Consider the following 144,179-nt stretch of genomic DNA (forward strand, 5'->3'; position numbering starts at 1 on the left):
AGAGTGACGTCATAGGTGATTTATTTTTCAGAATCAGAATCAGAAAGAAGTTTATTGCCAAGTAGTTTAACACACACAAAGAATTTGTTGTGGTGATTGGTGTAATACAAAAGAGCAAATAATATTAAAAGAAAAAATTTACAACATGTTGGTTTTAAAGTGCCGTAAGTAATGAGTCAGTACAAAGGTGACCTAGGATGTGCGTTAATGTGACGCATAATAAGCTCAGAAGTGGGGTCTTTACGTTAATGTGACGTAGAGTGGGTTGGTGGGGCAGTCTGTGGTAGACGGGGGAGAGGGGGTCCGGGGGTCCGGGGGTCCGGGGCCTTGTTGACGAGCCCAGCTCATATCTCTCTATAATTATACCACCAAATGCCTGATGATGGTTCCATTTCTTTTTTGTGCAGTGCTGTAGCCTACATTGCTTCCTGACACATGGTGATGCATCAGATGTGGCAGCAGATCAAGTTCAGCATATCTCATGTGAGTTTAAGCCAAGCACCAAATTCAGGGCTGAAGCCAACCAGGAAGTCACAGAAGTTGCAGTTCATGGACAGACCACTGGAGGGCGGCTCCAAAGGTAAGTCATTCTCCACTGACACATGTGAAAATGTCCATATTTGCAGCAGAAAAATAAACATAGGTACAGTCTAATTCAAAATGCAATAAGTTGCCATTGTTTTCACATCTATGACCATTTTTTGGGGGTTGAGGGTGTAATTTTTTTTGTACCATGCCAGGCAAATTTAAAAACATTCATTCATGATATGGGGTAGAGACTTTTGATTTTCAGTCACTGCCATACTATGAAGCTTTGCAAAGCAATTTGCTGTTTGTACTAACCCAGCGTCATATAGATACAGATATAGAACATAGATGTTGACGAATGACCCACCCACAATAGTGTCCTAATGGGTGGCGATGGTTCGGCACATCTTCTAATACAACTTTTTCCCCACTAGAGATGCACTTACTTCATTCACTGTGTTTTATTCAAGGGGTTGAAGCATGGACGCACCTGTGAAATGCTGCCCCCATGTGCTTAGGGATGGAATTGCTTAATAGATTTTAAGCGAGAATAATTTTTTCTGGCGTTACATCCGTTTATCAGTCCATTGTTGTAAAAGTTAATACTGCATGAAAACAAAAGTCACAGTATTTAATTTACATTTGAGAAGACTCCTACCCTTTAAAAAATGAGGTGTCCAGAAGACTTTATTCATATATGTTAATGCATTATCTTTTTTTTATTTATCAATAATCTATAAATGAGTGACACCCCAATTAGGGCCATTTTGCAAAATGTTTTTCGTTGAGACCTCAAGTACATTCTGCTAATAATAAGTACTTGAACTAGTTTCATCTCCGCATTTAATTATGGTTGCCTAACCTTGTGTTCAGTAAACAAAAAAATGAAAATAATAAAGAGGGAAAGGACAAAGGTAATGTCATTCATATGCATGCATCTTAATTTCTAATCGAAACACTTAATTCTGCATTATTCTGCTGCATTACACTTAACCACAAACATAACACCTTCACCACTTCATTTCTTATGAATCTAAAGGATGGTGCTCTCTATTCTAGAAGAGGAAAACACACATAATGCCATAAAATGTCAAAACACTTATAGAACAACTACCCATTTATTTCTCCATCCTTTTCTTTTCATCATACCCGCAGCTATAACATTATCTCTAGCTCTTAAGATACAAGTTTTCGATGATAACATTGTGACTCTCTCTTTTAATGCACTGGTTGTGCTGCAGAAATAGCAACCTGAGCAACACTCCCTTCTCTGAATACTTTTAAAGGTCTTCACAGCCTGCCCTGAAGGTAAAATGTGAACTTCTGTGTTATGGATATCGCTGGCATTGCCTGAACCACTCTCTTTTAGCATTTCCCTTTTGTAACTTGTTCTGATCATGTTTTAACACACACTGGAGTGCTGTCTCACCATTACTCCCAAGAACAAAAGGAGTTACATCCCACGACCTTCCGAGTTGAACAAAGAAAATAATCAAAGGAAGTAAATTATTAGTTGCAGAATTTGCAGTCAAATCCAATCCTGTCCGGTTACATTATCCAAGTAAATTCATGTGAACAAAGCATGCATGCAAGGTATTTCCAAGTATTTATTTATTCATCTCAAGGCTGATGGATTACAATGGTGCACTGTGAGGGTCAATTCTCGATCACTACACTGATGTGAGGACTCCAGAGTCCACCTGGCACAAGGACTTCATTCAGATTAGAGGCTTATGAGTGCACATTCAGGTCTGTGACTGCATTGTTCATATTAAGGTCATTTTGGAGGGTGTGGTGGGGGTTAAGTGACAGAACTCTTCACCATAATGGATAACCATCAGGTTTTTGTGTGCGAGTTTTCGGCTTGGATTTAAACAATAGTTTGTTATGTAATAGTCTCCTCTTACTCATCATGCGCTTTTCTCCTGGCTTCTTATTCCCACCTTGTTTTTTCCCCCTCCTTCTACCTTTTCCCTCCCCCCCATCTGCTTTCACCTCTTCTGGGCCTTCATTCTCTCTTCACGTATCAGTTTACGGAGGTGTCTCGTCCCCAGGGACAAATTGTCCCTTCTTTTCTTGCACTCACATCGGTGTTGTATAACTGAAGTGACCTTTTGCTTTCTACTGTATTTCCCACCGAGACGTAATAAATCCTCAAGAAAAATTGAAGCTGTGGAATTACAGCCTAGATTTTTGTTACTCAAACTATAACCATTCTTCAAGCTCCTCTTCTAACATTTTTTGGACCTTTTTTGGGGATTTTTTTTTTCTTTTCTTCTCTTAAAGTCTGATTTAAACCCATTTTCCAGCCAATCTGCATTGATCTATGCGTTACAATATTACTACAGGCTGTTGGCTTGTTCATAAACTATACATCCCATGCTGAAAGTCTGTGTATTGGTTGAATATTTATCTATGCATAAGATGGGAAATATACAAACAAAAAAAAATGCAGCCATAAATGGTCATCACAAACATATTATAAAGCCTACGGAAACTGGCCAATTAGAATAAAGAGCTAAAATCTCTTTAAATAAAGGATGAAGTGAAGGAAGCCTAAAAGGGCTCGTTAAGGTACATTACTCAAGTTTTGGTACTGCAAATCATGCAGGGCTACTCTAGTAGAGTTCCAGAATAAAACACAAGCATGTGCAGACCCTTTTACTGTTCCAACTGAATAGTCTGTTAATGTGGCAACAACAATGAAGTAATGTACCAACGATGAGGAAGAAGGAGAAAATAAGGCGCTGAGAGATGAGGAAACGCTCACGTTTCAGTTTTCGAGAAAGAAGTCTGATTTTTGACTGTTTGCTCCTCATTTCAACACAGAGAGGAATGTTTGAACGCTAGTATGAATAAAACCAACTACCTTTGATATGAAACCTGAAATTATCTCAAAACTCCTTTCAAAACAGTCGCCAGTTCAGCACACATGGAGAACATTAGCGTTCGTTTTGAGTCACTTATCGCACTACTCCTTTGGTTCCCACCAACGTCTGGGAGAATTTTCCATATCTTTAGCTGTGTTCAACAGTTCATCAATAACTTGTGTGTTGGGTTGTTTTTCCCATGAAATACAGACGTCCGATACTTGTGGAGGAGGAGGAGTTTGAAGATCATTTGAGCCAAAACAATGTGCTCAAAAACACTAAAGTCCATTTTAGAGTCAATTCCAATGAAATGTCATGATTCGTCAGTCTTAACAAAACCTTTTTCTTGAAACTCCAACATTTTGCCCGCTGTGAATACTGCTTATCTCTAATAAAGTTGCCAAATATGAACTAACTTTTGACAGGGATGTAAAAGATATAGGAGTAGCATGGTGATGAGATGGTTGGCAATACCCCCTCACAGCGACAAGGTTTCCATTTGAAGCCAGGCGGGAGTCTTCCTGTTTGGAGTTTACGTGTTTACCCCCATGCCTACATGGATTTCCGTTGGACACTTTGGCTTCCACCCACATTAATATTCCTTAGGAGTGAGTGTAAACAAGCATGGGCGCCTGTCTCTGTGCATCCCTGTGATAGACTGGATGTGACCTGCCTCTCATCCGGTGACAGCTGGGAGAGGCTCCAGCCGCCCTCCCCGCGGACCCTGAATGAATAAGATGTAAGAAATTGGTGGAAGATGGAGAAATGTAGTTAATAACTGAAGCTGATCAGCATATTTAAACCAGCAGTCAGCTTCACAGGCTCTCTCAAAAGAACGCATGGAAAGGCCTTCCTGTTTATTTAACATTCATTATACTTATTGTTAAGGCTACAACCTCATTGAAAAGAAGTATATCTAATTTTAATCTATGAAAGGTAACTGTTTAATATGGAGTTAGAAGACATCCTGAGGCTTTATGCTTGTTTGAGTGCAATTATCTGATGATTGGCTACTCATCTTTTGATGCATGTTCTGACTGTCGGCTTCTGATTGGCTGTCGGAGCAGTGATGCAGGTCTGACTCATCTTCTATTCTGAGCCAAAAAAGCCAGCATGGGGTCCTGACCTTTTGTCTCCTTGGTGACCACGGTGATGTCATCACCTCAACCTTATCAACATCAGTCTCTTCTGTTCCCCCCCTCCATTCATCTTACTAATCCACTCGAGTTTGTTGGCATCACAGGCGAAAGGAGCGCAGGAAATCAAGGCTCGGAGACACGGAGGATGCAGTTTTCAGCTGATATTAACCCCCACAACGCGCCGCTCTTTTGCTGTGACTGTGCTGACCCCGCTAACAGGCTTTAATGGATTCACCCGAGCATCTACTCGTGTTGGTGTATATCAGTTTAAAATTAATGCATTTTTCCGGGCACTTTTGTATAATTAAATGATAATAGAGGGCACAAGGGGCGTCCTCAACTAGAGCACTGAAAGAATAGAGTAAGGAAACTTGGAAATGTTCCCAATAAGGAAATTTAATCTAAACTATATATAAGAGTATGACAATTATACAATAAAATAGCAATAAAAATGAGTGATCTGTAACTATCTGCAGACTTTGAACATCTGTGTTTGTATGTAAAGCCGTCTGGGATCTGTGGTTAGTTGTTTGGTGGTAGCAGGGTGGAGTAATTGATGTATAATACACGGTCATGGGGGTGGACAGAGTGGAGGGACGTGAGTAAGCACATATCCAATCTTCCATAATGTCAAATACTTGGAAACGGTATACTCAGCGGATCTGCAACAATACAGCTCATATTTTCTTTTTTTTTCTTATTATTATTTTTCTTCCTGCTCCTTCCAGACTATTAAGATACCAAAGAAGCCCCAGTGTTTTTCCTTCCCTGTCACAGTCTGATTTATTTTCTGTCTCTCAGTGTCTTGCTCTCTTTTTTTTTTCTCTTTCAGATTTCTCCTGTTGATCATAAAGTTGAGAAGTTCAAAGAAAAAGCGAGTTGCATGTGGAGAACGGCAGGGACGCGGCCGAGTAACGCCAAGACTGTAATGAAAGTCAGCCTCATTCTTTACACACTCTTACATCATCTACACTCTCCAGCAGCTGTTTTAATCACAAGTGATGAACTTCAGCAAATCAATTCCTGATTGAGCAGTGAGGCTAGGGGATTTCTTTTTCTTTCTTTTTTTGCAAAGATAAATGTAGACGTGTGGAGTTAATTTGAATGATACTCAAATTTAAGCATTAAAATGTGATATTAATGTCCTGCTATTAACGGCTCTCGTCGTTTTTTAAGGTTTTCCATTAGATTTTGGATTTCACTCATCCAAAAACTTTGACTGGGGTTGATGTCAGGACACTCAACTCCTTACACGCCAAAGTAGTTCTAGGGTCTGGCTAAACTGGGCCTTTGGAAATTGTGTCGTGACTCTGCTGCCCCCTATTGGCGGACGGATCACATGACACACAGTTCATGCACTGATATATATATATCCTTTATTTAACCAGGTAAAAAACTCATTGAGATTAAAACCTCTTTTTCAAGAGTGACCTGGCCAAAATGGCAGCATAAAAAGAATACAAGAATACATACATACGAACACAGACAGTCAGTCACACATTCCGGGGAAACAATAGTAAAACAATGGTAAAATTTACACAACGGGGCAGTCACAAGAACGACAGAGCTAATTATTATTGCAATAATAATAATAATAATAATAATAATAATAATAATAATAATAATAATAATAATAATAATAATAATAATAATAATAATGCAGTAAACTCTAATAGGAGAAACGTATTTTATTCGTCCTTTACGTTATATCTCTGCATTTCTACCTTAATTGCACAAATATTGATTTCACTTATTTGGCTGTCTCCAAGAGTCAATCTAGATTAAAAGGATATGGTGTTGATGTTTCAACCTCCGGCTTGTCCTCTTTAACTGCCTCAAACTCTGATCCCAAACCATGAAACTGCTTTCAAAAAGAGATGAGAGGAGCTGATATGATTTCTCATTATTGAAACTCTCTCCAGCGCTTTACCTGACGACACTTTATCTCTCCTTATTGAACTCATCCTGTTTAAATTCCTCTCTGGAATACCACCAACTGAGCTGCAAATGTGCAGCTATGCCCCAACATTTCAGAGATATTACTGCACCGCATTTTCTTTTAAACATTGTCCTCTATGTAAACTTACCAACATGACTTCATGAACAAGTCCTTACTGGAAAACTTAAAAAAAAAAATACTCCCTAAAACATCTGTTTTTTCTCAAATATCCTACCATCAAAATAGCCAAAATGAATTGCTTATCAGCTGCGGTCACCACTGCATGGTCTTGGAGCGGGTCAGTTTCCTGGTGAGAGCGTGGCGAACAGTCAGCATGTAGGAGCGGCGGTCAGGCAGAGGACGCTGCTGATCCATCACCAGCCTGTCACACACCAGATAATACACAACAGGTTCACAGAGCCTTCTGGTCTGGTTTACATGAGGCAGGACAGGACAAATATCCACAACTGTCTTGCTGAAATTTCAAATTTAGAATATAGCATTTCATTCTGTGCATTTTTGTGTAATAACATTCATCATCATCAGTCATAGTGGATCTTAGTTGGCAAAAACAACTTTAAGTAAATAACATATATACATTTTTCACCATGTTTATTTATATATTTAACCAAAAAAAAGCAGATCAAGAAACACATGTGGGCAATACTAAGTACCCCCTATCCTCCTTAGGATGTTAACACCAGGTACTACTAATCATAAGGCCTCAATGGACTGATAAGTTCTCAGACGTCTGGAGCATTCGGGTGTTTGTTAACACAATGCCAGAGAGGGAAAGACATAAGCAATGGTTTTAGAGAGGTGATTGTGGCTGTACTTTAATCCAGAAAAGGTTAGAAAATCACTTCCAAACAATGTGGAGTTCAGTCATGCGCAGTGAGTTTTCCTCTCTGGAATTCTATTTAGCAAGTTTTCACAGGAAATCCCAGAAAATTCAGAACCCCCAAAAGACCCCAATGTCAGGCTGGAAAATGCTCAGATAAGTACAAAAAAAAGCCAAGAGGTACATCTAAAATCCAAATGTAAAATGTTGTTAGCACCTTCAGAAGACTAACCAAGTAGCTTGTTTAGAGGGTTGCCTGTAGAAACCCTCTTAATAACATTTGAACAAACCACAAGATGTATGGAGATGTATAGATATATACGTTTTGCAAAAGGCAAACACATAATTTCAGACAAAACACTTCATACCCATCATGAGGCATAGAGGTGGAGTGGTAATGGTTTGGGATTGTTTTGCAGCCACAGGACCTGAGCACCTTCCAGTCTTTAAATAGATCACAAGCTTCTCTGAGTACGACAATATTCTAGAGAAAAATGTGAGGCCATCTGTCCGACAGCTAAATCTTGAAAACTGAAACTGGTTAATGCAGCAGAACAATGCTCCCAAACAAATCAACAACACGTTGACTGAAAAGGAAAGTTGCAATGGTCCGATCACAAAGTCCTGGAATTTAGTGATGGGACCTTAAAAGAGATCTGCATAAATGAAACCTTTCTCCACAACAATGTGAAAGACTGATAAAATCTTAAACGTCAAAATGACAACCTTAAGTTAAAGGTGTGTCCATCAATACCTCACTCACTCAGGATCCATCTGCCATTCTGCTGTGAAACATACATTACATACAAACTATATGTTATCACATCCCATTTTTTGTATCTGCACTATGTAAATATACTTATTTCTTATTTTATTTATTTATCTAATCTGTAAATATGACATACTCACTGCTGTGCCACATTGCCGTTGCATCAAAATTTCATTTCATGAATATCCCAAATGACAAATGAAGTCTGTCTAAGTCAATGAAGTATCTAGTATCACCCACATGATTTCTTTTTGGTTTAATTTTTGTTAAATAAATTTTAAAAAATACATGGTGCCATTTGTTAGAAGTTGTATTAAGCTAAGAACTTTAATCAGATGATTTTTATTATCTTTAAAAAAAAAACAATAGGATTAAAAGACAGGATACTAAAGCTCTAATCCAGTTTCCCACTTTTCACAAAAATGTACGTCTTTTAACTGTACATTAGTTAATTTACGAATCTCGCCTAATGAGAAGTCGTTTTCACATCTAGGCTGTATCTCCTGTGTTGTGTCAACTTGGAATATTCAAATATAATATGATCAAGACTAATCCGGTGGCGGCTCGGTTACCACACATTATGTTCCACAATCCATTTGAACAGGAGCAAACCTAATGAGCTGCATCACCGCCACTTCAACTGCTAGAACTGCTTCAGCCACAGAGAGCTCTTTGAAACCACATCTATACACAGAGAGACAGAAAATTAAAGTGTTTATATTACAAGAAGCAGTAGCCACACCACAGTTATGCAATCGTGAGCATACAAACCTTAAATCTTTGGCAAGTTTCTGTCCTTCCTCAGTTGTCACTTCCCGGCCAATTTCCAGATCTGACTTATTGGCTACCAGCACCGTAGGAACAACTGACACACAGAGAGAAATGACAATAAAGCAACAGAGCCATGTTGTGGCGCGCAGCTTAGACCGGCTTCCAAACAAGGAATGTGCGTCAGCTCCATGTGTGAGAGTGACATTAGACAGATGTCAGACCAGAGTCAACTGGACAAGTGGACTCGGTGAACTCACAGTTCACAGGGATGACAAAAGAGTTGTTTGCAGCCATATTGTAAAGAGAAAGTTGTCAAAGTCTTCTATTGTATGACAAGGGTTTAAAAATAGGCGTGAACTTTTGTGCCGCTTAGAAAAGTGTCTGCCTACCGAGGTTCTGTTTGATTTTGTCAATGAGGGTCTTGAGTGGAGGAAGCTCCAGGAAGCTGAGGCGTTGTGTGATGGAGTAGAGCAGCAGGAAGCCGTCAGCCCAGCGGATGGACGACTCCAGGGAGGACGCACAACTCTCCTGGGGAGTGTGTCATTCAAAAATTATTTAATTTAAATCATTTCTGGCATCAAAACATTGTTAGATCTATTGGCAGTGGTAAGCATTAGGAAATATAACACAGAATTGCAACATTTACATGCTAAATATGAAGCTATGAAAAGCAGGAAATTAACTTAAAATTATTTCCTCTTGTACTTGGAAGCTGAAATTTTCCATGTTTCTAGTCAGATGTTTAAACTTCGTTCCCCCTGAGGCTGGAAATCCAGCGTGGAAAGTCTGACCTCAGAATCCAAGCTTCATTTGTACTTTTAATAACAGTTCTGCCTTTCTTTACTCACATTAATTCATAGATACAGATAGTATTGTTCATTTTTTACCCTTGGGCATGTATGCTGTATAAACACTACAATATTGTTGTAAATTATAGCTAACAGTGGTAACATGTTGTTTGTTCGTTTTCTCTTTTTCTTTTCTTTTCTTTTTTTGGCTTGTCCATCGTTTGGTAAGGTGCACGGTGTACAAGCAATCCTGTTGTTTTGAAGTAGAACACAAGTAGATTATATCACTTTTATAAAGGCTGCAACACAAAAAGAGCAGGAAATGAAGCAGATCTGTTTAAAGCTTTACAAAAAGAAAAGAAAACTTTACCCCTCATTTTCATTGTATTTCCATTCTTTTAATCCCTTGTTTAAAAAGTAAGATTTAGATATGGAAATATATGTGTTTTTTAACTTAAGATTACTTTTTATACAATGCTAAACTAAGCTAAGTTAGTCAACACTGGCTAAGCAGACAAAACTAAAGACTGTAAAGCTTTAATACAATAGAAATGATGGCAGGTGTAATTCTTCATTTTTAGTGTATAGCCTAAATAGCAATGACATCAGTGCTGATGACATACAGAAATCTCTTTTTATGGTTCTAAATCATCAGACATAGAGTCCAAAATTTACCTTACAAGGTAAGTCCAAGATCTCCACATCAACAGCCTCGTGGTCCAACACTCGATTACATCGGTATGTCACCTCTGCAGGAACATCCTACAGATTACATCCTGCCCCCTAATGCATGATGGGCCAAACATTTTTCCATGTCACCACTGGAAAAATATTTATTAAAAGCTCACCTTTTTTATGGTCGTATTCGCCTATAAAGCGCTTGGTTATGAAGCGAACGCAGAGTGCTGCAGACAGAAAACAGACATGGTCCAGTATTTCTCTCACATGTTGTCCATTCACACACATGAAGTTTAATTACAGCATTTGTGTCTTTGCAGCATCCTAAACTCACATCATGTAGCCTATATGTGATTGTTGTAATGGCAGCTTCCTTGTTTAATCGTTTCCTGTGTCTGTGTGTAAGGAGTCTGGAGAGTTCGTGTTTGTTTGACTGCTGTGTCTCATGTTAAATGCTGGCTGCATTTCGGCAGCACTAAAGGGTTGCTCGAGTTTATTTGAACTGTCATTTAACTGCATACACCTGCCTTAATCTTGAATAATCTTCCAACAAATATTTGCACGTGTCAGCCCCTCTGATATGCATCATTTGGGATTGTCGATGTCGCCCCCATGCTGAGGTGAATGGGCATGGGCCCAAACGTGTGTCTGATCTGGGTCACACTTGGGTCAGACACATACAACCCAAGCGATCAATTCACATAGAGCTAATATAAGTAGATACAGTACTTATTTAGCCCTTTTATATTTCAGATGGGTCAATTTTACCTGAGAGAAACAACTAACAGAGAAGTAGTTCAAAATGATCACAAATGATGATAAATGTGGCTAAAAACTGTAATAATCACAATCTTGTTATTATTAATGTACACAATTTAGATGCAAAAGAAACAATAGATTGGACCAACAAGGATCACATACATAAAATGAGAAGGAAGACTAAAAAATATTGGTCAAAAAGATGCAAAATCAAAACAAAATTACCAAAAATTGACACAAAAAGACCAGATAGGGATGCAAATTGACTTAACAGCAGCAAAAAGAGCACAGACTGAAAAAAAGATGCACAAAACAACCATGATCATACATAGAGTGATCAAACAGAGATAATCAAAATAGAAAGACATGACACACAAAGAGATTTATATAAAGGCATCTCAACAAGGGGGTGACAACAATGAGATTCAAAATGACCAAAGAGACAGATAAGAAGCACAGATTAATGAAAACGGATGCAGAATTAACACAAATAAACAGAAAGACTGCAAACACACCGCCTTGAGGTTGTTTTGTGGTCATCTGACATTTATAGAAGCAGGTCAAAACATTTATGCTTCATTACTCAGGAAAGAGGCTCAACTTCAGACCTTTTCAAGGTTTCCATTTTTAATTAAATCTTTGCGCAAATGTCAAATTGCACGCCCCCTCTTTACCTGTTTTTCCAGTGTTCTGAGCTCCCAGAATAAGGAGTTTCACTGGGACCATTTTCCTGCTGGAGCCACTGTTCGAACGTTGTCTGTCCCTTCATGAAAGCCCCACAGAGGAGATCAAAGTCAACGGTGCAGATGCAAAATGTGGAAATTTCACATTTTTGCAAGCAGCCTTGCAGGACCAAGCAGCACCCGAGAATCGTTTGCACTCAAGTCTAGTGTTATGGAACAATAACGAATCCAAAACAACACTTATGTGAAATAATATTAATTTTAAAGCGAGAAACAAAAAAGAAATCTAAAGGAGGGAAATGATCAACTCACTGTCCTGTTTCAGACATGGAGCGGTCAGTGAAAGCAGAGATGAGACTGTCTTCTCTCTTCTTGTGAGCCTGTGTGACTCTGTTCCTGTTTGGTTATAAGAGCTCTCTTTCTTTGGGAACGGTGGATGACAAGAGCCATTTATCTGAAGGAAAGGGGGCCAGGTCCAAGCATAACTCCCGTTTCGGATACAATCAGGACACATATGGGCTTTTTCAATGACTTTAAACCCACCCTAAAGCCACTCTTTAGGTCTCAAACTTAAAATTGTATTCAGTTAAGGTGCTTTTAAGTTGCTTTTGTTTTGTTTTTTTTAAACACAATGTTAATTTTACCTTCTCATTAACAAACAAAGACTGTAAATAATAGAATAATTAGACCTCTTTCATCACTGTGAAAGTGTTTGGGTAGAGCTAAAGACCCAGAAGCAGTTTGAAGTCTTTTTTCAATAAACAATGGGGCTCTGTCTTCCGAGCCAACGCACTCAGGACACTTTTGGAAATGTTTTTGCGAACAATTGCTGCACAAGTGCAGTTTCAAGGCAGCCATGCCGTTAGTGTCTTCGCTCATTAGTTCTCGCTGCGACCGTGAATTATGTCTGGGCCGGCTCCTTTCAAGCCTTCTGTACTGCAGCCGCCAAGAGGGCCGTTTGGCAAGCACCGCCTGGAACGCTTGCAAATCAGACATTTTAATGTTTGAGGAATAACAGTTTACTCAAATTAGATTTTTTATTTCTAAGATAAAGGAGTGGAGAGGGATTTAAAAGACATGACAAGGTTAGTGCATAAAATGAATTTATAACTTAGGGAGAAATGCATTTAAAACCCCAGAAAAAACAAAGAGCAGTTAAACTGTATACAGGCTAATTTACTGGCACTGGATGTCAAGAACAAACTATAATTCAGAGGATCAAAAAGATCTTTACTGATTAACTTAAAAGGTTTGTATATGAATGCACACGAGAACACGATAAGGACTCTTGACATAACAGTTGGTGCATCTTATTTAGCTGCAGAACTATATTTTGCAGTAAAACAACCTGTTTTGGTTGTTCTGAAAAATGATGCACAAAAGAAAAAGACAAGTGGACCGACACCAGGATACCTCCACCATATCTCACTGCAAAATGATCAGAGGGGCTTTATTCTCCCACAGCTTTAAAGATTACCTTATTTATAAATTGTTCTTCTTGCCTTATGTGCTATTCTGTGATATCTTACATGACCTTCATTCAGAATCCTGGTCAGTTCGCTGTGCAAATTACATTTGAGTCTAGTACTCTTCACCGCTGTAGACTTATAGTCAAGACCGCCTAAACTGAGACCAAGAAAACTACCAAGACCAAGACCAAAAACAAACCTAGTTATTTCATCATCTTGCGTGAGTTGTAGAACATCAGCAGCATCCTGGTTCAGCTAGTTTCCATATGAGCTTGTATTCAACTGCTCAATAACACAGAGAAGTGGATGATGATGTTGAACTCACTATAAATGTTTTCATCAATCAGCTGAGATCAGATACGTGTGGCGACTGCACTACCACTATTTCTACACTTTAAAAAACTGTGCCTGCCTGGATTTATGTTACAAATCCCTTCGGCGAGACCGAGAGACCCGAGCCCAAGACCAAAGACTGCTGAGGTCGTGACAAGACCAAGGCCACAAAAAAGTGGTCTGGAGACCAAGACCGGTCTTGAGGACTCCAAGTCTCCGCTGCTCCATGACGACCAAACGGGGGTCGTGCTGGTGCAGCAGGTTATGTTTTGGAAATGATGGGGAATTTCCTTTCATGAGTACTGGAGGGAATGAGGAGTGAAGAGCTCTTTGATTTGTTGGTGTTTTCTTCAAATATCAACAGGTGTGAATTCATCCAGAAATCACTTACTCCACCTTTAACTCATGCCTTCAGTTTCTAGAACTAGGCTGGGAAAAATATCAGTTCATTTATGAGCAGCAAAGCCCTCATTTCATTCAACTGAATCCATCAACGGGGTGCCAATAAGTTTAACGAGTACAATTCACGATCTTAATATTGTGTTATAAATATAAGTCTAACACTGTGTACAAAAACCACTTAAAGCGGAGTAAAGGCTTTATTACTTATGATTTTATTTATATTTTAGTGAAACAATTTCAATGTATACAACAACCAACAAGGAAAACTTTAAATTATAGAGTGACGCCACGTTTGTTCTGAAAAGCGCGTTTCATTTGCAGATAGGCGGGAGCGTTGTTGTTTTCTGAGGTTTTATGAGGTGTTCAGCAAACGGAAGGCTCGTCCACGGCGGCAGCTCCCTCTGTGAGCGCTTTGACACACTTGGCCATCGTCTGGGAAGCCCTGCTGATGGAGTCTAGACACAGGAGGAGATTATTAATGAGCCTGGCATTTAGATTTTTCCTCATTTGTTCATGCTTATAAATGACCGAACAATTATAGGCTAGTGACAATGCCCCAAAAAAATTGACATACCCCTACCGGGGGTAGAACAAAACCTAACAATGTTTTTCCTCATCTCTAAGGTGTCCCATATATGAAATGGATTCTTAGGTTAAAATATTTTACTGCAAACATTGTTAAATTGATACATATTGTTATGCACCCCAAACCTAAAAAAGAACCAAAATACAGTCTGGCCGTATGGGAGTTAAGATATATAAACTCATGTAGATTAATAACAGAAGCTCTGACAGCTTTGAAACTTGACATAATTGTGGTCAGGAAGTTGCTTTACCTATTAGAAAAACCTGGATGTGAATATCTTGATGTGTGTTACATATAAAGACCTTTGAACACTTTTCCAAAATAAGCGGACATGCAAAAAAAGAATATCTATGCAGAATGTTCTCATTTACTTTTTAGTTGCCTGGCCAGGAATTGTCATAGAAACACATATCATGGCTTGTTGGAAAGACGGGGTTGTGCTGAATCCAGTGATACCAAATATGTAAAGATACCATGCATAGGCAATGTGGTACATCAATAAATGTATGAGGTGTCCCAAATTAAAGAAAGTGAAAGATTGAAATAATCAAGCCTCCACAGCTGACCAATTCAATATTGCTGCAAACTAAGCAGGTAACTTGCAGATATATATATGATGCATTAAATTAATTATACACTCATATGACACCTTTTTATCCATACTTGAGATAACACTTTAATTATGGATACATGTACTGTCATATATGATGGCTTGTTGGAATATGTGGTTATGCTGAATCCAGCAATACCAAATATGTAAATAGCATGCATAATCATCAATCACTAAATATAAAGCTGTCCCAAATAAAGGAATATGTTGCATTAAATAGCAATGCAACATATTCTGTACTGTACTGTACTACACTGTACTATACTGTGTGACATCCCCGGGGGATGAGTCTAGCTAATACAAAAAAAGAATATCTATGCAGAATGTTCTCATTTACATTATAGTTGCCTGGCCAGGAATTGTCATAGAAACACATATCATGGCTTGTTGGAAAGATGGGGTTGTGCTGAATCCAGTGATACCAAATATGTAAAGATACCATGCATAGGCAGTGTGGTACATCAATCAATGTATGAAGTGTCCAAAATGAAAGAATACCGAAACATTGACATATTCAGTGTCCAGTCCCAAGCCCATAATCAATGGTGAGAATGCGGACCAATTCAATGTTACTGCAACATAAGTCACCTGAGGTAAGCACTACTCTTTATTTATGATACATAAAAAAATTGTATATTTCATAATGGAAACAAATATCCAGTAGACTTAGGTTAAATTGAAATAGAACACCTTTATTAAAATATTTAAATCCACTTGAATTTATTTTTGCTCAAGTCATTACTGCATAATGGAAAATAATTATGTCTTTTCTCTAAACTAGCAGAGGGCAGTAAAGCCTGTACTGCTTACTTAACTTCCCTGAGTGTGATCTTTGATTAAAGTGTTGTAGTCTGTAGTGAGCTAGCTAGCTAGTTAGGCTACTTGGTGGATCCAGCTATAGCTATCTACATCATTGTCTTCATGTATCCAGAGAAAAGGCACCAGTTTGCAACCTTCAAGGATATGAAAACATCAGCAGGAGTTAGTGTATCTAGACAGATTCACATGGATTCAGATGTGCTCTTTCGAGGGTTACTCGCTGTCTCCAAAGAGAGGTGTCCATGGAGACTGTGATGTCTCATGAACTCGCTGCTGTCCCACCCTCTTTGTTTTATGATGATGGAAGCATGAGGAAGACAACAAAAGCTGACCTTACTAAGAAACTGGAGTCAGTTGTTGGAGAGACGCAACAACTGCCCAGTGTTAAAGAACCTTCAGGATATCTCATCAATGGTATGGCTCTTCTGCAGAGTCTCCATGATTCAGGCTTTCAGAAATTCAATGACCTGGGTGAGTGTATCTGGAATAAGATCACAATGTTAATGGGAAAGGAAGGAATCAGCTGTGTTGTTTTAGGGCCTGATTTACTAAAGGTTTGCGTGCGTAAAAACGTGTGCAAACTTGACATCACCCGCAAACCAATGTGCAAGCTGATCTACTAACAGCGTGCAAAGAGGACTGCGCCTCTCAAATGAGCAAAATAGCACACGCTGTTCATTAAGTACTTTTGCCCTGATGAATAATCAATATGGGGCGTACCCGCCAGAAAGCGCTAAATACTGGGAGAGGAAAATGCAAATAGGTTCATTTACCACACGCAATGAGATTTACCAAGCCTGAAAGTTTTTGCGGGGATTGTGATTGCGTCTGCATTTAATACGTTCGAAAGGAAGATGCTAATCTGCCCAGCATTACGCACCGATGGCTGCTGTTATTGTGGTGTTGTGCCGTATTCAGCACCCCTGCCGTGAAAAGCACCCCCTCATACACACTCACACAAACACATACTTAGGAGTTTATATAATATATATACACAAATATTATGGAAGACAACACAGTAAGCAGGCTATTAATTAATGACATCAATAACCATTTACCCGATTTTTGTTATCTGTGACTGTGATTGTGGGAAAGTATGACTATTGTGGAATCCATGAGCGCATTTAAACATGAATTATTAACACAAAACTGGACGCTAAACAGAACGTGACACGGAATGAGAATATAATTTTTGTCATTGTGTGTACGTTGTCATTTGTAGTAAATTAAACATGAGCATTTAGTCCTTTTTTACATTTACTCGTGAATAAGAGATCTGAGGGTTATATATGTCGACGAGGGGGTGCTTTTCAAGGCAGGGGTGCTGAATACGGCACAACACCACTAATATCTCTAACTCCAACTCGTCTAATTTCATTTTGCGTTTGCGAATATCCTGCTTTCCATCCAAACTCTCCATGGCGCAAACCGTAAGACACGCAACACCTCATTTAAATACTGCGGTTTGCGCCTGTTATCAATTGCGCAAGCATTCTTAGTTGATCACCCGCAAAACACACAACAACAGCACGTGCAAACTTTTCAGTGCACACGCAATTTAGTACTCTTTATTTAGGATCTTAGTAAATCAGGCCCTTAGTGTTTCACATACCTGAGGATCAGTGGGAACAAGGCTGCTCTATGTAGCTTTGTCAGCAATTACATCACTCGTACTGGGCAACAGATAATCTTTTCAGAGAACACAGTCATATTGGTAGGTGGCTTTGAAAATGGTGAGGAGGTCAAGAGGGTTAGCAAATCAGGTGTTGACTGCTTGACAGATCTTTACATTGACCAGGAGGTTGTGTGATACCACAAGCAGCTTGTACAGAATTGGAGTGACCACTGCCTTCACAAGACTGAAGACCCATCTGACTGAATTAAAGGAAATGGCCAAGTTTGGACTGTCTGGAAGCCTAGAGGAAGCTTTGCCTTTGGCAAGAAAGTATGCCCTCCTACTGTATGGCCAAAAGAAAAAGGAGAATGGCCGTCCTTGCAACAACCTAGATGAGCTGAGGTACATAGTGGCATCTACCACAGATTCTTCAGCAGCAAATCTACCCCCAACAGAAGATGCCTTCCAGCAACATGTATTAAGAGCCTTATATCAAACAGCAGTGTGGCGTAACAACCACCTGGCCAAGCCTCATCTCTGGAACCCAGTTGGTAGAGAATGGAGGCTCAGACAAGATGGGTCCATTGAACCCGTCATGTGCCAGAATGCACCAGCACCTAAAGAGGTTTGAGACATCACCCACCTGTAGTGTAAAGATGGAAACTGCAATAATACCAGCAAATGCCAGTGTCTTTCAGTGGGCTTGACTTGCACTGAGTTTTGCTCTTGCTCTTTCCAAGACTGCCCAAATATGACCCACTTTGTCACTGATGATAATGTGAATGAGTGACAGTGATGGCTACCAAAAGCAGCCCATGAAAAACACCAGCCAAAGAGCTGGGGAGTTCAGCGTGAGGAGGGGGCTCATTCCTCCTCAGAGTGTTTTGTTTGATGAACATTTGTTTAATTTGAGACGGTAATTTTATTTGTACTGTGTGAAGTTTAGTTAGTTTTATTAAAATGAGCATGCATTAGCTAGACTCATCCCCCGGGGATGTCACACAGTATAGTACAGTGTAGTACAGTACAGAATATGTTGCATTGCTATTTAATGCAACATATTCCTTTATTTGGGACAGCTTTATATTTAGTGATTGATGATTATGCATGCTATTTACATATTTGGTATTGCTGGATTCAGCATAACCACATATTCCAACAAGCCATTATATGACAGTACATGTATCCATAATTAAAGTGTTATCTCAAGTATGGATAAAAAGGTGTCATATGAGTGTATAATTAATTTAATGCATCATATATATATCTGCAAGTTACCTGCTTAGTTTGCAGCAATATTGAATTGGTCAGCTGTGGAGGCTTGATTATTTCAATCTTTCACTTTCTTTAATTTGGGACACCTCATACATTTATTGATGTACCACGTTGCCTATGCATGGTATCTTTACATATTTGGTATCACTGGATTCAGCACAACCCCGTCTTTCCAACAAGCCATGATATGTGTTTCTATGACAATTCCTGGCCAGGCAACTAAAAAGTAAATGAGAACATTCTGCATAGATATTCTTTTTTTGCATGTCCGGTTATTTTGGAAAAGTGTTCAAAGGTCTTTATATGTAACACACATCAAGATATTCACATCCAGGTTTTTCTAATAGGTGAAGCAACTTCCTGACCACAATTATGTCAAGTTTCAAAGCTGTCAGAGCTTCTGTTATTAATCTACATGAGTTTATATATCTTAACTCCCATACGGCCAGACTGTATTTTGGTTCTTTTTTAGGTTTGGGGTGCATAACAATATGTATCAATTTAACAATGTTTGCAGTAAAATATTTTAACCTAAGAATCCATTTCATATATGGGACACCTTAGAGATGAGGAAAAACATTGTTAGGTTTTGTTCTACCCCCGGTAGGGGTATCTCGAAAACTAAAGCCCTTTTTGACAGTTTGTCACTAGCCTATTACCTGTCATGTAGAAGTCTTTAGCGGTGATTTGAGGTGGCACCAGAGGAGCCGCTAGAAGGTCCTGGTTCACATTCTGACGGGAACAAAGAGAGGAGACCGTTGAGAGGACGGATACTCAGGTGGGATGATGTCACACCGATGGCGGGCCTACCTTAGTAAGTTCAGTGGCCTGTTTGAAGTAGTTTGCCGCCTCTATGTCATCATAACGAATCAGGTTAGGAGACACCTCGGCTAGCCTGGAACGGACCTCATCCAGCGAGTCGTAGGGCAGCGTCACTCCAGCCAGCTGCAAGCACAGGGAAACGTTACTTTCAATGACTTTCATAAGCAGTGTTGGGAATAACGGTGTTAAAAATAGCAGCATTACTAACACCGTTATTTTTTCACAGCAACGGGTAATCTAACTAATTACTACTTCAAACGTTACAATGCCGTTACCGTTACTGACAGTGAAATGTGGCACGTTACTATACACTGATATGATATCTAATTGAACTCTGGCCCTGCCAATCAGTGCCAGAGTTCAGGTAGGTGGGAGTTGTTAGAAACGCGCCACAAACAGCCTCACGAGAGATGCAGGAATGGCGAGTCCGGAGCCGTCTGTCGAGGGAAAACTGGCGTTTTCGGGATGGAAATATAAACACTTCTTTAACCTCACTGGGGTAAAAGGCAAGAACGTACATGTGAAGTGTACATTATGTCCCAGAGCAAAGTGTTTGTCCACTCTAATCTGATGAAACATCTCTCAAACAGACTGTGACAGACTGAACTGAATGCTCTGATAGGCCGGTTTGTCCAAACAAATGTATCTTTAGTTGTACCAGGCATTTAAATGAACAAGAAATATAGATACTTGAAGTAGGTCTACAGTATGTGCCAGTTGTCTGTAGCTGTGTGAAAGTTTGACTTATTGAATGTACAGTACAAGGACTTTAAAGCACTTTATTGTTTATCTAAATATTAAAAGTTAAATGTTGTTCTACTCTTTGCTAATGGCCTTTGAAAATCTTTGACATATTTGAACTTTTTTAGAAAAACACAATAGTTTCCCTGGTAACTAATTACTTTTATGAAGGAGTAATTCAGTTACTAATTCAATTACATTTTGGGGAAAGTAACTAATTACTTTAAAGTAACTTGGCCAACACTGTTGATAAGTGTAAAAGCATTCCCCCTGACCTCAGACACAGCCCTGATGACCCTCCAGTCCTCTCTAGCCATCCCAGGAGGAGTGACGGCCACTTTGGTGTGCTGGCTCCTGCCCTCCGTGTTCACGTAGGTGCCGTTCTTCTCCGTGTATGCAGCGCCAGGTAGAATAATATCTGCCATCGGTGCTCCCACATCACCGTGATGACCTAGAGGAATTCAAAACTAATATTGAGAAAACATCCGGAACCTTAAACTGCCTCTTTCTTCACGTGCGTACCCTGGTAGATGACAAGGCTCTCTTTGGGGAGGTCGGCTCTAGTGATGCAGCCCGCATCCGCTCCCAGCAGGAACAGAACTTTGGGGGGATTCTTCCTGATGGCGTCCACGCCGGCCTTGTAGCCCAGATCCAACGCCGCCACTTGACTGGCCACCCTTCGTGTGGATGAAAACACACAAGAACAAGCATTTAGATCATTCCCGTGGAGCACAGACACTTAAAACAACTAAAATCAGCTGAGACGGCTGCGGAGTTGTACCTGTGCAGGACATTCAGAACCTTCCACCCGTCCTCCACTCCGCTGCTGGCTCTGGCATTCTGAGCGATGGTGGAGACGGTGCTTAAGATGGCTGCACCATCTTCTCTCTGCAGAGTAGCGCTACCGACAACCACCACTGGACGCTTCGCAGCAGCTATGACCTACAAACAGAGAGAGGACCAGAAATCTAAGTACCAAATGATTGAAATCCCCCTCACACAGTGATCTGACTGCGTGTGTGCGTGTCCATCACCTGGCAGAAGGGATGTGTCCCATTAGCCAGCTCCTTCAGCACAGCCGTCTCCTCTCCCAAGTGGTCATATGTGTAGCTGAGGTCAACGTTGTGGCCAACCATGGCAACATGCAGCTCATTGTGAAGCCAGCTGGAAGAGGAGAGAGTCACATCGTGTGATGGAAGAAAGAGACATCACAAAAAAACAAACAAACAAAAAACTAGTGATTATTTTTCTACAATTTTGTCAACGTACCTCTTGCGGATTCGGGCGTTGAACAGCGGAGCTTCGTAGCGCGGGTTGGTTCCCACGAGCAGCACCAGATCACTCTCTTCAATGCCAGCGATGCGAGAGTTCAGCAGGTAGTTGGAGCGCAGATCGGTGCTGAGGAGAGAGCGAGGAGACAGCTGCGTCAGCTAGTGGTCGCCTAAGGAATCACGGGAAGACGAGAGCGCCCCTTACCCCGCCCCGGCCATGGGGAAAAGCTCCTCGGTGCAGAGGTTCTCAGAGTTCAGTCTGTTGAGGAGATCTTTGAGGGAAATCAGAGCCTCGGCATCCACCATCCCCCCGGCTATGGCTGCTACTTCATTACCCTGCACACTCTGAAGCTGCACACACACACACGCACACACACACATTAGCATCTGCTGACTTCAGGACGAAAACGCAGCTGAAACAATGTCCACAAATGGACAAGAAACCACATTACCAGAAACATTTAAGACAGAAACTGATCCGTTAGAGAAAGAAATAGACTTACTGCTCCGGCAACACGAGTCAGAGCATCCTCCCAGGTGGTTGGTGTCAGCTGACCTGAGCCATCTTTTACCAGTGGTTGGGTCAACCTCTGCCTCTTCAGACCATCGTATGCAAACCTGTGGACACATTAAACCCAAGTAAATCATCAATACTTCCCTTAATCAAGTATGTATTTGGTAAATGCAGCTGTAGTCCAGGTAGCAAGACACATCCCCAATTTCTGCATGTCAAAACAAGGACCCCACTGCCAGTAATATGTTACTCACTTGCATAAAAGCCTCAGCTAAATGAGTGCAATGTTGTTCTTTTCTCAGATACCTGGTCTTATCGGAGATCCATTCTTCATTGATGTCCTCATTGAGCCTGGGCATCACCCTCATCACCTCCCCTCCTCTTGTGCTCACCACGATATTGCTGCCGACAGCGTCCAACACGTCGACTGACTCCGTTTTTCTGCAAGAAGACAACAGGAGACGGAGCTAAAGAAAGCATTAAGGCACTAAAACTAACAATGTTACTGATGGGCTGCATTTAGAGTTTTCCAGGAAACAGGGTTTTATAGGGGCTCCCCATCTCCACAGCAGTAACCATGGGCTAAACAAGACATTGTACCCAGATAAATGAGATCCTTCAAGACCTGTTCCTACCTGGTCTCCCATGGCCGAGCGGTGAAAGCGTACGGTTTGGAGGTAAGCGCTCCGACAGGACAGACATCAATGACGTTGCCCGACAGCTCTGACATGAACATCTTTTCCACATATGTCCCGATCTGCAGGTTGTTTCCTCTCCCCGTCGTTCCCAGGTCTTCAACGCCGGCGATCTCACTGGCAAAACTGAACACACATGGAGACGTTGATATGCAACCCTTTCACCATAGTAAACGACATAATGACATCAATCCACCGACTCACCGGACGCAACGCGTACACTGGATACAGCGGGTCATGATGGTTTTGATGAGAGGCCCGATGTTTTTGTCCTCCACCGCCCTCTTTCCTTCTGTGAAACGGCTGCGGTCTGAACCAAACTGCATGGACTGATCCTGAAAACACAAGTGAGGTTTCCGTGAGGTTTATACATTAACAGACTGCTATCTTATTGGGCTCGTAGTTACCTGCAGGTCACATTCTCCTCCCTGATCACAAATGGGGCAGTCCAGCGGATGGTTGGCTAACAGGAACTCCATTACCCCCTCTCTGATGAGGACACACACATTCAGCAAGCCTCTTAACTATAGATTCAGTTTGATATCTTAAAAGCTTGGCTAAATTAAATCACATTTAAATCACATTCAAACTGAACAACAAAGTGATGACCATGCCGTTTACCTGGCTTTGCGTGTTTTGTCTGAGTTGGTGAGGATGTTCCAACCTTTCATGACAGGCATGGCGCAGGCTGCTACCGGCTGCAGAGGAAACACGTCAATTACTCCGACATTTCTAAGATTTTCTGTACTCAAGCATCTCGATATGTGTTCATCAGTTTGATGTATTTCAGAAAGATGTTATTGATAGGAAATACCTTTGGAGCTTTCTCAATCTCCACAAGACACATGCGGCAGTTTCCTGCTACAGAGAGACGTTCATGGTAGCAGAACCTGGGGATCTGAATTCCAGCTTTCTCACAGGCCTGAAGGAGAAGGGAAACAGAAATTGATATATACAGATATGCACATGTTGACAGGTATTTTGGTCCACTCCTCATTGTATAGATGTTCAGTAAGATTTAGATGAGACTGATTGAAATCCTCTTCAGAATAGTCCCGTTTTGTTTTTCTCTATTCTTAGGTTCTTGGGTCTTTTAACTGTATGTTTAGGGTGATTATCCTGTTGTAACACCCATGACCTGCAACTGAAACCAAACTTTCTGATACTATGCACCGTAGTGAACACAATGATACCAAACAGCAGAGTGACGACTTTTCATGCTTAATATAGTCTGTATGACTAAAGACACCTCTGATGTTAAATACAGGAAATATCTTAGTTTAACATGTCACTATAGTCAAATTATATATTTTCTCGGGGTACCCACTAAAGTGGGGCTGCATCAGACAGTAAGAAACGTGATCTTTCATCAAGGTCAAAGCCTCTGGCAGAGCCAAACCTTAAGGGCTTTGATGATGAACTCGTTAAGTTTTCTGTTACCATGGCAACTTAAAACAAGACAGATACACTGTTTTCTGATTTTGCCACTTGTCAAAATGTGACAAGTCATCACTGAAATGTAACTCTTATGTGTCTGCTCAGATGTTTTTTAAATTAATGTCCAAATGTAATTAAATACAAGGTAATTGTTTAATAACATGCAAGGCCCTGACTTCACTTAGTTTAGTCCCAAAGTTTAATTTACCATTTAGCTCCACGGGTAGCTAAAAGGGACTTAGTAAAAAGCCACTGGTGGTTCTTGTCTCCCCGTTGACCCCCTGATGGAAGACCAAGTGAAAGACCCAAGTGAAATGCCCAATGCCAACCCATATTCAGTTATCATGAATCCTTGCTTTTCCAGATGAAAACACGTTGGCCACCAAGGTCCTCCGTGGTGGATGAGGCCGATCTCAAAGTAAGCTATTCAGTAAGTAATCTGAACGTGATTATGTCCGTCTAATGTTAGTTATACCCAAGTGTGTCGCACCTGGTCCCCGACAACACAAAACCTTTAGGTTTCAATGAAAGTTCTGGTAACATTTACTGTTTCCATGGCAACCCAAACACATAGACCAATAAACTGTTTTCAGATTTTGTCACTTGTCAAAATGTGACATGTAGTCCCTGTAGATTACCTGATCAGATGTTTTTAACTCAATATTCAAAGTTTATGTAAATGAAAGGGTATCGGTAAATGTGTCTAGACACCACTTTCGTGAATCAATGTCTGTAAATTATGTTGAAATACAAACTTTACTTATCCAGAGTTAATGCATAGCACAAAACACAGATGTCAGGGTGTAATTTTTGATTCACAGCAGCTCCAGAGGTAATTATAGTGTAGTGCTTATTTGTTTGCAGAGAATTAATCAGACGTTTCCTACCTGCAACACTGTCGTTCCAGCCTCCACCTCCACTGGTTTTCCATCCACAAACACTTCCACCATATTGCTGGCAGCACGCACATGATTGCGCACTAAAAATATAAAATGCTATTAAAAATACTTAAACATCTTATATAATTTACATTTTAAATGTAAAACCATTTACTTACTATATAAATGTATAAAAAGTGTTAAATTTCTATTGTGATGAATTGAACATGAATCAACCAAAAGTATAAAAAGGATAAAACTTAGCTCAAAATCTGAATTTAAATTTGTTTTCCTAATATACGTCTACCCTCTACATCTGGAGATTTATAAAAAGACATTATAACTTTCGTCATTTATCTTAACCTTTATAAAACACAAACATCCATGGATCTTACCGGGATGGGAAGGAGCCAGGCTGCTCTTGGCAGCTCCAGCTAGCGCTCGGCCAACTGACGGCAGTCGTAACATGACGCTGTGAAGATAAAACAAAATAAGCTCATTTGACATGCCACACATTAGGATTTATCAATGATTTAATGATTTATCCATTCGTAAATCTGTGATCTGAACTGGTTCAAAGGCAACAAGCCTTCAATTCTCAATACCTGCACACTGTAACAGACATTATATGTAATAATATTATTCCTGAGTTAGAGACCAAACATTTTACATTCACTACAGATACTCAAACTATATTTGAGAAGCTTTATTTTATTTCAAGAGAAAAAACAAATGAAATGTATTAATACTCCCAATTTTTCTATGTCTTGATGTATTAGTTTCTGCATGTTGTGCATTCAGCTGTGTACTAAAGCATAGCCGTCTGCCCTTCTGTCATGATGTCACAACATAAACCCAACACTGATTTATCACTTAAAGTTACAGTTAAAAAGGTTGACTGAAGGGAAAACATGAGGTTCTTTCAGGTTTTTCACCTTATAATATCAGATATATAACATATCATGAACAAATACATCTCAAATGAATCTTATTTAAATGAAAACACCTTGAAACCAGCAACTTGAACGTTGTAGTTTTATTATATATTACACCCAGAGCCTCAGCAGCTACACTGCTGTCAACAATAACACTGTCACTCACTGCCCTGCAAGGTAACCTTTGACGGATCTCTTCAGAAAGGAATATTAAAATCCCAGTTACAATATAATGTTGGACAGATTAATTGCCATGCTTCCCCACCTGCAGAGAGTTTGCATGAAGTTGAGGAGATGACTGTTTACCGGCCAGCGCTGTTAGCTAACACTCAAGGACACAAGGATGTGTGAAGGTAACTGGAGTCACGCGATCCACAACCACGGTTCCATCCACATTTCAGATAAACACTTACATTGTTATGACTATATAAGTGCATGATAAAATCTTAGTTCTTACCTTCTGCTATTTGGCCTTCTTGACCAGAACAGCGGTGATTTTTGTTACAACACCAGTGTAGCGGCTACGGTGTTAGCGGAAATGACGTAACTAGTTTTTGTACGAGATCTTACGTTTCATAATAAGAGCCTCGCTTTCTTTCTTCCTACCTCAGTACTGCTGCACCTTTCACTTTTTAAATTCTATATACGGTATGTTAATAAGTGCCACATTTGTTTATTTACTGTTTTTTCTATTCATGTAGACTGATTGTGTTTCAAAAGGCCTTATATCTAATAATAATAAATGAATAATAAATCAAAATTCTTGATTTCAGTTTTGTAACCTTAAAAAAAACCCACACCTTTCTTTCTTTCTTTCTTTCTTTCTTTCTTTCTTTCTTTCTTTCTTTCTTTCTTTCTTTCTTTCTTTCTTTCTTTCTTTCTTTCTTTCTTTCTTTCTTTCTTTCTTTCTTTCTTTCTTTCTTTCTTTCTTTCTTTCTTTCTTTCTTTCTTTCTTTCTTTCTTTCTTTCTTTCTTTCTTTCTTTCTTTTTTGTATCACTTAATAAGAAAGCCACCAACTAATTTGGTTTTTTGGACAGCCGTCATAACTAAAAGGCAAGCAAAGAAGTTCTTTTTTCTATCCATGTGGAGTCTGACACTGAGTGTGTTTCAAAAGGCCTTGTACCTTTGTTCATTCTGTTCTTTTCATTTGATTTGATTCTTTACGGAAAACCGGAATGTAACTGTAACCTCATCCTTCTTATGATTATTCTTTTTCACCAGTTTGTTGGTGTCATCATGTAATTATACCCTTTGAAAATTACGTTTGGTTCTAAACTGTAGCATATGATAAGAAAATGACAGTTCTGTCGTAAACAAGCCTCCAGGAATTGACCAATCAAACACACTTGAGCCAAGCACTTACAGGACTGTCTCAGAAAATTAGAATATTGTGATAAAGTTCTTTATTTTCTGTAATGCAATTAAAAAAACAAAAATGTCATACATTCTGGATTCATTACAAATCAACTGAAATATTGCAAGCCTTTTATTATTTTAATATTGCTGATTATGGCTTACAGTTTAAGATTAACATTCCCAGAATATTCCATTTTTTTGAGATAGGATATTTGAGTTTTCTTAAGCTGTAAACCATGATCAGCAATATTAAAATAATAAAAGGCTTGCAATATTTAAGAGTAAGAGTGTCTACGTGAGATTCCCACGTTGTGTTCTGAAATTATTAATCTTTTACTTCTTCAGGATTTCCAGAGAGGTTGGAATATATCGTTATAATATAACTTTAGTGAATGTACTGTAGATATTTTTAAGATTAGCTGGTTGCAATAGTGTGAAATCAACGAAAGATGACTACATTTCCCATGATGCATAGTTAAACCGGAAGTATCTACGTGTGCGTTTTCGCGACACTTCAGGAAATTATCTCCAGAAACGAGAAGGAGTTGTGGCGATTTCTCGTAAACGAGTGCAGAAAACAAAGGTATTTTTGTTTTTGGAGATGAGACATGTGATTGTTTATCCAGAGGTAACATATAAATATATATAGATGACGTGACGGAGCGTTTTTTACACTTGTTAGCTACATGCTAACCATGTTTGCTAACGAATAACGACAACAAAAAAGACATTTAAATCTAAAACTTTCGTAGAGAGTTTAAATGTTACGGTGCAGTATGTAGCTTATTTAAATGCTATGTCCGTATGATGATTTTTACATGGATTTTGAGTGACGTTTGTCCATGTATAACTTGTGTTTTGTTGACAAACTTAGCAACATTTTCCACTCATCAATGATAAATGCCTCTTAAAACAAGTGTTTTACATAAATAAAGGACACAATTATACAATTGTATGTTTTCCTGACAGGTTGTTAACATGTTATAAGCAACTGTTATGGGGTGATAGTGCTATGTTTGTTGGTTTGTATTTAAATGATTAAAATAAGTTATTTTCTGACGCTAAATGCACCAAATCTAACCATTTATCTTATTTACTTTAAATCTTTAGAAGCTTTTCATTAACCTTCACATCCATATCATATATCAGTAACAGAGTTTGTGCTTTTTCATTGAACTTAGACTAAATTTACAATAGTTATCTAAGTGATAACATTCAAAGCCCCAAATCCTGTAATAATACATTGCATTTATAAGGTTGTGTTTACTGATTTTCTGTTTGTGTTTAAGCGTGGTTTATTTATTTGTTTTCAGTGCCATGTTGCCGACGACCTCGCCACAAACCAATGGCACCCTGAGTGCCAGGGATGCTGCACGGCACACGGCGGGTGCCAAGCGCTACAAATACCTACGGCGGTTGCTTCATTTCAGGGCGATGGACTTCGAATTTGCTCTGTGGCAGATGCTTTACCTGTTTACGTCACCACAGAGAGTCTACAGAAACTTTCACTACAGGAAACAGACCAAGGATCAGTGGGCCAGGGATGACCCTGCTTTTCTGGTCCTGCTCAGCATCTGGCTATGTGGTAAATCTAAAGACACTCACTGTTTATTATCCAGATCACACTTTGGTTTTCTCTTTATTATAACTAATCAGAGTAAAGTTTTAACAGAACAAAAAGAAACATTGATGTTGCAAGTAAAAATCCTAATATTGTCACTACATTGAGATAACTGAAGCGTGAACGTCCTACTTTGCAGTGTCAACAATAGGCTTTGGTCTTGTGCTGGACATGGGAGTGCTGGAGACGCTGAAACTGCTGCTCTGGGTGGTCTTTGTTGACTGTATAGGAGTTGGCCTGCTCATATCAACTCTTATGTGGTAAGTTATAGTTTTGCCTCAATGATAATGGCCCGGTTTCCCAGATCAGTTAAGTAGTTCTTAACAGCGAAAGACTTCTTTCACAGGCTCCTTAAGATGGTTTGAAAGAAGTCTTTCGCTGTTAAGAACTACTTAACTGATCTGGGAAACCGGGCCAATATCAATGAAATTCAACTAACAAGTGGCATAGCTCCCTTTACATATTTGTGTGTCAGACTCTGACCTGGATTGTCTTTACAGTAAATGTCCTCAAAGTCTTGACTCTTGTCTTTTTTTCCAGGTTGATCACCAACAAGTACCTGCTGAAACAACCCACCAGAAGCTTTGATGTCGAGTGGGGCTATGCATTCGATGTGCACCTCAATGCTTTCTACCCACTTCTAGTCATCCTGCACTTCCTGCAGCTTTTCTTTATTAATCGTGAGTGCACTGTATTCCTGTGGAAGTTGTGGTCTGGAATACAGATACTGTTCAACACCGTATTCACTTTTTTTCCTCCTTCTTTTTCTATGTTTCAGATATTGTGGTGATAAATTCAGAGTGGTTCCTGGGATATTTTGTTGGGAATACTCTGTGGCTGATTGCCATTGGTTATTATCTCTACATAACATTCTTGGGGTACAATGGTAAGTTCATGACACAATAAAAAAAAACAACAACAGAAACATAAGATTGTTACTAGCATTTAAGAATATTGATGATTTCAGCTGCGAATGGACAATGTTTGGATGCAAATCACTTCAAATAATCCCCCGTGTGACTTTTGATTTAAATCTGATTTAACATCTGCCTTGGTGCTTGGAAAACGTGATCAGCATACTTTCAATGTTCTGATCAAATAATCAGTAATTTAACTGTAAAAAGTAATTTACAGATTGATATGTAGCCCTATATTACGGCTGGGTGGTACATTAGTGTATTAGATATATACTATATATTTATACATGTGGATTAGGATTATATAATATCAGTCTACACCCTGACGCCACAGTAGGAGGTACTATGCCAGTGGCGATACTACAGTGTTCAACTGAAGCGCATGGGACAATTACAAGTTTCGGTTGACATAAATGACAAAAAGATCTGGTTTGTAGCACCATTTTCAGTGTGGACTCAGAAGGTGAGATGAAAAGAGGTTAAATCCAAATATGGAAGCAAGTAAATTCTTAATCCCCATTTACAACAGAGCTACCAAGTCCAGTCAGTGTATTAAATATACTTTTTAACATCACATAAGCCTTTGTCTTTGAATTGAACTGAACATGTTGTAAAGGAAAATACACGGATGTAACTGGTCATTGTCATTTACTGTCATTTAGCAGATGCTTTTATCCAAAGCGACTTACACCTGAGACACACACACCATGGAGCAATTAGGATTAAGGCCTTGCTCAGGGGCCCAGGGGGGTTCATCTTGGTTGACATTCTGGGGCTTGAACCTGGTTCCTCCAGACCCAAGCCCAACTCTGTAGCCACCATATAAATGACAAGCATCTGTTAATGGTTTTCTGCCCCCAAAAACCAAACACTTACACTGAGGGACTTGGGTGCACAAAGGAAAGATCCCATATTACTCTTTTTGTGGCTTTCAGACTTTCAAAGTTGACTTAAATTGTAAGATAACCCGTTTCTGGGTGTTTAACAGTGATATTAAGTGATTGAATGAGCAATAAACAGAAATCTTGAAGGAGAAGCTATAAAAAGAACTTCCACTTTTTTTTTTCTTTTTAAAATGACTTTCTGCTCACACCAGCAGAGTTTGTATCTGAAGCTCGGTCCTCTGAACCAGTGTTTCCCAACCCTGCTCCTCCTGTTTTAGGTGTTTCCCTGGTTCAATGAACCCTCATACTAATGACTTTGTCATTAACAGAGTTGTGCAGACGTCGATGACAAGCTGATGACGACCATTCATTTGAATCGGGTGTTTCATTGTTGCAAGATATCTTAATGATGCAGGACAGCATTCCCCGAGGACAAGGGTTGGGAAACACTGCTCTAAACTCCACGTGCAGATCAAGCCGGCTCATGCTTCGGTCCCCACTTGTGGTCAGCTTTGCCATTCAGTTCTTATGGACACGGTTTCCGATTGTCTCTGGTGCACATATCTGGCAGTAAAAATCTCAGATTAGTTTAGGAGCAACAAGCAGACAGAAGGAGAAGCCAAATAGCCAGCCTTTAAAGGCCTTAAAGGTCTAGCTTTTTAAGTCACAATCAAAGTATCATTATCATTAAACCATTAAGATGTGTCACCAATAAGCAAGTACAAACTGGTTACTAATGTTAATTTAAAAAACTGCCACCCTGGTAAGTGTCTGCTTGTGTAAAGCATTATCTCTTTTCTTTTTCTTTGATCGTCACAGCTCTACCCTTCCTGACAAACACGGTGGTGCTCCTCTACCCCTTCGCTCTCCTCGGGCTCATCTATATCCTCTCTGTCTCGCTGGGCTGGAACTTCACACGGGGCCTCTGCTGGTTTTACAAATACCGAGTCCAGTAGAAGACGCTCAGGTTGGACACTCGCTGGCCCCGAGCCAACCTGTCCTCAACTTCCACGTGCGCGACGATGAATCCGTTTCCGGCTGCCGTTAGTCAACGACTGGTAAAGAGGGACTTCTGGCCGACTCTCGGTCAACTGGGACTCCGGGGTCGATGAGTGCAAAGCTGCCCGACTGTTGCTCAACTCTTTTTGATTTTCTCTTTGGCTCTTTTGCTGAGCTGGAGTTCAGCCGTCGGTAAACGGTGACGCGTTTGGACTAACGGCAGAAACGAGGAGATGGATGAGGCGCCCCTTCCACCATCGTTCTTTTTGTATGCTTTGTAAATTGTACAGTGGCGGGTTGTAATATATACAGGAAGGATTGTTTCTGAAAAAGAGTTTGCTTTAAGTTTTCCTTTTTAAAAGAAAAGGGACTGAGGGAATCTAAGCGTGCTCATTGAAATGAAAAAGGAAAGCAGAGAACCGATTGCTGACTTCTTTTTCCGTTTTATTTTTTTCTTAGGTGTACATTCCAAAGCACTTTCAATAAAGGGTTTTATTAACTTAAACCGACTGTATTTACATATCTGAAAGAAAAAACGCCTATGTCTTTTCTGTTTTCCATCAGGAAAGATTTAAAAAATCAATTAATATAATAAATGCATCCGCCAGTTAATAAAATGTAAAACTTTGTATAACAAATATAGGATGGGTTATAAATAAGTGACTTGATGAAAAGGAAAATGTTGCTAAGGGAGACGGGAGGAAGATGAGACATCAGCTCTCCAAATCTTCCACTCGACCCGAACACACTGTTTTTTGAAATGTGCTGCATGTGGGCGGCTACTTGAACAAAATATCTGTCCTCAAACGCTTGAAACTACGTAATAAAATTAGCAAAATGTATTTGAAACAGGTTTATCAGATATGATTTAGGCGGTAGCTGAAAATCTCTCCTCCTTCAGCTTTCCTGTTTTACACAAGCTCTGAACTATTTCACTGAGAAGACTTCATCCACTTCTGCTTGAGTGAATTCATCAGTATTTGGTTTAATTTCTTTGAATCCATGTTTTTCATGATTAAAGCCTTGTGCTCCTACTTCAGCAGCTCCATGTAGTCCAGAAACATCACACCTCAGATGTGGGTGCCTTCCATCTGCAGCGTCACCGAGATCTGCAAGACGAAGCAGTGTGATAATGCCTGGATCTTAAATTATTTGTAGAAGCTGTAGAGTCTCTCCGTTACGTAGGGGTTGAATGGTTTCCAGCAGTAATCTGATAATCAGCTGTGTTTTCTGCAGAGTAGGTAAACCTGGATGCTTTCAGGTGTTTTGTGTCCGTTAGGTGAAGAGCTGCCACTGGAGGGCCTAAAAACACGAGGCTTCTTTTCTGAGTTCAAACGCTCTGATCACTATTTGATTATTTGTGATATATATATACGTTTCTGTTTCATGCATATGCTTTTATTTAGAGTTTTATTATGATAGTATATGACGTTCCCATTCTTGTCTGGATTTGAGCAGCCCAGCAGAGCTGGATCGTCTTTCTTGTATTTTCTTGTTTCATGATAGTTAGTTGGTGAAAGCTCTGGACCGTCGGCAGGCCAGTTCAACACCTCCACTGGTTTTATAATGGATGTTGTATAGGTTTTAGCATCGTCTTCCTGAAAGATGCAAGACCTTCTCTGGAAGATACATTTGGACAGGAGCATATGTTGCTCTAGAATGTATTCACCTTTCAGCATTGACATTATGTCCTGCAGATGTTGAAATATAAGTCTGAACATTAATCTGAAACTGTTTTACAATTTGTAGACGTCTTTTTGTTCATGCAGATTAATCACCCGCCCTACTAAAGGCACCATCATCGATTCAGAGATAAACATCCTTGTTCACTTTGTGTTTTCATCTGCACCCAGGACTACAAGACATCTTAATAAGGTCATATCGTTTATAATAATGGTGTAAAAAAAATAATAAATAAAGGACTTAATAGAGTATGAATGAGGAGTGAATGAATGATGGAACTGTTGTGAGGGCTTTGAGTGTCCTTAGAAAAGTGCAATATAAATCTAATCCATCATTATTATTATTAGTATTATAACCGGTTGAATACACATTTCAAACTTAACAGGTTGGTATAAAATAAAAAATAACTTTATTTACTCACAAACAGAAAATAAATTGCAGAGGAAGGTAATTTAAAAATGTCCTAAAACAGCAGGATAAAGACAAGTGACTGAAAAGAGGAAATCCAGGAGCATAAACCGAGAGACAGTCACAACAGGAAACAAAGGATTTAAATAAAAAGGAACCAAAGCTATAATATGAAACATAGAAATCCAAAAGAAAAGGAAAACACTTGACAAGTAAAAAAAAATCTATAAACCCTGAGACCTATAAATACAAATTATTCTCACTGTTATAACTTTGAACAAACAGTAGCCGGATTTGTGACAACTTACTTGTAGAAATACCAACAACATTATCCAAAGACAAGAAACCAAAAGCTGGATTTGACTCTTCCTGGCTCGCCTTCATTGGCTGAAAGCCTCACCCTCCCGCGTCTCCTCGCGTGTCATCTCTGCTGCAAGCGCAGCTGTTTTTTTAAAACTGCTTGTTACCAAATTTCTCACATGATTTCAGATTTTCGAGGGTTCCTGAAGCAAAAGCAGCAAAAGAACAAAAGCTTTGACCTTTGACCAGATTTCCACATCGCTGCACAAATCCATTAATACTGAAAAAAAGGTTTTTTTTTACAGGTTATGAAAAAAAGAAAACAAAAGGTGCAGATCGTCACATTCAACACTGTCAACATTATTTGTGGTGTTTCATCCAGTTTTGGTTGAGTTGAACTAAACTCCCCATCCTTCAGGTCATTCACTGAAACTGTCTGCACCCTGTGAGTCGGGCTTGGGCTTGGCCAGGTTGGCCCTGACCCGAGCCTGGTCCACGGCGTCCAGCAGGTTTTTGGAGTCCAGTGCCAGAGTGTGAGCCGCTGCCAACATCTGCCGCTGACAGTCCTCCTTCAGAGAGGTGATGCAGTTCTGCTGTGCCAGCCTCATCTTGTTGATCAGCTCGCTCAAATCCTTGTTCAGCAGTTTCTTGGTGCCCTCGATCTGAGACGTGCAGAGATCACATGATAGACTTTCATCAACCTTAAGTTACTGAACGAAACTACCAAATCTGTAAAAAAAAAAAGAGCTGCTCTGATCTAAAGAATTATTTTCAGCAGACGGCGACTTCAGCCCACCTCTGTGGTGACAGAACCGTGCAGCGATGGAAGGATCTCATCGACACTTTGAATCAGGCTGCGGAGGGTGACGCCTACCGCCTGCAGGTGGACACAAGGGTGAGTAAACGACGGAGGATGGGAGGAGGAAAAGAGAGATGGAAGGGTGAGGGTGCAAGGGATAGCAGATGAAATATGTAGAATTATAATTCTCGGGACCGGTCTTGGTCTCAAGACCACTTTTTTGTGGTCTCGTCTCAGACTCAGATAGTTGAGATGCCGTTGCACACCAAGGTGACAGAATCTTGTATCACCAGTTCTTCCTCTTGTTAATGTACAGTTTTGTAAACTATTTGTATTTTGCATTTGATTTAATGTTTTGGTGCATCTGCATGTGTGTCTGTATTTAATTACAGTATTGTGTTTATAACAGCCTTGTTTGAATAAATATATGGCATCAATGGACTCTCAATACTATTTGCATATTGTTGTGATTGATTAAGCATCAAGTCTATTCCAGTGATGCTGATATACGGTGTAATCTGGCTGCTATAATGGTAAATAATGCAATTTCAAGTCGGTACTTGTGTGTTTCTTTAGAATTCAATATTCACGTTTCATCTACAAATTAAGTACAATTTGAAACAGTAACATTTACTAATCATTAGACTTTTCTGAGGTGGAGGGGGGTGTTGGAGGCTGGTTATTTTGTTAGATGACTTTGGGACTAGTTAGTAGTCGGGTCAATCCTTAAAAGTACTGGAGTCAATCCTCCAATAGTAGAAATAGCGGTAGTGCAGTCGCCACACATATCTGATCTCAGCTGATTGATGAAAACATTTATAGTGAGTTCAACATCATCATCCAGTTCTCTGTGTTATTGTGCTGCAGTTGAATACAAGCTCATATGGAAACTAAGCAGCTGAACCAGGATGGAGCTGATGTTCTACAATCATGCAAGATGATGAAATAACTATGTTTGTTTTTGGTCTCGTCTTGAGCTGAACTAGTCTTGGTCTTGATACTCTCTGGTCTTGGTCTCTCTTAAGGCGGTCTTGACTACAAGTCTAGAAATATGGTGGATGACTGGGATCCAACAGAAGTCATTGGTAAAGATTATAAATAGTGTCTGAAAGCTTTATTGTACAGTCATGCAGAAGTTGGTATCCCCTGCCTTTAATACTATTTTTAGTTTTTATGTGAAAATATGACAAAAATCATCATGTAGATTTGCTGGATCGTATTGGATCATTGCCTGTTACATGTCACATGACCCAGATCAGCAACTATCTTCTGTCTTATTGGTTTATTTCTTTGGTGTATTTTGCACATGACAAGATAATGAGTGGTGCAGACTGAAGCCACTACCTTGACAGCGTTGGGATACTCGGAGACGGGCAGTGCGTTGACATCGTTCTTCAGCTGGACAACCTGCTTCACCATCGCCATGACGCCGGTGTAGACCTGATCTCCAGATCGGTCCAGCTCGGCTGTGGGTCGAGGCTGCGACAGTACGAGACCGCATTTCCTTTGAGTGGGCCAAACCTTTCCACATCTCACATCCCTGAGCACCTTTGCAGTTTGTGACTTTGGGACTTACCTGGGAGACCGCCGCAGGCATCGGGGGCTTCTTTGGAGGAGCTGAAGCATAAAACAAAATACAGACAAACAATCAGCAGAAGATCTTAAGCAGCTAAAAAGAACAACGTGGTTTAAACGGCAAAAGCAGTTAAAGCTTAGAAAAGCTGCAGCTTGGTTGGAAATGCTGTGAGATGAACCCAGACTCACCGGCTTCTGGGCTTTTTTCACACGGCTGCAAATGAGAGATTCACAGGTTATCACTATTGCCTCGTTTGGGAAAGAAATATATTGATTCTGCTCTGTTTTTGTCATCATGTGGAGAGGAATCAGACTTAAATGCACTTGGATGCTTCTGTCAGATACTAAGTGATACATTTCCATCAGTTTAGGTCCTTCAGGGGAAGAGGAAACAAACACGTACCTTTATTTGTGAGTCCAGTCGTACGACAGGGTCCTGCACAAAAACACATTAGCAGTCAGGCTTCAGTGACGGAGGCGATTAGCAGTGGAAATATCTGTGGCTTTCAAGCCCACGTGTATATCTCATTCCAAAAGTCTCACACCGCCTGTTCTCTCACTTACTGATAAAAGCATAAACTACCAGCTGTGGTTCACAGAAGCATATGAGCGTGGGTGTGTGGTTCCTACCAGGTGTCTCTCCTCTTGCTCCAGCCACTCTTTGTCCATCAGCATCTCTCTTCTTTGTCTTTTTAATGTGTCTTCCACTCTTTCTTTCTCCCACACAGGCCTGCCGTCTGTCTCTGGTGACTACACACACACACACACACACACACACACACACACACACACACACACACACACACACTGGTGTAAAAAGCAAATGCCAACTGCAGAATACAACTCAACAACAGACTTCCTTCCTGTCCTGCGATTTAACTTGAGAGTTTCACTCAAAAGTTTTTCATTTACAGAACTCTAATATCAATATCAAGAAATGTGCTGCATGTGTGTGAGCATGTTGTAGTTCTCGAGACCGGTCTTGGTCTCGAGACCACTTTTTTGTGGTCTTGGTCTTGAGATGTCTTTGCACACCAAGGTGACAGAATCTTATGATCGCCAGTTCTTCCTCTTGTTAATGTACAGTTTTGTAAACTATTTGTATTTTGCATTTGATTTATGTTTTGGTGCATCTGCATGTGTGTCTGTATTTAATTACAGTTTAGTGTTTACAACAGCCTTGTTTGAATAAATATATGGCATCAATGGCCTTTGAATAGTATACGCATATCGCTGTGATTGATTAAGCATAAGGTCTATGCCATTTCAGTGATGCTGATATACGGTGTAATTTGGCTACTATAATGGTAAATAATGCAATTTCTAGTTGATAATTGTTGTATCTTTAATATTTAAACTTCACATTTCATCTACAAATTAAGTCCAATTTAAATCAGTAACATTTACTATTCATGACTTCTCTGAGGTGGAGGGGGGTGTTGGAGGCTGGTTATTATGTAAGAGGAGTTTGGGACTAGTTATTAGTCGTGTCAATCCTTAAAAGCACTGGAGTCAATCCTCCAATAGTGCAGAAATAGTGTTAGTGCAGTCGCCACACATATCTGATCTCAGCTGATTGATGGAAACATTTATAGTGAGTTCAACATCATCATCCACTTCTCTGTGTTATTGAGCTGCAGTTAAATACAAGCTCATATGGAAACTAAGCAGCTGAACCAGGATGGAGCTGATGTTCTACAACTCACACAAGATGATGAAATAACTAAGTTTGGTTTTTTGGTCTCGGTCTTGAGCTGAACTAGTCTTGGTCTTGACAGTCTCTGGTCTTGGTAGTGTCTTGGTCTCGGTTTAGGCGGTTCTTGACTACAAGTCTAGCATGTGTGTGTACGTGTGTGTGTTTGGACACCTTTATGTGCTTGGCCCGAGGGAGGGTGTTGCCTTGTGGTCGGCATGGCTAATAAGAGAGAGAAAGAGACAAACCGGAGATACCGTTTATTAAAGATGCTCTGCTTTGACTCAGTATTGTTACACAATATGATTACTATATATTTAGACTCTATTCACTGCCAGGAATCACATTATAGCTGTACTGATATAGGAGTCATTAGAAAAGCTGCAGCTGTTATCATTTCTATTCAGCTGTGATGCCAATCTCTGATGAGAACAGTTGGATCCATTTAAAAAGCCTGAATTTTTAATGACGTCACATTTAAAATGCAGTGCGGCCCAGAAAGATGGACATTTCTGTAACATTTCTGCGTGTGGTACCTTGGGCGGAGGATCTGTGAGGCTGGGATCGAATATAAAGGGGATGGAGAGGGCTCTGTCCCGCCTTTCATCCTTCTCCTGCACCACTTCCATCCTGTGGATCTCGCTATCAGACACACAAAACACAGTTACACATGCAGATAGTAGTTAGGTGGGTGTTAACACAACGCAAAGAGGGAACAACATAAGGAGCAGGGCTCGAAAACCATTTTTCAACAAATATTCTACAGTGAGAGATATTACTGACTAGCAGAGCTGAAAGCAGATTCAAATTCTTGGCAGAACAACCACAACCATTTATCTCATTTTCACACACCGCTAAAATTGAAAGTTTTCATATTGTATCACACGGGGGTGGATGAGTGTTGCTTTCTGGCATGCTCTGGTTGTTTGATGAGTCTAAGGTAATTGTTTATAGTTTATTTATAGTCTTTTCCTGTTATTGCTGTTATTATTACTTGCACTGTTTGTCTGGTGCTAATGCTTATGCTGTGCATGTACAACCTCCCGAATAAAACCCCATAGAACTGGTATTAGGTCAGATCTAATGCACTGTGTTCACAGCTGCGAGTGCTCACTTTATCTAGCTGTAATCAAAGCTAACAAGACACAAACAACATTTTAGAGGTAATTTACAACAACGTAAATGCATAATCATTATGTTAGATGTGTTTTGTTGTTTAAAGAGCTGGTGAGACTGGTTTTCAACGTGTGTTTTGGAGATGCAGCTGCACCAAAGTCCATAGTTTCAAGTCATTGCAGCCCACTTTCACCACCGTTCATGAGTAGAAAACATTCAAGACACTTTCCAACCTTCACAGGCGTGGAAAATTGGCAAATAAGGTCATAGCACGGCGGTGGAAGGGTGATGATTTGGGGTCATCGAGTCAACCATTAACTCCTCTGTACTTCAGACTTTATTCTAGCTGTAAATGTGAAGCTATCTGCAACTAAAGCTTCACCGACACCGAATTAGGCTAAAAAACGTGGAAATCCCTTTAAACAAATCAGAACAAGCGATGCATAAAATGGCGTGTTGGGTGCATTCAGGTGTGCTGCACCTGAGGGAGCAGACGAGCTGGCTGAAGGTGGGCCGGCTGTACGGATCGTAGGCCCAGCAGCTGGTGAGCAGGGCGTACATGGGGGGCGGGCAGCGCTTCGGCTTGTGGAGACGGACTCCCGACTCCAGTTGGTTGATCACGTCTCCGTTCTCCAGCCAGAAAAATGGCTGCTGCCCGGCTGAGAAGATCTCCCACACACACACACCTGGTTGAACACACAGACAGAGTTCATTCACAGCATCCTGAGAACCTTTCTTTTTTTTAACCACCTAAATTTAGGTAATCTTTTAGATCTGAGGTTAAAACAGACGCTTGTTCAAAGGCAGACTTATCAAACTTCTCATCCATCCTCTTCCTTTTTCAAAATATTTGCATACAAGAAAAGAGACACTTGACATTTTGCACGTTTTGATGTGAATAGAAGTATTTTTTCTCACCAAACATCCAGACATCGCTGGCCGTGGTGAAGCGTCTGAAGTTGATTGATTCTGGCGCCATCCATTTGATCGGTAATCGCGTAACTGAAGCTGCGCAGAGAGATGAAATACATCGACATAAATAGAGACTTTTACAAGGATCTTGTTTGGATGGTTAATATTTAAACCCAAAATGAATGAATTACCTTTATAATACTCTTGTTCATCGACGTAGCGCGACAGACCAAAGTCACCAAGCTTAACACAATCAGGCGAGGCCACCAGGATGTTTCTCACCGCGATGTCTCTGCAGCACAGACGGAGCAAAGATATGCAAAGAGAAACAAAACTAGATCATCACATACGTAAAAGCCTCAACTATAGAATATCTTCATAAATATTTGCAGGACTTTGATCATTTTCCGCACAGCCTGGTTGTAGGAAGTGAGGCTCTGTTACCTGTGCACCATACTAAGTCCTTCCAGGTAAGCCAAGGCCTTGCAGATTTGTAGACAGTAAAGGGTTAAAGCCGGTATGCCCAGGGTGTTCTTTTGCTCTACGAGATAGTTCCCCAACTTAGAGAGAAAAAAAAACACATTTCCATTTCAAAAGCACAGAACAGAAACAGAAACCAACCGCTGTAATCCTAATGTACGTTCGCTTTACTGTACGTGAACGGATGTGACGGATCGAGAACAGCTTTTACACCTAGAACACATTAAACAAACCTCTCCGTGCTCGTAGAGCTCCATGACGATGCAGACGGGGTCGCCCTTGATGACTCCGATGAGGCGAACGATGTGAGGATGGTCCAGGTTTTTCATCAAATCTGCAGCAGATGGAGGATCACAGTTTTGCCATGAACTTACTTTATGATAAACTAGTGACAAATCAGATGCTTTTAGCATCTGGTACAGATGGTGAAGCGGCTGAGAAGATAAATATGGCCTGAAAACTGGTTGCAGGTTCCTGTTATGTGCAAACTCCCAGTCTGAAAGTATACAACATTTTTTTGTGTTTAGTTCAGAAAATAAGGACCATAGGAGGAAATTTGATTTTAAACATCCGTTTGCACGAACTACTTTAAAACAAATGTGTATTTCAGTATGTGGTGTAAAATTATGGAACTCCTTAACAATTGATTTAAAGGATTGTAAAAATATTCACCAGTTCAAGAAATTGTATAAAGACAACATAATCAGGCAATATGAATTTAACGGGTAAAATATCTTTTGTTGTTTTTTTGTTTTTGGTGTTGTTGGTGAGTTATTGTGTATGTTTTTCTTATTTTTTGTTTTGTTTTGTTTTTTTCATTATTTTTTTGGTATTATATAAGCAGTGACTGTTGAACAGACGGACAGACCATCTTCATATGTATTGTTTTATTTTGTAGATCACACACCATCTTTACTATGATACTGTTTCTTGTCTTGTTACTTCCATAAATGATTGTTTCTTGTTTCGTTGCGTCCAAGACTTCAGCATTATTAATGTATAAAGAACACGCTGACCTCCAGACCACCGCAGCGCCAGGGCTGAGCCGTCACACAAAGCCACAGGGGCAAACAGGAAGTTGACTCCAGACGAGCTCTGACATATAAAACCTCAAAACGTTCTCAATCAAGACGCCTCACTTTTTTCTGCAACGACCACTTTCGGTTTCATATGGCAACAACCATGTGACACATCTCCATATAACATCTTTCTGCCAAACGATTCCACATATTATCAGGGGAAGAAGCTCCCCGAAACAGTTGTTCAGTGATAAGTAATCACTGCAGCGGCCTCGCACTCACCGGCTTCACTGAGGAACTTCTCCTTCACATCAGCCGAGCAATCTTTGCACGTTTTGATGGCCACCTGGATCTTATTTCCACTCTGCAAACACCAGGCGCATTCATGCATTCATCATAAAAGTGCATTTTTCTGTATTTCAGTACCATTATTTGATGCTTTAATTACAGATGAACTCACCGGGCTTTTATAAACTCCCTCATGGACCTCTCCGAAGAATCCCTCGCCCAGGATCCGACCGACAACGATGTCGTCTCTGGAGATCTTGTGTTTATCTAAACACAAGAAAATATAATCTTTCCTTCCAAATATAAATATGGGTTTGAGAAACTGAGGATTTTTGCTCAACTTACCATCACAGTTTACTTTCCCGTCTGTAATCTCAGCATAAATATCTGAACCTGGAGTTGGAGGAAAATAAATTGTTTGTTTAGCATTTAATCTGCTAGAATTTAAACCCCTAAAATCTCAAAATCTGATGCGATCTGATTAATTAATTGGACTTACTCAAACCTCTCTTGGGACCACTGGAGCTATTGGGGGGAAAGAGGAAACAAATGTTTTTCTTTAAAGCAAATTTTAGTCAAACACGGACTATGAAAAAAAAAAAAAGCACTTTAAACCCTCAACAAGAAGTAGGAGGGAGTAAAATGATTCAAAAAGCTGGCACCACCCACGCAGCCGCACCGCATATCACAATGGAAAAAAAAAGTTCACCAACATTTAAGATGCATGACTTTCCAACGTGACTCAATAACTCACCATTTTGGGATGTCAGGAAGTTTCGTTCTTGCGTCTCTTCCTGTAAGAACCAGATGTTTGATTAATGAAGTGTTTCAGGTCACACGCCACCTGGTTGAAAGATGAACAGATAAATACACTGCTGGACTTCCTTTTCGTTCTGACGGGGGCGTCAGTGGATGTTTAAAGTTGTATATCATGCAAAATGAGATTCAAGGATGCAAAAATATATTTTTTGGGTAGTGAAATGTGTTTTTCTTATACTGATTCATCAGAACACACATTTTTCACTTGTTGGTGCATTTCTTTGTTGCCGTACCTTTGGTGGGTCTGGCGATGAGCGAGCTCTCGGCGGTGCCTTCCAGTCGACAGTAGCCGTCAATCAAGTCTGCCATGTTCTCTGCCAACGCCAGAGACGAGGTGTTCAGCGAGAGAGGCTGCAGGGTTGAAAACATGACATCAGAATACAAAAGCTACACATTTTAAGCTGAAAGTGCAACTTGGAGTGGTTGCAGGTTGAACTTATTGATTCAAAAGTGTTGGACTTTTTGAATAGTGACTCATGTATGACTCATTGCATAAAGGCTGCCCTCTGCCCTACTTGCACACAAGCTGCTAACATGTTGGTGTTTCGGGGTGTACTCAAAGACCACAGCATCTCTTTTTTGTGGTCATTGTTTTGATTTTCTCATCACACGTTCAGCACAAAGTGAACGAACGTATCAGCTTGGCGTTACCTGCTCGGCGCCTTCTATGTGAACATTGAGAAGGGCCCGGCCGTCACTTTCTGCCTTACAGGAAATACCCCGCACCTGTGAAAACTTGGCCAAACAAATGGGCTGCAGAGGAAATAAAGACCAAACAAAAACAATTCAAACAGGAATTGATGTAATACACTGATGTAATACAGATAAAAAGCCAAATCTGAGCCTGACGGGAGGTTGAAGCTTACTAATGAGGTGTCAGTTTGTTGGCTGATCCCGTCAGCCCCGATGACCAGGTCAATGGAAAGATTCCAGCTGTGCTATAGACAAAGAAAACGTAACGTTGAGGCGTATGCATGCTCTTTTATAGCTATGAATGAATGCACAGTGCAGATGTGAGGATGCTCACCACTAGCTGGCAGGCGTATCTCTCTTGGGTGAAGCTGTAGCACTGAGCGAGAGTATGGAAGAACTTGGCCATGCACTGGTCCTGCCGCAAGGTGGAGTAGCCCTGAAACGTCTGCTGGATCATCCGACGTAACTGCTTGGGCTGACGCACAACCACAGCGCACGGTGAGACATCAAATTAAAGGCAGAGCGGCTGTAAAGCAGCTGTTTTTGTCTTTCTGTACCTTCATGCTGTCTATGAGCTCTCTGGGGAAGAACAGGTCCAGACCGACATCCTTCCTAGTGGAGCAACCGTGGAGGGCAAACATCAATTCACTTTCTCATTTACATGTACATTTAACTGATTATCTATAAGTTTGAAACATATTTAATCATATCCAATCATTAGCTGGGAAGGTCGGATTTGCAGGGAAAGTCTGGGATCCACACATGAAAAATTGCAACTGACTTACTCCAGCAGTTCAAAATTGGACTTTTTCTCCAGCCCGTTAGCGTTCATGTCTTTGTAGAATCTCCTGCATGCACAACAATAGCTTTAGATCTCTTCTAAAGACTTGCATAGCTTCTTGCCTCCGTCAGGGAGCAGTTGCATGTTACCTAATTTCCAGACAACCAAGCTGCACCGCCATTCCATCACTGACTTTGGAGGCATACTGTTGCATATAATCACTCCGTACCTGTCGGGGAGCACAAAATACCCTCTGATTAAAGCTACGATAGATGCTTAGCCTTAACTAAACCCTATCGTGATTCTTAAACAAGTTGTAATCATGGCAAAATGATCCAATTTCATTTATCACGCAACAATATGGTACCACTGACCTGCAGGTAGAAATAGAGCAAGGTGGTGCTGTCATCTTTGAAAGACTCCATGAAGTCTGATGGGATGTATCTAATCCTCAGGTCATATCTGGATCCCCCAAAAAAAGCTTGACAGTTAGCTTTTCTCAGTACTTAGTTTGTTCTGAATATTTTTGAATTGGACCCAAAAGACAAAAGAAGGAAGGTTAAAGTGGTGATGACCTCCACTCGGCCTCCAGGTGCTGCTGCTCGTAGCGCTGAGTGAGTTCAGACACAGTCATGTCCAGGTGCAGCCAGTGCATCTCTGAGGACTTGAGGTGTTTGAGGAGGAGGCCGAAGCACAGGTTGTGTTTTATGTTGGGACCCACACAGCCACTGGACAGGACCATATCCACGACAGTCTGGGACGGAAATAAATGATGTGACACCAGATAACCATATAAGAGCCATGTGCAGAACGATTCTGAAACAACGTTCATCTTCTACAAATGCTCCGTGTTTTTAATCTACAGCAGACCTTTTAAAGAGCACTTGACACGGAGGGCAGCAGAGAAAGTGTCCTTTAAATGATGCACAGCTGGCAATGTCGAAAATATGATTGGATTAAAGTACAAACCAGAAGGAGACACACAAGAGGCAACTCTGCAAAGAGGGCCGGAGAAAAGCGGTGCATCATCACGGTCTATGGTTTTCTTTTCTTTTAAGCATCTGTTGTGTGTTTCTCTAACTTCCCCGTGGTTTTCTCGAGCCACGTGCACACAGATACATAAAAGTCCCTCAAAATATTCTATAAAGTATCATATTTAAGCAACAATATCTCAACCAATAGGGTAAAAACTACTAGAAAAATTGTCTAAAATAGACTTATTTCATTGAAACAAGGCTTTTTTTTTTTTTTACTTTCTTAGAAATTAGTTTTTGCAGTGTCGTCTAACAGCTACAGCGGACATCTCAGGCGTCTAACACTCAAGAAATTAATGACAAAAGAGAAAACGAGACGTAACTGAGCAAGAGATGAACAAGAGTCAATCTCTGACAATGATGGATAAAGGCAATTTAACCTCCACGCCCACAGGGGGCGCTCCTGAGAAACAAAGATTGCAGATTGTCCCAACCTGGTGGTCTGAGTGGGTACACTCAGCGGTCCTGCCATCTAACGCTCCTCAATGAAAGTTCCAACTCATCCAAATCGTTCCAGCTCTTCCCATCATAATTGATTTCCATCAAACTCTACAGATTCTCCATAGTGCTGAGATCTGGAGTCTGAGAGAACCACGCCAGGACCTGGGATTTTGACCTGGAAGCAGCAAAACAGCCCCACTGCATTGTGGGTCCAACCCTTGTTCCACTGTGGTAAAGGTGCGTTTATGGCTTGGTTTGGGGCCTCTGCTTTCCTTTACCCAACAGAAGCAGCCTCCACGTGCCCCGCCAACCATCAGACCACAGGACGGTGTCAGATGTTCATGGTGTGGTGTTCTTCTAGAGACCAACCCTAACAACAGTCTTCTGTGAAAATATCAAGTCCAGACGAAGCCAGTTCAGCAGCGACCTTCTCTGCAGACATTCAGGGGTTCTTGCTTACAATTCCTGCTGTTTTCCTCTGGAAATTTGACATGGTTTAAAATCCAGGTTTATCTCCTTGTACTCTGCAGTGATGCAATATGCAACTGTTGAAGACACGGTGAGATGCTTGGAAACGGCAGAACAGGCTTCCCGCTACAGATGAACATCCACAGTTCTTTACTTTTTGTCATGCTGATGCGACTTCTTAACATATATATTCCATATATATTCCAGTAGGAGAGTGTGTGGCCTTGAAACCAGCCCACGTTTAGCTCGCTTGTTCTCCTTGTATCTGTCCCGGAGCTTCTTGGTTCCTCTTCAAGCCTGCTGCTGTAGCAGCATTCTCGTTTTTTTTTCAGAAAAAGCCATGAATTACTACTCCTGCCTCCCTGTTTCCTGTATTTCATCTCCGCCAGCACATCCTCTTGACATAGTTACACCATGCAGACAAAGCAGAGAGTAGTAGAGGGGTTCGCAGTATGGAAAAATAAAGCACACTGACACGTTGGAAGATGTGCTGAAGATGGTGTGGCATGGTCTTGCTGAATTAATCAAGGTCTTTTCTTTTAAAAAAAGGCATTAAAACCTGTAGATAAGGCTCCGTTTTAATGCTACGTTCACTGATGTGGGGAACCTTTGAGTGCTGATAACTGAAAGGATGGTCCCGGCGCTCTCCAGCACCAAGGATGTTTCGTCCATGAGGTCACTTTCTTATTTAGTTTAATCCCTTATCATCTTTCTAAAAAGCTCGGCCTCTCTGTGAAAGCTTTATTCATGACTAATCAAGCTACCGACTTGTTTTCAGTTATCATCAGATGTTCCTCTGTGCATTACACAACTCACCCTGCCTTCGATTGCTCCCATCCTATCTCTTGTTTTCAATGAGTTTAAGTTCAAAATCAGTAAATCATTTTTAATGTAGTGGTGAACATTTAAGTAGAGAAGAGTGCAGGCAGGCAGAGTGTAGTGATGCCTAGTACTCAATAGTAAAAAGTACACATAAGTGCATGTTGTATGTTTTAGGAGAGCATAAGTACTCAACTGTAAAGTACACAATGGAGTGATCAGTGCAGTACAGTAGGATATACTGTACCTTGACGGTCCACCCCTCCTCACAGCGGACCAGTTTGAAGTTCTTGCCCAGGTTGGAGCTGTTGCTAAGGAAACACACTTTGATGATCTTCACCGGCGAGATGCTGTCCCTGCCGATGATTGCCATGGGAGACATTGTCGGGGAATCCAAGGGGCTGCTGGGAGACATGCTCCTCCAGGACAGGGTGAGGTTGTCACCCGACATCACGGACGCCCAAACACTCACGACTCGTAGGCTACTGCTCGGAGACGGACGTGACCGTCACCATTTCACTCTGCGGCCTCTCTCTCCCCCTGAACCGAAGTGCATTAACGCTGAAGACGCAGCAAGAGGAGCATGTTTACAGAACATTGACATGGCAGCACATTCGCCTTGTGATCTGTTCCTGTTGTACTCACCAGTCTTGCAGAAGCTCCACTGCTCACAAATCCTCCACCAGTCTTTTAAACTGAACACAGCTCAATTCCAGCAGAGGCTTTCATTTACATTGCTTCATAAAATGCAGATTTATCTTGCTTTCTCTCGTGGCGAAATAGCAGACTTATCCAAACAGCATGAACCAGAGTACGATCGGTTGCTGAAAGAGGAAACGGGACTGACGCGTGAATAAGGAAGTTGAAGAGCAGCAACAGAGCAACTGACATGACTGATGAAACTTGTGTGTGTCCGTGGCAGCTCGGAGTGACACCACAAGTGGCACCATGTGAAGAAGTGTGTCCCACGCTGAGGGCACTTCCTCATTATTAACATCACTATGTGCTTTTTGGCAAAAGGTTTCATAAGAGCTACTTCAACGGGAAATGAATACATGTGAAATTCCAATTATGGCCCAGTGGTTAGCCCTGTGGTTTTGTTTTTTCTAATAATTTGGGTATCTTATTGCTTTATTATACCCTCAGTCGTATTTGGCTTTCATAAAATCGATAGCAGCTTTTTCTTCATCTTATTTCTAAATGACATCTGTCATTCAAGACACATCTGTCGTGTAAAGCGGTAGTATGAAAGTACCTGAACCTGTCTGGACCTGTGTGAATGAGAGGATGTGGACGGAGGGCACTTTAGTTGGAAAGTTTCAGATTCCACCTCTGAGGTTTTTGTTATTCTGCATCTGCCGACTCTGGGGTGAAGTTCAACCGCTCTCCGAATAAGTATGCGTGTGTGGGTTCGGGCTCGGTCACAGTAGTTCTGCATCATCTTTCAAACTTACACAAAGCAGACCATAATGCTCACTGTATCGTATCAGTTTGCTGTGGAGGGTGAGACTCCAAGGATCCATGCATTTGTTTAGTCAATAATATATTGTTTTATTTTTGTGTATATAATTAGTAATACTGGGGTACTGTCAGGTGTGGGGCCAATCAAATTTGTCTTACCTGATTGGAGTGAATTTTGACCTTTCAACCCCGTTTTTGAGCAGGTGACAGTTGAGAAGAACCAACCTTCTAACAGAAAGACACCTCCTTATTAGCATTAATTCTATTCAATTTTATTTATATAGCGTCTAATACAAAAGAGTTGTCTCTAGACGCTTTCCAGAGACCCATACCCAGAACATGACCCCAGAGCAGTTATTACATAAACAATGGCAGGTAAAAACTCCCCTAGTGGGAGAAAAACCTTAAGCCAAACAGTGGCAAGGAAAAACTCCCCTTTAGGAGGGAAGAAACCTTGAGCAGGACCAGGCTCGTAAGACTGGTGGGTCAGGGACGGCAACAGCACAGCAGGCAGGTGGAAGCAGCAACGGGAGGACCAGGGGTGGGGACCACAGGCCAGCACGCAGCTCCCGAAGCTCCGGCCCAATCATCAAGTCCCAGGTTGGGGTGCAGGGTCGGGGAAAGGTTGAAAAGGGGCAGGGCCAGGGAGAGGAGTCTTGAGGGACGAACCTTCTCCCCCGCCCAAAAGGGGCCGTTACCCTGCCCCCCTCACTCCCACACTGCAGGTTCCGGTGTCCGGCAAAGGATGCTGCAACATGGACAAAAGAGAGAAAAGGGAGGAGAAGGGGGGGGCCAGCACAAGAAACTACAGGAGCGACTCTAACACACTAGTTTACACTATCTAGAGATTTACCAACACCAGCTAGAGGTTTACTAAACACTAACTATAGGCTTTACTAAACAGAAATGTTTTAAGTTTAGTTTTAAAGGTGGAGGTGGTGTCAGCCTCCTTAACCCAGATTGGAAGTTGGTTCCATAGTAGTGGCGCCTGATAGCAGAACGCCCGCCCTCCAAATCTACATTTGGATACTCTAGGAACTACGAGTAAACCTGCACTCTGAGAACGGAGAGCTCTGACAGGAACATAAGGCACTATCAGGTCTTGCAAATAATGCGGAGCTAAGCCGTTTTGGGCTTTATACGCAAGTAATAAAATTTTAAATTGGATTCTGAATTTTACGGGTAACCAATGGAGCATCACATCATTGGCTCCCAGTTTGTTTACACATTGATGTTAAAATCTTTTTATTTGTTTTGAAATGTCTTCATGGTCTTACTCCAGCGTATCTGTCTGACCTGCTCCGGCCGTACACTCCTTCACGCTCCCTCGGGTCGGCAGATCAGTTGTTGTTAGCCGTCTGACTAAGAGGAAGCTTAGAGATGACCGCACTTTTTCAGTCCAAATTGTGGAATGAGCTACCTTTACACGTCAGGCAGAGCGACTCACTTCCTGTTTTTAAATCCTCCCTTGAAACTACTTGTTCGCTTTGGCTTTTTTTTTGGAGATCTTGGTTTTAGGGTTTTTTTTTTTTTTTTTCTCTGAATCCATCTTGGTCAACTGTGTTGTTTTTCAAGTTCTATATAAATAAAGCTGAGTTAAGGAGTAGCTCATAAAGTAAATACTTGGAGAGGAAAGACAGCAGAGGGTAAAGGAAGAGAAGGTGTCTGCTTCCAAACCCCTTCCAAAGTGATGCTCTGACATGACAAGAAACCGAGGAAACATCACTTTTCATGCTGCAACATTTCACACATTAATGTGAGGGGATATTTCAGGGCTCTGTGAACTCTGGGTGTGACATCCTGTTGTGCCTTTTGTTATCCATGTTCAACACTAAAAACTCAGCCAAAGCTGCAGCAGGACCTTTTGTTTTTTTTTCTGAGGGTGCAGAAGTGAAGCTGTTTAGGTAAACTGATACACCCAAATAAAGTTTTCAGGAAAGACGGGTAAAAAGAGAAGATGTTTTCTACAGTCTGTTGCTCAAGCATCCCATTTTCTTGAGTGAAAGCCCAGACGTGGAGGCGTGTTCTGGGCATGACAGACACACTTGTCTGAGTGATGCACAACCTAACTAAGGAGTACATTTCTGTCTAAAATCAATTTGTAGGAACAGAACTACTAAGCTTTTCTTTTCTTTTTTTGATGAATCCTAATATCTAGATTGTTTTTTTTCTTGTTGCCGTACAAAGTTGAACTAAAACACTACCCTTACATAATATCTCATTGTTTTTTGTTTTTTTTTTTTCGTTTTTTTTTACCTTGTCTGCACACATATTATTGATTGATACCATGACGGTAGAAACCAAAAGTGTATATGTGTGCATTATTACTATATTTAATATATATACATATATATACGCACACATATGCGTACACATACATAAATATACACATACAAACCCAGTGTTTTTTTTGGGGGGGGGGGGGGGGGGTGACGACCTCCACTGCCAATCCAGGAAGCAGGAACACACGGAGACACACGTCAAGCACTGGAAATCTGCAACAAAAAACCACAAACAAAGCACGAAACCGGCACGGAGCCAACCAAAACAATAACAGCAATCGACCTAAATCTTGAGATCTGATCGCAGTCTGAGCTAAGCTATCGCTACCGCTACCTAAACCCAAAAACTAGAGAGCCAGCATGCAGGTGAACAAGCCAGTGTGTATGTCTATGTGTGTGTGTGTGTGTATGTATATGATCATGCGTGTGTGTGTGTGTGTGTGTGTGTGTGTGTGTGTGTGTGTGTGTGTGTGTGTGTGTGTGTGTGTGTGTGTGTGTGTGTGTGTGTGTGTGTGTGTGTGTGTGTGTGTGTGTGTGTGTGTGTGTGTAAATGCATGTGACTGAGTGGCTATGTGTGTGTGTGTGTGTGTGTGTGTGTGTGTGTGTGTGTGTGTGTGTGTGTGTGTGTGTGTGTGTGTGTGTGTGTGTGTGTGTGTGTGTGTGTGTGTGTAATAAACCAAACAAAGCTCCACCTGAAGTGTATCTATAGTGGGGGAGGGGGGGGAGCAACCCCGCCACCCGCGAGACCAGAGGCCGACACGGAAGAGCCCGGAACCCAGGCCACCGGCAACCCCACAGAGGGGAGAAGTAGGAGGAGGCAACCCACCGCCTGCGAGGCCCCCCCCCCCCCCCCCCCCCCGGCGGCGGCCGAGGGGGCCCGCGGGCGGGGCCCCCACGGCGCGGGAAGAAGCAGCCAGGGATCCCGCGGCGGCGGACCGCGACCCAGGCAATCCCCGGCCACCCGGTCCGGGCCGGACACGCGGCCAGGAGGCCCTCACCCTTCAGGCCAACGACCCCCACCCGGCAGGGGGCCAGCCTGCCCGGAGAGACAGAGCCGCCCCGGCCGCCGACGCGGGCAGGCGCACCCGTCCCCCACGAAAGTGGCCCTCCAAGACCAGAGGGGCGCCCCGCCGCAGAGGCAGCGGGGGGGACCGGAGACGGGCCCGGAGAGAGGGAAACCCCCAACAAGGCGACACCCGTGCAGGCCCGACAACGGAGGGCCCCAGACCCAGGCATCCCATTCATTCATCCATTCACCTATCAGATACCTATACTAATAATAATATAATATACTATACATAATAATAATACTAATAATAATAATAATAATAATAATAATAATAATAATAATACTAATAATAATAATAATCATTGTTTATATCCACTATAATTCCTTTTTGCTCTGTAGTTAGTTATTTTAGGTTGATAACCTTAATTTATTTTCATATATATATATACATATATATATATATATATATATATATATATATATATATATATATATACACTGATAAATTGTATGTTAATACAGTTGTTGTATGAAGCTCACTGTCCAGCAGGGGGCGGTAGAGGCCACTATGACGTAGCTGTTGCTAAAAAAAGGTTTTTCCAGATAATGTATTAATAAACCATAATCCTCATTTCCTTGCGTCACAGGAAGAAATTGAATTAACGTGAAAGTTCAGTAGCCAACTTCAAGAAACTAAGTGTATATATATGATGTGTTTTTAACCTGTTATGAGCGTGTCTCGAGCTTAAAATATTAAGTTCAAGCGTGTTTTAAACCAACAGGCTTCCTTCTCACTACAGTAAAATTCCTCCCTTACACTGTATATAACCGGATAAATAAATTGCCGGAACAAAACAAGCATGTATCCTATATTTAAAGAGTTTTGAATCAAGTATCTCTCGTATCTCTCCAGCATATTGCTGGAAGTCTGTTTGGTGGGACGGCCCTGTTGCTATGAAAGCAGACGGGCGAGGGTAGACCGGATGTACGAATGGGTTCCTTCAAAATAAAGGTGAAACGTTTTGACTGTAAAATGAAAAAAACTAAACTATCTCTAAAAATAGCTGTTGTTTATTAGGAACAGGAAAAATTTGGGACCAAAGATTAGATTGCATCGCTCTTAAAAAGATGAGTTGAAACTCAATTTACTTCCCATAGCAGTGATTTCATTTTGAGTCTATGCACGATACTGATGGAAGACAATGATACATTACTTAATTAAGCCTGCTGTCATATGGAAGCAGATAGTGCTGTCACGTGCCATTTGATAATTGACTTATTGTTCATAGTTCATACTTCTTTTTCTAATCTTAATGTTTTATCCCTTTCTCTGGATAATTAATTCTTTAAATGACTCTTTTCTGAATATATCAGTGGCCAACTTGCCAACATGATTCTGTTGGCAATGTCGGGATTTCATTGCCATGGTAGCTGATATATTTCTTTTTTTTGTTGTTTTTTTTTCAAAGCATGGACACATATCTGTCGCTAAAATAAATAAAATGGAGAACAGAAAATAAACTGTAAAAGGAAACTAAAAATAATGATGAAGATATAAACTTCCTACATACAGACTGCTATCTAAAAACCAACAAAACCAGTGCAATCGCACACTTTTATACAGGCTTGACAATGTTACATTAGTCCTTATGCTGCTTATTGTAGTTGTGTTACTAACCAATTTAATTCCCATTAAAAATATGAGCAAAGAGACTATAATTTGACAGACAATAATCTAAACCAGTCTTGATGATGTTCTAATAAAAGATAAATGATAAGAAAAATGAGACACGATAACCAAAAATGTATAGTGGTGCAAAACAAATTAATTTAAGGAAATAAATAAAACATATGTGATACGATGTAAACAGAAGAGACAGAGGCAAAGTGATGTGAGGATGAAGAAAAAATCAGATGTTCACAAACATATTTTAAATGACAAAAATAAGAGATAAAATGACTGGTGTCATAGACCATTCTGTATTATACTTAGGCCTTAGATGACCTAAAAGGCAAAGAGACTTGTGATTACAAGGCGACTAACTTTTACCAAAGCAAAGTCAACTGGCATAAAACCACAAATTGTTTCGCCTCATGCTTTTAATTTGCAAAGTACCAAAGGAAGTGAGTCGTTACAGCCGCCGTCTTGACTACGGAGCTGCTGCCACAGCTGTGCAGAAGCCAAGGTGATGCAGACATCCTCTGACGGAGGGAAGTGCGGGACATTGTGCGCTGTTAGAGGAAGGAACAACCTTGTTTATCAACTCCAAAATCCCCCCTTTAGGTGGGCAAACAAGTTGCAGATCCAAGCACGTTGCTGGTAATATTCCGATGAGGCGGGGCTGAGCGTGCTGGATCGTTTTGGATGAACCAGCAGCAGCAGGGCGGTCAGATACTGCAGCAGCGGGGGTCCTGCCGCTGGCTCCGTTGTTTTCTCATCACTTCAGACTGAAACATGAATTCAGCCGAACAGACTGTGACGTGGCTTATTACTCTGGGGGTCCTGGAGTCCCCCAAGAAGAGCATCTCGGACCCAGAGGCTTTCCTGCAGACGTCTCTGCAGGATGGAGCGGTGTTGTGCAGACTGGTGGAGCGACTCCGACCCGGGACGCTGGACAAGGTAAGTGGGTGGACTGGTTTACAGGGAAAAGACAGTCTTTAGGCTTAAAAAGAAGATTATGTTGAGTCCACTGTAAAACAAATATATATGCATAAACAATCATACAGGAAGATTTCAAGTATCAGGTATTCTTAAAAAGAAAAGAAAAATGTGTCTCTCGTGAACCCAGACCCCCAAGTAGTCCGGGCACCTCATCATCCTGGAACTATATGTTTAAATAAAGAGAAACAAAACCACCAAGTGAGACCAAAGTTTTAGGAGATGTAAAGGAAACAAGAAAAAGATAAATCTACCTTACAATTAAGAAGAAATGGAGCAAAAAACTGCCTCAAATGTCTCACAAAAAGAGATTCAACTCCAAATAACTCAGATAAATTATATGCTTAAAAACACTGAAATACTAACTAAAACAGCCAAAATTATATGTAAAAGTCCACTTATAGGTGCACAAAAGATAACTGTCATACAAAACAGACAGGACATGAAAAGAAAAAATGACAATAAAAATATGGGTATGATACAACCACAAGGAGTTGTAACATTAAAAGATATAAACATATCTTCAAGTCACACAAATCTATATAAAACATGATACACAGCCGGTAACACACACAGGGAACTAATTGTGCTTCTGAGCTTGGTGGTCACTTTATTTCTGTGTCTTAGTCATAGGCAGGTCAGGGCCTTTTATGATTGTGCCCAGGGGCTCTTTGTTTCACAAAATGCCAGTGTTCATTGTATGATAAAAGGCATCTGGAGTGCCTCAATAAAAAAAAAAAAAAAAAACATTAAATTCAATTTCCCGTGTAATTTAAGATAAACATTGCATTATGTTGGTTGCTTAACTGTTGTTTTCATGTCCTCTACTAGTAAAAGGAATAAACCATGCATTGCATTAACGCTGTGAAATATAATACAACCATATCATCAGAAAATGAATGATAATGCAGTGAGTTGGTGCGTTTTGATTTGCAGATTGCCAGAATCAGTAGCGTTGTGCAAGGAATCAATTACTTTACAGTATAGGCTTGTCAAACAATGGAGCATGAATCAGCCAACGTCACATCCTCTCTTGGCTTATCCTGCCTCCTAGGAGACCAAAGACACACTTGTTTCAAACTGCCCTCTGTTAACGCAACAAAACACAGAACAATATAGTTAAGCAGCGCGTCTTTCAAAATAAAAGCATAATCATGTCAAATGCGCTCCAACACATCATCTACTATTGATCTGACCTTTAATCTAAACAGCTTGGGCGCGATTAGTTACCTTTCCAAATGCTCTTGAGTAGTTTGTAACTGATCAGTATGACATGACTTGCTGCAGAATTTATGTATGTATTCATCGCTCTAATTTAAAAAACACGTGTCTAACATTTTTGATTTAGTTTGAAAGTACAAACCGGAAGTCCAGTTTATTCCGTCGCTTGATCCTGGAAAGCAGCAAGTGGCAGCAGACAGTGCACCTGTAGCAGCGCCGGGAATAACGCTGCTCTCAAGCGCAACAATCTCCTCCACTTACGCTATGAATTAGTTTATACTCCCAGCTTCTATGTGAAGCTAAAATGTTGTTGTTTTTTTACTGTAGTTTTTCCAGGAACCCAGGAGCGACAGCGAGTGTCAGAGGAACATTGGAGAGTTTATCAAAGGCTGTGGCGCTTTCGGCGTGGAGGTAAGTCAGTCAGTCAGTGTGTATCAATAATACATTTATTGAGCGTGTTTATAGAGCAAATGCACTTGAAAATAGGTTATGTGGTGGCTCAATAAATACAAATAGCATTTCAACCTCCTGTAAAAGTGTTATATGGAGCAGTTTTCTGTGAATGAGTCTTTAAACTGTAATGCTGTTGAGCCCACAGCCATAGAGACTGGTTGAGCCTTTACCTCTGTTACTGTAGGGGCTTATAGGGGCACTTATCTTCATCTGTAGGTGGGACCAGGGACAGTTTTTATTCATATTCTTAGTCATGAGAGTAAAAAACCAACAATAAAACATTAAGTTTGCTTATTATTTGTCTGCTAAATTGGACCACATTACACCGGTCATGAAATCACTACACTGGCTTCCAGTGAGTCAAAGGATAGAGTTTAAAATCTTACTACTGGTCTACAAAGCACTGAATCGTCTTGGACCAAAATACATGCTGGATCTGTTAGTTCCTATGAAGCTCCCAGACCCCTGAGGTTCATCTGGATCTGGTTTGTTGTGGTTCCCAAGAACCAGAACCAAGCAAGGTGAGGCAGCGTTCAGTTATTCTGCTCCTCACCGGTGGAACAAACTTCCTGTAGACCTGAGGTCTGCTCCAACTGTAGATCCTTTAAATCAGGCCTAAAAACATTACTGTTTACTGAAGCAAACTCTTAAATTAAATACTTACCTGCTGTACTCTACTGCCATTATTTTGAAACAACTTGTGCTTTTTATTATTTTACCTCTTTTCTTATCATTTTATTTGTTATTTACGGTTTAATTGTGTCTAATATGAAGAGTGATGTTGGATTGTATTTGGAAAGGTGGGAAAGGTTTATTGAAGTGGTAGTTGGTATTTAACTTAAAAAAGAAAGAAAATGAAAAGCAGAATTTGATGTATAGTTTGTTTTTGTTTTTCTTATTACTTTTTAGGTTGTTAAGTTTACTGATACTGTATGTTTTATGTTGTAATGATGTCTTGTGTGTTTGTGTTAATTGATTTGGTTAGTTTCAATGTTATTTAGCGTGTTTATGCGTGTTTATTTTTTATTGTTGTTTTGTTTTTGTTTTTAACTGTTTTGTTAATTTGTGCTTCATGTTGTTTTTGTTAAAAAAAACAACAACAAAAAAACCCCCAGAACATTAAGTTTGCTCATGTTTAGTTGTTTTGGTTGATTTTATCAATGCAGCAGGACTTCCAGCCACTAGAAACTCTTAAAACTGTCATTAGATACTTTACTGATTACGTCAAAATAGTGATTTATTGGACAAACAGATGGAGGTCATTGCTGCTCAAAGTCTTCAGAAACAGAGGCATCCCCTTATATAGATACAACACAATGTACACAAGTGATTGGTTAATAAAGGAAAGACATAGACAAATACAGACTTTATTGTCATTAAATAGAGAAAGTACAATGAAATTGAGCTGCATCTCCAAATTGAGTGTGAAAAATAAATTACCTGTGTTAAGAATAAAAAAACTAAATAAATAGACAGTTAAATAACATATTGTAGAAAATAACATGCAGAGGGAGAGAGTACAGATTATGCATATTTTAGTGGAAACATTACATTTAGGGCAGGGGTGGGCAATCCTGGTCCTCGAGGGCCGGTGTCCTGCATGTTTTAGATGTTTCCCTGCTTTAACACACCTGATTCTAATTAATCATCGTCATCAGTTTGTCATCCAGGGCTGCACAATTCTGTTAATGACACAGTCACTTGTATCATGGTGCAAAGAAGCAGTGAAACATCTAAAACCTGCAGGACACCGGCCTTCGAGGACCAGGATTGCCCACCCCTGATTTAGGGAGATAGAATATTACACATGTATTGAAATCATTAAACTCATAGCTGATTTTTAAACGGCAGCGTCTAAACATCAGTATTACTTAGGGCTGCAACTAACGATTAGTCATCGACTACTTAGTCGATAAATTGGATTAAGAATCTCATAATTATTAAATGGCTCTCATTTAGCTCTCAGATTTAAAATTTTGCATGAGGCTGTCTAAGTGATATGCAAATTAAAAATAAAAGACAAGAAAGATGGACACCTTATTCAAAAATACATCTTTTCATTTTAATGAGTTTTGCTGTCAGTCCCCCTGGTGTTGCGTTGGCAACCGTGCATGTGCAACTCTCAGCAGAGATAAAGTGAGGGACAATGCCTCACTGTTGAAAAAAACACCTGTGGTGGTGATAGTGGCTGAACATTATTGCGCATGTGCGCAATAATTCTCAGCAGAGATTGGAAAAAACACGATGCCTCACTTTGTTGAATTCTTTTTTGCTGACCAAAGTCCACAAATTCGTTGGCAACGTTGGCTAATCGTGGCATCCCTAGCATTAAGCCAGCCATATAAACAACACTTCCTCATGTTAGCCTTTAAAAAACTAAAGGAAACAGATTGTAGTAAAATGTAGTGTTCATCACTTCATTAAAATTCTCTCATGAAATGAGTTTGAGACCGCTAAAATTCACAGCCATTTCAACTAGTACAAAACCTACCAAACCAGTCACAGTGCAGCATGGATTGGACTAAATGCAGTGACTGCGGCTTCAGGATTGTTCGGATCAACAAAACCAACAACGGCCATTCATCAGCATTCCTACTCCACTTCACACCATTTTAAATGTCTTTTATTGACTAGTTACTAGTTTGGCTGTTTCTCTGCCTATCTGACATGCTGAGCTACTCTGATTGGTTGTTTGGCTGTCTGAGTAGTAGTTTAGGATGGTTGGTCTGACTAATGTGAAAGAGAAACTACAATATGATTTTAAATGGTCTACAGACCACTGGCCTGCGCTCGCATTGCTTTAAATTTCCTTTCTGGATTGCTAAAAGAGAAAAAAAATAAAATAAAAAGCCCATAAAAGCATGTTTTCCTTCGGGGAGTTTCCTTGTCCCCATTACCTTTATGACAGCACTCTGTACTATTGAGAGCTGATGTGATGTGACCAGTTTCTGTATCCCATACAGTCCAGAACCTTCCTCTTCATATCGTTCATTTCCTTAACAGCCATTTGTTAACAAATGGTGGCAAGTATTGACTGTTTTCACTTTGTTGCTGGCATCCAATTTGAAATGATCTTGTATTTAAAAAAAAAAAAAAGATTTAATGGTTTCAGCATTTGACGTGTTATATATCCACATTATTTTTAATTAAATGCAGGGTTAAAATAGAAAAACTTGAATTCTATCCCAGCAGATGTATATTAGAGCGGGCATCGTTTGTTTTCCCAAGCTGTCATATTTACTATCTTGTTTTGTTAAAGGTTGGCCAGCAGTAGCACATATAAAAACAGGAAGAAGGGAGTTTATTTTAGTCTGCATTGTTGCTGTTTCCAAAAGATGTATTTGCAGCTACAGGGTTGAATTGATGTATTGCTACTTGTGGTTCATTCGTAGTTATGGAAACAGGAGGCAGAGGCTCACATGGGTATGTTATTTTCATTTCTCAGTTGGCAGTAATTTTAAGTCTGTGGAAAGGGCCAACAAATGGGTGGGCAAGTAGGTTTATATTGAAGATCATTGCGGTCGCCTCTTTTGAGATAAGTGATATGAGACAGATGGGATATGTTGTTTTTGTGCAATGCTTGTTTGAGCACTCAAGACATGTGTTGTGTGGATGAGTATCGACTCCACAGTTCTATGTTGTTTTCAGCGGCTATCATTTCCTATTAAAATGATTAAACCATTCTCTTGGCACATAAAAAGGGAAAAATGAAGATGAAAATATTGAAATGGTTTGATTGTTGAGCTCTTTTTCATGTGAAGATTCTATATTGCTTTCTGAAATCAAAGGCTCATTGTTATGGGTCTGTTTGCTCTAAACTGGGTTATGCCAGGTTATGACCTGCCCCATGGTGGCTGTGAAGATAGATCTAGTGAATAATGTACACAATCCCAGCGCTCACACAGTCGGTATTGATCTTAGCACCGGAAAATGCTGTTGTATCATAATGGAAAACGGCATATTACACAACGCCAGGCTGTAGACTTATAACAAGGTTTTTCTCTGGATTTAGTAAATTTGATACGAGAAGTAAGGGCTTTTAAGAAAACCGTGAATCCCAAAGGAGCAATAAAGAGAGGTTAAAAAGATGAAATGTGCGAGGGTAGATGAGTGGACTGATTTAATGCGCTCTGTCAGGCAGCCAGTGGATTTTCCAATCAGGTTGATTAGAGCCATGTCAGACGTGCCGCTGGAAGCCAAGGTCTCTATTACTTGGATTCGGTTGTAATTCACTCAGACAGTCGTGGGGCAGGCGGAGGACGAGCCAGAGCGAGCGTCCAGGGGAGGAGGATTACAGAGAGGACGAGTGGCAGCATGGAAATGTGACCGTGATTCACGAGAACCACACAATCAGTCATAAAAACAATCACAACCATATATTTGATCTCGATTTTAAAGTAAAATAAATATTGATTTGGGGTATTTTAAGCACCCGTTACTGCTATGTAATCAGGTATGCTGTTTGAAAGATTGCATGCATTCATGCATGTTCATCCCAGTTGCTCCCATTGTAAAATGAACATTATTATACATTATTTAATTTCTTTTTAAGCCTAATTTGGTTTGTCTTGTTTCTCTTCCGCATGAGGGTCACGGTACCAAATTTAAGCTGCAGTAAAAGCCTAAAGTGTGAGCTAATTCAGTCCTAACACTGCTGCAGGATCAAATAGGAAGCATCATAATCCATCCAGAGCCAATTACAGCAATACAGATATCAGCATCATTCCTGTTGTTCTTTAATGTCCATATCGCTCTGATTGATAAACAGGCTTAAAAAACTCTGATTAAATCAGGTTGACGTTGTTGCTGCAAATCGCTCCACCTTCACGCCATTGAAGTGCAAAAGTCGGTCAGTGTGTGTGGTAAACACAAGATTAGGAGCTTGAGAGGTATTTTGATTATGGCGGTGTGTGTCGCCACTTACACGCATGTGTGTGTGTGATTGGGAGATTACAGGGGGGCGGCTCAGACTCGGGCTAATCCTGCTCCAGACTGCAGTTGGAGCAGGGATGCAAAGCCCCGCTAAACTCTTTTCTCCTTTTTTTTTTCCAAGTTAAATTACTTCAAGATGCAGAGTTGTAGTGATTCAAGCTGTAAATAAAGTAGTAGGTGTGAGATCACATCAAAGGAGTCTGTGACAGTTCAGACGTGCTTTCCTTGTTTTACGAGGTTTGGATGCACATATGTTGAAAAATGCACAACTATTTCAGAGAGACAACTTCTGTTATTAATATCATTCTTGTTCTTCTTTCCTTGATTTCCTTCCTTCAAGCCTTTTGAGGTCACTGACCTGCTGCAGGGACTGAACTTCCCCAAAGTGCTGAACTCCTTGGTTGCTCTTAACAAAGCAACTGAAAGTAAGCTTATTGTGCTGTTATCTTATTGGAACGTGCGTGCGTGCGTGTGTGCGTGTGTGTGTGTATATACAGGACTGTCTCAGAAAATTAGAATTAGAATTAGAATTATTGTGATAAAGTTCTTTATTTTCTGTAATGCAATTTATTAAAAAAAAAAAAAAAAAAAAAAAAAAAAGTCATACATTCTGGATTCATTACAAATCAACTGAAATATTGCAAGCCTTTTATTATTTTAATATTGCTGATCATGGCTTACAGCTTAAGAAAACAAAAAATTTGAATATTCTGGGAATCTTAATCTTAAACTGTAAGCCATAATCAGCAATATTAAAATAATAAAAGACTGGCAATATTTCAGTTGATTTGTAATGAATCCAGAATGTATGACATTTTTGCATTACAGAAAATAAAGAACTTTATCACAATATTCTAATTTTCTGAAACAGTCCTGAGTGTGTATGTGTGTGTGTGTGTGTGTATATATATATATATATTTAAATAATAGAATTAGTTTGGCTGTCTTGTCTGTCTGTAATTTTAAGGTTAACTGTTATCAATTCAAGCTTCGTGTCTTTGCAGATTTGGGCGTTTCTGGGGACACCGTGTGTGTGTCCCACTCCTCCACTTTGAGGATCAAGTCTTTTGACTCTCTGAACACACAGAGTCGCTCCTCTAAACTGCTGCAGCCTCAGTACCGCAGCCTGGTGAGTCACCGGGACAGTCACAACAACGCAGCCCGAGCGATGTCGGCACACGCAGATGTTTCTATCATCCTTCACTGCTCTCATGCCACTGTTTCTCCCTCTCCCCGTTCCCAGGACATGTCGGAGGGGAGTGCATGTGGCCAGTTTCTGGTCAAAGCACGCTTCCCCTTCCAGCAGACCAACGAGGACGAGCTCTCCTTCTGCAAGGGTGACATCATCATGGTGAACAGGCAGGAGGACGGGGGCTGGTGGGAAGGATCGCTGAACGGCAAGACCGGGTGGTTCCCCAGTAACTATGTTCGGGAGTTGAAAGGAAGCGGTGGGTGTTTCTGCTGATTTTCATTATTTAGGTAACAGCGGATGGTTTAGTATCCAACACATGCAACTTGCAATATAGTTGGCTGCTGATGTGGTTGTGTAGTGTAATTTTTGAAGTGCAGTAAAATAATATATAACCTTCTTGAAAAAGGGCCTTTTAGTAACTTCATAAATCAGGCTAATTGATCCGCCTTTTATAATATGATTTAGCTTCAAAGGTTAATAAAGTATAATGAAATTGAACTGAATACATAAACATTGAAGTAGATGGGAGCATCTAGCATAAAAGTGTAAAAAAAGGAACTTTATTTTCAATCAGTGCAAAGGCCGACCGCACAAACTCAATGACGTAACATGTTCCTTTCTCATGACGACTTCTAGATGTTGCAGTATGATTTTATTTTTTATTTTTTATATATATTTTTTTTCTTAGCCAAATAAGTCAAAGTGTAACGTTTCTGCAGCTTTTGATTTGATTGCATGAATCAAGAGTGGACTGTAATAGTCTTCCACGTTTAATCTATTGGGCCTGTCTCTAAACTTTAGAAATTAAAATGAAAAGTACATCCAGAGACTGAATCCCACTAGTGTTTAGACATGCTGCTTCACATTTATCTTTGATTCTGTATTGGGTGCAAAATGAGGACAAATTTAGCGGTTAGCTTCCGAGGAACAAAAACAGAGGAAGTAATGGTAATCGATAATTTACTGAGAATCCACTATTGAAAATCAGACATTGCTTTTGAATTGTGGTTCAACATAATCATAAAAAAAAAAAAAAAAAAAATGAAATGAATGAAACTGACCTGGACAAAAATAATGGTTACTCTAGAAAAGATTGGTTGAATTATTTTCCTAGTTCCAGAGAGAGAATACAAGAGAGAAAGTTGTCTTCAGATATCAAAAGGAATGACAACCAAAGAGGTTCAAGGTGAACTCCAAGGTCAAGGTACATCAGTGTCAGATCCCATCATCCATCTCTGTTAGAGCCAAAGTGGACACCTGAGGAGGACTCTACAGTTCATGAAAAAGCCAGACCGGAATTTCTTCTGGGAGAAAGACCCTTAGAGAGATTAGAAGAACTGAAGCAGCTCTGTGTTCAGATACAAAAAGCATTCAAAGAAAAGAAGACTGTAGCTCCTGTGACACATGGAGGAGGCTCGGTTATGTTATGGAGCCTTTGCTTCTTGCAGGTACAGTAAGATCTCAAGACCATCGAGACATTCTGGAGTGAGATGTGCAACCGAGTGTCAGAAAGGTTGCTCTCAGTTGCAGCTCATGAATCCTCCAACAGGATAAACACCCCAAACACACAACTAAAAACAGCCAAGAATGACTAAGGACAAAACATTGGCATCAAAAGTTTCTTCAACAGAATATCAAGTTGAGGGTCCCATTGTTTTTGCCCAGACTAGTTTCATTCATGTACTTATTTGCAGTGTCTTTTATTGCTTGATTTTGACTGTTTTACATAAACATATGATCCTGTGAAGCTGCAGGCTGCTTTTGAGAGCCGTTTGTTCATTGCTCTTATAATTGTCTTGGTGAATTGCGCTGCTCTTGGAGGAGGGAAGGCAGGAAACTTGACATGGACACAAAGACAGGAAGTTCCAGAGCTGCTGGGTGAAAAAGGAACTTCCTGAGTTCAAACTCGCAGCAGAAAAACGATGACTCTGATAACTCGTTTGAATGCACAGATTTAGTTCTGTGAGCCGCAGAGTTTTGGTGCATAATGAGTGCTGAATGTGGCTTGTCTTGGTCTGCTCTCCTTAAATATTTGCTACTGATACTCAGTCTTTGTCTATATCTTGAGGAAAAACAATTCATTATAAAGAGGTACATGTTCTGAAAAGCTGGAAAGAATCCCGATATGGCAAATTGAGCTTGAAGCAGCACTTTATTTTATTTTTTCAGTCCTTCACATAACCTCAAAGTATATTAAGCTGCTCATTACATGGAAAATACTCAGTATTCTCTGGTTCTTCATTACAGCGTTTGTAAAATCCACTTTGAACTGATTGATCGTGACTGTTATTGGCCTTACCTGTGCATGACATTGAGGAGTCATTGATTTATTATATTTAATCATATGTATGTCCTACATACTTTAAAAATGACATCACTCCTCCGCAGATGGGAAATGTTAAACTCGTCATGCAAATGAAGATTTTTCTTGACATTTTGTTGAGGCGGGGGGTTAAAAAAAAAAACCAGAGCACAATAGGAGACTTGATGAGATTTGGCATTTTGTCCTCTGCAGACAGAATGTCTGTGCTATACATATACTCACTGTGTACGGTCATTCATTTGGTATTCCAACTGGATTGTTTTAATTTGGATTTTTTGTTTTTCTTTTTGTTTCCTTAAAGTAAATTTTTTTCTTACTTTCAGATAAAACGCTAGAGAAGCCAAAGTCTGGGACGCTAAAAAGTCCACCCAAAGGCTTCGACACCACCATCATCAGCAAAACCTATTACAATGTGGTAAGCATCCCAATCTCAAGACTCTGATTTTTAAATGTTTATTCAACCCACTTGACAACTGATTCCAACATGTGATAGAAAAGACTTGGTGTATTGTCATTTAGGGTAGACTTTAAGCTTTAAATGTGTCATCATTAGCCAGAGGATGATACGTCTAGCTTTTTGCATCTATTAAGGTCAGACTGGTCGAGTGACCAGGCGTAATAGATGTTCGTCACATGTGTTCATGCTTTTGTGGGCTGTCACAATCGGTTATTCTTCGCCCACACGTCTAATTAATGATTGCATAGTTGTGTGTGTGTGTGTATGAACATGCAATCATCTGTGGCGCTTGCATGTGCCACGTCTGTGTGTATGAGAGAGAGGGAGGGAGAACTGCAGATGCAATCTAGGTTATTTCTTCCATTTCAGTAGTTTCTGGGGCAGCCCAGCCCAAGGCTCGCCTCTTCCTGGTGTGAGCGTCCATGAGTGTTTGTGAGCGCTTCAATAATGTAGCAGAATGTCACAGGCTCTTCAGACGGTCCGTCTTGGGTTCGGGCACCCAGGCCTTTTTTTATACATGAGTGGAAACGCAGACATCCTGCCTGCAGTCAGAGTTGTTCCCAGACAGAAGTACGGGAGAAGCTTTAGATAAAAGCTTTTCTTCTAAAATCCTCCCTGCAGCATTTGGAGTTGGTGTGTTTTTAAAATGTGAGTTTTCTGCACTGGCCTTTCCTCTCTGAACAGAGCTTCGGTCGGCACCCTTAGTATTAAATTCTGCTGAAAATATGAACATCATGGAACAACATGTTGCTTTTGCAGTTTTGTCTCTGTTATCTCGCTCACTGGAAGTGGTTAAAGTGTGTGACATCTCTGTCAGGTCCTGCAGAACATCCTGGAAGCAGAGACTGAATATTCCCGGGAGCTGCAGAGTCTCCTGGGATCATACCTTCGCTCCCTTCACCCCACAGACAGGTAGTTTTTATTTTTACCCTTTCAAAAATCTGATTTATTCAACAGAAGCGTATGAGAACTTCTCCAGCATACGCAAGCATATCTGTTCCAAAAGAAGCAGCCTCCAAATATTTACTTCTAAAAGTCATAAAATATTACGAGTAACTGTTTCTGTATTTACGAGAGCAATGAAAAGCGTACTTCTTTATTTCTCTGCGCTCATGATTGATTCTGTTGTCTTCTGCAGACTCGGCAGTGTTGACATCGGCCACATTCAGGGAAATCTGGAGGAGATCTCAACCTTTCAGCAGATGTTGGTTCAGTCCTTAGATGACCAGACCAAGTCAGTATATTTATTCTCTCCTAAACTCTTAGACTTGCACTGAAGTGCAGTGTTGCAGAGTGATGCTCAAACATCACCAAGCAATGCGATGTACTGTGTGTTAGTTGAGTATAGAACATAGTGGCTATTAAATTAACTGATGAGCTGGACTGACTTGTTAGTGATTGAACTGATTAGTTTGTCTTTTTTTCCACTTCAAGCCATCAAGGGTTTGTGGCGTCAGTAACTTTTGGAAATGTTAGTCCTTGTTCTTGCTGTTACGTGTTATGGACGTTTTAACTTATTTCTGTGATATTTAAAGTTTGATCACTTGATTTCGAAAAGGACTCTGAAATTTAACAATTTGGGGAAACATATCTGTCGTTTCAACCATAGCTGATGTGTTTTTCTACCTTTTACTGAATGCAGTTTTGCACTTACTCATTTTAGAGCTCTGCCGTTTTGATATTAACTATAAAATGCAGTCATAAAAGCAAATGTTATACTTTTCTCTAAACTAATCTCTAAAACCTGCACAGTGTGCTAAACTAAGCTATATCCTAAGTAAAACTACATCCTCCACCGTGTTTCTGCTTGCTCTCACACGCCAGTTTCTTTTTGTTGCAGTTTCATTGCAGCAGTTATTGCAACTGTGACACCTAGTGGTGAAATGGAGTAGCGCAGCCTTTTTTTCCAGTTTGGTTAACGCAGTGGTTCCAAAACTTTTTCTGCTGGGTTCCCCTTCGGTTTATATGAAATGTTTAATCTGTTCATCGTACCCTTTTGATGCAGCATGATGTAATGCATTATTGTGAACAATTGCATAGACTTCCCGAGAACCAGCAGAGGATTGGGGGGTTCTTCCAGAACCTGATGCCGCAGATGAAGATCATCTACATGGCTTACTGCTCCAATCACCCGTCTGCTGTCAGCGTACTCACACAGCACAGGTATCGTCAGAATCGACAGAAAGCATCTGTTTTCATGCCAGAAAACAGAACTATTGTCAGTTAGTTCATTGTGTTTTTGTTTGTATCACAGTGAGAAGCTGGGGGAGTACATGGAGTCAAAAGGAGCATCCAGTCCTGGGATTTTAACGCTGACTACTAGTCTGAGTAAACCCTTCACCAGACTGGAGAGATACCCAGCACTGCTGAAAGAACTGGAAAGACACATGGAAGTAAGATGACAAATGCTATTGATGAAAATTAAGTAAAAAAAAAAAAAAAAAAAACTCAGAACAAGCATAAGCAGAAAAACAGATTATTTTGTGTTGAGATGCTTTTTTTTATGTCTTACAGGAACAACATCCTGACAGAGCTGACCTCCATGCTGCCATGGCAGCCTTTAAAGACCTTGGAGTAAGATAATATTCACCTTTCAGATTAATTTTATTTCTGAAAGATAATATTTACAGTCTGTCTGGGAAACTTGGGCTCATCCGGCTTTAATCACCAGTCATACCAGTTCCTGCATCTCCCACACGTTTCTGTGACTCCCTGTGCTCGTATTCAGGCTCAGTGTCAGGAGGTGAGGAAGAAGAAGGACCTTGAGCTGCAGATTTTAACGGAGCCCATCAGAAACTGGGAGGGGGATGATATCAAAACTCTCGGCCCCGTTATTCACATGTCCCAGGTCACAGTCCACACGCAGAACTGTCAGGTAAGCTGCCAACGGCTCAACGACACACCGTCTGAAACGGAAAATTCACTGAACTTCAAAAGACTCTATAAAGGCTGTTTTTGTCTTTCAGGAGTCAAACGAACGCTACCTCGTCCTCTTCCCTCACACGCTGATCATGCTCTCCGCCAGCTTGAGGATGAGTGGATTCATCTTCCAAGTAAGATATCTGTAGATGTGATTTGAAACCTCATTTCTGCATTTGTCATTTACAACACTGTAAACAAAAACTGTGTTTGTGTCCGTAGGGGAGGATTCCTTTATCAGGAATTCTCATTTCCAGAATTGAGGATGGAGAGAACTTGAGGATGGCTTTTGAAATATCAGGTCACCCCTCTTTCCCTTTTTTTCAATGCTCTAAAGTTGACATTTAAGCAAAAACATTAGATTATATCACATGCAAACAGATATGAGCCATCTGCTCCCCTTTTCATTAAATATTCATTATTATCCATATCAATAAAATTAACATTTTTCAAACGTGTTTATTTATGTTCAAATTTAAAAATTATATACAAGATCTTCCTTCTTCTTTTCATAATTTCTTTTGTGTTAATTCCAATATTCATTCTTATGCCACAATTCACAAAGATGATTTTAATTTACCGTTTTGTAGAACATGTAAACATCAATCTTTCATCACTTACAGAGGCCACCACCTGTGGAATTCACTCAATAAATCTCTTAAATCATCACCATCCTTGCCAATATTCAAAAAACATTTAAAGAACTTTCTTATTGTTTCATCTTTGTAGTGTTTATTATTTAATCTGAGTTACATTTTCTTTTTTTTTTTACTCCCCCTTGTGTAGCTTTTGTGTAGCTTTTGTTTCATATATGGAAAGGATTTTATATAAGCCACCAGGCTTCTTCCTTTCCTTGCATGTTATTTCAATGTTTTTACATTTATTGTTCAATTTGTCTTATATTGCTAAATAAATAAATAAACAAACAAACAAATAGATACAGGAAATATCATCATTAATGATCCATAGTACTGTATTTATGTTATGAAATATGAATTCTGGGAACAGTTTTTTTTTTTTTTTTTTTTAATTTTAATTTTTTTTAATTTTTCAATTTTTTTTAAATTTATTTATTTTTAATTAAAAAAAATGATTGTTAAAAAAAAAAGGTGTTCATCACCAGCTTTGCTTGTGTGCCGCAGGCGGCCAGTGTGAGAGGATGCAGGTTGCCTGCATCAGTCAGCGTGATCTACAGGACTGGCTGGACCTCCTCACCAAACACACACACATCACTGCACCAGCGCACACACACCTGCCCAAGCCTCAGTCCGTCTGTCACACAGTAAGCTTGCATCTTTTCTGAAGTCGCCCAGTCTTCCGTCTCACTGCCCTCATGTGAATCTCTCATCCCTCCTACTGTTTTCCAGCTACCCTCTCACCCCATCACTCCCTCCAGATACTCGGAGTCCCGGGGAGGGAGCAGTGGAAACTCTTACCACACCCTTCCTCATCTCTCCTCGTACGAAATGAGCCAGAGTGGCAGCCCCATGTGGGGGCCCCTGGAGCCACTCAGCACCCCCAAACCCTGGAGCCAGAGCTGCCTTCGCCCCGCGCCTCCTCTGCGGCCCTCTGCCGCTCTGTGCTTCAAGGAGGTGCTGAACAATATCCTGTAAAATTCAGACTTAAAGGGGACCTATTATGAAAAACAAATTTTTTTCTTGCTTTAACATATATAAAGTTGTCTCCCCTCAGCCTGACGACCCAGAGGAGGAGGAAAGCAACCAAATTCTGCAGTGTCTGTACAGCCGCCCGGATGATCCTCCAGTGTGATGTGGCTTCTACGAGCCATTCAGATTTGCGCATTTTCGTTACATAACCAAAATGCAAACCACGCCAACAACTATAAAACCGTGTAACTGCATGCGAGCGTCCGACTATCGTAGCACTGCGTGACATCGGACGCTCTCTGTCCATCTCCCTCCAGCAGCTGACACTTTATTGAGGTTTTTGTAGTGAAATGAGGAGGAATCATAGAGATAACTTCTCATTTCAACTAACTGGATCAGCCGTTCATCATCCATGACCGTTTCCTACAGCGCTTTCAACCGGCTTTCAACGCAAGCGGCAGGAAGAAAATAGAAGCAGGGCGTCCGACAAATGTTCAGCTCAAAACGGCGCGCTGCGCAGCGCTGCGTCGCTGCGGCCAGTTAGGACAGTCCAATAGAAAATAAAGCAATGGAATTGATTTTGTCGCTGACGCTCGCATCGCATGCAGTAGGACACCGTAACTCCGCCGGCCGGAGCTTCCGCCATTTTTTCGTAGCGGTGTATCGCATCATTCAGGCAGCCAATCAGCACAGAGCCTCATTATCATAGCCCCGCCCACTCAGAATCCTGCATAGATAATGAGATTAGAGAATGGGAAGATAAAGACATGGCTCAGAGTCTGAATTTCTAATTTATTTAGCAAAAACAATCAAAAGCTTGTTTTTAAGACATTCAAGGCCTGTTGAAAATAGGGATTAGGTGCCATAATAGGTCCCCTTTAAAAGGAATACTAATATGGGCTGATATTTATACTTTCTTATTTTTATTGGTCTTAGATTTTAATCTCAGTAGATTTCTGTATTTTATATTTTAGGATATGAGCAAGAGTCCCAAAAACATGAAGAAGCTGCTCCCTAAGAGGAAACCAGAAAGGAAACCTTCAGAGGAGGACTTTGGCGTCAGAAAGAGTGAGTACAATGAAATGTTTAAACAGAGTAAATGAAACTTTATTCTGTGAAATTTGAAGTGGAATCATGTGGTTAAATCCAATTTTCAGGTACTGCGGCTCTGGAGGAGGACGCCCAGATACTGAAGGTGATCGAAGCGTATTGCACCAGCGCCAAGACCCGGCAGACGCTCAACTCGAGTGAGTGTTCACACACACGTGAACACCAGCGTGTCTTTGTTCATTCTTGGCTTTTTCTCTCTAACAATGTTTTTCTCTCTCTTCTCTTTTCATGCTGTTCCTCCGTTCATCTTCTTCTGTTTTCCTCATCTTTTAATGATATTTGCTTGTGTCATCATCCCTTCCTCTTATTTACTCATGTTTCCAATGATGTATCCCATGTAACACTATTATTTTTAAATTTTGTTTATCCTTGCATCGTTACATTTTCTTATTTTTGGCGTTTGATAATTACTCCTCACACCCATGACACGGTTGTCGTCCCGTTATCAATATGGGTTTAAATTACTCATCACATGTTCCCCAAATTGCTGATTACTTCATGGTTCTGTAAAGCCTGGCAAGGAACTGACCTCATGCACAACCATGTGCTCGCTGACTCCAACCTCAACGTGGTTGGTTTCCCTGGCAACCTGTCATGTTCCGACCAGTCCGAAGAGTCGGATTATGAAAGTGTCTGGACTGCTCATAGTCACAGGACTGGCTCGTTTTCTCGTAAGGAACTGGTGATGCGAACCACCGGCATGCTCCTGAACCCGGATAGTTTGGATCCAGTGATAGAAGTGTGTGTGTGTGTTTGTGTGTGCGTGTGTGTGTGTAGACATTTGTATGCTGCCTCAAAATGTTCACTTGCTGCATCTGTTTTACATCTCCCTGTCTATAAACCTGTGTGTATTCTTATGAGTGCACAGAAGTTTCAGCTGTGCTTCTCAGTATTTGAAAGCTAATCGTTCGTCTACCTGCATGCAAACACAAACAAGCTGGGCGCAAGAGAAATGTTCAATCACACCGCGTTAATTCCAGTGTAAAAACATGTAAGACCACAAAATATTCAAATTTGAGGAGCGAGACGGTGAAGGGTGTCTTTAAACACATCCAGAATAACCGGAGGAGCAAGCTTTAAACTTTATTAAAGGCCTTGGCTTGTTTGTAGTTTGTAAAGCACTCAACTCCCTCTTCTTATGTTTTGACTGTGAATTCTGTTTTCCGAGTGGAAGGAGACAGAGAGAGGGTGTTTCTGATGTTCTAACGGGTAAACAAGATGTGACACTGCTTTCTCCGTTTGCTCAGGGTCCAGCAGGAAGGATGTCCAAGTGTTGTTCCCGGAGGAGGAGAAGATCATAGTCGAGGAGACCAGGAGTAATGGACAAACGGTGGTGGAGGAGAGGTGAGAGATGACGGTGTCCAAGTGGGATGCACACCATATGTGCAAATGAGCAAAATAAAAACATGACAAATGAAGGAGGTTTTATATAATATGTATGAAAGATGGCAGTCAAATGTGTATAGGATGATGTGTGCTGTTTCTGCAGGAGTCTGGTGGACACTGTGTACAGTCTCAAAGACGAGGTCCAGGAGCTCAAACAGGTGAGTTTGCAGTTTTCTGTCTGTTATTAAGCAGATTTTTTTACAGTCGTCAATTTTCTGCTGCAAACGAACCATTTAAGGTTCAAAACTGGGTCGAAGTAATTTCCTGTTTTTAAATCCTGTGGTCACGTGGAGGCCTAAATCAATAGAATGAATAATTGTACTTTTCAGCAGGTATTTCTTTCCTCCTTATATTATAGTACCGTAATCTTTTTTTTTTTTTTTTTTTTTTTAGTGCTGGGTCTTGAAACCTGAAATCCTTTAATTAAAAAGTGTACTTGCTGCTTTAAACTCCATAAATCCCACAAATAAGAGAGTGGGAACGGTTTAGCACCGTTTGTAAATGTCCCTATTTTAGCTTTAAAGGACTTTTGATATATTATTGTGCGGGATATGATCGTAAAACTCTCTCTTCAGGACAACAAAAGGATGAAGAAGACACTGGAGGAAGAACAGCGAGCGAGAAAAGAGCTGGAGAGGATCGTCAGGAGAGTTCTGAAGAACATGAACGACCCAACCTGGGATGAGACCAACCTTTGAAATCGGTATATATCTGAACCAGGGACCGGTTTCTAACCTTTAAATGATCAAACGAGAATAACTCTTCAAACTTTTGTGGAAAGAAGCTGCCAATCGTTCACGCTGCTCTTCACCGTAACTCCACCATAACTTAGCCCTCCGTGTGCCAAACTGCGGACCAAGAGGAGATGCCTGCCAGCCATCAGCGAAGCCATCCTAAGTGACCGTAAAGCTGTGAAGCCATGACAGCTGGTAGGCATGAATGCATCGTTGCTGTACTTTATTTTTTATTTTTTCAATCAACCATCATTGAAGTGATGGTTATTTCATTTACTCATGTATCTGTGTCTTTTTCCAGTTTTTGTATAAAATGTAACCATTACTACACCAGTATACACATGAAAGTCCGTTTTGTTTGCCATCAGGGTGCATAAATATGTAGTTTGTACAATTCCAAGAGATGGAGAGCAGTCGATAAATGAAATCTTCAGTAATTATTATAATAATAATATGAACTATTTTCCTTTTAAATCATATATGTCTGGCATTAAACCTACATTTACCAGCACTTATAAGCTGCTTCTTTAGTTTTAATCCCTTCAGGAGGAGGAGCAAAACATTTTAGAGTGATTTTCAAAATGATTTCAGCTGTGATGAAAACGTTTTTGTTAAATATTTAAAAGCGGAGTACCAAAGTACTTTATGGAAACACCAATGGGAGTTTTTACTTCTTCATACAAATGAATGTTTGAAAGGTCTCAAAAAATTGATAGATGTTTGAAGATACGATTAAATGACAGAAGAATTGGATGAGGAATTTCTCAGGACTTAACATGACGACTGAAAGTTCACGTTTCCAGCTCCGAATTAAACATTCATTTCAAATTTCACAATCAAAGCAATATTTAAAAGGTATACAAAACTTGAAATTAAATTGCCTTGGAGATCGATAACAATCCCAGCATTAAAGGTGCTACACTGCCTTTCGTTCATCTTTATATCAGGTTCTGATCAATTTTGTGCTACCCAGGAATATCCTTCATCACTTGAAATAATGCTTTTAAAAGTGTGTTTCTGTGCATTTTCCGAGCCCTTTAATGCATGGTTGATATATTTAAAAAAAACGATAAAATGCTGTGAACTTTTTAGGGGAAAAAGTAATCATCCTTAACTAAGAGAGGACTGATCAATTCACTAATAATGATTTCTTATCATCCAAGTCAGGAAGAGGGCTGATTTTGAAAGGTTGGAGATATGGAAAGGAGAGCTGCTCCATTTTATCGTTATTTTGTGCCATTCAGGCTTAAAATCCAGGTCTAAGTGCATCATTCGTAACCATGTCTGCACATCGAACTCTCCAAACTAAACATATCAACCAGATTTGAACCTGGAAAGCAGCCTTACGTCAAATTTGATTAAGATTTAAATCCAGCCAACATTTCTTAAAATAGTACTTCACATACAATGTTGTAGCTAATTAATTAATTAATGTTATGTGCTAAATCAAAGGCTTCAACTGGACCTGCAGATAAATACTGACGAGCCCCAGGGTTCCTAAAATTCCCACCTCATGCATGAAAGGGCCAGAGTAAAACACCTCCCACCATCCATCGACAGCATCCACTTGGGAAATACATAAAGTGCATTTATTAGATGTGAAACAGCATGATTTAAACTAAAGTGATGTTTTTAAAAGCTGACAGGACAACACTACAACCACTGCCTGTTTCACAATCTTAAGTTCTATGTGCTTTAAACTTTTCTGAACTTCTGGTACAACAATCAATACTTTTTGCTACTTTTCAATATTGTAATTAACAGATGGATTTCAAAATAATGTCGATGTGCGATGCGATTATGTACATTATTGTTCAAATCTCATATTATGTCATGTGTACTGTAATATAAAAGTTGTATAAACTCCCACCGGCAAGAGGGCAAAGAAAAGGGTTAAATTGAGCTTGTTTTTATACATGAACAAAAATGCAGAGTGCATGAACAAATTGTATGGATACTGAACTGTTTCTGAGATGTATAACAGTATTCATGGACTAGTGAAAGGCATCATAGTTAGAGGCAGAGACTATCAAAGCAATTAAAATGCACTGAACTGATGCCACGGTCTCTGTTTGCTCATATAAGACCTCGAGTCACGTAAATGATGTCCAGATACCATTGCACTTCTTTAGAGGCTTAACCTCAACTTTTCCAGATCTATATATTCACGATGAGACGCCTCATTGCTCTCTTTCTATCTCAAGACCAAAGTTAAAGCAATATTACACTGGAAACCTTTTAATTTTTATTATGTCCATATGTAGAATCATTTTTGTCATAAACATAGTGTTTGTCATCTTTTTTTTTACCGTGGCTTTGATATGCAACACTTATTTTGTACTTGACCTTGTGGAGATCATTTGTACAGAGAAACAACATATTCCTCATAAAAATCAGGAATTTGGAGAAAACATTCCTCTAAAACGTAACCTGCAAATTATATATTACTAAATGTAGAGCCAGATTACTATAAGCTATAAAATAAAATATGCCAATTTCTTTCTCTTTTTTTGCTTTAAATTATGTATTTAACTGGACCTGACTGTAAATTCACTTTGTTCAGATTGTTTTTTTTTTTAAGATGATTGCAGTAGTTACCATGACAGGAACCCTCTCTATTTATTTCACCCAGTTGTCTGTGAGTAAATAAAATGTTGACTCAAACTTGGATCTCAGTCTACAGTCGAGTTGAATCTTTTTGGGCGGAGAAAAAAAACTGTATTCGGAATAATTCAATATATCCCTCTTTTTTTGTTTTTACACAACTTTTTGCACACGTATTAATGGTTAGTACCATGATTTGATGAAAAACCTTTTTTCTTATGATGTGAGTTTGTCCTTCACCAGCCCTCTTTCCCTGTCTGATCATACATACTTTATCAAAAAGATGAAATCCTAACTGTCTAAAATCACTGATGTGAAACATGAAAGGACCAGACAGATGAAGAGACAGGACAGTGATGGGTGCAGTGTGTACTGTATGGGGATGAATGCAGTGTTTGTAAATGGATGTGTGGTGAATGATGTCACAACAGGACAGACATGTACAGTATAAGAAGAAAAGGACAGACAGAAAAGAGGAGGAGCACTCCCTGTCCAGTTTTACAGGTGTTTGTGGGATCTGTGCATTGAATGTCTGTGTCCTGGTTGGGGGTAGTTTGTGTAATGGAGAAATATTGATAGGTAACTTAAAAATTAACATACCTATCTCTGCGTGCACTCAGATATATACTCCTTTAGTTACCAGCTGTGAAGCTCCACTATCAGGGCAATAAACAATAAAGTTACATTTATGAACATGCAAACATGCACTCCTACATATAAACTTAGCACAAAAATTAGCGAAATTTGTGTTGGCTATATTATTTTTTTGTTGTATTAATGCTTCTTGGCAATAAATCTTATGCCGTTAGAAAGCTGTTTATTTCCCTTTTAGATGGAACCACTTTTTATGGAACATGTATTTGTGGGATGAGCAGCAGAGCTTAGTATGTGAAAAATTGGCCAAATCTTCTCTGCCATTGCTATACAGCCTATTTCGCCACTGACTCGTGATTGGATGGTTGAAGTTTGAAGGTGTCCTTACAAAAGTCAGAGTTCTCTGCTGTACATGGGGACAAAGATCTCACCTTTTGGATATGTCCTGTGATCTAACGAGACTAAAATTTAACTGCTTGATCATAATGATAATTATTATGTTTGGAGGAAAAGGGAGAAAACTTGTAGACCTCAGGACCATCCCAACTGTGAAGAGTGGCAGAATCATGATGTGAGGCTGATTTGCTGCAGGACAGACTATTGTACTTTACAAAGAAATGAAGATTATGTGGATATATTGAAACATTTCAAAACATCACCTAAGAAGTTAAAACTAGGCATTAATGGGTTTTCAAATGGGTTTTCAAATGGGCAATGACTCCAAACATACCTTCAAGGTGGCCTGAGGACAACAAAGATGATAACAAAGCCTGATCAATATCCTCCTAAAATTTGGGAGCATGAAATGCATGTGGACCACAAACTTGGCATAGTTCCAGCTTTTCTATTGACAACAAACTGTGAGAAGCTTGATGAAGGCTACCCAAAACGTTGGAGTCAATATGAATAATTTAAAGGCAATTTGGAAATCCACTGACCTGAAAATAGGAAAAGTTGCTTATTTTAAGCACAATGATGTGTGCTTTACAGTTAGAATTAGTGGTACCAGCAAAAAGGAATGGCATCCAAGCTTCATAATTATACTACAGCGATAGAAAGATGGATAAGCAACTTTAAAGGGAAAATTCTGGCCATAAGGCCCATAGTTTGAAGTTATTACTCTCAATTGTATCAAATTAATGGGAAACAATGTTTTTTTTTATTTGGTAAGAACATTTAAAATGATAGCCAAAAGAGGACAATAATATTTATAACGTCTTGAATAATTTTCATCTATTTCTCAGGTCGGGCAAAGTATAATTCTCTCTCTTTTTTATTTTTACGGCTAAACGGTGAAACAGCGCCCCGCTGGATTTTTACGTCCACCTCATTTATTTCAACCACAGCGGTAGAAAAGGGTACTGCATCCTGACAAAAGAGACGCAGCTGAAAGTAAACGTTTCCTGATTAAAATAGTATTTTCAAATAGTCGAGCAGACACAGACATGGTGCAAAAAAAATAATGGATTAAAACTTCGTTGAAACTGAGTAAGATTTAATCAAATAGTTAAAACCAACACGACTTTTATTTCTCTCCCAAGCGTCGTTAAAGAAGTTTGCAGCGATGCAAGAAGGCATATTTCTGTCTACAAACGGTAACTTCATGGAAAAAGGAGGATGAATTTCAACAGCAAAAGTAAGTCAAATATACGTTCTGTTTTTCTTTTGCCATGTTTTTTCTACTTTTCTTTCTTAACGCTGTTAACGCTATATACATATTGGAAAACAGAGCAGGTTTATTTGGTGTAGGACTGTGGTCTGGCAAGGCTAATACCACTCAGGGTAAATCTAGATTCAGTTTATGTGAAATTCATAAGATAAGATGTGAACCGAGGGATTTTTTTAATTAACTGGTTTTGTCTGAGATTTCCAAGCCAAGAAAGACTAACCATGAGTGTATTCATGCAATGATTTGTGATAGTTTTAGATCTGTCAGTGATTCTGGGCCTTCTACTTAGTATTTTTTTTTTCTACCAGTTGAGACATGCAGAACTTTAGTAAGTAAATTCTGAAAAAAGAATGGTGAGGAGGATGCTGTTTATTTTTCCCATAAATTTACTTAATAAATCCCAAAAGAAAGAACGGATGTGGAAAAGTCTGTTCAAGGAATTTAGAGGTAGCTGTTGGGTCAGATGGGGAGATTATGTCATTTTGAGGAAAAAAGGCACCAACTGATTATCTAAGGCAGTGTTTCCCAACCTCGGTCCTCAAGGCCCACTGTCCTGCATGTTTTAGATGTTTCCCTTCATCATCACACCTGATTCTAATTAATGGTCCTAATTAGCTTGTCATCAAGGCCTGCACAATTCTGTTGATGACACAGTCACCTTGAGGACCGAGGTTGGGAAACTCTGATCTAAGGACATACGCTGTAAACAAATGCATGAAGTTCGATAACAAGAAATGTAACATTACAAGAGAAACCAATTGAATTATAGTTTTCAAAAGTTTTTATTTGATGAATGCAGTCTGTACTTTCAGGATAGTTAATTTAAATGATCTTTTAGTGAAAAACCTTTTTGTTTTTGCAAGACATTTTAATTTGGCAATACCTCAATAACAATAGTGTTGTTTTTTCAGTAATCCATCGGTTAAAATTTGAGAGCTCAACATTTTTCAGCATGTCATCTTAATGCAGTTTAGTGGAGTGATGTCTGTGTACAGATGTGAATTGATGCAGTCGGAGTCAGGGGTGGTGGGATTTTGATATGAGCATGAGCAAAATAGCCAACTCTGCTGAGTTTACTCTTTTTGTATGGTTTATTTAAGTTGATTGAGGATCTTTCACTTGCTTTCCTCAGCTGATAATACCTTTTTTAATCATTCATGTTTGGCTTAATGCATCTTTCTATAGTAACAACCTCATAAGGCCTATTTATCTCCGCTCAACTCAGGTTTATATGCTACGGAGGCAATTAATCAATCATCCATAGTCTCTTTGACCTGCTTGAGTTTTACGTGCATATTTCACTGCACAGCTGTACAGGGCCATTAGTGGAAAACTGGGAATAGTGGTTATGTAAGATTAAGTATTGCAAGTGTTCATGAAGGTGCAAGGTCATTGTGCAACTGTCGCAGAGAAAAATGTACATAGCTCCAGATAGACGTGTCGTTCTAGAGACCACTTTTTTGTGGTCTTGGTCTTGTCTTGGACTCAGATGATTTAAATGCCATTGCACACACCGAGCCGAGGTGACAGAATCTTGAGATCACCAGTTCTTCCTTTTGTTAATGTACAGTTTTGTAAACTATTGTAAATACTATGTATTTTGTATTTGATTTAATGTTTTGGTGCATCTGCATGTGTGTGTGTATTTAATTACAGTTTAGTGTTTATAACGGCCTCGTTTGGATAAATATATGGCATCATTGGCCTTTGAATAATATTTGCATATCGTTGTGATTGATTACGCATCAGGTCTATGCCATCTCAGTGATGCTGACATAAGGTGTAATATGGCTACTATAATGGTAAATAATGCAATTTCAAGTCACGTTTCATCTACATAAGACACTCTGTGTTATTGTGCTGCAGTTGAATACAACCTCATAGGGAAACTATCTGAACCAGGATGGTGCTGATGTTCTACAACTCACGCAAGTCTTGGTCTTGATACTCTCTGGTCTTGGTAGTGTCTTGGTCTCGGCGGTCTTGACAACAAGTTTAGCGCCAGTCGAAGAACATTGTATTTCTGAGAAGTGGGAAATCACTAACAGAAAAACAAAAACATTTTTTTATTACCTTTTTCTATATCATTTTTGTTAAATAGGGCATTTACTGTATGACAGTTTGGAGACTTTAAAAAAAAAATGTTTTTACACAATAGTCTTTTGTCGAGAGGATGGGTGGTGCAGAAGTTTCAGAAATTCACAATGAAATCTGAAACACTTGCTGTGATAGAGTTAAATAGTGGGAGCAGGTGTGCAGCTGTAGTATAGATGCTTGGAAAAAAGGCCTCGCTTTATCATGAACTGCAGGTAATTAGACCATGACGACGGCTGCTTTCACACATCTGCAGTAAAGTCGAGAAATCTGCTGCACACATGCTTGATTGATAAGTTTTTGTCAAATAAGGTCACCAAATATGCATGTCCTGTAATGTTCCACAATGCATCATGGTTTCCATGGTAGATATCTGTTATCATTGCAATCAATTACATCGAACGCCCAGATTGTCAGGGGGTTTTGGCAGGACAGCAATGAAAAGCATTATTCCCGTAACAACAGAGAAGAAAGGAGTCTTTGTGGAGTTGTCCCTACGAAATTGACAAGGCCTTTTACAGCCTTTGATACAGGCTGGCTGCCTCTCACAATAGAAGGCATATAAATTTGCAGATGTCTTCTGGAAAGCTCAAATGTCAACGCTTTTCACCACAGCACCGGAGCCCCGCAAGAGGAATAATTGATTAGTTCTCCTTTTGTCTTGAGCCAAATATTCATACATGAGGACAGAAATGTAGGAGGTGAAATGGAAGATGAAAGAGCATCTTCAACTTAACAGTCAATGTTGTCTGACATGTTTGTTTCTTCAAAAACATTTAGGATTTTCTTGAATTTAACTGGGGACTCTGCATGCGTCAGTTTCACCTACACACATCCGCCGTTAAAATATCTGTTCAGACTTATGAAACGCATTCATTATTTTCTCAATCAGCCTGGTTTTCCAGAAATGGATGAACTTTTACAATTAATTGAATTCTCTATTGCCAACTTACTGCAGTGCTGCTGCTATGACAGCTAATTAACTACTTTTGACATTGTTTTGGTGTCTGATTGTTGCCATTCTGGCCATATTTGGCAATAAAAGAATATTATTCCGATTACAAGGATCATGAAAGATGTTATCCGTCATTGATTGGACAGGTTGGAAGCGAAGAGGTTCCTGCAGGAGGAAAGACCCGCCTCTTGCAGATGACTATTAAAGATATTCGCAGTAAAAGTCCCAACATTTGTTGAAAGTTACTTTCTGAAGTTGAAGACCTTTCACAATCTGCACATGACCTCTTAAGCACTAAAGGGCAGGGGAAGTTTGAAACTAGTCTGACTTTTGCAAGTGCTTATCTGCTCAAGATCAAAAACAGACCATGAAGGCTGCACCATCACACCAGATGGATGATGGGTAGAAAACTACTAACAACAATATTCAATGGTGAACATGTTTTGTTGTGAATGGATTATCTCGGCCTCCCCCGTGCCTCTACACAGCTGTAGACGTGGACATAAAACACATGCCCTTTAGTAAATGAAATGACATTGTGCCTCTGGGGTTGTATTGTTTCTGACCATGGAGTCAGCGGGTATCACTTTTGTGACGGCTACTCCCCACCGCACACACGCTCTTGAACTGTACTGTACCTTTTCTGTCTCTCCGCTGCGTCCAATCGCCAGTGATAGTTTATAAATGACTTGCATTATTGCTTTGTCCTCCTCTTGCTTCTCCAGAGCCTCGGCATTCATTTCCAGCCCCTGCAATTTTCCCCTTCAGCAGGAAGAAAGGAGCAGAAGACAAGGTAAAGAGAGAAAGCAACACAGCTCCTCTTTCTTCCCCTTTCCCCTGTTGTTCTGCTAAATAGCCCAGCAATAATTTTTGTCATTGGTTTACTCCTAAAAGCTCATTTTGATGTCAGTCCTGAAAAGAAGGCAATAAAAAAAAACCTTTTCAGCAGAGTTGAATGAAGGAAAGGAGGACTGAATCCCTTTGGGACGTTGCGACCAGAGAGGCCTTTATATTTTCTTTGCTCTGGTAATCAAATGGAGCTGAAATGAAAATGGAGTTTTCTATGAAAATAGAGGCCTTTGTTGGCTTTGGAAGGCTGGTAATTCATAAACAATAAGCTAGCTCCTTTTGTTTGGATTATAATATATTCCTGCTGCTCTAAAAGAGGTCTCTCTCGACACACACACACACACACACACACGCGCACACATTGAAGCCAGGGTAAAAGCCAAAGAGAGGTAGCAGGGGAAGAGAGAAAGAGGGAGTATAAAAGGAGGCAGGGAAGCAGAGTTTGCATTCGTCCTTCTGGCTGAGAGACGTCAGGATGCTGAACTGATCAGCTCTTCATCTTTCATCACTCTGTCAATCTATCAGTTTTGGCCTCTCTGCACATTTTAATCACTTCATCCGCCTCACGCCTTTTTGACTTTTTGCCAGGATGAAAAAACATCTTTCACTGAGATGATTTTAGACGGGTACCAGGTGTGAATGGATCATTTCTCTGGGTGAAGTACAACGACTACTTCAAATGTACTTTTCTTCTCCATTTTTCTCGCTGGATTAAATTTTTTTTTTTCTATTTAATTCAAAAACTTTGAGGAGAACAAGAAGCAAACGAAGGTGGAAGTGTTGTAAGTGTCAAGAACTATCAACAACTCAGAAGTTCCTCTGAGCAAAAAAAAAAGCAAAAAGGGAGGCTCATTTATCAAAAAAAGGTCATGGAGAATTAAAGAAGAGTGAAGTCCAACAGAGTAGGCTATATGCCAGCATGAAATGGACCAGGAGAACTACAGATGATGGTACTGGACCTTTTTATGGATGTTTGTGGTATCAGTTTACAGTATTTTTAACACATACAAGAGGTGATAATTGCTTTGCACGAGATTTTTTCTTTTTTTCTTGTTTCTGTTAACTGGAGATCCATTTGGCCGGCGTCCTGCTGCAACTTTCCTTAGTGGGAGGAATCTCAAGACAGAAGGTATTGTGATACTTTATTGAAAATGCCTACATTTAGCATGTTGAGACATTTTGGCTTTTCTGCACCTTCTGCACATAACGCATTATTTATTTGACTTTGTTCTGATTTGCATGATTCAGAAGCTTGCACAAATATCTTTAGCAGCAATAATTTGAGGTTATTGCCTGAATGACATTATCAGCTGCACCTTCTTCTTTATAATGTTCCTTTCGTTAATTGAGATTTACGAGCATTCATTCATGCATAGCTCTCTTACCTTCTCAGGATTTAAGTTGAGGCCTGGACATTGGACCGTTGCAACATTTCAGCCCTTCTCAGCTGCTCTTGAGTAGATTTGCTGGTGTACCTGGGATCATTGGGGTCTTGGATGACACTTTTAGCCACTTTTAAACCTTTTATACATAATGGTTACTGCAGTAGAGCGTGATTCAGAATATCTGCATGGTTTTGGATGGATCACTGGACATCGGGATTTCTTTTTTGCATTACTTTTATTATTGCATGTTCTAATCTAGAGATTAACTTGATGAGATAATCACCCCTTGAATGACTCTCAACTGTCCTAAGTAGTTTGACACTAAATCACAACATCTAGACTCCAAATTAGTTGTAAATCTTTTCCAGATTGATTCAATAATTGGTTCTTTAAAACCATTGCTGATATCTTTCCACCATGGCATCGTGTTGATAAAACATTCACATTTATAGAAGAGGTCGCTCTTGCTGTTAATTGATCGAGTGCATCAGATCAGCAGAAACAGACCTCTCCTCATGGAGCCAGTGCCAGTTTTTTAGAGTCGTGTTTCTCATTTCTGGCTTTTTTTCCTCAACTTTGACACCTGTTGAAGGACACACCCTTTTTTTGTCCTGACACTTAAAACCTTATAAATTAAGAGGGTTTACCTTCTTTTTCACATGACTATTTATCAGTTCTTTCATGTGATTTAAAAACCCACATCAGCCCATAGTTGATATTATGAACTATAATGTTATCATGATCTAGTTCACTCCTGTGTCATTATTGATCACACTTGTTTTTCACTGTTTGAGCATTGACAGACACATGTCACACACTTACTATTTTATTCATTTTTAGTATTATTATATATTTAATTTTTTTATTCCCCTCTCGATTAAAATTGTACCAACTTGAGGGGATGGGGGAATATTTCTTATCCCAATGCTTGCAAATTGTTTACACTGTTTCTCTCATGTAGATCTTTCACGGCTTCTAAATCCTCAACTTCTTGGTTGGACCTGTTTTACTCTGAATACCAATAGACTCATTTGATTATTCACAGTCCTTTTATGCTAGCTGTAATTAAGACATTGTTCTGGCTAATTAAAAAAAAAACACTTCATTCTACTTTTTTAGGCACCTAAAAACCTAAAGCTAAACTTTTTTTTTCTTTTTTTATTTGTTAAAAAATCTTGGAAAATCATATCTCAAAAGAAATACTGCTAATTTGTGGAACTACAGTTTGTTTGACGTGTTATATGACTTTACACTTCAACATAACGCTAAAACAACATTTATCAAAACGACCAAAGTCTCGTTACACGTCAGTGCTGCATTTCCTTGAGCTCTCCTGCTTTCTCTTAACATCCTACCTTTCTGTGTCACCTGAAAACACGATATGCATTTGCACTTTGATGCTGATGAACCCAGATCTTTTCATCACTGGCATAAAACCTGAGAAAACTGACCAGTTACTGAAGGTATACGTTTGCCTTGGAGATTTTTTATTTTTTTAATATCAGACAAGTCACTTTTGTGTGTGAATGATAACACTGATTCCTTATAACATGCTTAGTGTCGTTCCCATGGAAACCAGCAGGGGTAGAATTTGGTTTGTCATTTGATAATTCAACTGGGAGAAGTGGTTACCTGTCAAGGAAACAACAGTTTAGTTGACTCAGTTTCAGGTAGGCAAGTACATTTGTGTGCTTAGCATTTAAGTAGTATTGGATACCACATTGATACAAATTAGGACTGATGATGTGTTCATGCGTCTGATATTTAGCCGTAGAAACCAGTTGGATGTTAAAACCAAAACCATTCCAGTGGTTATGTGTCCTTTTCCAAGAGCAAACACAATATTTAGCCTGTTAATTTTTGTTAATTTTCCTGTGACTTCAGCGTTTAGGTGTAAAAAGTACTTTATTGTTTCCACAGTCTGTTGAATGTCAGTGATAACTGTGGTGCCAGCAATGCAGTAATCAAGCAGCATGTGGTCAGTCACTCATCGTTACAGTGGAGGCCAAAACAATTTCATGTGAAGCAATTCTTAAGCCTTCGATCATCCCAAAACACTTCAGCGAGGGACAAATGGACCGAACTTAATGGAGGGACGTGAAACATAGGTTCTTCCTCCTGGACAGATGGACTTCTGTAGAGGATTACAGCTGCTTCATAACAGTCTCCTGCAGGTAAATGCAACCATATTGGGAGTAATGATTGTCATTAGGGATTATTTGACTTTGGTAGGTGTCTTTTTATTAGATTTCACAGCCCTTATGTGTGAAGTATAGCAGCATAAATGTCCTTGACATCTGTCCATCACCAAATATTCAGTAAAGGAAGCAAGTATCTGTTGTTAAAACTCTGCAGCAATATAGACATTTACATTCCTTTCTTGACATGATTAAGAAGGTAGTTATGTTTTGTTAACACGGTAATTTCAATTTGGCACAAGCAGCTTAAATGATATACTTTTAGTATGTTTTGGAGAATTCGCATCGGATGTGAGCTATTACACGTCAGCTGGCTCTGGTTGTGGCTGAAATGCTCTTCCTGGAGGTCACCGGAAACACTTTTCTGCTGGTTGTTGCTGCTGAGCTTTGGGTTTCTCTGGAGGGAAAGGTCCTGTACTCACCTTCTAGATGGCAACACACTTTATCTCAAACAGTCCACAAACACAAAACACCCTCTTTGATTTTAGAGGAATAAAAAGAAACTGACCGGAACTTCCGGATATTTGGTTTTAGATGAAGACAGAGTTAAAAATGACAGCTACAGCTCTAGTGGTTGATTTATTATTAGATTAGTAGTTTATCCTGGATAAATGTTTCCACCTTAAGTTGGGGGAAGACATTAGAACAAATATTTCGTTCCTAAATCCACAAAGCTAGAGGAGAACAAGTTTAAATGGCCAATTGATGGGAAAGTTCCTGCTCAGCCCACTAGGTGGCAGCACAGTCCCACAAACTGAAACCGGTGTTGGTCCCGTTGTAGAAGTCAGATTTTCTTTTTTTGACTTCAGTTTCCAGGCTTGTTGGTAGAAATGAAAGATTTTCTGTAACACCTTTAATTTCCTTTTCTTTTAAAAAAAAATCTATACTTTTATGAGCATGATGTTCATTTTTAAACTGCATCTCTAAAGACATTGTGACACTAAACCAATCTCTGTGGCAGTTTGTTTAAATATTTTTTTTTTTTATTGGTCATTGTGTTTTTTACATATTGATTTGGTATAAGATATATGATGATTGGCCTTCCTAACACAACCACTCCCATTTATGGGGGGGAAAGTGGGGTTCAGGGTCTTACCATGTGGCACTTTGGCACGTGACGTGCTGGGAACTGACTCAACATCATCTCATTAGATGGGAACCAGTGTGATAAATCATTATTTACATTCTTAAAAAATAGTAATAATTTAAGCAAAACCATACAATTTGATTAGTGAGCCTTTAATAATAATTGCATGTAATTAAAGCCTGACAGCAATATAAATGTAAATTCATCTTAATTTCTCACTCCAATTTACTGTAAAACCTTTGATTTGTGCTGTAGTTGGAACTGAAATAAAAACCTTTACTTTGAACTACCAGTAAACTGTTTCCTCCTGGGATTATCAAAATATTTTGATGTGATTGATTAAACAGCTAATATGTTATAACCCCACTAAACATAATCTTAGTGATATGTTGTTGCTATAAGGCCAAGAAGTTAAATTCAGAGTTTTCTTTGATTCTGTTTGTCTGACATCCACATGAGCACATGTACATGAGCAGGGGACACTATCCAAGTATCCAACTGTACAAATATTGGAATTGACAGGAGTTTATTGCCTAGTGAGAATAAATACCGAACATTCGTCGGCCTTGGACTTCCAGCATCTGTAGTTGGATGAAAAATAGGTGCAGTTTACACATATAAGAGATTGAATTAATGATACATGAAAAAGGAGAATATAAGGATGGACATCCATCCAGCCGTTCCTGCAGAAACCCTCCACCAGAGGGAGCCTGGAATCCACCTTAAAACTGACTTTAACCCTGATGTCGGCCGCTGATGCCGTGACCGTGTTTTCAGCTTTTGATATCAACTTGTTTGTGTTTAATCATTATAAAGAGTTTTTCCCAGTCCCCAGTTATTGTTTGCCTCCACTGACCATGTGCACCAACGTCCACAGCTGGATGCTGCAACTCTGACAGGTAACTCTGGGAAACGGCTGGATCATTGGTGGAAGTCCAAACTTTGATTAGTTGGACCTTTTTTTTAGCTTAGTTGCTTAGTATTGGATTTATAGTGGGAGGCTATAACTTATTGTAAAAGGAGAAAAATGTACTTCTCACTTTTGGTTATGAAATGTTATATTTAAATAGTTTTTGTTGAAATGCCATTTTTAAAAAAACAACAACAAAAAAAAACACATTTTTTAAAGATGATTGACCCCTAATTAAATGTCTGTCTGTCCTAAATGGCTGTTTTTAAAAAGGGAATGAAAAGTGTTTTAGTTTTCAACATATTTTTATCAGTTTTATTTTTATAATTGAAGTTTAATTCTGAAAGTTAAAAAATAAATAAAAAAATTTTACATTTTCATGATTATGTTGTGACTTATATTGCAAGTGCTTCACTCTGAAGCTCAAGATAAATGAACCTGCCATTTTCATGAATTACAGTCCCTCGGTGTCAGAAACGGCCCTCACACCCGACTGTAATGGATGTCGCATTTTTTATCTGGAGGCAGATGGATTGAAATGGGAATGAGTTGGTAGGATCGATCTCTCGCTCTCAACATACGTGCGTTATGGCATTTATTCACATGGTATTTATATTAACTGTGCCGTAATGATGAAACAAGCTGCAGTAGAGTAAAGACTGCCATGTGAGCTCAGTCTCAACCTGTTGATGCGTCATTAGCCTCAGTTTTCATGTGCCTTTGTTGCACTGTGTTGTGTGCTCTTTGCAGAAACGAAGGTTATCAATTATCTCTTGTAAGTCAGACAAAACTCAATACCTCGCATTTAAACATAGCATGACTGTATTTTAATTGTTTTTATTTAATATCATCATGACTTATAGTTGATGTAGCTGCACAGCGGGGTGCTTTTCATCATAAACTGTTTCTATTTATATGTCAGTGGAGATTAAAGGGTGTTGAAATCAATCAAAATTCATAAGATTGTAATAGGAAGATTGGATGTTTTATCTTTCTATTCCTAAAATCTACAGAAATGTTGATCATATATTCTCTCAACATCCACCTGTGGGCTCCAAGTTTAGGAGGAGGGAAACTACAGTGGACACTTGGATCTTTTATTGTCACGCATGTGATTCAGCTTTAGTTTGTTTAAAACTGGAATTAATTTTGTCTAGTGTGATGAAAAAAAAGGGTGGTCTTCATCTGAATTAATTGGTAAACTTTAGTTGTAAGATGTCTGAAGGTTTCCTAACAATAACTTTGCCTTAATATTAATTAGATAAAATAATTAAAAGTTTCCTTTTCTTACCTCTTTTGATGAACCGGGAATAAATCAATAGTTAAAACCATCACTGCTGATTTTCAAGGCTTTAAATGGGCCCCAAAATACATGAATGCTGTGTTGTGCCTCTCTTTTTTTTTTACCTTTTCTCCTATTTAATTTTTCCTGAATTACATTAATCCTAAATATATTATATATTTTTTGTCTTTATATACAATTAAAAGACAAGAGCACTTGTGATGTAGAGGATACAAAACACTTGCAGAGAAAGCCGGCACCAGTGGGACGTCGGAGCCTTCCTGCGGACTGAGCTGCCTCGGTGCCAAACCGCCATCAAACCGTGTTAATATGATGGATATCCGGCGTTCTGGATTCATCCTCCACGTAGTAAACACGGGGGCTTACAAACGCGTCCTGGAGAGAGGGCCTGCTGCACCGAGCGCTTGCTGAATCGCTCGCGTCCTCTAATGCGTTGACAGATATAGCCTGGGTTTAATTACATCTTTCATTTGTTTAAAAAAACAATAAAAAAAAAACACCTTCACCTAATTCTCCTAAAATAAGCAGTTTGAAGGTTCGTCAGGATGTTTTGTAAATGCTGTTTGCAGTTCTATCAGATCATGTTTTATGAGTAAAATGGCTGTAAAGCTCATTTAAAAACAAAACACTTCTTGGATTATTGAAGGATCATAAGTGAATATTTATTTAAAAAAAATGTTGTTTAAACCCTGAACAGGTTCGGTGTTGGAAGCCGTTGGATACTTAAGGGGAAACTTTGGAGCATTTCTTATAATTGGGTCATATTACACAACTCTTGTCTGGAATAACCCTCTCTCTTTCTTTGTAAATCCTCCCCCCCCCCCCTTTTCACTGGTTTTGCATCATTACATAGATTTCTAGACTTCTGAAATAAATGTGAATATAAAGGTGTTGGCAGCGTGACCCAGCGTTGACCTCTGGTCCGCTGGAACCTCAGACATCCTATACGGTTCTTTGCTCTGCAGTTCTGTCTAGTTCTGGTTTGAAAACAAGATTGTGGCTTGTTGGTCCGATATTAACCTTAATAGATTTATACTTATCTAGCACTGCACATAACTTTATAAATGAGAAAGTCAGTGAAGTCAGAAACTTTGGCCTGTGTTGTGCTGAGTCGTGAGGACAAGGGGTGTTTATCTAAAGATAAATTCCTCAGGGGATTCTTGAAGGTAGCACTACTGCACCAACGGCATTGTCTGACGGGCTCCTGAGAAGAACGGCGTGGACGAACAGGAGCTTATAGCGGCATGGCTGAGTTTAAATAGCTGGATGCTCACCTGGCTGGTTACTTCGGAGGCATGCACTGATGGCTGGAAATTCATTCGGGCGGCCACCGGTTGCCAGTGGAGTTAATTTAGTAGTGGACTGGCATGTGCTTTGTTGTTGAATAAAGAGCAGATATGCTGCTGCGTGAAGGCTGACCTGCTGGAGGAGAACTGAAGTAGTCCAGGTATTCCAAGAAGGAGGTTTACTGGCTAAACTGGGTATGTTAACCCAGGGTAAATGGTAAACCTGGGTTTTCCATTCCAAAATGGTCAGGTTAAGTTAGTCACTATGGTAACATACAGTAGGCTCTGAACCTAACCTGGTAGGGGGTAGGTTTTATGCCGGTTTTGTTCAGATAACCCAGTTATGTTCGGGTATTTAAGCGCAAGTTAAGGAGGGCTGCTGCGTAACTTGTTACACATAGAAGCCCAAATTGTCCCTGCAATTCCCCGTGAGAGGGTGATGAGACCACGGTATGACATTTTGGCTTTCCCCGATGAGTATTTGCGAGAGCGCTACCGTTTTTCAGCAGAATCCCTGATTTATTTGAGTAACCTTCTCCATCCATACGCTGTAAACCCTAATATGTTCACAGAACTCAAACATTTTTTTGTAACTGATTACCCAAAAATATTTTGTGATATTTTTAAATGTTTTAAGTTTATATAAAATAAAAATTACACTTAGTTGCCTTATCTTAATATTATCTTTAAAAAGTAATATTCATCAACTCATAGTCTGTGAGACATTCACTCAAAATTAATTCTAAAATCAAATACTGATGCCAGCCCACTACACATATAGCCTAATCAGCTAATAATGTTAGAAAAAATTAAAGCAACACCACTGTTACAATTCAACAATTTTTAACGTTTGCAATGTATACATTGCAAACGTTACGCATCGTGGGTCTGCCCTCTCTTGCATCTGGGAGTTTCTGTACAGTATTGGAGACGCTGAACATATCGGGAAAGCAACTGCCTGTCGGTCGGTGCGTAGTGTGCCTTGCGCTAAAGCGCTTCATGCACAACTTTTTTCATTTTCCTGGCCACAAACCTACGAGAGTCATTAAGACGGAGTTCCACCAACTGGCAGGTCAGCATCGCTTAGGTTTCTCAAATATGCACAGAAATCTTTGCTGGTGAGATTACATTTAATGAGCATTGGCTATATTGCAGGCTTTCCAAACGTTATTGGATGCATCGATTGGATGCATGTGCCAATTACAGCACCATCCCAAAATGAGGCTGACTTTGTTAACAGGAAAGGTTTCGCAGCATCAATGTCCAAGTAGGTATAATGGAACCGTAAGCTGCTTTTATTTTTGAGCGCTCTCTTAATGATGTTTGAATACAGGGAATCAAATTTGAGCACCAAATGTCTACAGAGTGCATTATAATATTGATCAGTTTTGCGAATATTCATGTCTCTAACTTTGTGTTATATGTGCAATGGCAGGAGAATTTGATTGCTATCTCCTGGGGATGATATCCGTGCCTCCCCACGCTCATTACCTAGTACCCCGATCCGGATGCTGGAGCGCAAACACGCTTCAACGTGGCTCACAGCAGAACCCGGGTCAAAATTCAGATGACTTTTGGCATTCTAAAGGAGAGGTTTCAGTGCTTGTGCAGGCCAAGGGTCTGCCCAGACAGGGCTGGGATAGAATTGTTGCATGTGCCATATTGCACAACATTGCCACATTGCGCAATGAATTGACTCCAGTCATTGAGGAGCCGGTACCGGCTCCTCCCTTCCAGCAGCAGGTTGACATGGCAGATGGTCACAGAGTGCGTGATCAAATCTGTCTCAATCATTTCAATTAAAAAAATACAGTTGACAGAGTTTTCACTTTTTTTTTTTTTTTTATTTTTTCAATTCATTTTCCCACTGTTTGCTGTAGAGTTCCTTTGCTGACTTCTAAAATAACAAAGCAGCCATGTTCAGCATTTGATGGAGTTTGGCCCATTTACGCATAAACTATGATTATTTCTTACGTTGCTGTATTGATTGTAGCTTGTAGCAGGCTCCTCAGCATCTGCCTCGTTATCAGCCTGAAGTACATATTCATTTAACTTAAGTGAAGACTTAACTGTAGGTTGAATAATTTGAAATTGATCACGGCAAAGGCTTTACCTCTGTAGAGAGTGTTGGGGGCTCCTCTATGGCCGAGAGTGTTTGTTCCTCATCCTCCTATAGAAAACAAAATAGGCTACTGGCTGTGGGCTTAATTAATTGCCCAAAACACTGACTATGAAATAAGGACTTACAGCAGCAGTATCAGCATCTATGGGTGGTGGCTGCTCCACCAGCAGCAGTTCCACCTTGAACTAAGAGGTTGACAAATTGTAAAAGCCTGTAAAAGCAGCTAGTTTCTAACTTTAAAACAAACATCAACGATAACGTTGACGCATCACTTGGTCTGGTTGATGAGCACCGTCCACATTAGTCCTCCTTTTGTATGTACTTCCCAACATCTATGACAGCACTTCCCTCATTACTCGCATCCCCTCGCTATGAAGGAACGATGCCGCCATCATCACACAAGATATTCAGTCAGACTAAATGGTTCGGCCAATTACATTGATTTTAGAGGGCCTATGTTGCTTGCATTAGTGGAGGAAAATGGGCTGCTATTTTCCATGTTGTTGAGAATCGAGCTCTCCTCTGGGTTCATAATGGATAAAATACCAATCAGTAGACTGATGTAACTACATATCACATCATGCACTTATACCATTAGAAAGTCTTTTTAATGTATTTCTAATTACACAAGCAAATACATTTTTAGATCTGCCAGTGAGTGTGCAGAGCTGTATAGATGGCAGTGTTGTTACATGCTTGTGCTGTTTGGGTCAAACTACCTTTACGTGGTTGATTGATTGGCTGTTTATCAATACAGGTAGGGCTGGGCGATATGGCCTTTTATTAATATCTCGATATTTTTAGGCCATGTCATGATACACGGTATATATCTTGATATTTTGCCTTAGCCTTGAATTAACACTTTGATGCCTACAATAACACCAGTATGATGATTCTGTATGTCTACATTAAAACATTCTTGTTCATACTGCATTAATATATGCTAATTTTAAACTTTCATGCAAAAAGGGGGGGAAATCACAATTAAGTCAAATTTACCAAAACTGTATTTATTAAACAGTTACTAAGCAGTGAGTGGCACAAACATAAAAAGTGTAATTTCAAAACAGAAAGTGCACGTTGCATCTCCCAGAACATCTTCTGGTCCCGGTTTTAATGTTTCATCCTCTCCTCCTTTACATCACTTTCACTTACTTTTAGAAAAATGACATCATATAGTCTTGTTTGACTTTGTTTTGATGATGGTGAATGATTTCATGTGGCCACATTTAAGCAACACTAGGTGACGTTTCTCAGCTCTGGAAGAGAAAGGTTCGGCGGACGCGTGTCGCACTGAGCGGCAGTTGCATCAGCGCGTCGTGAGAGGAGAAAACATCCCCTCCCGTCTTTACTAAACCGTCCCAGTTTGCGTTGAAAAGAGTCCGTCGCGCGTAGCAACCGCGTGGATGAACTCGCGGCGCAAACAGGCCGAGTTTGGGAAAGTTAGGTGGAACTGACCGGCGGACCGGACAGCAGCGCAGACACCAGCTACCGCTACCTTTCTGCTGGTCGTATGACGATGCACGACACTGACGTATGTAACTGGGTGCATTTTTTTTATCTCTCTGAGAAGGAGAGACGAGAGAGTGAGAAAAGCCTGTAATTTAATGCCCGCGGCTAAAAGCAAATGCGTGACAATGTACACTCGAATATTCACGATATAGTCATTTTTTACATCGCACAGAGTAGAAGCCGCGATACCTCGAGTATACTCAATATATCGCCCAGCCCTAAATACAGGTACGCAGCCTCCAGTAAAAATATAATTTGTCAGATTTGCTTACGTTTTATGTATCTTGATATTAATTTAAATGCCAGAAATGTTCTTGGACAGGGTTGGGGGGCACTCTGAGCAAATGAGGAGTAAAAGAACTTTAAACAAGGCTTCACCTCAAGAGGGTCCTCTTTTGACGTCCTGATCCGATCACAATTTCTGAAAGATGGAGATTGGGTGGAAATGATTGGATTTTTTTTTCTTTTTAAACTCTGTCGCTATATTTTTGCGAATGTTTACGAGACTTTCTTTCAAAGCGATTAATCCTAATTTGAAGGTTTGTATAGGTTTGGCTCTTCCCAGCCAGCAGCCTGTGCTGCTGCGGGCCCCTCCCCCGTCCCGAGCCCGCTCAGTCCCCTCAGGAGCCGCTCTCAGCTGCAGTCACAGCAGGAGACCTTCGCTCTCTGCATCCACAATGAAAATGAACCTGGCAATCCGAAGCTGGCTGATCTTCCTCTGGCCCCGCGCCACTGAATAATAAATTATAACAATTATTCATATATAATTCTAATTCACGTAATAAGAATAAATGTTCAAAGGCGCTGCGCTGGCCTGTAGTCAGGACAAAGGAGGAGGGTTGGAATTGGGACATAAAAAAAAAGCACAAAAACTTAATTTGTAGTTATAAACATATTTATTTATTTTGCTCCCTTTATATCTTTCCCAGGGCTTTATCCCTCTCTCCTGCAGCATCCATTACAACAATATATAATTTGTAAAACCAATAGCTACCTTTCTTACACAGGGAGTTGGCACTGGCTGATGTAAACGTAGAGCAAACCTGAAGCAGGCTCCACGACTTTTCAGAAATGTCTGCAGTTTAGAAACATTTCCAACTGGACAGTGGAAATGCAGTGCTGCAGCAGTTTCTACTGTTAGCAATGTTGGACAGAGTTGCTCCTTTTTTTTTTTTTCTCCCTTTCTTTTTTTTGTGGATTGCGAACCGGATTTGGGCTCTGTGTTTGCCAATACTCAAAATCAAAGGACTCTGGATAAAAAAAAAATGATTTGGGACATCCCCTAGTGTCGAGATTTTTAGTAGGTAATCTGGGTTCAAGATAACTGGTATGATTTATCAATAAATCATTTGCAGAACTTTTTCCTTTTTTAATTTCAAAAGAAAGTTTAGAAATTGTGTTTTTCAAAGGGGGGAAAATCATACATGTAACAAAGGACAGTTTTGGATGTTTCTTTGATGAAACTTGACATATTTGTGCCACTTCCAATGAGCTGCATGCAAGCTGTTTGAGTCAGATTTTCACTTTTAACACTTTTTTAAAATGATTAAATAAAACCTGCAACTTGAGATGATCTTCCATAACAGTGTGGTTGGATGAAGGTTGGATCGTTTTAGCTTAATACACAGCCCTGCCTTTGTAAACTGGAGACCAGCTTGTTGTTTCTGCGCCAAACGTAACAAACATAGCTGCAGCCAATCACAAACAGGGAGGGGAAGGACCTGGTGGTGTGTTTTTATAAGGGAGCACTGGAGGATGGACCTAGTTCTGGTGTTTTTGGTGTTAATATAAAGTTTTACTAAGTGATGATCCTACTTTGGAGCACAAATTTCTCTTGTATTTTCTCATGTCACAAATTCTCATGAGTCAGAACCGGTGTCATACAGTTAAATTTGCTCTTTTAGGTATTGTTGATTACTCCAAAAAAATTTGACTTGACAAGCAATTTTTTTGTGTCTATAGTGGTATTGATAAATGACGAGGAGACGTTGAATAGCACCAAAAAGTGATAAAGTTTATGCTGTTGACTTTAGTGTACAAATGTCTTTTTTTGGGGGAAAAAAGACAATACAATCTATAAATGCAGCTCTTGAAAGGGGGCTGAGAGCTGGGAGAGTCGAGGGTTAAAGGGGTCCAGTATGCCGTCTGGTTTGGATAACCGGCGTCCCATAGAGACTGTTGTCCTCTTAACTGCTCCACCATGATGATGATGTGTGATGGATCGAGTGATCCGGAAGGTTGTTAGTGTGAATGTACTTAGAGTATCACCATAGCGTGTGTTTTTTGTTTTGTTTTGTTACATATTTCTTTTTCATTCATTTAAAAAGAGCAGGTTTTTTTTTTTTTTAAGTCTTACACTGTATAGGCAAATGTTGAACATCAAAATACATTCAGGTCTTATAGCTGGAAATAACGACAACAGAAATGCCTCTTCAGCCACATATCATAGCTGTCTCACAACAAGCCTCGCCTCAAAATAATTTCTTAATCCATTAATTGCCATGGAGCAGCATTCGGGGCTGGGCTTTTTGTTCGGTATGTTTTTCAGAGATGCATACTAATCATATAAAGTGATCCTTTGTACTCAGGTTGACAGCAGCAGCGAGGGCTTTTAGACACACATACACACACACAGAGCAAGGCGTGTGTCTGGGAGCGCCGACGGCAGAACGAGTGTATTATTTTCCCTGAAGAGTGTTATTTTCCTGTCAGGGCTTGATGGCAACGTGCCAACAGATGTGACAGGGAGCGATCATCTGTCTTTTATACAGTACAGAGAGAGGGAGCGAGAGGGAGGGATGGATGAGGCTGGAGAGAGTAAGACAGAAACACAAGCTGGGTTTCCATCCAAGCATTTTTATGCAAATTATGATGCATCACATTTTAAAAGCTGCATGGAAATTGATAACTTACAAATTTTTCACCAAAAATATGAAGTGTTTTTTTTTTCTCTTTTTTTCTTCTTCCCAAACACTGGAAGTTTGGTGTGAGATGTGATTAAAACCCTTTTCCCATCATGTAGTTTTAGATCTGATATCTTATGACTGTTGACTTGTGCATTGAAATCCCAGTGAAATGATCTTCTATAAATAAATATATAAATAAATAAATATAGTGAGTGTTATTCCTAAAAAGCCTTCCAGTCAGTATATTGTGTAAGCCAGTCCTAACAAAGCACTGTTTTTTTTATTTTTTTTATAAAATGTAATTATTGCTGTGGATTTTGAGGATTTTTTTTTTGTGTATTGCAAATTACTTGAAATGTTTTTTTTTTTGTTTTTTAATTTAACTTTTCAAAAAGCATATCTCAAATTCTGAAGACCAGCGAGCAAATGCATCTCCTGCAAACAATTTTACTTGAAAATAAATATATTTGATTTTTATCGCCAACCTTAACTGCACGTCAAATGAAGAGTATGACACTGGACCCCTTTAACCTTCGACTCTCCCAGCTCTCCGCCCCGTTTCAAGAGCTGCGTTTATAGATTTTAGTTTTTGAAGAAAAAAATTATTTAATGTACATGTTTTTATTATGATAATTTATTGCATTATTATTGGATAACAATTCAATGATATTGCAAGTTGGGGTGGCCTGTTGGTAGGGAACATGAAAGGAAAAGCCTTTTATGATTTTTTACGGAACAAACTTCTTTTCTACTGGCAACATTAACTTTTTTTTGTGTATTTGTAAAAAAGATGCTCTCATGTGAAGATTCAACCCTTTAGCATCAAGCTCCAATGTGCATCTTAAACAATATAGCTTAAAAAATTAGTTGTACTCAAGTAAGAATAACAGGGAAAAATAGTTAAGGTCTCATAATTAAAATTCATGAGAGTCAACACTATTGGTTTCTTTTTTATAAATATATTTATTTTTAGGTTGATAAATGAAGGAAGTCATGCAAAACAAAAAGGTTTTTAATAAGACCAGAATCACATACTTCTTGAATCACGCTTGGATGCTACTCCCGTGGACTGTTAGATTTGAACTCCTGCCTCAGGAATGTCTTCGCCATTCGCCATCGCCACCTGACTAAGAAGCCAGCGGCGATGATTGCTGCTGTACAGCGCTACCTGACAAATAACAGCAGCAGATCAGATGTGCGTGCACGTGTGTTTATGGCACTGCTCACTTTTGTCTTCCAGTAGTCCGAACTTAAACGGATTCTGTCCATTTATATCCCCCTCATTCTGTCCTCCCTCAATATTTCTCTCTGCTCCTTTACCCTCTTCATTTACTTCTGCTCTCACTGGAGAGAAGAAAAGCAAAACAAAGCGGATGAGAACAAAAGGAAAAGAAAGAGGAACATGTCATTACTGGTTTTGTTTCTTCGGTGGCACAATACCCTGACCACTCATCAAATGATCGAGATTGCACGCATGCAGGGAGGTATGAGAGCATGATAGAGCCCCCGTGTGAGGAAAGGCAGTTTAATTTAGATAATTATCTCACAAATTAACCACAAACTCCTTCCCTGTTAATTACCTGTCTTGGGGAGTGGTGGAGTAAAACAAAAAGCAGAACCAGGGAGGTCTTTGTTCAGATCTTCTTGGGGTGGGGGGGGGGACATAAATTGGTTACACCCCTGCTGAAAGGCCAGATAACCCTTTGAAGTAACAGCTACTAAAGCATTTGATAGGCTAATAGGGAATATTGTTAGCATCCCAGTTTGTAATTGGACGTCATAAATCTGGACCAGGTGATGGAGGAACAAAAGGAGGTTTTTGTGTGGGTGTTAAGGCCACGGCGCAACTACTAAATCCTTCCCCCTGCTGAATGGTGCTATCTGACGGTCCACATATGGCCACAACATGAGAAGCACGGCTACTGGATCTCTCAAATCAATCTTCTCTGAGTACATGGAGTGTTTGTATCCGTGTGTGTGTGTGTGTGTGTGTGTGTGTGTGTTTTGTGTGCATCTGCTCCCTAATAAAAGACCTTTTCTTATCTTGGTGTCTGCTGAAGGTGATTCTGTCAGCTGCTATTAACCTTGCTTGTATAATGACAGCTCGCCTGATTAGTTTCAGCACTTAAAGTCCTGACATTTTCCGTTTTACTCTTTTTCTTTGGGTCCGTCTCGCTATACGAAAACATCTTTTTCCTCATTATCTTCCTTGATAATGACTTATTAGCAGAGTTGGTATTCATCACTGAAAACTAACTTTAAAGCATCATTTATCCTTTTTTTTGTCATGGAATTATAGATGAGGATGCATCCAGATTTGAGCGTACTTGGAAGATAACTGAAAGGGAAATATTTTAAGAGGTTTCTTTTGAAAGAAACTTTATCTCCAAATTGAAATGACTGCCCTCGTCTTTGACCAGTGTGGTTCATCAGCACTGTTGAATTTGATCAGAGGCAAAGATGTCTGACACCTTTTTATCTCTCTGTCAACTAGAAGGATGCATACAAAGTCATTCTCAAAGCTGTGTGTATGGTTAATGTCACTGCCAGGTGAAATGGTCACATTTCATGTTCTCATGCTTTTATGTGGCTGAGAGGTGAAAAAAAAACAATTTTTAACGGCGAGAAAATAGACATATATGAAGAGAAAGTCAGTCTACAGTCTTCTTTTGTGTGGTATTTGACATGCCAGTTTAGCTCGATGGCTGTGTTTGTGTGTGTGTGTACAATCCACCTTCCACATAACTGTCAATCAGATGTAACTTAACAGAGCTTAACTGTTACTTAATAGCATCTTATGCGTCCTTAGTTTGAGAAGATGGTAGATTTCTTCTTTTTTTTTTAAAATCGAAGATAACTTAAATGTTGCTGGACTTCTCTCTGTCGTTGTCTGTCGTTTCAGTCTGATACCAGAGAAACGAGCATGATGCTCTGCTAGATGAGCTTTGCAACATGTGCATACTGCAGATACAAGCAGTCCTCAGTGCTGCTGTTGCACATGGCAAGTGGTGCATGAGGAAAACTAAGTCTTGAAAGGCCCAAAATTGAAATTGAAAAATCAAATTGTAACTTGGTTCTTGTTCAGTCTGCAGTTACAGCTTCATTCATGGACCGCCGACTCGTCAATGTGATTGACAAGTGGAATCTTTTTTCTTTTTTTTTTGTTTGATTTGTTTTTATTAAACAAGATGGGGAAAATATTGATCGTCTGGGCCGGCCTACTTATGTTGAACAGAGGTTACTACTCTGAATCATTATCTTGAAGGACAAACTGTTTATGGACACGCATTAGCTGGTTGGCATGGTGTCTTCAGCAGATTTCTCTGCAACATGATTCATAACTGACAAAAACTTACCACTTTCCATTCTGTTTAACTTAATACATTTTTTTTATTACCTTAAAAACCATAATTACAAAAGTGAGCACTCGTAGACTTGGTTCAGGTCTGCATTTTCATCTGTAGAGATTATTTAATTGGGTTTATTTGGGTTTTTCATTTGCTGCAGTTTTGGAGGACATTTGCGGCTACTTCAAAAAAACAAAACAAAAAAGAGAGTTGAGTTTAGTGGCCGGTGCACGCACGAGCACCAAAATCATATGACGCATAACCAAGGAAGTGAAATAATTGACAGTATTACAGAAACATGACGTGTTTCTCAAGAGTCAAACAAATCACTTCTGTATGAGTCGCCCTATTGAGTTTCCTGTAGTGTCTCTCTGCCGTTGGTCTTGTTTATTTGAGCATAAACACATCATCTGAATGCATTCCTGTTTCTAATTCCAGTGACTTTCCCATGAGCAACCTACCAGAATAGACCCTCTCACATCTGACAGTTTGACTCATCACACAATGAAGGCATTGGTGACTCTAGATGACTTCATTTAATGTGGATAACTAGTACCAGGAGGACTATGAAACATGTACACGCAAGCAGCAGTTGGTAGTTGGAGACAGTTCCCAGCGTACTGTACCTCTCTTCTTTTTCAAGGCCGGGGATGCTGTCAATGGGATCATGGAACCTTCTGAGTTGCATTCCAACTGCTTCATCACCATGACAACGGAACAGAATCCATCCATGAATACCTTGTGATAGAAAATGGTCATGAGACAACCTTGGGTTGGGATTAGTTAAACTGCATCATGATATATATGAAGTGTATGATCGGTGTACATGCTAAACGGAGGCTAAATCTCATACTTTATTTTACACCGTGAGGAGAGCACCGAAGCTGCACCAATATTTGTGTTTGGCGTGCGTCAGGTATTTGTCCAGGTACTTGTCGCTGCTCTTCAAATATACAGTTGCAGGTGTGAACAACTCTTTGGCTGAGAGGGATGCACTCTGCTGTCACCCTGTCAGAAAGAGAGAGACACACACACTCTGGCTGGCGGAGGAGGGGGAGGAGCGGAGGGAGAGATCAATAGTAGTGAGTGTGGAGTTTGGATAATTACAGTTGTTAGCAGGCAGAGGAGAGCAGCTATAGTGGCCTCTCCACTCAGTCTCTTATCACTCTCTGGCCTGTCATTACAGCTTTAAATGTTGCTGTGGCAAAGAGGCAACTGTGTGTTTGTGTGTGTGTGTGTGTGTGTGTGTGTGTGTGTGCACCTCTTTCCCTTTCCTCCTTCTTTCCTCTGTCATCCTTCTTTCTCTCCCTTTTTCCCCTCTGATGCTTCGCTTCACTGTTTTCCATCGTTTTCTCTTCTTCATCCTTAGTCAGGCTTATTCAGACCACATTATTTCCCATGATGCAGCTTGGCAAGAGCAGTACAAATCTCCGAAGCTGAGAAATATACATTTCTGGTTTAGAGTAGTGCATCTGTATCATGTGGTCAATGATGCAGATTTAACCTTCTCTGGGACTGCAGGGACAACACCGTGCTCTGCTAACACCACTTGTCTCTGGTGCAGCACTAAGTCATCTGTTTTAGTCAAGTATCACTTGGCTGGAATTTTTGTTTTCATTTATTAGATTTTTTTTCAAGGGTTTTGAAAAATACTCACTATTGCAGAATTCTGTCTAGACAAAATGGAGCACCATTTTATTACAAAGCGTAAATTGTAATTGAAGGTTTGTATTTTTAAAAATGGTTGCAATCCTAGATATCTGGTGGCTAAAAAAAAGTCATTTGTATTTTTGTTTTCATCAGACAATCGAGTTTTTAGAAGAGATGTTTCAGACAGTTTCAGCTGCAAACTCAAAAATATAAAAAATGTTCTATAGAAGACAAAATTAACCTGATCAAGCTAAAAATGTACTTTTATCATGTAGCATAAGGTTATTTTTTTATTCAATAAAATTGTTAAACTACACTACAATGATAAGAGCACCATAAAGTAAAATTAAATTCACCTTCATAAATTACAGATTCAAAACCCTTCTTTTTTTCTTTTCTCAACTTTTGTTTTTGTTTAATTTGGTTACGGCAGCTTTTCTTTTTGAAAGACCCCAGTGGTATCCAATGGATTCAAGTCAGTCAACTGACCAGATCATATCATACTTTTATCTTTTTTGCAGTTTGGATTGCATTATCGTACTGGAATCTTCCTCTTTTCCAAAGTTTCAGCTTTCATTTTGAGTCTTTTGACTCATCTTGTTCCACTTCTTTTTATGTATTGGCATTTGTAGATGTATACATTTATAGACCCATATCACCACACTCCCACCCGATGCTTCAGCCAAACAGATCACTGGGGAACATGCTCCAGGTTCAGTGAGCTTATTTTATTATTTATTAAAGTTTACATTTATTGAAGATCTTTGGAACACAGATCTTCTTTATGTCTGTTTATTTTACTGAAGAATGTTTGTCACGGTAACATTCATAAGAATTTAAATTTAAGAGAAGAATTTAAAACTATTAGTTACTTGTCTTTTCTTACCCTTCATAATTTTTGCATCACTTTCTCTTCTTCTCTATTTAATTCTCCCTTCTTTTTTTGCTTTCCTTCATTTATGTTATTCACATGTCATCTCTTATTCTTCTGTTTCTCTGTCTTGTTCCTCACATCATTCACCTTCTAATACAGTCTATCACTTTCTCTCATATCTGCATCATTTAGTAAGCCTTTTGCATCTCTCCTTTTTTCCTAATGCCTGTTTATTAGGGGATTTAACATCTCATCATTCAATTCGATTCCAATTTTTGGGGCCATGATTCGATTCCAAATCTATATTCAATTCATAATGACTTCTGCTTTGATCTATAGCTATGCAAAGGATCCTCATGATCTACTCCAGTCTGGTTTGCAAGAGAAAATGATAAATTGAGACATTTAAGTGTCTTTTTTCCAATTTATTACATTTTAAACATTTATCAATGCTAAGATATTAGAATAGATATTAGGATATTAGCAATTGTTACTTTTTGCTTAAGTAACAACAATAAAAGTGCTTCTTTATGAAACTTCTTCAGCTCTGATGCTGGCAGATTCATTCATCCATTGTTGCAGTGTCGTCTTTGTTTAGGTGCTTTCCGCACATGGGTATGTTCCAGAACTGGCTGCATATGCGATAGGAAGCAGATTTATTTTATTTTTAATTATTTAAAATTGATTTTGGGACATTTTATATTGATTCTGAATCGTAATAAATGAGAACTGTGATTCTTATGCGAATTAATTATTTTTTGGCGCACTCCTACTATTTATACACTGTAAAGTTCTGGGTTGTTGCAACCATCATAAAAGAATTGTGACCATGTCTTTCATCCTAACTCCAGATTGGATGTCCCATCTACAGTGTGAGCAGTTTGATATCAATCTCAAAAGGTCTTGCAGCCAAGGACTACCTGAAAAACATTTCTGACAGTGTCGGAAATCCTACGGCTTCGTCTGCTGACTAGCCAATTAAAATGTAAAATAAAATGATATATTAATTTTATTCATCTCAAGCTCCCTTTGCAGAACTGGCATCCCGAGTTGGCCTCTTTGGCGGAACATTCTCTGTTACCACAACCTCCACTCTTTTCCTACTTTAAAAAAAAAACATTATTATTATTATTTTCAGTACACAAAATATGCTGTTACTACTACTAAAACATACTTTTTCTTGGTTTGCCTATTTTTTACTGGAAGGGCAAGCTGAGCCATCATAGCCTATCATTCAGGATGTCTCATCAAAAAGTCAACACGTGCCTTTGTTGACATCGTGCCCTACATGAATCTTATAAGATACTAGAAATTCTGCAGAGTATATGAACGTTTAAGTTCTCTGTACTCTGCAAGTTCGCTTTCCTCACGTCTTCTCTCTTCAGTTGAACCCTGACTTCACTTTTCTTCAGTCATTTTTCTATATCTGATCAAGGTCTTTGCTTCTTTTGCTTTTCTTTTCTTCTGCCCTTTCCTTTGCTCCCACTGTCAATGATGCATACAAAGGAAGACATTCTGGGAATATGTGATTTATTTACATACAAGATGTTTTGACCATCCAGGACAGAATTTCTTTTTTTTTTTTTTTTTTTTACTTTTGAGTACTGAAATGCAGTACCAAAACAGGCCAGGGAAAGCTGGATCTAAAACCCTCTTGGATGGCTGTGGTTGATTCACCATACTTGGTTTTGCGGTTTTGTTGATCTCTACCGATGTTAAGGAGCCTTGTCAGACATAAGAAGGAGATGGGAATGATGGAGGGAGGGATTAGATGGGTGCACAACAACAGCGGTTTTTCCCCTCCGGGCTGTTTATTCTTATTTCGATGGCGCGGGATTAGTTGAGGATGAGAAGATCAGAGTAGTGTGTTGAAGAGAAGTGGGTTGGAAATACGTTAGACGCTCGCGGCAAAGCTGTCAGATATTCAACCAGTTCTCCTCTGTTTCGTAGGTGGAGCATAGTACTTCATTAAGGATGTGCACGCACACAAACACACACTACAAACAACAGAAAAAGGTGGAAATGTCAAACTGATATGTCATTTTCTGTTTAAATTTATCCGTGGACCAAATGCATAAAAACAGCAAAAAGTGATTTCTGGCGTTTGTTTTTATTGCATTAATATTTCTTTCATTTGTGAAATTGTATTTGCAGATGGTTTGAAATAGTGGGTAAATGGAGCTACTGTATGTGAATGTAGTTGGGGTTCTCAGGAAGTGCCAGCGTGGCCACCCGAGCAATCAGACTGTCAGCTGTGTCTTGAATCCGGTTGTGTTAACAACCATTGAGTTGGGCATCACAATGAAACAGGAAATCACTGCAACGATATAAATTCTCTCCCGCTCCCCTTCTCATGGAAAACACTCACAAATAACCCGCTAATCTCTGCCTCTGCCCGCGTGCCATTCAAGGCTTCTTTCAATTAAAATGCATCAGGGAGTCGAACCCGCCATCTTATTTATCATATTAATTAGAAACTCCCCTGACAACAAAGAGGCCCACAGCTGTGGAACAGAAGAGAGGCCTGGGAAATGAAGGATGGTTTGATTTGTTGTCTTGCTAATGTGACACCTATTATACAGGTTAGGTCTTGAATACAAAGACACAGCAACAGCATATGGTAATGGTGAGTGTGCACATGCAAGCAGGTGTGCTTCGCGTATGTGTGGAAAACACAAAGGATGTGCTCTCAGCAAATATTCATCCCATCTAGCGATCCGCAGCTCGTCGTATTTCAGGTGGGTAACACATCAATCACAAGATGTCGTTAGCCATCAAACCACACATGAGTTAAATTGAGTGTGCAGGTGTGAAAGTAATCATAAGTATCACATTTTACTTGTGTGTTTGTATATTTCAGCTGAGGCTACTCATTTGGTCAAATTAGTCAAAGGGGCTTTTATTTGTCATCTTATCAGGCAACTGTTTAAAAATCATTAGTGAGTTTTAGAGATGCTGATGGGGCCTGGCTGAATCTTCATGTGGACTGAATATGTAAAAACAAGAATAGTTTTTCCTTTTGAATCCTTTTGTCACAGTTTAACACCACAAGGATTTGATTTGAAGGGGACCAAAAAATTTAAGCATGAGTAGCTTCAGACTAACATATTGCAGAGACTCTATCTGGAAGTGACTTTAAACTATTCAAGGCAAACTAGGAAGGTGACACAGTCTACTAGTCTACTGCTCTGTATTTGACACCGGTGGGGCTGGAGTGCTGCCCTCAGGAAGAGAAATAGTGGGAATATTTAACAGCTGACAGCTGAGCACTTGTGTGCCTTCGTTGCCAGAATTGCTTGTGTGACTCCATCTTTGTGTGTATAGGAAGGTCCTGTTTGTTTCAAAACCTTCTTCTACTTAAAATGATCCTATAATTAAACATGCACAACACTAATGACAGTTCTGGTTAAGGCAGTATGATATACTGCTGAGAATTAGAATACTGTAGTGTATAAGTCATGTGGAAGAAGAGAGGCTTTTTTCCAACTCCAAGGTTTTATGTATCAGCGCACACAATGGATAAAGTAAAAATAGAAATCTACACTTAACCAGAGCTTATTGGGTAAATAAAAGCTTGAGACAAACGGCACGTGACATGTTATGGTGTGATTATTTATAAAAAATAAAACAAAAGGCAGAAATTGTGTGGAAACCCCGATAGAATTCACTGGTTCCCTAAGAATTAAAATCAAACACACTTGATTAATTGATCATCAAGAAGTGTAAGCACCTCCGGGGAAGTAGACAAATGGCAGCTTCCTGCTTTGGATTATTCAGGTGTGTAGACATAATGCCAAGGAGGAAAGAGATCAGCATTGAGCTCATACTGTAGAAGCAGCTGTTTCTGCTTGTCAATATATAAAGGATTATAGAGCCATTTTCAAATGATTAGAGATCCACATTCCATTCCTGGGTAAAGTTGCAGCTGAAAAAAAGTCAAACACGACGGTATGAGATGAGATGAGATGGTGGAGCCACAGGTCCTGGTTATCTTGTCATTGACTGGAACATGGACACCTCAATATACCAGAGAATTAAAGAATTGGATGTGAAATTAACTCACGTTAAATCGAGGGATGATATTCAGCTAAATGGGTTAAAAAAAAAAAAGTATGAATGCTTTGGGAATGGTCAAAGTCCAGACCACAGCCTCATTAAAATGCTGTGGCGAGACATTGAGAGAGCTGTACAACAACTGCAAATATAAAGGACTGAAGCATGTTGTAAAGAAGAAGCTTTCGCAAGGGTGTGAGATACAGATTAATACGTTAATGAGAAATTAATTATTTTATGTGTTGGCTGGTTAAGGTTTCTCTACAAGGCATCTGTAGGTTTGTTTTGGGTAAATAAGACATTGAAACACGCCCTGTGGTTTTCGTCTCAGGTTGCACTTAATTTATAACTTTGTAGGGACCATTTATTTTCTCTATCTCAGAGTTGATCAGTACTTTATTATATTTTACAGGATAATATAACTTTTATCAGCATGCACATATGTGCACATGTATGTGCATGTATGCATTATTTTACTTATTTACTGACACAGTCCTGAGGACCTTTTGTCAAAGAGAATTTAAGCTGCTCAAAAACAGCAGCTGGCTCTCCAGTAATTTTCCACTGATGTGAAAATAGATAACTTGTACTGTATGTATAGTGTCGATATATTTATGCATTCTTCATGACGATCAAATACAGTAGGGGAGGACAGCAGACAAGTCGTGGTAGGGAAGGCTGAGGAAGAGAAGAAAAGTTTGATTCGCTGGCCATGGTGCTGAAAGTGAAACTGTCTGCAGAATCAAGCTTTACTCAGTTATGGATAATAGCTGTGCCATAATTTACATGCTGTTAGCTGCACTTTGAGAATGTGTAACAACTTGTTGATGACAAGGGATTTGTTTGGGGATTTGTTAATGCAGCATTTTAAACAAACTTAGTTTGCGAAGCCGGCACGGGAGAACGCGCATGCAGCGTCATGTGACGTCACATCCGCAGGACAGCGCGGGAAATTCGGCCCCACAATTGCAGCACATTTTGCAGCACACAGCCTGCTCAAGGCAACGGAGAGATACACTAGAGGGCTCATTCTTTTGGGTTTGGAACGCTTCATCTGACATTATTACTAGAAAACTTAAAACACAAATACACATTTTTTTCATAAATCCTGCCTGATGCTGCTTTAAGTTACAGATTAGTTGAGTGAAAAAATTGAAATCAATAGATGAAGAAAAATAGACGACGTGAAGAAAGTTTTGGATGGAAACTTTTTTGAAGTATTTTATGTGTGGAGAGAGGTGATCATAGCTCTAAAACAAGTTTAGGATTCTCTTTCACTATAGATTATTTTTGTAGACGGCTTCTGACAGTTTCATATGATGTATAAAATACATACAAATAGTATAGGTTTTATAAAATTTCTGTACAATAAAAATGAACAAGAATAGTAAGATAATCCATAAAAACATGTCAAAACAAAATGAGTTAAAAAAAAAGTTAAAATAACTTTTCTAATTTATTAAAAGGTGAAATTAAACTTTACATTTTTCCAGAAAGTTTATATCTGTACAATTCTTGTATGGTAGAATAAGTTGTTCCAGATAAAAGCTGCTACTGCAAAAGCTAAATTTTATTTTTCTCCGGTGTCTGCATTTCCCTTTCAAGCAACATGCTGAGCTTTAATAAGCTATGATGAGCGTGTATGTCTGTGTATGTGTGTGCTTGTATGTGTATGTGTGCATGCATGCATGAGCGTGTACGTGTCCAGCCATCTGGTTAGCAGGCTATTGTTTATTCTGTCACAGCTCAATATTTGCTCATCCATCTTTCATCATTCTGCAAACCATCAGGGAGTGTACTTGTGATAAACTGTGTCTATGAGTTTGTGTTGCATATTGTAGTAGTGGTAGTCATAATAATTATAATAAAATAAATTTTCACTTTTCTGTCTTAATCTAATACAAAAGCCACAATTCTTGACACAATTAGTAATTGAGCACATCTTGTTGTAGGAATTTTTTTTTTTTTTAATTTTTTTATTTATTTAAAGGAGGTTGGACTTGAATTTCATATAAGACAATTTCAGTAATTTTGTCAAAAATTGCAGGTTTCATGATCTGAAAATTCAAATAACAGTTTTCTTCATGTTCTTGCAAAGAGGTTTTTACACAAAGCCAATAAAAATGAAGGAGAACAAAATAAAAATGTGTTCCTCAAACGATGCCCTGAATATACAGCACCATATTAATACTTAGGTGAAAATGGGCGCATAAAGTAATAAAAACTGATGTGAAGATGGGCTCAGGTGATATCTAAAAATAAAACGAATATCTAAAACTTTTTTCCTTCGGCTTTTGGCTTATCCTCCGGTCCCAGCAATGATATTTTGACCTCTTGTTAGGTTTGTGAGCTTCTACAAAGTGTTGGATGTCACTGTTTAAAGAACTGAGTTAGTGATCTTTAATATCTTGATTGTTATTCCTGCATGTCTAACTGTTACCTTAAGGGTATTTCAAATGATTAACTTTAGCTTTTAGGGCTCAACACTAACTTTTTTGGTAAATAATAACTTGTGTTCTTACCTGTGTTTAGAGATTTAGGAGCACACATTATTATTATTATTATTATTACTACTACTACTACTTTTTTTAAAACAGTTAGGTAATGGTTGGGAAATGTGGATGTTGCAGTCAGAATTTGGCTTACTTAAAGTGCTAGACCACCAAAAAATAAATAAAAACGACAAAAACAAATGAAAAACACTGTAGCTGAAGTGAAATACAAGGTAGAAGAACACATCACGTCTTGTCCCATGTATAGTGCTATGCTTTATAGTGTGTATTGTTCCTTTTAAGCTTTGAGCTCATCTTTGGTGTGTTTTCCTCACTCCCCTCTGTCATCATGCTCATATCGCTCTGTGTGCTTTTGCATCTAAGCCATGAACATTTAAATCAGGAGCTGACATCCAGGGCAGTGAGAGTCGATCTAATTTACCAAATATTTCACAGACATTTAGAGCATGAATGCTCAACGCTTAGAAATGTGAAGGATAAATGGTAGTTTCTGATATTGATATTAGGATGACATTCTATATATCAGCTTCATAACTTCATGTAGTATCCTTTTATTGATAACTTGAATGCCAAGCCAAGTTATGTTACTTTTCTTTAATAGTTTTTTTTGTGGTCTTAGAGAACAGTTTGTTGTTGACATCAGTTATTTGACATTTAGTGGGTAGGGAGGTCACTAGTTTTCAATGTGCAATGGCCGTGTGTGCACATGGCACATTTATCTACAGTATGTGTTATACATATTGGCTCATTTGTACAGGTCGGCATGTAGATCCTCAGCTCTGGTGTTTTGTGCAAATATAAAACACAACACACAACTAAATGCACTGCTTTGACATACCCTAGTAGTGCTGCACTTACCACAGGGATGAAAAGTTGTGTTAGACATACACATTATTCTCCCCTAGATCTTCATCTCTTTCTTCTGCTGAACCACTTACTCTGTGTTCTATCTACTTCCACTGCCTTTCTTGAAATATACTGTTGCACTCCCCTGCCCTTCTCTGATCTGCTGCTGCTGTTTGAGCATCAAAGGTGGTGAAGAGGTTCGCTGTCTCAGATCCCTTCTTCACCTTCAAACAGAGGAAAGTGCAAAGGCTAACTGTGGTTTTCAGACATCTTCTGTTCCATCATTTTGCTTTGCTCTTGTCTTGAACTCACTTCCAAGCAGAGACGATTTGCAAAATATACCAACAAAGTGAACCTTCTATAGGACCAGTCGATCTTCATACCAAAACCTTCGCAAACTTTGCTCTCAGGTCAATAATTTCAGTTTGTGTTTGCTGAAGTGAGGGGGAACGAACTGAGAAAAAATGTTTCTTTTTTGTGAGTGAATATTTTTCTTAAGAAAAATACCCTTTGTGTGAGCAAAAGATGGCAATGATTTGCTGTTGCTAGTTAGTAATTATCAGTGCCTTTTTGAACAATAAAGTATTTTGCACATAGAAAAAAAGCAATTAAAAAAACAATGGTTTCAACAAAATTGAGACCCAGATGATCATATATGTGCCAACTAGTAATGTTTTTTAAAGCAGGATATTACACATTTTATTTAAAATACGCACACATTGATGCAATTTAATAACAAAGACTGCATCTAATCAACAGTGAATATACAGTAAAAAAACAAATTTGTAAGGCCAACATAGGTTTTAATTATGCAAATCAAATGCATCAAACTGATTTATATTACAAAATATTTAAGAAATAAGAATTAATTATATCAATAATAATATAAGCTTGTAACTAATACATTTTTTTCCCGACTTTTAGGCAACTAGGGCCATGATTGCTACCCAGTGGACACGTTAACTGTTTTTGGGATTCTTTTTTATTTATTCCTTGTACATAATCTCTGGCTGTATAAAATGACCAAATTACTTAAATAAAATATTCTACAAACTACTGAGTGATGTGAAATCAACTACTTGAATTTTTCCTTGTACAATCGCTGCTTTAATTAAGTGAAGGGGGGAAAAAAGGAGGTGGACTGAGTTCACAAATGAAATGATTTGTTAAGCAGCATTTTCACTGTAAAGAACATCGACTTTCGCGTCCTAGTATATGGGATTACGGGACATTTTACTTTGTGCAACATCGACATTCACAAAGGCTCAAAGGCTCAGACCTTACATGCAACATCAACATCGGCAAACCCGCACACACCAGACATGACACTCCAACCTTCACCCTGAACCCATTCCTCATCTCTCTGAAAGCAGACTGAGCGAATGGCCTCGCTAAAGGCTTTTTAATAGACTGCTTTGTGTGGGGAAAGCTCTGGGTGACAGGGGGGCCCCATGGGAGATACGGGGGAAGGAAAGGAGAGGGGGGAGCTGTGAGACGGTGAGAATGGCTCATTGAAAAACTGAAAGAAAAATCAGTGCAGGCTTCTTTAGAACTGGACTGATAGAAAGCAGAATGCAATGATTTAAAGCCATATTGTGTTTGTAGTAGAACATGGAGCAAATATCTAATGTTTAAGCTGGAGAAATGTCACTTGAGAAAAAAATGGTAGTTTTCAATTTGATGACAGTAATGCATCTAACTTTTAACAATCCATATACATCTGGGACCTGATGAGACTATAGTTTCTGGTGTTTTGAAAGAAGGATATGGTCCCATTCTTGTCCGATATAGGCTTTGGGCTGCTCAACGGTCCAACGGTGTTGTGGTATTTCTTTTCATTTCATTAAGTGCCTACTGTTTTCGGTTACTGGAACATCTTGAATGCAGGCCAGTTCAGCATCCAAACCCTTCAACTTTGAAGTGATACTTCTGGAGTGGATGCAGCATGCAGTTTACATTGTTGCTGAAAGATGCAAGACCTTCTCCGACTTGTTGCTCTAAAATCTTTCAGCACTGGTTTCCTGTCCACAAGTGCAAGATGCCCACCAGTAGATACATGGATTATTTTATTTTATTTTTGAATGGTCCTTCTCCTCTTTTAGTCTGAAAGATGCCAGCGTTTGTGTTTAGACTAATTGAAATGTAAAGTTTTGGAAACTACAGACTTTTCTCAACTTCACTTGCGAGTGTTGGCCCAGAGAAAGTTGTGATGTTGTTCACAAACAGCTTCCTTTCCGTATGATGGAGTTTCAACCTGCATTTGTAGATTGCAGAGTGAGTTGTGTTCTTAGACAGTGATTTCAGTCTTTTCAGGGGGTTCCATCGAATAATTCTGTGTTGAAGATCATGGGCATCCAATATTGATGTTTGGCCTCTTCCTTTTTAACCAGAGATACTCTAAATACACACAATATTTTTTTTATGAACATTAGATAAAGTTTATTCAGATTCATTATTCTGAAATGGCTTAAAAATGTCCAGACAGTTGTTCAGATATTGGCAAACATCTGCCTTTTTTTGTCCTGAGACACTGATGCTGTTTGTTACTGACCTGTTGCCCAGTAACCTCATTAGTTGTGATATGTTCCTCTAGCTGTTTCTCTTGAGTACCACGTACCTTTCAGCTCTTTTGTTGCACATGTCCCAACTTTTTTTGTAATGTGTTGCTGATATAAACTTCAAGAAGAGCTTTTATTCTTCAGGAAATAAGAAAGTGTCTCATTTTCGAATAAAACATTTTCCATGTTGGCAGTAAAATCCTGGTTAATGAGATTTGCAAATTATCGCATCATCTTTTTAATAAACATTTTACACAGCATCCCAACATTTCTGAACTGTGAGGTAGCAGACATTTTTCTGTCTTTTGTCAATGCTTTAAAAGAAGTGTTTTTTTTTTTTGTGTGTGTGTGTCCACAATTGACCTTATTTTTGCAAAAGTTTTTGTCAAAAACACTAAAAATACACCTTGGTCAAATATTGACACTGATGTGACAGCACTTTGCTATTAAATTCTGAACTTGAAGATGTCTTACAAATCTGTATTCCATCTGTTAAGCATGTTTTATTTTTAGGAGGTATTTGTTGGTCTGAGACAGTTGCTGTAATTTTGGGTGAAAATAAGGTGACATTTGACTGCATCATCCTTGGTAGGGCGATATGTTTGCCTTCGCCGTGTCTTCCTGTCCCCTCTCCACTGCAGTGTGTGTAAATGAAGACATTTATTACAACAGAGACACAGGGGATTAGCAGAAGGCTTAAACCATTCTCATGGTAATGCACGGAGCTGGGAGTGCACAGATAAACACAAACACTCACCTTATCAAAACACCCAGACCTCAAAGACAACTCTTTAACCGCGCCGACAGAGTGGCTGAGAGACACTGATGGGAAACTTTGAACAGACGAGGACAGAGGATGTCACTTAGCGGTGGAGGATGACGGGCACATTTAGAAATATCAAACAATGAAATCTGGCTCCTCATGTTACGCTTAAATGCAAAAGGTAAAAGTTTTTAACAAACAAACTTTCACACTGGCTTTAGTTTTTATTTAAACCAGTGTCTAGAGATATTTTCAAATTGAACAACTTTGATTATAAAATGGATGAGGAGGCATTATTTACACAGATTTTTACACTTATGCAACATTTCACAGTCTCGGCATGGATTTGCTGAAGCCTCGACTTGCAAATACAAAACCTCCTGGAATAGCTTTTGTCTCATGTTGACGAGAAAAAAACATCGTAGATCAAAGCAAATGTAGAAATGTTAAAGACATGAAGGGCAGTCAACCGTCTTCTCTGTATACTTTGAGCAGATTTGAAAGCAAACCTGCTATTTTTCTGAATAACATCCGTGTTCAAGGTTCCTCGACTGTGATGAAAGGCTGTTTCTCTTTGTTTAGTGACATGAGTTTTGACTGTTGGATAGCCAAATAGACTTTTCAACACCTTCTTTATTCTAGGAATTTTTATAATTGTCTCTATGATTGATTAGTTAAGAAAAGACAATCAGCTGTTTGCACCATTAGAATGTCTTTCTAGTTGAAAGATGTATTTTTTTCTTTGGTTGACTAACTTATTCACATCCCAAGATTGAAAAAATACCATGTTTGCACATATAAAAGGGAAGAGACCAAGCTGGAGGACAGTAAGCTCTCTGCCACGGTAATCCACAGTATCCTCTTCGCCCCGGGCCATCCACTGTTCACTTGTACCTTCGCGACATTGTAGTCAGACATCAATCTCGGCAACCAAATCCGTGTCTTCCCAAATCTTCTCTTTTGGCATCAGGGTTGTTTATGGCTTCATCTAAAGAAGATGATGAGGGAATCTGGGCTCTGTGGGTTTTTATATCCCTCTTTTAATAGAAAGTCTTTTTAAACGTGGCAGCCCGGGTCCACATGACAGGTTTACCGGGGTCTGAAAGACGAAGTAAAGCAAGCATGACTTTTCCATCTTATAGTCTTATACACCTATGGTAAAGTGATGCTCATCAGGGATTGTTTTTATTTGAACAAAGTTGGTTAAAGCAAGACCAAATAAAGTCTGAAGTTATTCAAAATGAGACAAAATCCAATCTTTTTGTTGAAAATTAATTTAAAATAAATAGTTTGGACACATTTCACTTTCTAATGGAAAAGCATGTAGTGTACAGCCAGTCGCTGCACCAGACAGTCCTAAATGTTCTGATACTTAGGGCCAGTCCCAATACACCCCCTAGCCCTACTTTTCAGTCCTACCCCTAAATTGTGCGCGTTCCCGTGAGGGTAGTGGTGTCCCAATTCCTCTTTGCATGTAGGGGTAGTGGGCATAACGAGGGCTGGTGTGTATGAATCTAGCCCTTCAGAGCGAGGGATTTCAGATAGACCCTAGGTAACCGAGGGCCTGAGAAAATTTCCCAGAATGCTTTACGTCATCATTTGCAGACTGAATAAAAAAAACTAAAAAAAACATGGCGGACATTTCTTATTTTTTAGTGAATAAAATCAATATTTTGAGTTGGTTTCTGCATAAAAATGCGTTTTGATTACATTTCTAGCGAGAAATATATATTTTACTTTCATAATATTCACTGTGAATGTACATAATCACTCGCTTGCCCGTTGTTGTGAAGTCTTTTCAGATCTCGCCAGAATAAAGGCTGATTTATGGTTCCGCGTTATATGAACGCAGAGCCTACGGCGTAGGCTCAGCGTTCATATAACGTGGAACCATAAATCAGCTCCTGAGCCAGCGGCTCTAGATATCCCCCGAAAACATCGGAGCAAATTTCTTAACAGGCGTTATTTGGATAAACTGAGCCCAGGTTGGGGATCTTAACGGTTACTTTTATGCCTGGAAAAAATATTAAAACTTAATAAAGTGGCATATTAACAGCGCTACAGCGGAAATTAAAACAGCTTCTAGCTTGCTTTTATCTCTCAGCTTCCTGATATGGTGTGACGTATGTGCAAACGTAACTACGCAGTCACTTACGTACCCGAACGTAAACCACGCAGTAGCAAGTGGTGTCCCAATCCCTAGGGAAGATTACAAGGGCCCTACCCAAGTGGCTTCATTTTTAGGGCTAGTGGTAGTGGGTGAAGGCTAGTGGTAGAAAGTAGGGGGTGTATTGGGATTGACCCTTAGTTCCACTGCAGAGGAAATCTTAGTCCACTTTGACTTCTCTTTTCCGAGGCATGTCAAGGCAAAAGAACCATAAATGGCACATCAACAAAACAATTGTAGCAGTTATCATTCCACCTTTTTCAGAGCACCAAGGCAAACCATATTCAAGACCCAATTTACCAAAATTGTAAAATATTTTTGGGTTCATGGGCTTGTGTTCCAGATCTGTGGCTTGTTTGGTCTCGACCCAATGTGACGGCTCAATGCGCAGACTTGCAGTAATGTTTGAACCTCCACTGGTTCATACTGGTCCCTACTTTCTTAATGACACATGATTTCTCCACACTGGGGTTTTCATCATTTATATGACAGTCACTTATATGCCAGACAGCGTGGTCTGCCAACCCAGTACACGAGCTCCACATAACCCTTTTCCACCAAACCGGTTCCAGGCTGGTTCTGGGCCAGTGCTGAGTTTGGAACCGGGCTTTCTGTCACTGACAAAGAACTGGCTCCGGGCAAAAAAAAAAAGGTTCCAAGGTAGCACCAACTCTTTGCTGGGCCAGAGGAAAGAATCGCTTACGTAAGTGGAGGGGGCGGAGTTATTAAGACCAACGGCAATAGCAAGACTGCGAGACGGCTACATTTTCAAATAAGCGACGAATTAATCTGGATCCAGCAAAGCAGCAGTGGACTGAGGAGGAGACACCTGTCTTTTAGCGATACAGTCCACGGAGGTGCTACGTGGACCAAGTCCGTAGCAGACCAAATATGTCATTGTTGCTTCAACTTTCGCGCCAATGCAAACGCAGCGACGTAACTGACGTGGCTCCCCTTAGCACCCGAGCTACAAAGAAACAAACCAGTTCTCAGGTTCTGTGGATCGCAAGTTGAACGAGTTGTGAACCAGCACCTGCACTAGCCCAGGACCAGCTCTGGAACCGGTTTTTGTGGACAAGGTGTAATAGGTGCTGCAGTGGGAGGGGCCTGTGAAGACTTCCAGGAGTTCAGCACTCGAGTCTCTAATCAAGTATGAAATGTTGTGGCCAAAATCAACTTGTTCTTGCTACATTGAGAGCTCTTCTTGCAGAGTAGGAATCAGCCTTTCACACCACGGGCTGACACTTGAACGTTTATGTGATATGCCGCCTCCATGTGGTCAGAAGTAGTATTGCTACATAAAGTGGCTTTAAAGCAGTACTTTTTTCCAAGTTAAAATATTAGTTTCAATATTATTTGAAGGAATATTTGATACTCTTGAAAGTGCTTTTATGTGTTTTTTGAGTCATGTATGTAGTTGCAGAATTGAAGAATGTGTCAGTGAATTGGTTTTAGAAAGAGCTCCAATAACGAAGCGCTGAGGATAACAACCAACATCATAAAAATGTTCTCACAGAATACTTTTTTTCCCGGGATAATCCTTGCTGATGCTCTTGAGCATGACAGGAGTGTCTCAGTCACAGGGAGGATAAAGAAACCCAGAAGCTCAGGATGAGTTAAGGGTCAAGATTAAGGTGTTTGCTTTGTTGTGGAAAGACAGCAGAAGGTACAATTGTTGACAGTATTATAGAGGGAGACTTGCACTCATCAGCCTCGTCAACATGCCAGAACCATGGGATTTTGCAGTTAGACACAGACGTGTGTCGCTCTTCATCCCTCCTTTCCCCCCTGCATCCACCCCGACTGCCAGTCTTCCTCGTAATGACAGAGATGTAGCTTCCAGATTTCTCCCGTGCCACCTCTGATTACGACCACTGTGGGTGAGACACACCTGTACAGATGACGGGAGACAATGGCGCCGCTTCCTTCTAGAGATTGATTTTCCCCATTAAAACAGGCCCTTTGTCTAAAACCCTGCACCCTCTTTGTTATGCTAAAGAGAAGATGGAAGATTTCCAATTCAATTTGGGCTGAGCCGAGTGCTGGTCAGCTATTTGGGCACCCATTGTCCTGGCAGAGCCCGTTGGGACAGCGCTCGCGTCTCCCAAACGCCAATTAAGCTGGATGGAGAGATGGAGGGGATAATTGACAGGCAGGAGAAAGGCAGCTTCCTTCTTCTCCGTTTCAACATTGAAAATAGAAAATCAAAGAGAAGAAGCAACAGACGGGAAGGGGAGTGAGCGATGAGAAGGGTAACAGTGAGAGGTATTGCTAAACATGAAGCTCTACCTGAGCAGAGGCCCCCACTACATGTGTCTGAAATGTGACATATAGTTGTGGGGATTGAAAGTGTTGTATAAATCTCACAGCCCCTGCTCTAGATGTCCATCTTTATGAAACCAATTGTTTCAGTTACATCTGTGAGAATGCGGTTTCTTGTCTTTTATCCATCTCGCCTCCCTGCTTTCTTTGCCCCGACAGTTAATCTTGCTCTGTCACCTCCTTCAGCATCCTGCTCCTCTCACTGCTGTTCCAGCGGCTGAAACAGGCTGTCCGGATTCTGCATTCATCTTCGTCCATGTTCTTAACTGGTTTCTCTTGTCATCTTTTTCTTATTGATTCTGTCATTTTCTCATAATTTATTCTCCCTTCTCCTTATTGGTGCTGTCAACCAAAAAGCAAACAAAATCAAAGCAAAGTATATAGGTTAGTAGGAAGTGCTGGCAGTTAAGGTCATTTTAACGTTCACCTTAAAGTTTGTAACTTGGGGAATAAAGCATTTATTTAAGAAGGGGTCATGTACAATAAAGTGCAACTCTTAGAATAAGAGAAACTACAGGTTAAGTGCATCAGTGAGCTGTTAAGGTGGTCACCTCTGCATCAGCCCGTTACATGGACTGGGCCTTTTAACTGGGCCTTGCAGTAAACAGTGTTGCAGAATGGACTTTCAGCAGCAAAGAAAGCAAATAATTACCAAAAGTAACACTGCGTAAATCTATCTGATCAACCGTTTTTCACACTAGGAAATTTCTGGCCTTTATTCTGAAATAGCCGTTAGCTCAGACAGTAAAACCCAGTTGTTACATCTGTGTAGTACAAGTAGGTACACCAACTTCGCAAAGTTAGAGGCATAAAGAAAAAGGGGGAAAAAAACATCATTTTTGGTATGATATCAGCTTATATGATTCTAGGGGAACTTTTGAACTATGTATAAGGTGTATAAGACCTGCCATGGACCGGGTGATTATTGGATTATGTTCTGATATCTGAAAACCATATGAACTGAAAGATTTTCAACTTTTTTTTTACATGCTTGTATATTTAACTGTAGATGCACGACTTAAGTGAAACGGCAATAGAAGAGAATTCTCTGATGTGGCTGACTTGTAAATTTACTTTTGAAGAGTAGAGAGAGGAGTGGGACTCGTACTAGCAGTATACCATCAATTATGTTTAAGAGATTTGAGCTTTGCAGCTTTATCGTGACCGTTTGACTCGGTACTGCACTTTGATGGGATGTCAAATCGTGAGTTAGGCCTACTAGAGACACATCATTGTGTTTCCTACTAACTAGCAGTGAAACTAATAACAGACACACAACATCTAGCAAGTTAACTTGAAGGATGGAAGTGTTCTGGTTGGAAATAAACTCATTGTTTTTTATTTTTGCTGGTTAGTTGTTGATCTTTGATTGGATAGTTACTGTCAGATGATGATTGTGTAGCTGATAGCTGGGCCGATGAGCATAACAGTTTACTTGGGATAGTGGTTCATTGTATGAGGCTGCTGTGGAGTGTAAATGCATCAGAGAAACACACCAATGATCAAACTTTGTAAAGGTTTAAGGTTCACCAGCCTGATGTGTCTGACCTTGTGGAGGAAGATGAGGACATTACATATACTCTTTCAGATGAACATGTTAAGGATCACTTCTTTCCCCACCACAGACACATGCTGATCACTTCTACAGCTGCATCTGTTGTGTAGTTCCAGGCCTAAAGCTCTTTTGCTCAGGACCAGTATTTCGTGTAGAAAGAGCCGTTCTCACAGCTGTGACTGTAAACAGATGTCTTCGTCATGTTGTTGTTACAAGCTACCTTTTAATGTCAGAGGTTACACTACTGCCATTCGCAGAGTGCTTTAGCTGCGCTTTCACAGGAGCACACGCAGGTGTGAGTTTTGAGAAGAAAGGATGTAATTACCAGTTTTATTTGGCATCACTGTGTGCACCGTTAGTTGTCTATTCTGTGTGTTGCCTGTGACGGAGTGGCGATCTGTTTAGGTTTCCCCCCGCCTTTCACCTCTTCACCTTGAGAAGGATTGAAGCAACAGAAAATAATACGAGTGATTTAACCTTATTAGTTTATAAAGATTTACACGTAATTAATATTTTTTTATTTTTAATAACAAGCCCACCGGTCAGCAGGATATTAGCAAATGTAACAGAAGTCAATTATGTGAGCTTTTGAGCTGAACTATCATAGAACGACAAATTACAACTATGGGAATCTTGATTGAAAGGTTTGTGTCATGGTTCTATAAGTTACATTTAATTATGTCTCAACTTGTTATCAGTGCACTTGTGTTCACTACCTGCAAATGCATCTAATTAAGAGTCATTTAACTTGAATTGCTTAGTAAATAGGAAATAATTTGAAGCAAACTATTAAACGGCAGAAACTTGTCTCCAGTATCTTGTGACGGGGTAATTAAGTGATTTAAGCTTTTCAATAATTCAGAATTGCTACTTACTTTCTTTCCCAAATAGATATAGTGACTGTTTTAAGCACAGAGACTTCCTTAATGAATAAACAAAGATTGTTCAGAGTTGTTCTTGTCGTGTCACTGACACAGATCTCTTGTTTTCTGATCAAAGATGTTTTTATTAGGTTGCCTAAAAAATTTTTTTAAAGCCTCTGAAGTTCTGTAAACAGTCTCGTTGGACAAATGAACCTCAGATAAACTTATTTTAGAATGATGGGAGGGCTTTAATCTCTGAACACATTCAACCAGATGCTGGAAAAAAAAGATACAACAGTACAGATGTGAAATGCTGAGAAAGCAGCCAGATCGACCCAGTATATATGCTGTTCAGTTTTTGAAGATGACGAAAGAAGATGAATACTAAAATAGCTGTAAATGCCATATTTTTGAGAAACCTCCTTGATTTTAAAACTGAAAGTCCACACTTTCATTGTCCAAATCTTTTTGGATGCAACTGTTTTAGAGCCCTATGGAATACGTCATCACGGAATCATGGAATTGGAGATTAAAAACAGAATTCACTTTAAATGGGCAATATAACAGAACTGAGCGCCAATGTGCGCAAAAGTTTAAAAATAACTTGCTCCAAGAGGGGTCACTAAAAGCTGGGGACACTGTGCACTTCTCTGCCCTCTCCCGTCCCCGCTGCCCTCATTAACAAATAAAACATGTCGAAGCTGCTACCTGAGATGAATTTCAAAAAGTTTTATATTAGTTCAATGAAGTTCATAGTATCTATATTTACTATAGCGTACTAAGTTTATTCTGTTATCAGACACAGTATTTCATGACATACCTGAAAAATGTCAGGTACTGCATGACAGACTGTGTGTCTGATAATAGAATAAATTAAACAAGCTAAAATGATTTGTTAACTGCATGAGCTGTTGCAATTTTTTTTTTTTTGCACTTTAAATGTATATAATATATTGAAAGGCCTATTGGAGTTATTTTTCTTAGTTATTTATTTCATACAATGAACTTTTGGAATTTTTTTGTTTATGTCCAAAAAATGAATGTTTTGTTGGACACCAGAATAACTAGTGCCCTTTTTTTGCCTTTAAATATGCTTAAAAGTATGAAAACATGAACGTTTTCAGTTATAATTGCATAAATTGTCTATATTTCATTACTATATATACTGTCTTGGGTTAAATTTGCATAAAATGCTGAAAAACCGAATTCTCAAAAATTAGAAACCGAAAAAAAAATTAAAGGGATTTCATCGGGCCTGTTGTAGCTGCTCTTTATCTAACGTCTGGAAGGTGCACAATACCCAAAACGACAAACTCGACTACATGGTTTATATTTAATTCATAAGATGTTTTCCATGCCTACATCTTGCGGCATATAAAGTCGTAATGCATATAAAATCTGTAGTGATGTAATTGTGCAGTAATTTATCTGTAGATTAAGCAAATGAGTCAGAATTTTTGTAATGTAATAAGATTAGAAAAAAATATACATGAGTTGGTGCATTTCATCATTCTGTGAACACTTTGTAGCGGCGTGTACAGTTCTGGCCTAGATATAAGAACACCCGGGCCTGCAGCTTATAGTAACAAGCATCCTTTCTTTACGTTTTTACCTCCAATCTTCTTTTTTTTTTAAACATGTTGTCATTCTATTTCTTCCTTCCTCTGACTGTAAAGTCTCTGGCTCCTTTTCTCTCTTTTCCTCTCCCTTTTTTCTCTCTCTCTCTCTCTCTTGCTTTCTATGCTGGCTGTTGACAGACGGCCTAATAGGATTTAATAAGCCCCATTTGCATGTCAGCCTTTTAGATTTTCTGTAAGAAAGAAAGGTGATGGGAGGGATAGGGGGTGGAAGCAAGAGGCAGAGGAGGAGGGATAGTGCAAAAGAGTAAAAAAAAAAGGAGGAAAGCAAATAGAGGGAGGGAGCATGATGATGGACAATTGATTTAAAGGCTTTTATCAGACAATTCTTATATCAGGAGGTTTAAAGTCTTTAGACATTCACGATACTTTCCTAAAATTGATATCACGTCTATAATAATCTACACGTGTGAGCAGACGACTCATTTCTTTATAGCATGGTTATAATAATGGTTCTTTATGATCTGATTGATTGTGTCAGAGGTGAGGAAACAAAGTGATGCTTAGCTGGAACCAGCAGCGTCGTGGCTTCTGTGCTTTTGTTTGGATTTTGTTTGTGATTCAGAGCAAATCTGAAGAGTGGGGTTACAACAGAAAGTCAAGATTCGTAAAAACGGATCACAGGATGATGAGTCAGCTGGTATAACTTGACAATCGAGTGTCATCATGTTGAAAGAGCTTATTATGCCCACCCATGGTCCAATGGCTAGTTGCCATTTTTTCCCCCTGTTTCATCTTCTTGAGAGAGCTTTTGTTCAAACACTTAAAGCTACCCTTATGGAGCACAACAGCTTTGCATAGTGTCTGTCTAATTTAAGCAGAGGCAATAGCTGCTCAGAATAGTGTTACAGCACATTAAAGTGAAGAGGAAGAGTTTTGGTCTGCAGTTTGGTGAAATAGTCACTTCATCTCAAAGTCTGCAGCCTGTTTTCTACAACAATCAGTGCTGGTTTTTCCTACAATGCAAATTCTAACGCACATTCTGAGTATTTCAAAGGAAAAAGCATTTCTTTTCTGTCATCAGTGGGATTCAACTTTAAGGTTATTAGTTTCACGGCTCATGTTATGTCCAATGTTTGTCCTGAGAACAAAGATTGGACTAATAAACTGAGAAGAAATTGCACATGCCGTTTCACGTCCATGTGAGACTAGAAATGGTTTTATTATGTTCCTCTTATAACTTTAAAATCAATATAAGAGGCAGTTTAGGAATGTATCTTATTTAGTTTTGATGGAAAACTGGAAAATTCCCCAGAACGCACTTGTTCCGATCAACTTTGAGCAACAAAATCTACGATAGAGCAACTTGTGCGGAGTTTCAGCCACTCTGACCCCAACATAGATAGCACTACACATAATGTAAGCCATATTGTGTGTGTGTGTGTGTGTGTGTGTGTGTGTGTGCGCGCGCGCACACAGCACTGAAAAGACTGACGTTCTTTAAGGATTAGCAAAGGTCCAGCCAAAAACCAGGAGTGTGCACACATCTCCACACACAAGCACACACTCAGTAATCCCATGTTGGTAGCTGATGTTTATTGCCGTGTAATAGGATCAGGATGAGGCAGCCTTAGTATCAGAACGAGCATCTCACACCCGCTCTCCCTCACACACACACACACACACACACACACACACACACACACACACACACACACACACACACACACACACACACACACACACACACACACACACGGAGCATCTCTGATCAAACATTGCCCAGGAAACATTGTGATCCAAGAGAGATGAGAGGGCTAATCCTTTTAGCCCTCTAAGAAGACTCTCCTCCTCTTCTCTCTTTCTCTTCCAGGCTCGCTTCTTCAATCATTCTTCTTTGACTCTCAACCATTCCTTTTCTTCCTCTCTTTTGCTTGACAGCATTGTTTTCCTCCGTGCCACTTTCAGTGACAAGGACAAGACTGGGGAGAGAGCACACGGAGCTAAATATACATAGCAGAGTGTGCATCTATGCGTTAAGAAGAGATTGATCTGCTCGGTTTGTGGAGAGATTAGGCTTGATAAATCCTTCTTTAAACCTAACCATCCTCCCTCCTTCAGCCTCCTCCCACCTACACTCTGCATCCATCTCTCTGTGAACCTTCCTTCAGGTCTATACACTGGTGTTCATCACTTCCTGACATTTTAATTTTAAAATGTTTGGGTCCAAATTTGAGACTGATATCCAGGGCTGTTATTGGAGTAAAGTATGTCATTGCAGATGCTCATATCCACACTTTGCTTTTACTATCACTGTTTGTGCTGAGCTATGTGTCTGCTCAGTCCTTGAACCCTCATTTGTAAATCTAAAATGTCACCTTGAATGATATAAGAATCAGTTTTTTTTGGTAGAAATATTTTCATAAACCCTTCAAACTTAACTGTTTCAATAACCGAGCTCGCCCGTCAGGGATCTTATGACACTGCTTCGTGGTAGCCAATCCGGTGTCTGACTGGAAAGCTGTACCGCAGCAGGAAATGGAAACAAAATGTACGGGTGACTCAATTACAGTGAATAGGTGTCCCAATATATCCAGAGACCCAGAAAATAAGCTCAATACGCCTTTCTTCATATGCCCAAAAACTGTTGGGGTGGCTGGCTGTGATGTGGTGACTATAAACCTCGAGCTGGTGAAAAGCACCATAAAATTTAGACCTGCTCTCCAAAATGTCTAATAATCTCCGTTTCCACTAGCAGTCTATTAAATTTCTGCCTTTTTCTTCACAACAGTCTAAAGTGGCTGCTGGTTTTGGCGCCACGGTGGGATGTACAATAACAGAAACATCCCTTTCATGTTTTTTTTTTTCTGCTTTTGTGCAGTTCAGCTTCAAATTGCACAGCACGTGGAGGCCTTTAAGCCCAAACTGTATCAAGCTAGAACTTCCCTCCTGTCATTATTGCTGTTTATAGTTCTTTTTATTATGGAATTTCATAGAAAACTTCTTTACATCTCTGCATGAGCTCCTGGAGAGTCAGTGTGAGGTAGATATGAATGAGGGTGAAAACTTGGGGCTCAACATGACAAAATAAATACATTGATTTCTTCAAAAGAAAAAAAAAGTGTTTAGGGAAAAACATCGTCTCCAAGTGCTGATAGTGCTTTCACACAAGGAACTTTTTATTGTCATCAAAATATCATTCTTTTCCCACATTGAGTGTGATATTTATAGCTGCCTTATTTCTGTTGTTTGAAATTATTTGTTGGATTTTGTTGTGGAAGCACAAAATCTTTGATATTGTTTTTATTTATGTTACCATTCCTTTGCATGCATGTATATTGATGCATAAAAGGAGTACATCTTTCATTCATAGGTCCTTAAATGCACATGAGATCGGGGGTGGTGGTCTGTATGTGTGTGTCTTCAAACAGAGCTGCGAGTGCTTAATGAATTTACTTTGGTCTGATTGAAAATTAATTAAAACAGCCTCAAACAGCCGGCCGCCCACAGAGAACCACCGGCAACACACTGACAGACAGATTACTGCTCCGAGGAGGAAGAGAGACAGACAGGAGGGAAGAGAGTTTCTAACTATCCTGCACACTATACAACCGTATATTGTGGATTATAGCCATTCAACCTGATTGTAGTTGCTGAAATAATTTTAAATTATCTAAAGAATTGGGAAATTAGTAGAGGAATTAATCCCCAGTGAGGTTTGGTGAGATGTGTGGAGAAATGTTTAGTTTTTATTTCATTAAATGATGCAGGAAGCAAAAACAATGCATTTGAACAACCCTATGTTAGATGCCAAACCCCTGGTGGTGTTTTGAACTGTCCATTTATTACTTCATTTAAAATTAGTAGCTACAATCATTGTTGACTGTGTGTGTGTGTATATATGTATGTATATATATTATATCTCCAGAAGTCTGAAGCTTTGATTCATTTAATGTTTCTTTTACGTCAAATACTTGGATGATTAATATTGCCATAGTCTTACAAATATTTTACCCAACATAAAAATTGTGGAATCATCAATATTGGTCATGCAGATTATAGGGCATGCTTAATAGGTTTAAGTAATATCTAATATAATGTTCATCTAAGAGCTGTGAAATTGATTATGGAGTGCCACAAGGCTCACTGTAAAGCCTTATCTTATCACTTTATGCTGCTCGTTGGTAATGTTTTTAAGAAATTTCCAAAGCAATGCTGGTGATGCACTGATATGTATCCATGTCTCCTGATGACCCAGGGGTGATCAATACCCTTCCTAAGAGTAGAGACTGCTGCACACGTTATCACCCCCAGGACTGGCTGACTACTGTTACTGCTCTCTGATCTCACCAAGAATCTTATTTGCAGCATGAAAGTTGATCAAAAATCTGTTAAATCTGACATCTATTTTTCTAGATGTCAGTTTTAGAATATATTTCAGTATCAGATTTACTTTTATCCTATGATTGTTTACTTTTTATTTATCCATACATTTCAGCTGGTTTTACTTCTTTATACACTAACTTTTATAGTACCACCTTAACATTGTTGTTTTTTTTTAACTAATTTTTTTCGGTTTCATTGTTTTTGTGAGGCAACCTTTTAAGATCGTTTCTCTATTGCACTTCTATGAGATTTTAACATGATTTGTTTCCTGAGTTCTTCCACTCCTTCTGCTAAATTTCTTTTTTTTTCTTCGGTGGGGGGGCTGAGAAGTGTTGGTCAGGAGGTGATGCCTATTTTCTGTCTGTAAAGCACTCATTTCTACATTGTTGTACAAGAAGAGCGATACAAAGTCTAATTGGGTTCATACTGTATAGCCATGAAGAGATGTTAACACATAAATTGTAAAAGCAACAAAAGGGTTTGATTTACTCTGAAATGGTTGAACATATGCCAGCAAACGATTAGCTACTAGCCCCTCGGGGAGAGTGCTGAGCACAAGAGCCCCGGTAAAATAGGCTGGGTTGTATATTCACAGACAACAGGCTCATCAATAATGACAAACTTAGTCAACAAGGAGTGTGAGCTGATGTTGGCATTAAAAGAAAAACAAGTAAAAGGCACAATGGTTGCCTATGCAGTACAATAAAACATTGCCCACAGCCGTGTGTGTGTGTGTGTGTGTGTGTGTGTGTGTGTGTGTGTGTGTGTGTGTGTGTGTGTGTGTGTGTGTGTGTGTGTGTGTGTGTGTGTGTGTGTGTGTGTGTGTGTGTGTGTGTGTGTGTGTGTGTGTGTGTGTGTGTGTGTGTGTGTGTGTGTACTGTAAATATGAGCTTACCAGCTGTGCTGAACTGCAGGAACTTCTGAACTGCCTTCTTTAAAAATGCTACAGTGTGATGAATGTAATTTAAGTCTTATTTTTATTATCAAAACATCATATAAAAATGCGACCAGGCCAAGTTTTGTCGGAGGCCAAACCAGAAATGAACTGGTGATGTCATCGTGGTTGGTCAGTGTGTAGTCCACTCACAACGATAGTCCACTCACAACGATTGCACTGAAAGTGAAGGAATTAAAAACCCCTCAAAATCAAAGTTTTATTATTTTAAGATGTGTATCTTTAATCTTTCAGTGGAGTGTATTTACACACTATCTGAATAACTAATTGCTTAATTCAAAAGTAAAGAAATCAGATTTGTAAAGAGATTTTAGGATTTTATTGCAGTAATAATTTTAAACAAACATGTATGATAACTGTGAATAACACAATAGAAGTTGAACATTTTTCCATCACGGCACCTTTAATTTCTTGATGAAAAATAATGGAAAAATGAGGAAAAAGTCAGCAAACTGCCTCTGAAGCAGTAGTGAATTCAGTTAGACGTACCTGATGCGAGACTGAGTGTCGATGCTCTGCGTCTGGCTCAGGAAGTGTTAATCGGTCCAGCTCCCTCAACAAGACAATAATGTTAAAGACTAATTGACGCACACTTTAAATAAGTCCTAATTAGAGCACGGCTGGTAATAATTATGCAGGCGGTCTGGGCACTAATTAGTCTTTTTATTATTATATTTCTTAATAAGTCCATTTAGTGTGTGCATGTGTTACCACGTGCATGATTTATCGCTGCAGGGGGGCTGGTGAAGCCCATACTTGGAGGAAGCATACTGAGCAGGAGAGGTGGATTGAGAAGCAAACCTCCACCCTCCTCCACTCTTTTGTTATGGTGCCTGGTCTGTGGGGGGCCGTTCCTGCACGCCACAGACTGTGGCTGAGAACATGTTTGTGTGAATGTGTGTGAGAGATGGAGAGAGGGAGCTCGAACTTATTCAGAATAAGACTAATTGATTCTGTTGCACGTCTTTATCCATCCCATCTTTACCTCGCACGCTTTATGCCTTTATGGTAAGAAAATGACAAATAGATTTCTCACATATAGCAGAAAACATCCCAGTGGTCGTTTCCTCTCCTTTAATCCAGTGATCAATGTACTTGTATACTCCAAGATATCTCTTAAAAATGTTAGACATTTTTTCAGATTACATTTCAACAAATTATAACAAACACATTTGTTCTTCCATCTAATATTATTATTAGACTTTAATCACTATCGCTGTAATTTCCTCTTGAATAACTTGAAATGGAGCTTTTGAAGTCGGTGTTTACCTCTTGTCATGTGTTAATGCGGCAGCATAGCGTTCTGGTTAGTAACTTCATTCAAGCGCCAACCAGCCAACTTCTTCACTGAGGCCAGTCTGGACGTAACAAAGAAGAATTGAGTCTTTCTGTCAACTTTTCCTCTCAAGATATGACCAAAAATGTAAAATGTGTGGCATTTATTGGTCAATCAGCTTTAGGTTTTGAATTTTTACCGATGCCATTATGAGCGAGCCTCTGGTCAGCCACATGACCAGTAAACAGTCAATTAGCACTTTAGGTACTCCTCATATTTGAAAAATAGTACAAGTATGCCTTGTTTTGTGTTTTTTTTATATCAATTGTTTAATTGGAAATTGATTGGTGTGAGTTGTGACGTTCCCAGTGGATTATTTTTTACAAAATTCAGTGTACTTGCAAAGAATGCTGCTCCAATTATTGTATACATTTTAAGTTTGGATCATAACATCATGAAAAACAGGATAAAATTGTAACTTTGATTGGTATGCAGCTGCATCAAGATTTTTTTCAGCAAATTGTTGTCAGATTAGTCTGTAGATGCATTTTAGTGAGTTTTGAGGAGGTTGGATGAACATCCTTAGATTAGTTTGTTTTATTTCTATTTCTTAGAAAGGCAGAATAGTTTGATTTAGGAGAGTTAATGTATTAAGGCAGGTAAAGCGTTCAAATGGGACTAAATGTGAATATAATGTTTTATAAATAAAATGGCATTGTTAATGCATCATACTGCCATGCAGAAAGGTAATTATAAATTTCAGAGATTGTAAATTCATACATATCTCTCAATTAGGTCTGAAATCTCACTAGAAGACCACATAGTAATCAGGATTCATTGTCAGAAATGTTGACGAAGATAGTAGACCAACTGATGGACAGAGCCGTGTACAGGTCTGACTGTTGCCTCATGGGAAACTTGCTCTTGACCAGTCTGTTCTCTTTGCTTTGTTTAAACACTTGCTGTTTAGCTGGGTTTAACTAAAAGTGTTGTGAGCTGCGATCTCCACGGGTTTGTGATCAGCAGCATCCACGATGGCCTTGAAGCTGCACTGTGATTGCTCTGATCAAGCCTTCCAACTTAAAATTGTGTCCTCCTGAACTTAGACACAGTAGGATCCATAACTCTAACAGATTTGTAATTGAAAATTACTCCCAGTGCTAATTAATAGCACAGCAGTAGCAATCTGAAATTGGCTGTCTGGTTTGAATTTGCCAGCTGTAGAACTGTTGGGCTCTAATTGGTGGTTAATTAATTAAATATCCAGTTGATTAGAGGAATTATGGGCAATTGTCCTTTAACAGTCTTTAACAAGGTCTTGATTGGTGTCTTCGGCCATATCCTGTGGCTAAAATGATCCTTCAATTAGTGATGGAAAGCTCATGAAGAGAGAGCATCACATGATGGGCGGCAGGGACGAGCCTTTCAAGCAGTCACTTAACCACATAAGACAAAAAGTTTACAGTGAAGAGGGAGCCTTAACGTGAGTTGGCATGTTTGTGACCATTAGGTTAAAGTAATCTGAAGATAGTGGTGTGTTTGAGTCACAACCCCCGGCCAGGTACCTGGAACTTGACTGATTTTTACAAGTTTGAAACATAAAAAAATGTGTGGGGAACTCTCTGACTTCTGGCCTCTGCAGCCTTGGCAGACACATGACGGATGCAACGTTCCCACAATGTGTGTGTACACACGCAAATGCACACACAGACTGGATATAGATAGGAAGGTGGTTGACATTTGTGATTCCTCAGGTGAGGATGTGGCCTTTTCTCCTCATTTCTCGTGGCAAATCACCCAGATTGAAAGAAAAAGGGAAGATAAGGTCTTTTGTTTGACCTGACAACGTCCCACTGATACTGCCATGGGAGACTATTCAGTGTGTGTGTGTGTGTGTGTGTGTGTGTGTGTGTGTGTGTGTGTGTGTGTGTGTGTGTGTGTGTGTGTGTCCGTGTGTGTGTCCGTGTGTGTGTGTGTGTACACGCATTGGGCTCACTTCATCCCTCACAGGCAGGGAACCCCGCAGACGTAATGATTACAAGAAGACATTTACCATCAGGGCCACTGTGTCAGAGGGTCCTATATGATCATGGAGCTGACAGCCTGATTAGCAGGATGGTCTGCAGACCCCCCCACCCCCCACACTCCCCCCCCCACCACCAACTGCTCAGTCCTTGCAACAATGTATGCTTATATAAAACCAACAACTGATCCCTCCATCAGTTATTAAAATAGTCCAAATGTTTCATGTTTCTTCACTGTTTAATGGGAAAGTACAAATATATCTAATTTGAAAGCTCAGCTTAAAGTGAAAACAGTTTATTTATTTACTCTTATCTACTTAAAAGTTTCAAAGCTTATTCATGAAACAAAATGTTGACAGTTTATAAGGAAGAAATGTATATATCTCTTATTTAGCTTGAATATTTTAGTGTCTGAATGTATTAACAATAATCCTTCTTTACATGTTTTGAATCTACCATAAGAGGTGCTTAATTTCATTTTGGTCCATATATTTCTTAAATACTCTACATGTGTATTTACAGCAGAGAAAGAGTAAGTTTGGCCTCACCAGACGGCTCGGTAGCATCAGTTCACTAACAGCATCCTTCAGTCTGGTGCCATACTTCATGATCGGTAGGATAGATCTTAAATTGTTATCAGTAAATGCTGCTCGGTGTCAGGTGGGAAGAGGGGAATACACATATTTAAGAGGATCCTGCTCCCCAAAAAGGGGCAGGAACCAAGGACCGATAATTTTGTCAAATTGCTTGCAGCACTTTGAAGTTGTGCCATCAGCCAAAGTTCTTGGAGGAAAGGGGGACACAAAAAAACATGTATAATATATGAAACCATCTTCATAATGTAACAAAATTGAATGGCTGGAATGACACTTTAGGTAGAGGTGGTGTAATTGGTACTCAAAAAATCTTAATAGTATCAAATCTCGAGGTGGGCTTTTACAAGGATCTATTGTGAAATCTTGCCTTGATCTCCCCCTCCCACCACTACCCACTCTTCCAGCCTACACACACACACACACACACACACACACACACACACACACACACACACACACACACACACACACACACACACACACACACACACGATAATGCATTCGAGCCATCATTTCATCTTGGAATTCCCAGGCATCTTGGGACACCATATGCTATAATGATGCTCTGCTGCAAATGCTCGGTTGGACTGCTAACTTGTATAAATACTGCTGGCAGAGACTAATGTACTGACTCGTAATAGGGGGAAATTACCTGCCTATTACAGCTAGACCCTCCAAGAGAGGAGGAGAATGCAGGCGGAATAAAAAAAAAAAAGAAGAAAAGGGACGGTGGATTGAAGATGGGAACCGAGGGGTTTGATTAACAATGAAAATGAGGCTGAGAGGGAATGCAAATATAAAAATGTTCTTTCCACATTTACAAAATCAGATTGAAGTCATTTATCTATTGTGATGAAATACTAATGTTGAAATTCTTAAACAATATTTGGCCATTTTACTGCTCCCTTTGCTAAAAAAAGCTATTTTTGTTGACCGTCTTAAAGGAAGTCCTGTGATTTCTGGTCACACCGATGTCTGAACATGAGATGGAAGTATTTGTGGAGCAAAAATGTTAGTCTCTGAATTAAAATGCAACTTTTTGGGGGCAATTATGCTTGATTGAATAAGTTTTACCTTGATGTAGGTTACATGTGTGTGATGTAGCTAAGCTTGACTTCACATCTGTACCATGACGTGAGTGTTGTGTCATCACCCTTTTCTAAAAAAAATACAGACCTAATGTTTGATATGATTTAACAAAGTTGTTCATTTAAAACTGAAGACTACTAATGTGCAATTGTACAGGACTGGTGACTGCCCATGTTGAAGGTATTCGTCGTCGTAACGGGTCTTAATGCAGTCTTGATGTCTTTGATACTTGGCTTTCGCCCTGAAAGATGTTGGAGGGGATTTTGTTGGGAGGAAACGATGAAAGGAATATTATTGTCAAATGTCAATTTCATAGAGGTACAAAGACTCTTTCCACCTCTATACAGCTGCTGATATCTGGACAAATAATATAAAAGTTTCCTCTGGATCACACTTCAGTGGATTGAGGTGAAGTTTGTGCTGCTGTGGAGGGAAACACATCAGAGGGAAACACTTGAGTTCTGTTTATGATGATCAAACAAATCCATTATTTTACGGTCTTTCTGACGAGTGGTGGCCATCGTGAGCATGATGGTCACCCATCCGTTGATTTTGAGCAGAAGGAGGAAGACGCTGAGACGGACAGTAAAGATGCTGAATGAATAATGAATGTGAAAATGGACATTTTTTTCCAGCTAATGTTTGAGAGTATAGAGAACTTTTACTTAAATATATCATTTTTTTTTCTGTGTGCTGTGCAAGTTTAAATTTTAACTTGCTCAAGAAGTACCAAACCTTTTTCTTTTTTTTTTTTCCTGTGATGACCATTTGTGTTCTCGGTTGATTCCCTTATTTTTTTGCTCGTGATTCTTTTAAATTGATACTTGCATTTATTCACGGATCAAGTGTGAAAGGAGGAACATTTACTTTGTGAGTAAAAGTAAACAGGAGCAAACGGCCCATTTTAGATATTGGGATCTCATTCAAAACTAAATACAGTAATTAATGAATCTCATTTTCAAATCAGGAGTTAGTTTGCTGACAGAAATCAACCTTTTGTTATGGAAACACAATGTTGTGTTCAGAAACTAATTGAGAATCTGTTAAAGCTGGTCGTAATGCACTCTAATTTCCTTCAGCTATCGGCGAGGCGTAAACAAGCAAACACTTGCATAATCGGTGCGTGTAAATAGACAGTCGGGATCGGTGTTTGCAAACAGTATTTGTTTGCTTACTTATTGTGTTGAAGGAGACAAACATGAGGCATGTATATTTATGCAGCTTCATTTCTTGTTAGTTGTTTGCTGTTATGATAACAAGGACCCATTTGATGTTAGCAGGCTTTTATCTTCAAATGAGCCATTTAAATGTCATTACTGCAGGTGTGTGTGTGTGTGTGTGTGTGTGTGTGTGTGTGTGTGTGTGTGTGTGTGTGTGTGTGTGTGTGTGTGTGTGTGTGTGTGTGTGTGTGTGTGTGTGTGTGTGTGTGCGCGTGTGTGCGTGCGCATGCGTGTGATCATTACACTTACAAGCCTATTCATGTCTTGTCATGTTTCCTGCAAAATGAAATTACTTGCACCCTTTTTCTGATGCTGCAACAGTAACTATGCTTAGGTACAGATACTTTATTTTCTCTGTAAAATAAAGCTTTTCCTCTTCAGCAATAAACTAAATACCAGCTGGCCAGATATCATAGAGCACTAGAGCCCTTCCCCTTTCAATCAGACATTTTCCAAGTTGGAAAATATTAGTTTCCTTGACAACATCTTGTCACACTCTTGAACAAATCTGCCAGTTTTTCAGTTTTTAAGCTAAAACTCTTTACTGGAGCATGATATTCTAGCTACACAATATGACTAAAGTGTGCAGGCTGATGGTTGAAAATGATGATGTGTTATGTATAAAACAATACATCAGTGTATGGTGTCATTGGCTTTCTGCTTAGCTGCTAAAACTGAACAGGAAGCACTTCCAAGCACTTCCTGTTAAGTTGATTTGTGAGATTTACCTGAAAAGTTTGAGATGGTAAAACGGTAATCACATGGTTAATATGCTTATTCAAAGACATAATTATAAGCAGTGGCAAATTTAAGAAATTTGGGGCCCAAGGCAAAGGCAGGCATGGGGCCCTCTGAAATGAAAAAACACACAAAGCAACAGGTCAATTATACAGATATATGCATTTTAACATAATACACATGTTATTTTTACCAGCAGGTTCTCTGATAGAATACTTAAGATGGATCACATGCATCAAATTCTTTTTTTTTCTTTTGCCCCAGGACACTATGAAGTGAGAGAGCGGGATTCGAACCGCCAAACTATTGATTATTGGACGACTGCTCCACTTCCTGAGCAACTGTTATCCACTGATTTCACTAGATAAGGATAGTAATCTACGTACATTTTTTGTTTTCTTCCTTCTTTCTCTTCCTTTCAGCACTGTTGGGGTAGTTTCATTTCATCTTTGTGTTGTGTTTTGTCGATTACTTTCCTCTTCCTCTCTCGCCACTTCACTCTGTTTATTTTAGTTTTGTTTGGATCCGTCCTGCACACGCGCAGTAAGATGGACTGATGTAGTGGACACTGAAGGGGGGCCCGATGTGCACATAATACGATACGCATTCTGCTGGCATTTTAGCGAGAGGATTTTAATCATAAATATAACTAATATGCCTAAATAAGTAATAACTGTATTAACCATACGTGTATGAGGATTTTTTCGTTGGTCCCTCAGGAACTTGGGACCCTAGACAACCGCATAGTTTTGTCTAATGGTAAGTCCGCCCCCGATTATAAGGTAATACTCACCTTCCCCTCCAAAAACTGCAGCTTTTTCTCTTCAGGTTTCATCCTCTTTGCTGTTGTCCTGATCAAATGGATGGGTGGTGTTCGAAAATAAAAACCTCTAAAATGAACTTTCATCACACTGTTCCTGAGATGTCAGTGAACCTGTTTCAAGTACACCGATGTGTGTTTTGTGACAGCTTCATGTGGAGTGTTTCTACACGTCAGAATTAATATAATAACACAGTTACTGTCAATCGCTCTAAAATGCATATTGACAGAATTGACTTGATGCTTCTTTATGATACTTGCAGATAGTAGGTGGCCTTGAAGGAGGCAAAGCCGATGCAATATAGACTTAAGTACTTGAGTAAATGTACAGTACTTATTTACGTTCCTCAGTCCTGACCTGTGGATACCTGATGATCAAAGTTGCATGACTGACTGACTGCACGATGCTCGCTGCACCAGCTCCATGTCTGATCTCACTTTAATAAGCAGAACACTACCTGTGTCTCTCTAACTGGAGTGGTGGATAAGCTATAGGGCAGCCCTGCCAGTGCATTGCTAGTAATTTAGGAAATCCTGTGTGGCAGGTTGAGATGACAGGACCACAGCCTTTTGTTGGGCTGCTCTGTAATTTGCTTGTTTTCCATTCTCCTATAGAGCTGCTGCTCTGCAGGAGCAGACGAGCCAAGCAGCATTTCTTTTTACCTGTCTGTCTTTTTTTTTGCTTGCTCTCGCCCATTTGCTGTGGATCTGATCTGTCCCATTGTTGTCATTGTGTTATTCAGCTGAGCCGTGTGGCCTCTGAGTAAAAAAGAAAAACAGTAACTGCAACGCGGTCATTGCTGCCATCCTAATGTCAAGGAAGGACAACATGCACCGAATGAAAGAAAACACGGTGATCCAAGATTTTTCTGAGGCTGATTTTGATATATGAAATGTGCACAAGTACAATATGTTAAAAATAGTAATTAGATATAAGGAACAATACTCTGACATCTGCCTTCTGTTGACCTGAAACATCGTAGAAAATTGGGAAGTTAGTTTTAAACCTCAAGAGCTGCTTGAGAAATAATGAGGTTGTTTTATATCCCTGTTATAGTTAAATAGAAGAAATACTAATGCACAAACATTGTTGCCCAAATATGTTCTCTGAAAATGCCCCTTACCTGTTTTTGAAGGGGCAGATGATTGCTGCCTGTGACTCCAAACATTTCCTGTTTAAAATCAGTTTACATTCATGTGAATTAAACTTCTCAGGTTGAATAGTTATTATTTTCTGACCACTGGACACACACTGCAGTGTGTGTGTGTGTGTACATTACTGTGTGTGTGTGTGTGTGTGTGTGTATATGTGTGTGCCGTCAAAAGTACTCCCAAGCAGCTCAAACAGCATGCCTGTTTACCATGGCGACGGCGTGGCCTGTGTTCTCCCGTCTCTACGGTAACCGTGGCCCTTAGCTCTCTTATTGGCTCAGCTTCTGAACTCCCAGCTAGAGACAAAGGAGAAGGACCTGGTGCTGGTAATTTCTTATCAGCAAATCCCATTAGGCTCAGGGTTTTCTTTTCTTTTTCTTTTTCTTTTTCATCAGCCCACACAAAAGTAAAGTGGAAATCACCACACACAGTCGGCTCAGTTCCTACTGTGAGCCTCGCAAGGGCCCTAATAACATCAGTCTGTTCCAGCCTGTGTAGTATTAATAATGAGACTTTCAAAACAGGACATTAATAGACTGATTAAAAGAAGCTTGAAATGCCTTTTACTGCTGTTGTATATTTTGTGTATGTATGTGAGATATGTGTGTGTGTATATATGTGTATATGTATATATATATATGTATGTATATATATATATGTATGTATATATATATATGTATATATATATATATATATATATGTGTGTGTGTGTATCCATGTTATTTAATCGATGCACTTAATAGTTTGTGTACATATTTGCGTATAAATCCAATAAGTCAATATGTAAATGCTTTATTAGGTAATATCACTTCACCTAGATGTCTAATAATAGTTTAAAGGTGAAAACTATAATGAAGAGTTGTGGAAATGATTTGCGCTTCTGACTAGAAATCTTTTCTTTAAAAGACGGCAACGGCGACTGCAGGCGTGGGGTTTGGAAGCTGTTACAGCAGCAACATTAAAGATTTAAAAGGCGACTCCATTATCTCCCTTTTCACTTTTCTCTTTATTCATTTCAAAATGCAATATTGCATCAGATCAGGAAAAACCTCTTCTTCTGCAGACTTGAAACAAAATTCTGTATTTGTCCTTTTGCAAATGAAGATGGGTGGATCATGTGATGAAAACAGAGCTGTCAGCATGGACATTAACCTGACAGCATGAATGCATTGGGACTGCTAGCTTGAATTTTAAACTCTTCAGCCATGTGTTGGATTAAATGAGATTTTTGTTGTTGTTGTTGTTCCTCCATGGTGTCAGTAAAAAACTGAAGATATGCTTGTTGCATGTGTGTGATTGTGTACGGCATCACATTCACAGGTCACATGTCAACTCCAATGAAACATGCTCATTAATGAGTTACATTAATACCAGTGAGACATTTATTCATTCATGATACAGATTTAGTGGCTCGAGAGCACATTTACCTTGCTCTTGAATTTGATATTTGCTTTTTTGCGCCAGTTTGACAGTTTCGGAGTTGAGATCAATGAGTGCATTGACCACCTCATGATTTGCTGCTGATGTCCATCAGGCACTAATTTGTGCTTCTTGTAATATCATCTGTCACTCAAAGTCAAGCTGTGCATCCATGTGAGTGTAACTGAAGTTAAAATGATCAATCATGAGCTCTGGTCAATACAGTTTATTGGTCTCCACCCCCAAATTGTCAAAAGTCGGACCGATTTTAGAGCGAGCAAGAAAATGATCTTTGAGAGCAAAATTACAGAGTGGCCATAAATGTCTCCCAGTGGAGGTCAGTGAGCACGACTCGCAACCATGGCGATGTCCTGAGTGCACATACGGGATCTTTTGCTCTTCAGCTTCTGCAAATCACCAATGACGAGAACGATCCAACTTGCTCGAGAGCATGTTTTATTGCACTTTCAGTGTTTGAGGTGAGTAATGCCATAATTGTGCCATTACGGCCTGCGTTACACCGTGACACATTTACTGATCCTAAAAAAAGGACTTCTTAGAGGTGTACAGACCCTGAATGCACTGACAAACTGAGAAGTGGAGGAAAGGGGGTGCCACATGTCTTCTTGATGCCTGAAGTGTCCGATTGTGTCCACCAACTGAGCCATCGGTGTATTGAAGCTCCACTAAATGTGACACCTCTCAGAACATTTAAAGAGCCTAATACACCTCAGGGCATAATCACCAGTGGTGTGTGTGTGTATATGTGTGTGTGTGTGTGTGTGTGTGTTGGGAGGGCTTGCTCCAGGGGCTATGTGATAACAACCTCTTGAAAGTTAGATTGACAGACAAAGGCCTAATCATTCCTCAGCTGCACCAGCCAACCGGCTCAGAGGAAGTATTGACCCAAAAGTACCATAATCCCCTTCACCTAACACAGGCAATTTCATGTAATGCCTGTAATAACTCATGCAGCTCAAAGTAGTCATCAAAGAAGCTTTGAGCAACTCGTTTCCAGGGGGGGAGCCGTTTGAATAAAAGGGACCTGAAGAGTATATCAATCTGTAATAACAATGTGGCCTCACTTTCTTTCCTTTCAGTTATCCTCATTGCACTTTCTAAAACTTGTTTCTTATACTATTCATTTCCATAAAAATGGTGATAAATTGAAATGGCACTACTGTAGTTTATGGTTATCAATTGCTTGTAATTTCATCACAATACTAATGTATTGTAAGCATTTATTGTAAACTTAAAATACAAAGACGCATAGAAAAATGTCTTTGCATTGTGAGTCCTTTCTTTTCCAGAGAGGGTCAAAGGTTTTATTGTGAGGGAATGTGCAGCATGAATGACTGGGGTGCAAAGTTGTGATTGCAAATAATACCATTCCTGTGGCCTCTTAAAATCATCTGAATGTGCAGCTATTGTAGGTATTAAGCCTGAGATGAGGAGACGGAATCAAACTCTGAAAAAACAGCACTGCAAACCCAACCCAGAGGTCCTGGATGATCTCAAAAGTACTGGCTCCTTACCAGGGAGGATTTCACAGGTGAAATTCCTCCCCTGAAAGTCGTGTAACCCCACGATCATGACGTGGAAATGTAGGGGGCTAGAGAGGGAATCCAACCTAGAAGACCCTAGTTCCTGGAGAACAGTGGATAGTTCATGTAAACCCGCTCCAGTCCTCTCCCCATTTGTGCTGTTACACTACACTCTGCAGGTTAAGCACATTCTGTATTTGTGGTTGTGCACATGCAAATTAAATAACCTCGATTTACAAGTCTGACAATGGACCTTTACCACTGCTTCACCATTACAAATTAAGTCAGAACACAGTTTTGTCAGAGGGATTGTATACGTTGCAGAATTACTGCACTTTCAAATATTTTGCAGCAAAATATGAGTGAGAACTCATTTCTGTATTTTATAAAAGAACAAGGTCCAAAATAACTGGACAAGAGATGTTTGCTGTAGTCATTCTCATCAACATTCTCTCTCTCTCTCTCTCACACACTTTTTAACTTCTGATTTGGTATTCATGTCACAGAGATTAATCAACCTGCTCATCCCATCTGCTGTTACACACTGATACACACTCCCCGTCACTCAGTCTACCTGGCTGTGGTGTGTGCAGGTTGGAGGTTGGACATTTGACAGACAGACAGTGAGAAGCCTCTATCAACAATCTGCATATCTGCATATTAACACTGGACCATCCCTTTAATTTCCTACAGCAGCTGATAACCGTTGCCGCCTCTCGGCCTCTTTGTTGCTCTCTAGCGCTCCAGATCTGTGTTGGTGTGTGAGAGAGAAGATTGTTTGCTGAATATAACCAGACCCCACACACACACACAAACACACACACACACACACACGCGGCACCAACATACTATTGCCTTGTTTTTATAGTTGATCCAAAAACCATTAGTGACGTTTTTGAGAAATGAATGATTTAGAAGAGGAAGCAGGAGCTCCAGCGAGTTTAGGAGACAAAGCATTTTGATAATATCAGTCATGCCAAATTGTTTGTCAAACTACAAGAATGACGGGTTTTTCCACATCTTTAATGACAATATTGCATTTTTGGCATTCTCATCAAACCATGGAAGTTACATGGTGTAAGAGCATGTCTGCTCTCTTTCATTCAATTCAATTGAAAAAACAGACAAAATAGATTTTAAAATTAGATGTATAACTTCTGAAATGATTTCCTAATATTTTCAGTGAAATGTTTGAATTAAACACTTGTAAGGAGTGTGATGGACCATATTTTGTAACAGTAATGTGATGTCAAAATGTGTGTTCCAGCAGTTGGTTAAGAATTGGATACCGTTGGATTCAGTTGAGAATTTGTTCACGGCATAAGTCACATGTCATTCTGAAACGATTAATTTGTCTTTTTAAATGTGTTTAATCCTGTTACATTAGTAAATCATTCCAAGTTTTTTTTTCTTTTTGCCAGATGAAAGCATAAAAACTGTTTTTCATCCCCACCAACTCCGAGGGCTGCGATAATTTACATATTAGTTCTGGTCAGCACCAAAATGTTTTGGCTCCAACTTTTCTCCGCGTCTCCATCCCACTTTCTGAAGCATGGCGCTGCATGTTATGAGCTCTCTTGGTGACAATCATCAAAAGCATCCCTTGTCGTAAATTCAGCCGATTTCTTGATTAAAAGATTGTACAGGGAGTGCAGAAAATGATTCCAGGGAGGACAACATCACGTGTTCAGAATTAGAGGAGTGTTAATGAGTTCATAACATGATTGTTAGGAGGACGGTAACCTTGTCAAAACAAGGTAACTGAATAATTAGAAGGATAAAGTAGTGACTTTTAATGACGAGCTGAATATGTGCCAATTATGACATTAAACCAGTATTGTGTTTTGCCGTAGGTCTTTTCTAGATAATGAAAGCATCTCAGATTTGGTGATGTTTCTTTTGATTGATAAATTGATCTAAAATGCCAGTCTGAAATATTAAAATATGGTAATCCAAATGTTGCATAAATTACCAATAAAGTGTTTTCCCAGTGATCCCTCCCTCTTCCTCCTGAACTGGTCATAGCAGGTCTTTTGGCCGCAGCATCTTCAACAGCTGAAGGTGTGAGAGACATGACTATATTTATTAGGGGTGTAATGATACACTAATCTCACGATACGGTACGATACACGATATTGAGGTCACGATAACAATACGATATTATAGCAGTATTTTTTTAACAACCTTGAATGAGGAACATATGACTGTAAAAAATGGTCTTTTATTTGAAAGACACAAAATACAAAACAATACTGTACGTTTGCCCTATTGTTACAGTTTGTAATGCTTTATAACTGTTTAAGTTTTAAAGAGAAAGCCAGGCCAACCATTTTCCACAAACTGAACTAAAAGTAAATGTACACTCGAACTCAGCAGAAGTTGTCCCCGTGTTTATCCTACTCACGACCCGAAAAAGGTTTAATTTAATAAGGTAAGGCTTAACTCTACACCAGACTTGCATAAGTAAAAGTTCAGAGCTCAAAACCCTGCAAGAGTCCCGTGATCGGGACCGCAAAACGGTACTACTTTCTTCTGAGCGGAGGAAGATTTTGGTCCGTGGGTCGAGGCGCGGTCGGCACCAATACACTGCGCGTTACTAGTCAACACAATAGATTCATATCAATAATCCAATATCGCGATACAGTTTGTCATCTCCACGACACGTATCGTGATGATTTTGTATCACAAAATTTCATGGCACGATATATTGTTACACCCCTAATATATATGAATATATATATATATATATATATATATATATATATATATATATATATATGAATATATATATATATATATATATATATATATATATATACACACATATGCATATATATGCAGGCTGTCTGCATCAGTAAAGCAAAGCTCTTTTTTTCTCAGATGTGAGATACATATTTTCCCTGAGGACACAGTTTCTACCCTCTTTACCCCTAAAAGATAGGATAATTTCAGTGAATTTCCAGGCCTCTGTTCCAGACCTCTGCGAGGTGTATCCCATAGTTTTCAGTTTACTATGAATGTATTAGTGGTCAAGTTGTTGTTCTACTGCTTGAGTGCAGAAATGTTTTGTCTGGACCCTCCGTGGTGTTGAATTATTGTGTAACTGATAATTCTCCCTGTCTACGAACTGTTTGTATAGAAATTTCAAAGAAACTTCTCTTGTATGATAGTTGAGGAAATGTGAGCAAGATGGGTTTTTAATTTTTATTGAGCTGTTAAAATATCACGTAACAAGACTGCATCAATTGAGCTCCTCGTGCTGTTGCTGATTATATTGTCTCTCGTTTTGCACCTTACTTTAATCATTCAAGAGACAGCATTTTATGTAAAAAGAAACATCTACAGATTAATGATCAAAGATCTGACCTTGATTGCTGCTTTAACATTTTGTGTGCATGAAAAGTTGGAGAGAATGAATGTTGTCTTCTCTGCATAATTAGTTTTTCTTGTGTTGGATGTAAGAAAAGCAAACTAAAGTCAATAAGTCTAGTGTTCAAGGCTGACAGAGGGTGAGGAGAAGACAAAAGTCTCCATAACAATGTTGTTTTCACTCTGTGTCAAACATCTTTCATCGATCCCACAATAAGAAATGTAACTGATCACACGTTGCACCAAGTTCAACAAATGTCTTGCAGCTACAAAGAGCTACTTATCCCATAGGTGAAGAGGTGTTTCATATTCACTTCTGATTTATTCTTTCAGTTCCTCGTTCAGCCACTGAAAATCCCTGTTTGAGCTGGAACCAGTAAAATACATATGTGGGGGATTTATGTCCCCAACTTGACCCTTCTTCCACTATGTTTTGCAGGACAAAATAAGAAGAGTAATCTGTAATCTGAACAACTTCCTGAAGATGTTTCCATCAAGGTACGTTCCTCCTCTGTGTGGTGGCCAGGTTAACTGTTACCGTGCATTCACACCCAAAGTGTCACGGCTGCCATTCATTTTCTATGAAAGCTCGCTGCAAGAGGCGCCTTAGGCGTTGGAGGCGTCCAGAGCGTCAATTTGAAGTTGAGAGAATCTCAACTTTATGCAAATGAACAGCGGCGACGCCGAGGTGGCGTACAGGAGCAGAGCTGTTAACAAACTTATTTTCTCAGGAATTAATATATTTTATCTAGCAAACTGACATTTCTGCTGATTTGACTGCCGTTTTTACCTGAATTCTGCTCATGTGAAACACGTAACTGATGGTTGAGGAGCTGGATGGTCTGAACAATTTTATTTGCTACATCGATCCAATGCAAAATCATTAAAAACTGTGCTTATTAATCACAAAACACAGTTTACACATTACGCCCAAAGTGCGATCCATGGTGAAAGAGGAAACCGAAGATGTGCAGCCTTAAAGCCCCACCTACTGCAGGAGTCCTGAGCGACCACAGGCGATTTTTGATGCTTTCTGTGTGAAAGCAAAGTTATGGAACTACAAAATGCCTTTACTCTAATACTCCCCACCAGTGATAAATATGCAAATCTGCCCATGTGAATTATAGCAAAAGCTTCATAGGTGGTATTTTATTGCAAAGAGCCCTTACTGAAGTGCAGAGGATGTTCCCAGTGCAGCGACGGCACGGTGACAGAGATGGTCTTTTCTGTTAGAGGAAGAGGAGGACAACATGTTTGAAGGAAAGCAAGATTTGCTGTTTCTATCCACAACTCTCAAACCAGAGCTGTGAGAAAAGATGTGCTCCCAGGGGTATCGAGTGTGATGTGGGGAAAGATTCAGATCAGTCTGCTACAGCAGAGAGAACAAGCAGGAAGAAATTGTCCAAGTAGGGAAAGTATGTGTAAAAGTGTTAAGTGCTACAGCTCTGAATTTCAATTATATCTTAAATTGATGAGCAATGGCCACAGCATCATCAGATGTCAGTTTAATGGGCCCATTTAGCAGGTATGTGCTTCACTTCAGATATGTTCTGAACATGTATGCAGGGAATACTAAAGGCAGAGCTAAAACTTGACTCTTGATTTTATGTTCCTAAAAATATGCTTATGTTGTCTTTCAAACTGAACGAGGCATAATGGACCTCTTATCAGGGGAAAAAAACCCTGACAGCATGTGCTGTGACATGGAAAAGTGTGTGTGGTCCAGGAGTAAACGTCTGACAGCCCAGTGATGGGATGATAATATGTGTTCTTCGTGCCGGGGACGGATGGAGTGATGGACAGGGCTGTTTCTTGCTCTTATCCTAATCATCCGTCCGGGTTGAGTGGCTGAGCTGTGCTGCTCTGCACTTCTCACCCCGCATACATCCAGTCAACTTGAATACCTACCTGACACATATGAGGAGCAGCAGATGTTATCAAGGCAGGAAGCTGATCATCTACAAAAGACCACTCCAGTTTAAGTCATATTTCAGGTACGGTTTTGTCCGGT

At 39.6% G+C, this 144,179-nt stretch overlaps 5 protein-coding genes across 11 annotated transcripts; 2 read left to right on the top strand and 3 right to left on the bottom strand.

The window, feature by feature from the left end:
* Window positions 1–2,489: 2,489 nt before the first annotated feature.
* zgc:110699 (uncharacterized protein LOC325371 homolog) lies at window positions 2,490–12,180 on the bottom strand. 5 transcript variants are annotated; one of them, XR_009770957.1, is made up of 9 exons: window positions 12,078–12,180; window positions 11,757–11,845; window positions 10,494–10,550; window positions 10,321–10,394; window positions 9,247–9,385; window positions 8,858–8,951; window positions 8,699–8,770; window positions 6,625–6,858; window positions 2,490–4,122 (listed from the first exon to the last, which is right to left on the bottom strand). XR_009770957.1 is itself a non-coding variant. In XM_061716089.1 (9 exons), the coding sequence occupies exons 1-8, from the start codon at window positions 12,092–12,094 to the stop codon at window positions 6,750–6,752; spliced, it is 651 nt and encodes a 216-aa protein (XP_061572073.1). In that variant the 5' UTR covers window positions 12,095–12,180; the 3' UTR covers window positions 2,490–4,122; window positions 6,712–6,749. The 5 variants fall into 5 exon arrangements, 4 of the variants coding, with proteins under 4 accessions (XP_061572073.1, XP_061572074.1, XP_061572072.1 ...); XM_061716089.1 differs by having other exon boundaries at window positions 6,712–6,858; XM_061716090.1 differs by lacking the exon at window positions 2,490–4,122 and adding an exon at window positions 5,918–6,398 and having other exon boundaries at window positions 6,712–6,858.
* A 1,978-nt stretch (window positions 12,181–14,158) lies between these two features.
* On the bottom strand, window positions 14,159–26,731 carry LOC133424904 (NADH-ubiquinone oxidoreductase 75 kDa subunit, mitochondrial-like). The gene is made up of 19 exons (XM_061715485.1): window positions 26,625–26,731; window positions 25,628–25,704; window positions 25,242–25,333; window positions 23,732–23,839; window positions 23,539–23,615; window positions 23,325–23,406; window positions 23,122–23,252; window positions 22,858–23,043; window positions 22,529–22,663; window positions 22,212–22,326; window positions 21,914–22,059; window positions 21,707–21,835; window positions 21,472–21,601; window positions 21,219–21,379; window positions 20,960–21,114; window positions 20,713–20,888; window positions 19,685–19,819; window positions 19,534–19,606; window positions 14,159–14,424 (listed from the first exon to the last, which is right to left on the bottom strand). The coding sequence occupies exons 2-19, from the start codon at window positions 25,698–25,700 to the stop codon at window positions 14,333–14,335; spliced, it is 2,196 nt and encodes a 731-aa protein (XP_061571469.1). The 5' UTR covers window positions 25,701–25,704; window positions 26,625–26,731; the 3' UTR covers window positions 14,159–14,332.
* Window positions 26,732–28,017: 1,286 nt separating this feature from the next.
* Window positions 28,018–32,450, top strand: unc50 (unc-50 homolog (C. elegans)). The gene is made up of 6 exons (XM_061716139.1): window positions 28,018–28,107; window positions 28,838–29,109; window positions 29,285–29,405; window positions 29,686–29,825; window positions 29,924–30,031; window positions 31,766–32,450. The coding sequence occupies exons 2-6, from the start codon at window positions 28,842–28,844 to the stop codon at window positions 31,900–31,902; spliced, it is 774 nt and encodes a 257-aa protein (XP_061572123.1). The 5' UTR covers window positions 28,018–28,107; window positions 28,838–28,841; the 3' UTR covers window positions 31,903–32,450.
* Window positions 32,451–34,014: 1,564 nt separating this feature from the next.
* Window positions 34,015–48,217, bottom strand: LOC133425339 (protein-tyrosine kinase 2-beta-like). 2 transcript variants are annotated; one of them, XM_061716138.1, is made up of 30 exons: window positions 47,919–48,217; window positions 47,521–47,813; window positions 45,087–45,265; window positions 44,886–44,973; window positions 44,661–44,740; window positions 44,516–44,578; window positions 44,288–44,342; window positions 44,065–44,205; window positions 43,904–43,975; window positions 43,689–43,790; window positions 43,271–43,388; window positions 42,973–43,012; window positions 42,718–42,743; window positions 42,564–42,611; window positions 42,391–42,485; window positions 42,213–42,294; window positions 41,145–41,245; window positions 40,876–40,991; window positions 40,623–40,723; window positions 40,438–40,527; window positions 40,001–40,205; window positions 38,940–39,045; window positions 38,578–38,625; window positions 37,341–37,460; window positions 37,114–37,146; window positions 36,900–36,924; window positions 36,712–36,752; window positions 36,480–36,614; window positions 35,133–35,213; window positions 34,015–34,998 (listed from the first exon to the last, which is right to left on the bottom strand). In XM_061716138.1, exons 2-30 carry the CDS (start codon window positions 47,722–47,724, stop codon window positions 34,756–34,758), a joined length of 2,838 nt encoding a protein of 945 aa, XP_061572122.1. In that variant the 5' UTR covers window positions 47,725–47,813; window positions 47,919–48,217; the 3' UTR covers window positions 34,015–34,755. The 2 variants fall into 2 exon arrangements, with proteins under 2 accessions (XP_061572122.1, XP_061572121.1); XM_061716137.1 differs by having other exon boundaries at window positions 47,521–47,834.
* Window positions 48,218–54,211: 5,994 nt separating this feature from the next.
* On the top strand, window positions 54,212–75,688 carry arhgef7b (Rho guanine nucleotide exchange factor (GEF) 7b). 2 transcript variants are annotated; one of them, XM_061715441.1, is made up of 22 exons: window positions 54,212–54,645; window positions 56,233–56,316; window positions 61,631–61,715; window positions 62,295–62,419; window positions 62,534–62,738; window positions 65,129–65,220; window positions 66,080–66,174; window positions 66,401–66,496; window positions 67,303–67,425; window positions 67,517–67,655; window positions 67,777–67,836; window positions 67,991–68,137; window positions 68,229–68,315; window positions 68,404–68,482; window positions 69,324–69,463; window positions 69,549–69,773; window positions 70,763–70,856; window positions 70,946–71,035; window positions 71,411–71,569; window positions 72,146–72,242; window positions 72,388–72,442; window positions 72,860–75,688. In XM_061715441.1, the coding sequence occupies exons 1-22, from the start codon at window positions 54,481–54,483 to the stop codon at window positions 72,980–72,982; spliced, it is 2,565 nt and encodes an 854-aa protein (XP_061571425.1). In that variant the 5' UTR covers window positions 54,212–54,480; the 3' UTR covers window positions 72,983–75,688. The 2 variants fall into 2 exon arrangements, with proteins under 2 accessions (XP_061571425.1, XP_061571426.1); XM_061715442.1 differs by lacking the exon at window positions 71,411–71,569.
* Window positions 75,689–144,179: the final 68,491 nt, after the last annotated feature.

This window comes from Cololabis saira, chromosome 24, assembly GCF_033807715.1.
Source record: "Cololabis saira isolate AMF1-May2022 chromosome 24, fColSai1.1, whole genome shotgun sequence".
Taxonomy (NCBI): domain Eukaryota; kingdom Metazoa; phylum Chordata; class Actinopteri; order Beloniformes; family Belonidae; genus Cololabis; species Cololabis saira.

Excerpts from the sequence above, each read along its gene's own strand:
- zgc:110699 (XM_061716089.1), bottom strand. Across the intron at positions 10,551-11,756 it reads TCAGAACACTGGAAAAACAG|CACTCTGCGTTCGCTTCATA; the intron begins GTAAAGAGGGGG and ends TTCTGTCTGCAG. Across the intron at positions 8,952-9,246 it reads CAAAATCAAACAGAACCTCG|TTGTTCCTACGGTGCTGGTA; the intron begins GTAGGCAGACAC and ends TCTGTGTGTCAG.
- LOC133424904 (XM_061715485.1), bottom strand. The coding sequence starts at position 25,700 with ATGTTACGACTGCCGTCAGTTGGCCGAGCGCTAGCTGGAGCTGCCAAG. Across the intron at positions 22,060-22,211 it reads TGACTCGTGTTGCCGGAGCA|CTTCAGAGTGTGCAGGGTAA; the intron begins GTAAGTCTATTT and ends GTGTGTGTGCAG. Across the intron at positions 21,602-21,706 it reads AACGCCCGAATCCGCAAGAG|CTGGCTTCACAATGAGCTGC; the intron begins GTACGTTGACAA and ends CTCCTCTTCCAG.
- unc50 (XM_061716139.1), top strand. The coding sequence starts at position 28,842 with ATGTTGCCGACGACCTCGCCACAAACCAATGGCACCCTGAGTGCCAGG. Across the intron at positions 29,110-29,284 it reads GCTCAGCATCTGGCTATGTG|TGTCAACAATAGGCTTTGGT; the intron begins GTAAATCTAAAG and ends CCTACTTTGCAG. Across the intron at positions 29,826-29,923 it reads GCAGCTTTTCTTTATTAATC|ATATTGTGGTGATAAATTCA; the intron begins GTGAGTGCACTG and ends TCTATGTTTCAG.
- LOC133425339 (XM_061716138.1), bottom strand. The coding sequence starts at position 47,724 with ATGTCGGGTGACAACCTCACCCTGTCCTGGAGGAGCATGTCTCCCAGC. Across the intron at positions 36,925-37,113 it reads GACTGGACTCACAAATAAAG|CCGTGTGAAAAAAGCCCAGA; the intron begins GTACGTGTTTGT and ends TCTCATTTGCAG. Across the intron at positions 36,753-36,899 it reads TGAAAAAAGCCCAGAAGCCG|CTCCTCCAAAGAAGCCCCCG; the intron begins GTGAGTCTGGGT and ends TTTATGCTTCAG.
- arhgef7b (XM_061715441.1), top strand. The coding sequence starts at position 54,481 with ATGAATTCAGCCGAACAGACTGTGACGTGGCTTATTACTCTGGGGGTC. Across the intron at positions 66,175-66,400 it reads TCCCTTCACCCCACAGACAG|ACTCGGCAGTGTTGACATCG; the intron begins GTAGTTTTTATT and ends TGTCTTCTGCAG. Across the intron at positions 69,774-70,762 it reads CCGCTCTGTGCTTCAAGGAG|GATATGAGCAAGAGTCCCAA; the intron begins GTGCTGAACAAT and ends TTTATATTTTAG.